At 60.7% G+C, this 136,240-nt stretch overlaps 8 protein-coding genes across 16 annotated transcripts; 4 read left to right on the top strand and 4 right to left on the bottom strand.

Moving 5' to 3' along the window:
- The first annotated feature begins 18,707 nt into the window (after nucleotides 1-18,707).
- On the top strand, nucleotides 18,708-20,486 carry LINGO3 (leucine rich repeat and Ig domain containing 3). The gene has a single exon (XM_026480760.3). The coding sequence runs from the start codon at nucleotides 18,708-18,710 to the stop codon at nucleotides 20,484-20,486; it is 1,779 nt and encodes a 592-aa protein (XP_026336545.2).
- A 6,896-nt stretch (nucleotides 20,487-27,382) lies between these two features.
- Nucleotides 27,383-30,495, top strand: PEAK3 (PEAK family member 3). Its single transcript, XM_026480759.4, has 3 exons — nucleotides 27,383-27,464; nucleotides 27,879-28,417; nucleotides 29,713-30,495. The coding sequence occupies exons 1-3, from the start codon at nucleotides 27,383-27,385 to the stop codon at nucleotides 30,493-30,495; spliced, it is 1,404 nt and encodes a 467-aa protein (XP_026336544.3).
- A 2,171-nt stretch (nucleotides 30,496-32,666) lies between these two features.
- On the bottom strand, nucleotides 32,667-35,675 carry OAZ1 (ornithine decarboxylase antizyme 1). The gene is given in 6 exon segments (XM_026480984.4): nucleotides 32,667-33,236; nucleotides 33,368-33,453; nucleotides 33,689-33,861; nucleotides 34,186-34,272; nucleotides 34,274-34,331; nucleotides 35,439-35,675. Coding segments are annotated over 6 exon segments (684 nt in total). The 5' UTR covers nucleotides 35,585-35,675; the 3' UTR covers nucleotides 32,667-33,102.
- Nucleotides 35,676-41,336: 5,661 nt separating this feature from the next.
- JSRP1 (junctional sarcoplasmic reticulum protein 1) lies at nucleotides 41,337-45,827 on the top strand. The gene is made up of 9 exons (XM_044377812.3): nucleotides 41,337-41,383; nucleotides 41,629-41,823; nucleotides 41,936-42,150; nucleotides 43,095-43,256; nucleotides 43,658-43,695; nucleotides 43,855-43,975; nucleotides 44,337-44,513; nucleotides 45,142-45,230; nucleotides 45,342-45,827. Exons 1-9 carry the CDS (start codon nucleotides 41,337-41,339, stop codon nucleotides 45,741-45,743), a joined length of 1,446 nt encoding a protein of 481 aa, XP_044233747.1. The 3' UTR covers nucleotides 45,744-45,827.
- Nucleotides 45,828-46,046: 219 nt separating this feature from the next.
- Nucleotides 46,047-49,270, bottom strand: AMH (anti-Mullerian hormone). Its single transcript, XM_026480758.4, has 5 exons — nucleotides 48,515-49,270; nucleotides 47,827-47,969; nucleotides 47,320-47,428; nucleotides 47,070-47,238; nucleotides 46,047-46,988 (listed from the first exon to the last, which is right to left on the bottom strand). The coding sequence occupies exons 1-5, from the start codon at nucleotides 48,945-48,947 to the stop codon at nucleotides 46,115-46,117; spliced, it is 1,728 nt and encodes a 575-aa protein (XP_026336543.2). The 5' UTR covers nucleotides 48,948-49,270; the 3' UTR covers nucleotides 46,047-46,114.
- A 425-nt stretch (nucleotides 49,271-49,695) lies between these two features.
- On the bottom strand, nucleotides 49,696-60,931 carry SF3A2 (splicing factor 3a subunit 2). Of its 2 annotated transcripts, none has more exons than XM_026480982.4 (9): nucleotides 60,858-60,931; nucleotides 55,585-55,749; nucleotides 54,311-54,382; nucleotides 53,244-53,290; nucleotides 52,663-52,772; nucleotides 51,473-51,522; nucleotides 51,252-51,392; nucleotides 50,714-50,782; nucleotides 49,696-50,602 (listed from the first exon to the last, which is right to left on the bottom strand). In XM_026480982.4, exons 2-9 carry the CDS (start codon nucleotides 55,708-55,710, stop codon nucleotides 49,823-49,825), a joined length of 1,395 nt encoding a protein of 464 aa, XP_026336767.1. In that variant the 5' UTR covers nucleotides 55,711-55,749; nucleotides 60,858-60,931; the 3' UTR covers nucleotides 49,696-49,822. The 2 variants fall into 2 exon arrangements, with proteins under 2 accessions (XP_026336767.1, XP_026336766.1); XM_026480981.4 differs by lacking the exon at nucleotides 60,858-60,931 and adding an exon at nucleotides 60,600-60,666.
- A 52-nt stretch (nucleotides 60,932-60,983) lies between these two features.
- PLEKHJ1 (pleckstrin homology domain containing J1) lies at nucleotides 60,984-66,620 on the top strand. Of its 3 annotated transcripts, XR_008959149.1 has the most exons (8): nucleotides 60,984-61,267; nucleotides 61,354-61,421; nucleotides 61,653-61,719; nucleotides 62,551-62,641; nucleotides 62,723-62,786; nucleotides 62,875-64,560; nucleotides 65,917-66,075; nucleotides 66,394-66,620. XR_008959149.1 is itself a non-coding variant. In XM_048226787.2 (6 exons), the coding sequence occupies exons 1-6, from the start codon at nucleotides 61,174-61,176 to the stop codon at nucleotides 62,938-62,940; spliced, it is 450 nt and encodes a 149-aa protein (XP_048082744.1). In that variant the 5' UTR covers nucleotides 60,984-61,173; the 3' UTR covers nucleotides 62,941-66,620. The 3 variants fall into 3 exon arrangements, 1 of the variants encoding a protein (XP_048082744.1); XR_008959148.1 differs by having other exon boundaries at nucleotides 65,917-66,620; XM_048226787.2 differs by having other exon boundaries at nucleotides 62,875-66,620.
- On the bottom strand, nucleotides 63,996-130,387 carry DOT1L (DOT1 like histone lysine methyltransferase). Of its 6 annotated transcripts, none has more exons than XM_026480975.4 (28): nucleotides 130,238-130,387; nucleotides 113,687-113,730; nucleotides 105,424-105,498; nucleotides 102,257-102,320; nucleotides 100,582-100,810; nucleotides 98,455-98,549; nucleotides 97,955-98,017; nucleotides 91,369-91,424; nucleotides 89,132-89,211; nucleotides 85,463-85,531; nucleotides 84,566-84,672; nucleotides 84,086-84,127; nucleotides 83,025-83,135; nucleotides 82,697-82,931; nucleotides 82,105-82,218; nucleotides 81,276-81,367; nucleotides 80,888-80,989; nucleotides 80,320-80,457; nucleotides 79,464-79,589; nucleotides 77,722-78,206; nucleotides 77,399-77,534; nucleotides 76,896-77,042; nucleotides 75,705-75,819; nucleotides 74,065-74,645; nucleotides 73,590-73,792; nucleotides 70,992-71,056; nucleotides 69,673-70,602; nucleotides 63,996-68,917 (listed from the first exon to the last, which is right to left on the bottom strand). In XM_026480975.4, exons 1-28 carry the CDS (start codon nucleotides 130,316-130,318, stop codon nucleotides 68,379-68,381), a joined length of 5,124 nt encoding a protein of 1,707 aa, XP_026336760.2. In that variant the 5' UTR covers nucleotides 130,319-130,387; the 3' UTR covers nucleotides 63,996-68,378. The 6 variants fall into 6 exon arrangements, with proteins under 6 accessions (XP_026336760.2, XP_026336765.2, XP_048082743.1 ...); XM_026480980.4 differs by having other exon boundaries at nucleotides 63,996-66,791; XM_048226786.2 differs by having other exon boundaries at nucleotides 68,876-69,574.
- Nucleotides 130,388-136,240: the final 5,853 nt, after the last annotated feature.

Here is a 136,240-nt window from a genome sequence, read left to right as displayed (position 1 = left end):
GGGAGGACGCCGTGGAGGGCGCCTGCGCGGGTCTGCGCTCCAGCCCAGCTGCACAAGCCCCCAGGTTCCTGCAGAGGGTGAGAGCGATGACCCAGGGGTCCCTCCAGGTGAGATCAAATGTCAGGGTCAGGCCCGAGAAGTCCTCCGTGAATGTGTCCGGGTCCTCAGAGAAACGACAGGCGCTCGGGGCATCGTTCTGACACGGAAGAGGGGGTGTACTCTGGTTGTGCCCGGAGGCCCCCCACCACGTTACCACGTTGCCACGTTGGGAAGCCGGAACGGGGATCCTTCTGACTCGGCTCCAGTGACGGGGACAGACGCGTTGGTAGGTGGGGGACTCATGGCTCCAGCTGGGGCTAGAGGCGATGGGGTGTCCCTGTCGGTCTTGGGTTGTTCCCCGGGGTGAGTGACGGGCCTTGCGTCTGTGGGATCGCTCCGGGGGCCATGAAGGCCAGGACGCGGGGGTCTCCGTACGCAGTGTGGTGTTATAGGAACGACTAGCCTCTTCTGGCCGGACCTCCCCGCCCGCCAGCTTACGTGGGGGCCAAGCACGGGTACGGTAGTGGGTGTACATCTTCCTTATTCAGCTGCCCAGGAAGAGCTGGTCACAGTGTTTCCAGGTATGACCCAGGGGCGTCTTTGGGGAGGACGTGGAACGTCCCACGGCCTTCAGGCAGAGGCTGGCTCTGCACAGCGAAGGGGTTTCCGAATCAGCGAGGGTCCCTGTTACCCTCAGGAGGCCTGGGTCTGTCCCGGGAGGTTCTCTACAGAGCCATCGCGGCGGGGACGGGCATGCCGCGTGCCACCCTGGCCGGCCCTGCGTCCCAGGGCGCCGGCCTTCCTGCAGAGCCCACAGGAACAATGTCTGATAATTCCCAGGGTGGACATCCTCATGACTCCAAGATCTCTGACTATCCCGTTCCCCGCGAGCTAGGGGGACAGTTAGGGACAAGCAGTGGCCGCCCGGGAAACGGGGGTCCCCTGGATTGGTCACATGGTCCTTGTCTGACAAGTTTCTACCTTGCCGTAGGCCGCGTGGAACGAACCCCCATCTGCCATTTTCCCCTGAACCCCTGAAATGTTTGGGCTGAATGGCATTCAGTTAAGAGGGGAAGGAGGCAAACCTGCAGGGGAAGATCTCGTTGGTGGTGTCCCTCGCTAGGGAGCTCTGCGGTGACCCTCACAGACACAGCCATGAGTTGTGCGGTCAGAATTCCTGGTCACCTGAGTGCTTTCTGGGGGGAAGGAGCCAGTGTCCCTCTCTTCCTGGGGACTAGAAACGGTCTCCCCGGGTAGGGGGGAGAGAGTGCAAGGGAGGAACGCTGAGCCGCGGCTCTCCGGCACAAGGGAGGTGGCGGGGAGACCCTCCGATGACGGGGGCAGCTCCACACGCAGTGACGTCAGGCCCGCGCACGACACATGCTGTCGGGGGCCTGGCAGATCCAGGCCCTGGACACTCGACCGACAGTGCCCGACCCGGGACGCCACCAGAGGCTTGGATCTCATGGCGAGGGAGGACGCGCGTTGGGGGGGGGGGGGAACGCCGCACAAGGGCTGAGCCAGGCAGGCAGAAAAGCTTATTAAGGCGAGAGGACGTGGACTCATGGGAGCGGGGGCTCAGGGGAGAGCGGCACCCGGGCACGGGGCTTTAACCACGTGGACGGCTGTTAACGAGGGGGAGGTGGAGCCCCTCCTCAGGGTGGGGATTTCGGCGCCTTTTCTTCCTCGTGTGTTCGTGTGTCTCCGGCCTTCTGTGTTGCCAGCTGGGCCTTGACCACGGGGTCCCGTGCTCCTTCTGGAGTGTTTCCGGATCAGGCCTGCAGGGCTCGCAGGGCCGGCTCCGGCTCTCAGTAAATGGGTGCCGTGCAGCTGAGCCTCTGCCTGGCCACCTCCATCGGGACCGGGTCAGCCCTGTGCCGCCCCTTCTGCCACCTGCCGGTGCCCGCCCACCCTGCACTGGCCGCTGCTGACCCCGGCAGGCAGGGGTCAGGACTCAGCCGGACAGGTAGGGCCGGAGGCAGAAAGCATTCCCGGCGTGCCGGGAGGCCCCCACCCTGAGCTGAGAATCTGAGTCCCCTGCCCTGCCCCCAACCCTAGGGCCACACCCACCCAGGGGTCCGGCGGCCTCCCAAATTCACGCACCCTAAGCTGGCGCTCCGCCTGCCACCTCCCCAGCCATCCTGGCCCCGGGTCTATCCCCACAGTCCCCTCACTTGCTCAGGCCACACACCTTGGGGTCACCCTTGATGCCCCCCTCCCTGCACATCCCTCCCATCAGCAAGTGCTGACGAGCCTCCCTTCAGAAGCTCTCGTAAAGCAGTTAAGGAACCAATAACACCAGCCCCAACGCTCAGAAAACTGAGGAGTAGGGAACAGTCCCCGTCTCCCCTCTGCTGCGTTCACTCCACTGCACCCCAGCCACAGTGGGCTCCCTGCTGACTCTCCAGTGCACGGCTCTCGCTCCTGCCTCAGGACCTTTGCACGTGCTGTTCGAGCTCCTGAGCATGTTTCCTCCCATGTGTTCACAAACCTCGTCCCCCACTTCCTTCAGGCTGTTGTCCTTCCAAAACCGTCATCGGCACCTACACAGTGGGTCCCACTCGCCTGGAGGCTCTGCAAGGTGGGGACTGCATCGGGCTCCGTGAACGCTGTGATTCGGGTAGGACGCCGAGTCCTCCGCGGTCCGCGGCGAGAGCTGGAGGAATGGTCCGCAGAATCCGAAGCGACTGGTTTCCTCCACAAATACGTCATCGGCAGGGAGACAGAAAGAGAGGGTCAGACGCGGGGAGACCCTGTTCCTTAAACGAGACATATGGACCCAGTTTGGACCCCAGCCTGAGCAAAGGGAAAGCGTTTTACAAGACAATCAGGGAAATTGGGCTCTGGCTGGACACTGGAGAACATTCAGGAATGACTGTTAGTTGTTTTAAAGGGTGATAATGGAATTGTTGGGTTTGGCTCGTTTTTCGTAAGTCCTATTTTAGATGTGGACAGAATTACGCGTGTCAGGGATCCACGGCGAAATCTGCTGGGAGAGCTGCGAGGTCCTCATGGAGCCCGAGGGCCCGTGGGTGGTGGGTTCACAGGGCTCCGCTGTATGACGCCCTCAGCTTTTGCTTGTGTTTGAAAATTCCCAGGGGCGCCCAGCTGGCTCAGTCTGTGGAGCGTGCGGGGCTTGATCTCAGGGTCGTGAGTTCGAGCCCCACACGGGGAGGAGAACCACTTAAAAAAGAAAAAAACCTTCATAACAAAAAGTTATCATAAACAAGCAGTTCTCCTGGGATCTGCGGGGAGCTATTCATTTCTACATGTACCAGAGCAGAGTGTGTTTTTTAATGGTGGGCGGTGAATTCCATTCTCAGAGAACTTGCTCTGTGGGGGGCTGTCACGTGTTCGGGAGACATTTCTCAGAGCTCATGGCTTCTGTACTTAGACTCCTCCCATGTGGCCGCACAAAGCCAATCCTCACGCTCCCTGTCTAGAACCCTCTATGGCTCCCAACTTCTCTTCAGAAAAAATCTGAATGCCTCTTTTTTTTTTTAAAGATTTTATTTATTTAAGTGATTGCCACACCCAATGTGGGGCTTGAACTCACAACCCCGAGATTAAGGGTCGCTCGCTCTACCCACCGAGCCGGGCAGGCGCCCCGAGTGCCTCTTCATACTCACATTTTGTTGCTCCACGGCTCGTGCGCTCACGGGTTTGCAGTCAAACTGTCCCTTTGTTGTGACTTTGCTAAGTCAACAATTCTTCGCTAGAGCCCCAGGTCCTGGCTGGTGAGTCTGGTTCAACAAAGGACCTGGAGGAGCTGAAACAGAGAAGCTTCTTACTCACAGGACCTGCGGGAGACACAGGGCATGGCTGGAGGGCCCCGGGGCGAGCCGGGCAGGGTGCAGGCAGAGAGGGCAGCAGGCCCGGGCACCGGCCCTTATTAGGGTCCCCGGGTGCAGTGTTTTCGGGGTCCCTGGACCCAAGCTGGGTTGGTCAGCTCCTTGAGGGGCAAAGCTAAGGGGAGGCCCCCCGAGGCGGGGAGACTGCCGATCGCAGGGCTGTCGTGGGCGTCACATCAGGGGCTTGCACTTGCTGGGCCCCACACGCTGCTCTCCGGGGCGCAGGCGACTCTGAGAGGCCAGTGCCGGTTCAAGGCCCCCGCAGGCCACGTGGCGAAACAGCCGACACGGAGGCAGCGACGCATCACAGAGCACCGTGCCTAACTCTGGACACCCCTCCCGTGACACCTGCCTTGCAGCCTGGGTTTCGGCCCCTTTGTCTCCCCAGCCTGACGACGGACCTGTGTTTGGGGACTCGGTATCCCAAGTGTGCCACACACGGGGTGAGGGAACGTGGACTCCGTAAATCGTAGTCGATACTCGTTCACGGTTGTTCAGTGTGGATCAGGCGGTCATGCTGATACGACCCGCCCGTTCCGTCCTCAGACAATCTAGAGGGACTCGCTGTTATTATTCCCACGGCGCAGGTGAAGCTCCTGGGGCCCAGAGAGGTTAGGTCACTAGCTCAAGGTCACACAGCAGGGACCCCAGGGGTAGGGCTCTGGAGCCCAAGGCCTCAATCACTGCGCATTCGCCCCTCAGCAACCGATGACTCCAATCCCAGTTACAGAGGGGAAGCCGTTTGGGGCCACACCCGTGGCTCCCAGGCCACCTGCCCCCAAAGCCTCCCTCCGCTGGCCATGACTGCATATCACGCTGGAGAGAGAGGGCAAGAGGAGAAGGACCTTTAATTTTAGAAATAATTACTGCCACCTAAGGACTCCTGCTGGCTTTCCCAGGTGCAAGGGCACAAGATGGTAGAGCCTGTGACCCGGGCTCACCCCCACCCAGGAGGCGCATCAGGGCTCAGAAGCCCTCCGGGCAGGCGGCCACCTCCCTGCCCCCCAGCCCCTCCCATCTATTCCCCATCTGGAGCTGTGCTCTCCTCCTGGGTGGTCTGGGCCAAGGTGCACACTCAAGCCGTTTGCTGAGCCCACTCTGTGCTCCGTGGACATGGCGGCGTGTGAGACAAGTGAGGTCCTGCCCTCGGCAGGCGCTCCCTTGGGACAGGGCGTGGGAAGATGCTGGCCAAGGACAGAAAGGAGAAGACAAGCGGTGGTTTCGGGGAGGGGTAGATGCTGAAAGGAAAAGGGGGTACCCCTTCCCCACTCAGAAGCCCCGCCTCTGGGAGCAAACGCTACCGCCTTCAACATCACCGGGTCACTCGGTCATTCAACCAGCACCTACTGGACGCCCACTGTGTGCGTCCCGAGCCACAGCGACGAAGCAGGAAGAGCGCATGATAAAGAGGGTAAATCAGTAAATTACAGAGTATCTTCACAGGGGAGACAACCAGCAGGAGGGAAGGGGTGGAGACGGGAGTCAGGAGGGAGGCGAGGAGGGGGGAGACTGGAGAAGGGCGCTGCGGGCAGAGGGAACAGCCCTGCACAGGTCCCGAGCTGCGCAGGTGTGAGGCCTCCCCCTGCCCTTCAGCCGGGTCTCAAGCTGGGCAGAGCCACCAGTCCCCCGTGTCCCCTGTCATTGGGAGTGGATCTGTGCCAGCCTAGAAGACGGGCAGCGTTCTGACCCCACGTTGCAGATGCGTAAACCGAGGCTGCAGGGGAGTCTCCCGCAGCCCTACAACCATCTAGATTCGAGCCCTGGCCATGGCTCCAGGCTGCCTGGCAGCCTGCAGGCCTCGCCTCCAGCGCCCCTCCCCGGGGAAGCATCCCTGTCCCCCCCCCCCCCGCCCCGGGTTGGGCACTGGGTGTCTCTGCTGAGTTTTCCATCCCGCTTCATGATTATTTCATGAATCTGCTTCCCCCGCCAGCTGTAGTGAGCCCCCTCGTTTCCCCGAGAGTCTCCTCCCTCCAGCATTTGGCCTGGTGCACAAGAAGTGCTCAATAATGCTTTCCTCCAAGGGCCCTGAGAAGCAGGTATCAGGAGAGGCCGGTATCAAAAGGGAGACACAGAAGCTCAGAGAAGGGAAGTGACCACCCCGAGGTCACACAGCAGGTCCTACGTGACGACTTCTCTGTGCCGTTTCTAGGCTGGTCACGGGGGTGGGGAGCCACGAGGGGGGGCTGCCCACATCCTCCTTCTGGACCTCTCTGCGGCCAGGCAGGGAGCCACCCCCAACCCCAGCCTGTGGGGGCCTGGCCCGCGGCCTCCTGAGATACAGTTTCTGGGCCTCCAGCCAACGCGACAGTCTGGGAACAGAGCCTGCTTGAGTCACAGGTGGCTGAGCTGACGCCAAGCTGCCGTCAAAGCAGCTGGGAAGATGGGGGGTGGGAGAGTACAAGGTTACACGCCTGGGCCGAGGCAGCTGGGCCCTCTGCAGGCCCCTCCCTGGGGACAATGTCAGCTCCCAGCCTCAGTTTGCTCATCCGTGAAATGGGAATGGGAGCGTGAGTGCAGAAAGCAGCCAAGGGCCCGCGTTTAAAACGAGCTGTGCCCTGGTGTTATTAGCACAATGGGGGAGAGGGTGCCTCACCCCCGTCCTCTGTCCCTGAGGTCCCCAGCTGTAGTAACGTCCACCTGCCCTGCCAGACTTCACAGTGTGTGCCCTAAATGGGGCCGGGCTCAGCCCCGGCCGGTGCGGGCAGGCCCTGTCCTGGAGGCTGGAACACCCCGCTCCTAGGGCCATTTCTGCCCTGTCTTGCTTGCATGCGGGAGCCACGGTACCCCAGCCTGGGGCTTGGAAGTAGGGACCCTGCACGGGGACATTCCGTGATTCTCAGCAGATGAGGAGGGCCCCCTCTGAACTCGAGCTTCCCAAGCAGAGGGGACCCACAAGTCCCCAAACTATTCACTGTATGTAAAAGTAAAAGGCCCATTCTTCCCCCAACATTCACTGAGCACTGCGCATGCTGCCACCAGCTGAGGGTGCAAGGATGGGAAAGCCCAGTTACTCAGACACAAGGGAGTTCGATCTAGCCAAGGAAGGATGAAGGGAAAGGCATTCCAGGCAGAGCGAATAGCAGATGCAGAGGCCCTGAGGCCACTGCAGCACTGCATGCTTGAGGAAGAGCCTGGGCCCTCCCTGGGCACAGTGAGGGGGAGGGTGGGAGGAAGGGGGAGGCGGCAGAGCCAGAAACACACACCGACTTTAGACAAGACCCTGAGAGCAATGAGGAGCCATGGGCGGTTCTGGAGCGCAGTACTTCAGTTTCCTCCGGGGCCCACGTGGGGAGCTAGCTGGAGTGGAAGGGGCTGGGGCGGGCGTCCAAGAGCCAGGTGCTGGAGGCCTGGCCTGAGGATGAGGCAGTGAAGAGGGGCCGGGTCCCGGAGCGGCCAGCCAGGGCGCCCGGCGTTTCCCCTCACCGCAGCCTCCGCAGGCCCACCAAGGCCCTGGCCCCAGGGGTCCTCAGACTGGCGCCGACGCGGGCGGGGTGCGCACAGACGGCACGTGCTCCCGGGCCTGCTCCCGTCCCTGCCCGCCGCCCCGGCGCGTCCCGGCACCTGCGCGCACGTGGCCCCGCGCGCCCCGCACACCTGCGGCCCGGGCGCCGCGCACCCCGCGAGCAGGCGGCGCGCACGGCCCAGCGCAGCCCCGCGCGCCCCCGCCCCTAGAGCCGGGGAGGGCGGCCGGGCACGCGCGGCGGGGGCGCGCACGGCGGCCCGGGAGGCGGCGGCGGCGGCAGCTCGTGTCGGCTCCGGGCGGCCCCCGCGCCGCAGCCCGCGCCGTGTCCGCGGCGGAGCCGCCCAGGTGAGTGGCCGCGCTGGCCGGCGACCCCGCTCCGCCCGCGCCCCGCAGCCCCCACCCGCTCCCCCATCCTCGCACAGGGGCGCTCGCCCCGCGCGCCCCTCCTGGGCGCATGGCTCTCTTCCAGGCCCCCAGCTCTCCCCCTGGAAACTTTGGGGGCCACTCCCCACGCTGGGGTCCTCCCTCCCCTCCCCCGGGGCACTGAGGAGCGGGGAGCGGGGTGGACGTCTCCGTGGGGCCATGGGGATGCCTGGAAGGATGCGCTCCCTTCCATGGGGGAAGAAGGGAGCACTGGCTGGGTCTTGGGGGGGGGGGGGGACGGTGAGGATAAAGGCTTCATCCCTGCAGCGGGGTCTGGTCCAGCCGGGAGGTGCCGGGATGCCTGGAAGGAGAAGGGGGCGTTTGGGGTCCACACTAGGGCGGGCTTCATCCCTGGGTCTGGGGACAGCTCAGCCTGTGGGGAGGTATTTGGGGGCGAAGGGCTGAGCCCTCTGCGCTGTGGGCCTGTGTCCAAGCAACGCCAAAGATGCGGTGGGAAGCTTCTCTCCATGACCCTGGGTGCCCCCGGGGCCTCTGGGCCTGGCCAGTGAGGCCACTGAGCCCCATTCAACAAGTTGGGGGGGGGGGGAACAGCGCCTTGTGCCTTGGTCTGTGCCCAAGAAAAGACCCAGTCCTCACTTCGGAGAGCGCCTTAATGACTGGTTTCTTTAACATGTGCTCTGGGCACTGAAGACACAGGTACCCCAGCCCCACAGTTCTGAGGTTTGGGCCCCAGACCTTGCGTTATTAACAAGCAGACCCTGGTGATTCCATGTACATACAGAGATGATTGAGAACCTCTTGCTTCTGGCTGGGGGGGGGGGGGTCTGGTGTGACATGACAGCGGGCAGAGGGTCCATTTGGAACTTGATGGGGGGCCCTCTGGACAGCAGATCCGTGGGACCTGGAGTAATCCAGGAGGGCTCCCTGGAGGAAGTGTGGAGGCTGGGAAGGGTGTGGCCTATGTGTGACAGAAGGTGGAGGACACAAGGTCTCAGAGTGGATGAGGCAGTAAGCAAGGAGGGGGTGTCTTGTCAGCGGAGGCGGGCTACGGGCACCCCAGCCAAAGCAGCCGCTAGCCGAGGCGGGCTCCGGACCGACCCCGCGGGCTTCCCCCCCACACGCAGCTCCTGCACTCCACAAGGACGACATGGGTGACAGCAAGGGACTGTCCAGCGCAGGACGGGGATTCGGAAGGGTTATCCCAGCGCTGTCATCCTGGCTTTCCTTCCATTCGGCGTCCCAGCTGGTGACCTGTGGCGCAGGAGAGCCCCTCGCCGGCCTCCAGTGCTGAGGCTGACGTGACCGCACACGGATGCACGCTGGGCCCTGGTGTGGGGCTCGGTGCCCCCACTGCCCTCGCAGCAGCCCTGCCCTGCTCAGCCTCAGTATGCTCCTCTGCAGAATGGGGGCGGCTGCTCCTAGCCGCCCTCAGATGAAGCTCGGGACCTGCAGGTGCCTCACTGAGTGGGCCCAGAAAGCCGATGCGAGGAAGCAGCTTGATTGCTCTTCCCCCGTGCTGTCATTCCGGGCACCCCTGAGTCACCACCCAGTCACCAGGTAGACAGCCTCTCGGGGGACTCTCCAAGCAAAGCTTGTCCCAGGTGGGCCCCAGTGAGCCACCCACCAGCACGGGTCAGTCCTGGGCCTTAGAAGGCACCGTTTGCCCTCCAGTAGCACTCTGGAATTTAATGGAAAGAGTTGGCATCAGACCCACGTTCAAACGTTGACCCTTAAGCTTCATAATGCTAGGTGAACTGGACCACTCTGACCCTCGGTCTCTTTTTCTCCAAATGGGCTTCCTTATTCCCACCCTTAGGGCTGGGCTAGCGGGTGAGCAGCCACAGTATATGGTGGGCATTCAAAAAGTGGTTCTAGATCTAGAAGCCTCTCCTGTAGAGGGCAGTTGGCAGCGCCTGTGTGTAGGTTGGCAAGGAAAGTGGGTCGGGAGGCCCCCAGCCCCCCAAAGAGTTAAGGGAGTAACAGCAGACGGAGGCTAATTAGGGCTTAATGAATTGTCATGGATGAAAGCCCCAGGAGGGCCTGGATCTAGGACGAAGGATGAACCAAATGGGGTGGGGGGGTGTCGGCAGTGTGTCCCCAAAAGCAGGCCTCGGAGGGCCGTGTGCTGCTGCAGCTGGGCCCCCACCTTCCAAGTCTGTCTAGATGTTTCTTTGGCCCTGCCAAACCAAGCTCCCTCCTGCCCGCCGGCAGCAGGGGGTGGCAGGGGTCCCGCTGCCGAGCTTCCACATTCTCTCACCCCAACCCCCCCCCCCGCCCCCCGTGGGTTCAGCTGCTGTCTCCAAGGGGGCCTGGCTGGGTCTTGCCCGAGGCAGTCTTCAGCACCCGCTGGCCTGGCACGGGCAGGAGGATGTGTCTCCTGTGGTCTGGCCTGGGAGAACACTTGCCCAGAATGCAGCAGGGGGTGGAAGGCGCCGGGGGCCTGGCCAGGCTGCCTCTGCTCCAGGGGAGCGGCCCGGGTACCCCAGCCACACTCTGCCCCTCCTTGGGTTGAGAGTTTGTGGCAAATTAGCCCTGGACAGTTTGGGGTGGAGGCGAGGAGGGGTGTCCATTCCCCAGGTCCTGCCACGATGGACAGATTTCAGGGCCCCTCTCCAGGTGGGTTCCCACACTTATGCTGGTGCTGATGGCTGACTCCACGGGGAGCTCAGTCCCTCGCTCTCCCCAGCCCCCGGAAGCAGGCGCACAGCCTCGCGGGGCCTCAGCCCACCTCTTCAAGACCACAAGAGTCTCCCAGGACCACCGTTACAAACCGCCACCAACTTAGGGCTTAAAACCACTCACACTGACTCTCTGACAGTTTGAGCTCAGAAGTCCTAAAACCCAGGCATGGGCAGGGCTGGACCCCCGGGGCCCCAGGGAGACCCGGCTCCTGCCTCTCCCTGGCCCTCGCCCTCCCCCCATCCTCACCGCCAGCAGCGCGGGGTCTGCCATCTCTGGGACTCCCGCCTGCTGCCTCCCTCTTGTGAGGACGCCGGGCCACCCAGGCGTCCAGGACAGTCTCCCCGTCTTGAGGTCAGCTCATCGTTACCCTTAATCTCATTGGCAAACTGCGTTCTCGTGGCCACATAGGGTGACAGGCACAGGTTCCAGGGATGAGGACACAAGCATCTTTAGGACGCCCGCCGTCCAGCTGCGCGCACACCCCACCCTCTTCCCGTGGCCTCTCTTTTACCTCTTTCTGCTGTTATCACCCATAGACAGAAAGGCAGGGATTTTGTCTCTTTCGTTCAAAGCCGTGTCCCTTGAGAGCCGGAACAGCACCTCGCACCCAGCAGGCGCCCACGAAGCACTCGTTGAACGAATGAATGAATGGGGTGAAGCCCTGGCCAAGCGCAGAGCAGGGCAGAGGACTCAAGGCTCCTGACCCCAGCCGGCACCCAGGGCAGGCTCTTCCGGAAGGATCTGTCTCTACAAAGCACGTGCTCGGCTGACTCCCTGTCCGCCCCTCCCCCTCCCGTCAGCCTGGGAAGGTGGTAGCAGGGAGGGGTGCGGGGGAGCCCCTTTTCCAGAAGGGAAAACCGAGGCTCAGGGCATGGAGTCTCTGCCCAAGGCAGTCAGGGCAAGCGCTGCCAGGACCCGGGCACTGTCCTGCTCCAGAGTGTCGCAGGTCCTTTGCTGTATTCACAGGGTAGTAGTGGGTCCCACAGCACCCAGCTCCGTGCACGCTGTGGGTGGAGAGAGGAAGAATGCGGTGCCCGCTCTCACGGCATCGTCAGGCAGGCAGAACGTTCCAGACCCAGGGGCTGCAGGGTGACGGGGTCAGACCACACGGAACAGGTGCACCTGAGACTAACACAGACACCTGCTCAGAGCCCCTCCCGACTGCCCACCGCTCCCGGCCCCGGCTCCCAGCCCCTTGGTGGGGTCCAGGCCCTGTGTGCTTCCACCCTGGCCAACTCCGGCTCCCAGCCCCCAGACACAGACACGCACCAGGCCACCAGCCTCTCGGGTCTGCTCCTTGGGCACCAGACTTGTCCCAACACCATTGACTTAGTTCCCGCGGGTTCCTCCACCCAGAATACAGTTTCCCGGACTTTCGCCTGGCTGACCCCTGCCTCCCGTTCGGGTCTCCACTCAGAGAGGCCACCCCAGGCCATACTGGACAAAGCATCAGACCGTAACAGACCCCCGCTTTTCCCAAACCCTCTACATCGTGTGTTCATTTCCATGATTCTTGTCTGCTCGCTCACCCAACACGACGCTCGGGGAGGGAACCAGACACAGAAAGCCCCACGGCGTGTGAGTCCACGTGTGTGACACGTCCAGAACAGGCTCCTCCATGGACGGGAAGGGGGCTCGTGGGGGCCGGAGGGTGATGGCTAATGGGGACGGTGTTTTTTTTGGGCTGATGGAATGTTCTGGAATCAGATAGCGGTAATGGTTGCACAATACTGTGAATTCACTAAAAGGCAATGAACTAAAAACTTGAAATAGGAAAAACGTGTCAGGCCTGGCACGCAGTAGGTCCCGGGAGGAGGAAGGGACACCCGGAGTGTAAGTGGGCAGCGGGGTGTCTCCACGCCCCGCCTGGGTCCGCGGTGACCACAGCCGCCCCGCAGACGGCCTTGTCGTAGCAGTGAGGCTCTGTGCTCGAAACACACGTCACCCGCCCACCTGGACGCCGGGCCGGGCCAGTCTGCCCCCGTGGGATTTGCCCTCTGGTGGGAGAAGGGGTTGTGGCCACAGCCCCTGCGTGCCGGCTTGTCCATCTGGACCACGCCAGTGACGGAGGCCCTGGTTCTGCAAGGAGGTCTGGGGGGCAGCGGGCTTAGCTCCAGGCACCCAGCACAGTCTCCTCGGGACCTTTATCTGGGGCAGCCCTCAGCCCGACTCCACGCACTTGCTGACCCCAAGGCTTTCTGTGGTGTGGGAGGAGGGCGTTGCAGCTCTGGGGGCCTCACGGGTCTGATGGCTGGCACTCAGGCTCCTGGGTCTGCAGAGAGGGCAGAAGTCATGGTTCTGTGGAGGGTGGGGTCCCCTGACCCTGGGGGAGCCGTGGAGAACCGGGTGCAGTATCCTGGTTTTGAGTCTTGGTTCTGCTTGTCACTTGCTGTGTGGCCCTGGGCAGGTCACTTGCCCTCTCTGGGCCTCTGCTTCCCTGTGTGTAACACAGACTGACGATCACCGATTTCCTCCTGGGACATCAGCTGCAAGCCTGCTATGTGTCATAGATAGGGCTCTCACCGGGGTGACCCTGCCTCCCCGTCTGGGGACACCTGTGGTGCTCCTGGCATCAAGTGGGTGGGGGCCAGGGATGCAGCTCAGAGAACGACAGCCCCCCAGAGGACGACCCCACCCCCGTGTCAGTGGTGCAGGTCTTGTCTGATTCCCCCCCCCCCCGAGGGCCATTCTGCAGGTGGAAATACTGAGGCCCCAAGAAGGAAGCAGGTCCACAGAACGCTCACGTGTGAGCCAGTCTGCGGTGGGCGGTCCTGTCAGGAGAGGCAGAGCGCTGCTTGCAGGTGGGGCTGACAGCACTTGCTGATGGACTGGTTGGGGGGGGGCGTTGCCATGATTCCCGCGTGTGCAGGAGGAGGGGAGGAGCGGGGAAGGCTCCCTGTTGCCAGGGCTGGGGTGCGGTTGGGGGGGCACTGCAGGACCCCCCCCAGGAGAGGGGGTCCCCAGGACTGGAGCTCAGGGGAGACGTGCTGTCCAAGACAGAAAACCAAGAGTCGTCGGCAGACAGTGATTTAGTCAGAGAGACAGGAGGAGAGGCCCCGGGCAGGGAAGGAGGGTCTGGAGCACAGGTGGGCGCCACGTCCCCCAGGGAGAAGGGAAGGGGTGGAGAAGGGGCAACAACAGTGCCCTCCTTTCCCTGTCGGCTGCAGCTCCCCACAGGGCCTTTGCCCGCGCTGTGCCCTTTGCCCGGCCTGCCGTTCCTACCGCATCTGCCTGGCCCACCTGCAGGGAAATGGGCGCAGGGCCCTAAGAATCCTGAGGAAGCAGGACGGGAGCCCCACCGTGGGGCCCAGGGTCAGGACACAGGCCTGCGAGGGTCCCTCCCTTGCTTGCCGCACCCCCGGTCCCCGTGGAGGAGAAGACAGGGCCGCGCCTGTGGGAAGGTCGGGGGACAGGCCGGGTCACAGCTGGAGCGGCCCCGCGGGGTGCCGTGGACCAGCTATGCTCCCATCCAGGGGGTCGCTGTGGCTCGGGCACCCTGTGACAGGCGAGGGGCGAGGGTGGGGCGCGCCTTAGAGGTCACGAGGCACCACACAGCTCAGCGTCCTGCCAGCCCCTCTGCGGCATGTCCCCGCGGCTGGGTCCCCGCCCGGCCCACCTCTGGTCGCCCGAGTCCTTCCTTCCTGGTTTTGTCCTTATCCGTGTTCTGTGGCAACTGTTTTGTAAGAATTCTTTCCAACGTAAAAACAGCTTAAGAAATGCGCGAAGTCCGTGTTCACGTCTTGCCTGAACCGCAGGGCCTCACCCCACGGTGTTTGCGGGGGACCGTGCCCCACCCCCGGGCTGCCCTTCCTGCCACCCCAGCTCAGCCCCCTCCCCGCCCCGTGGGGCCTCCGATGGCACAGCTCTCTGTCTGGTGATTGGATCTTGCAGTCCCCTCAACACCCCCGCCGTCCCTTCCCTGGAGTGGTTTCTCTCCCCCTGGAGGCGGGAGTGTTCATTTAGCTTCTTTCTCATCCATCGGCTCCAGGAAAGAGAGCTCTGTCTCCCCTGCTCGGTGTGCCCGGGACCTGGAGAACGCTCGGCTCCTGGCCGCTGTTTGTTGACTGACTAGTGGACAGAAGCGGTGAATGAGGGGAAGCCGCATCACCGTGTCCCTGAGGTGATGGAAGTAGGTCCGTGTTATACGCATTAAAAACCGTTTCAAAATACCCTTGAAACGAGGGGACCATTGCTTGTCAACTATACTCAATTAAATAGTTTTTCTTTAAAATGCCACCAGATGCAGAGCGGTGTTTCGGATTATGGCTGGACGGGCTGCCAGCTTCCCCCCAAGGCGGCCCCCTGCCACCTCTGAGGTGCTGTGAGGCTCAGGGTTCCCATCTGGAAAGGGAGGGCGATGGCAGGGTGCCCCCCATGCGGTGGGGGGGGCGTCCAGGTGCCAGCCCAGAGCCGAGGCTCTGTGGCATTTGCCGCGTTGATGACGGTGCTGGTGGCGTTCATGGTCCCGCAGACGCAGGGACCGGCGATAAGCAAGGGTCTCGATAGCATTTAGAGAGACTATGATGGGGACGCCCGGTCGGTCAGGGGAGCGCATGACACTTGGTCTTGGGGTTGTGAGTTTGAACCCCACGTTGGGCATAGAGCTTACTTTAAAAAAAGAGAGAACACGTAGACTAGGATGGGGACTATAGTGCAGAGAGTCACCAGGGAAGCGACACAGCACCAGACCCAAATAAAGTCAGGGAGAGAGCCAAGCAGGGAAGGTGTTCCAGGCAGAGGGAACATCACGTGCAAAGGCCCTGGGGCAGGATCCGGCCTGCTGTGAGGGAGGAACAGCCAGAAGGCCCCAGGTGGCTGGAGCAGAGGAGGAGAGAGGGAGGAGGGGACAGCAGGGAGAGGACGGGGCGGGTGGTGCAGAGGCTTGAGGGCCTAATTATACTCTAGAGGGGGGTGAAATTTGCTGCAGAAAGAACAGACCAGGCAACTCTGTCCCCACAAGGAGTCCGTGTTTGGGGCTAAATCATACCACCCATTCGCTCCTTGGGGCAAAGCCAGAGAGGCCCCAACTCCCCCGAATTAGGCTGTTGAGGCCCAAGTTCCTGGGGCGAGGATAGTTACTCCTTGACCACAGGGAACAGCACAGGCTGGGACAGGGACCTGGGAGTGACCTCAGTCAGGGCCAAGTTTAGGGTAGGAAGTTGCCTGACCTGTGAGACGGGCAGCTGAACAGGGGACCATCCGTTCTGGCTCTCTTTGCCTCTTCTGGGACCCAGCCTCCCCACGTGCAGGGCAACAACATGGGCAGAATGACCTAGAAAAACAGCCTCAGCGGGAAGTTTGCCTTGGGGAAAGACTGTGTCCCTGCAATGCCCAGGTCAGAATTAAGGACAGCCGCGCCCGCAGGGCACAGCCAGCCGGCTCCCGCTCCCTCCCACGGCCTCCCTCCTGTTCCCCAGCTGGGGGCCTGGAGCCGAGACCCGCGGATCCTTGGTTTCCTCCTGCTGTGAGCGATAACCTTCCCACCATTCCCAGGGCTGTTCCGTGTGGTACGTGAACTCCCAGGCATTGGGGGGGGGGGGGCGCATCTAGAATTCAGTTCGGTGTTTCGTTTCATTTTATTTTGCCATAAATAGGGTTGTGCTGTCTACAGCTGTCTGGCACCCCGGATGTTTTGAACCCCCGTCTAACTGCATCTCAGCTGTCTTCCCTTGGCGGGTACCTTCGACTCTCCCAGGGTTCCGCGATAACCACAGATTACGGCTCATTTGATCCCCTGTGATGAACACTTAGGTTAGTCTGTTTCTCCTCCGCGTAACTAGATCTCAGCTGTCTTCCTCCATCGATGCATGGGAATCTCCTCGATTCCACAGCAGACACGAACCGTAATTTAACCAGTTCCCTATTGATGGACACATAGTTACCTCCAGTTTTCCCCGTTTCCCATGACACTGCGGCAAGCTCAAGGCGTCTGTAGTGCTGTGCTCCCTCCCAAGTCTCTAGAACCAGCCCTCGGAGGTTCCTGCTGCTCCTCGGTGTCCTGTGGCTCATAGCCGCACCCTCCAACCCACTATCTCGTGGCCTCTGCTCTCTGCGTTGGAGTCCGTGACTCCCCTTTGTACCAAACACCAGTCATTGGATGAGGGCCACCTGACCTCAGGGCCACCTCGTCTTAACTGGATGGCACCTGCAAAGTGCAGACTCTCCCCCCAGTCACAAGGGATTCATCTCCAGCGCGAAGCAGGCGGGTACTTGGGGCTCCGTGTGTGTTCATTCCCCAAAGGGCCCGGGAGGGCAAGAGCTGGCCTCACAGATGTCAAGCAGGTGAGGGTCTGTAGCCTGAGTCCCTGCCAGGCCAGTCTTGTGGGAACACTGCGGAAACAGGCGGGCTCTCAGGGGGATGCTTGGGGCGCTGCAGCTGCTGAGAGGCCAAAACTAGCTGACCAGCTAGTGGGCACCCCCCATCCAGCTGCCACCTGGCTGGACCCTCCCCTTCCGTACCCCATCTCGACCCCCAAGGTCTGGGCTGCAGCCAAGCAGAGTGGAGGAAGGACTAGGGGGTGGCAGGGCCAGCAGGCTCTATGCTACACGCCACCTGGCTCCCACCCCCACTGCCTGCACTCACTCCTGCCTCAGGGCCTTTGCACTGGCTGTTCCCACAGCCTGGAACTCCCTTCCCCAGACACCGCACTTTCCCGACCATCCTCTGGGTCTGCGTTAGCTGCCTGTGGCCATCAGACAAAACGCCACAAACGTAGTGGCTTAAAACAACACAAATCTATCCTCTCCCAGTTTTGGAGCCAGAAGTCTGAAGTCGGGGTGTCACAGGCTCCGGGGAGGAGCCTCTCTGTCTCTTCCAGCTGTCAGTGGCCCCGCACAGCCGTTGGCGTCCCCTGGCTTACAGACACATCAGTCCAGTCCCTGCCGCAGTCCGCACGTGGCCTTGCCCTCTGCGCATGGATGTGTGTGTTCATGGCCCTCTTGTGGTGGGACGCCGATCCCTGGATGCGGGGCCACCCTACCCCAACAGAACCGCGTCCTAACTGATCACGTCCGCGGGACCGTTTCCACACAAGGTGCCACTCACAGGTGCCAGGCGCTAAGACTTGAACATGGCTTTCTGGGGGACGCAGGCCAGCCCCCTGCAGGGTCTCAGCTCAAACGTCCCCCTTGCCAGTCTGCGGCTGCACCTCCTTCCACCCTGACCACCCGTCCTTCCTTCCGGAGCCTCTCGGGTGCGTCCTCGGGGCTTGCCGTCGGTGTGGATTGAGCACTACTGTTCCCCACGCAGGTGCCATGTGTCACGCACACCTCTAGGCTCTGAGGAAGCCGAAGGGATGAAGACAGGGCCTTGGGGAGGTTACGGTCCACTGGGAGGGGACAGTGAACGGGGTATTCAGCTATGTCATAACTTCATGTGGTGGTCAGACCGGTGTAGACACATAAACGGGGAACGGAGAGAGGGCAAGATGGGTGGGGGACCCGGTACGGCCTGGGGGTGGCCAGGGAGAATATGTAGACCACTGTGCCCCCCTGGGAGGATGTGAGCGAGCCCCAGCAGGGCGGCCTCCACACCCACCCTGCTCTCCAGTGTATTCAGAGCCTGATAGACAGTAGGCACTCAATAAATGGGTTTTTTGGGGGGGCTGTACTCCAAAATTGTACACTATATTTGTAAAGTTCTTCTCCGGTTCAATAAATGCTTTCTCTTGCAATTTTTGTATTGAGATAAAATTAACATAACGTAAAATTTGCCCTTTTAAAGTGTACATTTCCGTGGCTTTCAGTATATTCACAGAGTTGTGTAACCATCAGCACTACCTAGTTCCAGAACACTCGGTCAGCCCAAAAAGCCGGGTCCCCAACAACTGTCCTGTCCCTACCAACCACCGCCCCCTCCCCCAGCCCCCGCGAGCCCCCTTCCCTTCCGCAGAGGAGCCTGTTCTGGACGTGTCACACACGTGGACTCACACGCCGCGTGGCCTTCTGTGTCTGGATCCCTCCCTGAGTGTCAGGGGCTGGGGTCCATCCCCGGGGCAGCGCGTGTGGGCGCCGCTCCTGCTGGTGGCCGAGGGACGTGTCCGTCCGTCTGCTGATGCGCGGTTGGGCAGTCTCCGCTCCTGGCCATCAGGGAGGCTGCAGCCGCGAACGCAGGTGGACGGGTTTTTGTGCGCGCGTGCGTTCAGTGCTCTGCGGTGCGAGTCCCCCGGCGCATGGACACGTCTTGCGCGCTCCGCTGGGGCGGGGCAGGGGGCCCCGCGTGCTAATGCCTCCCCCACCCTCAGGTGCCTACGAGGATGGTGGCGCGGCCCTAGGCCAGGCTCCGCACCATGACCTGCTGGCTGTGCGTTCTGAGCCTGCAGCTCCTGCTTCTGCCCGCGGCCCCGCCCCCCGCCGGCGGCTGCCCGGCCCGCTGCGAGTGCACGGTGCCGACGCGCGCGGTGGCCTGTCCCCGGCGCCGGCTGACCGCCGTGCCCGACGGCATCCCGGCCGAGACACGCCTGCTGGAGCTCAGCCGCAACCGCATCCGCTGCCTGAACCCCGGCGACCTGGCCGCGCTGCCGCTGCTGGAGGAGCTGGACCTAAGCGAGAACGTGATCGCGCACGTGGAGCCGGGCGCCTTCGCCAACCTGCCACGCCTGCGCGTCCTGCGCCTGCGCGGGAACTTGCTCAAGCTCATCCCGCCCGGGGTCTTCACGCGCCTGGACAACCTCACGCTGCTGGACCTGAGCGAGAACAAGCTGGTTATCCTCCTGGACTACACCTTCCAGGACCTGCGCAGCCTCCGCCGGCTAGAGGTGGGCGACAACCACCTGGTGTTCATCTCGCGCCGGGCCTTCGCGGGGCTGCTGGCGCTCGAGGAGCTGACCCTCGAGCGCTGCAACCTCACGGCGCTGTCGGGCGAGTCTCTGGGCCACCTGCGGGGCCTGGGCGCCCTGCGGCTGCGGCACCTGGCCATCGCCGCGCTGGAGGACCAGAATTTCCGGAGGCTCCCGGGCCTGCTGCACCTGGAGATCGACAACTGGCCGCTGCTGGAGGAGGTGGCCGCCGGCAGCCTGCAGGGTCTCAACCTGACCTCGCTGTCCGTCACGCACACCAACATCACCGCCGTGCCGGCGGCCGCGCTCCGCCACCAGGCCCACCTCACCTGCCTCAACCTGTCCCACAACCCCATCAGCACGGTGCCGCGCGGCTCCTTCCGCGACCTGGTCCGCCTGCGCGAGCTGCACCTGGCCGGCGCCCTGCTGGCCGTGGTGGAGCCGCAGGCCTTCCTGGGGCTGCGGCAGATCCGCCTGCTCAACCTCTCCGACAACCTGCTGTCCACGCTGGAGGAGAGCACCTTCCACTCGGTGAACACGCTGGAGACGCTGCGCGTGGACGGGAACCCGCTCGCCTGCGACTGCCGCCTGCTCTGGATCGTGCAGCGCCGGAAGACCCTCAACTTCGACGGGCGGCTGCCGGCCTGCGCCACCCCAGCCGAGGTCCGCGGCGACGCGCTGCGCCACCTGCCCGACTCGGTGCTCTTCGAGTACTTCGTGTGCCGTAAGCCCAAGATCCGGGAGCGACGGCTGCAGCGCGTCACGGCAGCTGCGGGCGAGGACGTGCGCTTCCAGTGCCGCGCCGAGGGCGAGCCAGCGCCCACCGTGGCCTGGGTGACGCCGCGCCACCGCGCCGTGACCGCTGCCAGCGCGGGGCGCGCGCGCGTGCTGCCTGGGGGCACGCTTGAGATCCAGGGCGCGCGCCCGCAGGACAGCGGCACGTACACGTGCGTGGCCAGCAACGCGGGCGGCAACGACACCTACTTCGCCACGCTGACCGTGCAGCCCGAGCCGGCCGCCAACCGGACCCCGAGCGAGGCCCGCAACGAGACGCAGGTGGCCGCCCGCTTCCCGCTGGACCTCACCACCATCCTGGTGTCCACCGCCATGGGCTGCATCACCTTCCTGGGCGTCGTCCTCTTCTGCTTCCTGCTGCTGTTCGTGTGGAGCCGCGGCCGCGGGCAGCACAAGAACAACTTCTCGGTGGAGTACTCCTTCCGCAAGGTGGACGGGCCGGCCGCGGCCGCGGGCCAGGGCGGCGCCCGCAAGTTCACCATGAAGATGATCTGACGGCCCGCGCCCAGCGCCCGCCCGTCTGACGACCACCTATGCATTTCCCGGAGGCGGCCCGCGGCTGGCTCCCGGCAGAACTTCCCCCTTTTTTTGTAGAGACCCGACCACAGGACTGTTTTTTCACCAGGACTCATCTTTTGCATAGTTTCTCAAGCATTTTCTAAAGGTTTCGCCCCGTCTTCCTGTCCCTGCTGTGGTTGCTGAGCTGTGTGGGGTGGGGGTGTGGTGGGAGCTTGGAGACCCCAGAGCCCTCTCTGCGGGCGGTTCACACGGGGTGGGGGGGTGCACACAGCTGCTGCCCCAGGGTCTCCCCACGCCCCTCACGCCCTGGGGGATGATGGCCTGCATCCAGGACAGGGAAGGCACACCTGCACGCCCCACACCTGACATCGAGCACACAGGTGTTCACACCCAGGACACACTGTCGGACACACAGCTCCAAAGCACCACACACACCTCTACCCAGCCGACCCTGAACAGGAACCCCGGGCTCAGAGCCCACGCCGGGCACGCAGGGCTCTCATGAGAGCACAGCTCACACCTGGGACACACCCCGCTCACACTCAGGACACACCAGCTCACACCCGGGACACACACACACCACACCTGAGACACACGGCTCACACGTGGGACAGCCCCAGTTTACATTGGGAACACACTCGGCTCACACCTGGGACACACACAGCTCACACCCGGACACTCAGTTCACACTCGAGACACACAGCTTAGCCCCAGCTGACACTGAACGCGACTCCAGGCTGCAGAGCTCGCCGTGGGGACCCAGGGCTCTCCTGAGAGCACAGCTCACGCCTGAGACACACTCAGCCCACGCCCAGCTCCTGCTCCACCGGCCAGCTCTGCGGGGAACCTCAGGGGCCGCACTAAGGTCTTGCAGGGCAGGTAACGCTCCCTCTGGGGGCCCAGGACACGACATGCGGCCCGTGCCCCTGCCCCCAGACTCTTCCCCCACTGGGACCCGCCGGCCCGGCAGGGCGGGCTGCCCACCAGGAGAAGCCATCTCCCCCGCTTCCTCCGCCACCCCCGACAGCTGCCACTTGCTTCCTCTGCCCACGCCACACGGGAGGGGCAGCTGCCCTGGCCCCTGGCTCGGGAGCATGGCTTCTGGGGTGTCCCCCTCCAGCAGGCCAGCTGGGGTGACCTGCATTCCTGAGTCTACACTGCCCTGGAGCCAGTCTCAGAGGGCCCCCAGCGCAGCCCTACGGTGCCCGGCCCAGCCCCGTGACCCAGTGCACATGTGGGGAATGAGGCCAGAGAGTGTGGGAGGTTCTGGGGGGTCCCCGTTCAGTGCACCGCAGGGGCAGCAACGGAGAACAAGGCCAGGACGGTGCAGGCTGCAGGGGGGCCCTGCGCTGCTGGGAGAAGGTCGCAGAGGCACCTTGGTCTCTGCCACTTTGGGGCAGAGCTGGGGCTAAAGAGTAGGGGAGCCACAGGCAGACGGGAGCTCGGGTTAAGGAAGACCTTCCCTAAGGTCCCTGCCCTGTGACTCTTCAGGTAGTGAGTTCCCCATCACTGAAGGTAAGCCACAGGAGCTGACGTTGTACAGAAATCTTCAGACACCACACAGGCTCCACCCGGGACCGCCTCTCCCAGGCCGATTATTGCCCCCACCATCCACCTGGGCCAGAGGACAGGGCGTTGTTAGAGGAAGGGGCACAGGAAACGTCGTGGGACCCCTCAACTAGTAAGGAGCTTGGCCACCCACCAGGAGGTTAGGACCGTATTCTGAAGGACCTCGTAGGAAGGCTCGAAACCAGGCCTGTTCCCGCCCAGGGGAGCGGCTGTAGCTGGTGATGGAGAACCAGCTGGAGCCCGGGGGTCCTCGTCTGTGACAAAGGTCTGAGGTCAAATGCACTGAGGCACGTACATATGAGGCCGCGTCCACAGACGGGCTGGATGGTTGACTTGGATCCTGGATCCTTCAGGATCTTTCTGAGATGAGCCAGAAAGCTGGGCCAACTGTGATGGGTTTGAGCACAGAATTCAGACAGAACTCTGAAGGGGATGCCGGCCCTGCTCCCCGGGCCGTGTGGCTGGAAACGTCAGGAGATCCCGGTCCTGCTCCCACCTGCCTCAACCCCACTCGTGGCGAGCCGTAGCGACAGCCGCAGGGGGGTGCCTGCAACAAACTCCACCCAAGTCGGGCAGAACCAACTGGTTTTCTCTCTTCACATCCTCCTGACCTTGGTTGCCATAACAACCCCAAGGGCCCCTCAAAATGACATCCAAGTGCCTTCATCATCAACGATGGGAGGGGTGTGTTCTCAGCAGCGTTGGGACTCGCAGAACGTCAGTGTATTGGGATCTCCCACCCCCTCTGCTCACCCCCCTCCCAACGTGAACCAAGACGCCCCAGCCCCCCAGCCCCCTCCTGCTGTATTTGGTTGGAATCCAATAAAAATGGAGCTGATTTAATAACAGACTTCAGGGTTGGGTTTTTTTTAATTTTCATGGGAGGAGTGGGGGCAGGAAGGAGCGTCTGCTGGGGTCCCCGGGGAGCTGTCTGGTTCCAGCCCCAAAGCTGGCCCTGCGTCACGGGGCACTTGTGGAGACAGAAGGACTTGTGATGACTTCACAGGTCTTGCTTTGGGAGCGCCCATGCTGTTCCAGGTGCTGTTCCCAGCTGCCTGTATTAACTCCTTCCAGGCAGGTAGCAGCCCCGAGAGCTGGGTCCTCTTAGGATCCCACTTTACAGGTGGGCAAAGGGAGGGTCAGGGGATGGAGGGCACTCGCCCAGAGTCCCCAGCTGAGGGAAGGTGGGGTGCTCCCCACTGTGCTTCCTCCCTCCAGGCTCGGGGGGGGGGTCTCTCCTCTTCTGAGGGGGGCCCAGCAGTCTCCCTGCTTCTGGGGACTCGGAGAAAAAGCAGGTAGCTTTTTTTAAAAAAGATTTATTTATTTGTCTATTTATTATTTAAGTCATCTCAACCCCCAGCGTGGGGGCTCAAACTCACAACCCCGAGATGAAGAGTCACATGCTCTTCTGACTGAGCCAGCCAGGTGCCCCCTACGAGCAGGCAGCCATTAGGGGCTCCTGGGTGGCTCAGCCGGTTGAGTCTCCGACTTGGTTTCGGCTCAGGCTGTGATCGCCGGGTCACGGGCTCGAGCCCCATGTCGGGCTCCCCGCTCAGCGCGGAGTCGGCTTGGGATTCCCTCTCTCCCTCTGCCCACCCCCACTCAGGTGCACGCACTTTCTCTCTCTCAAATAAAAAAATATATATTTTAAAGAGCAGGCAGCTTTTAAACAAAGCCCTTATCCGCCCTTTCTGGAAGGAGGTGGGCCGAGTCACAGTGGTCAGCAGACTCTGACCCAGGCAAGATGGCCAAGAGTGGCCTGTCACGTGCCACACAGCGCCTCTCTCTGGGCCTGCGGGTCCCTGTCTGAAGCTGGGAAAAGGCGCCCTTTCCCGCCCTGCAGGAGGCAGCCGCAGGACCGGGACGTGGCAGGCTGCGGCTGACCCTGCGTGCCTGATTTCGGAGAAGCCGCTAGGCCAGGCGCTGGCCCTGGGAACCTCCCCAAGGAGCCTCCCTTCCCCTGGTACTCCCACAGCAAAGGCTGGAGAAACCATTCCCTTCACAGGGACTGCCCAGCTCCCTGGCTCCAAGCAGGTCCAAGACCCAGGACTTCCTGAGTCCCGTCTCATTCTTGAGGTGGTGCTGAGGGGTCCTCCTTCCAAGGCCCAGCTGAAAGAGGACCCAAACCAAGGAGGGGCTGCTCAGAGGGGCCGCTCAGAGCCCCACAGTGTCTGTGGTCCCCCCAAAACACAGGACAGGGCTCCAGTCATCATGCCTGGGCCCGGGAGGGGGGCACTGAATATCCCTGCCTCGATTTCCCCTCCCAGGTGGAGCTGGAATGGTGTGCGGTTTCCTCCAGCCGGGCCCACACGTCACGCGTCTGTGAGCCCCATCTTCCCGGCACAGACCCACTTTTCATGCACCTCCCCTCTTGTCCAGGCCCCTCCGGCCAGTGCCCTCCCCAGTGTCCTCCTGAACCGTGCGCAGGGACGCCCCGAAACGAACCTGAGTGGCTTAAAACAACTGAGATTTATTAGGTGACAGTTCTGGGCTCAGAAATATAGACTGGAGGGCCAGTGTCCCCTCACCGCCGGGGGCCCCAGGGAGACCCGGCTCCTGCCTCTTCCCGGCCTGCAGCCCCCCTCTATCCTCACCTCCAGCAGCGCGGGGTCTGCCCGTCTCTGGGCCTCCCACCCTCTGCCTCCTTCTCGTGAGGAACCTCGTGAGGACGCCGGGCCCCCCGGTAACCCAGGCTCACCCCCACCTCATCTCATTAGCAGCCTCAGTTTCCCTGCCATGCCACATAACAGGTTCATAGGTCCTGGGCATGGACATCTTTGGGGGCCATAACTCTGCCCAGCACAAAAACGGGGGCATTTTTCTCGGGAAGGCCAGCGTTGTGTGGAATCCATGAGCATTTGGCATCCGTGGGCACCCGGGCCCAGCAGGACGCACAGAGGCTGGCCATGCAGAGGCTGACCCCGAGGCGGAGCGGCCAGGCGAGGCCGGCCCGAGGCAACTCCCATGTAGATGGTGGGGACCCAAGGCAAGCGGGCCCCATTCCTGAGCCTCCGGGGAGGCCTGCCCACTGGGCCCCGCGGGCTGCTGGGCGCTCCGCTCTCCCCTCCTGCAAAGGCCCCTGGGAGCGCTCGGAGGACAGGCCAGCCTGAGGCAGGCAGCGGTTCCCCATGGCACCCCTGCCCGCCACCCTGCCCCACCCTGGGTGGCAAAGTCCCTGGAGACGTCACCCTCGGGTCCCAGCCTGGCCTGTATGCTCACCCCCACCCCCTCTTGCCCATGTGGCTGCCACAGCAGGGCGGGCACCAGGCCGGGGTGAGTGAGGCCCTCGCGTCAGGCACGGATTTGAAGGGAAGTCCAGAACTCAGCCATCAAAATCAACATTCCACAGACAAATGACTTCCTGTCCCGATCCACAGTGAGCAACAATCCATCTCTTAAGTAAAAATAGGATCTGCCCGGCATGACCCTGCCTGGCCCTGGTTCTAATAAAACGTCATTTACAGAAACGGCTGGGCGACCCACGGCCACCGGGAGCCAACTAGGTTTCTTAAATATTTCGTGGAAAAGTTCTTTACCCTGATTATGGAGTGGGGGTGTTTGGCCTCACCTTACCTTGTGCGCCCAAGGTGGGCGCCTGGCATGCTCTCCCCTAGTCGTGGGTCAGAGCCAGGAGCTGGTTGGGGGAGCCCCCAAGGGTTCCTGACGCGCAGAGTGAGACTGGCACCCAGAAGGGTGTGGGCAGCGAGGAGGCATGTCTGGTCCCACCAGGGACGGCTCTGGGTTTGTGGAATCCGGCCCTCGGGCTCATCTTGGAGCCCACCCCCTCACCCCCACCCCCCTCCTGTCCTGAGGTTCCAAAGCCGCCTGGGTCACAGGGAGCCCCACCGACAACAGACGGAGAGCGAGCGTTAATTCTATCTGTTTAGGAAGCTGAGTTTGGGAAAAGGGAAAATATAGGATCAAGTTACGGAAACTCACCCTGGAAATGCCTCGAGCTCAGCTGGTCCATTTTGCCCAAAATGTGGGCAGGGGACCCGTGTGGAAGATGTTCACGAAGTGGCTTAACTTGCTTCCCCACACCCAGGGCCTTGGGTAGGGTGGGGTACCTGGCCACGCCCGGAGGACCAAGCACCGTGCCTGGACCGGCCGCAGGACTCCACGGGGCTCACTGCCCAGAGGGAGACAGCAGGGGGCAGGGGGGAATCCAGCGCAAATGCCCTTGCGACCGCAGCTTGGGGATGTCGTGGTTTTCCCTTCACGTGGCGGGAGGCTGCACGCGCAGCTGGGCGCCCGTCGCGCCTTCTGCCCAAACACAGCTGGACTTTCTGTGTCTGGTCCCCTGGATTTCCCCATTCTTGCTTTTGCACGTGTGACCACTGTAGACCAACTGTCCCAGAACAACGCAGGAAGGCGCTTGCTTCGTTGGCCCCCCCAGGGGCAGCGGGCGCTGGGGGCTTCTCAGACGACCCCGCAGAAGGGGAAGCAAGAGCCACAGGGAAAGAGCCGCCCAGTGGCGTTTCTCGCTGCCGGGTTCCCTGCCCTCATGGGGGGTGGGGAGTCCAGCATGTCTGGCTCCCGCGGCTGCCCCCCTCGTGGGGGCTCTGGGGCTGTCCGCACATCACCCCTCCCCCGTGCCACACCCTCTGCCTGGAATGCCCTTTGCGTCTCTGAGGGAGGTGTCTGCGGGCAGGCGGGCAGGCGGAGAGCACGTCCTGGGGAAGTGATGCAGAGAGCACCCCCTCCCTGCGGTCTGACAGTTGCACGGCGCTTCCGGGCGGCCGCGGGCCACAGGTCAGCCTGACGGTCAGGGGCGGCAGCACCTGGGTGTTCGACCCCAAGGCCACCCCTGCCCCTGCTCCCGGTCACTCCAGTCCTGCAGGTATGGGCTCCCGGAGGTGTGCTGGGGTGGGGGGGCAGAGGCAGCACCTCGTGGAGGTTGGGGTGACGGGGGTCTGGGTGGGGCAGGGCCGGGGACCAGGCTGCCGAGCTCTGGGAAGGAGGCCCCCCGCACGGGTCCCTGGTGTGTCGTCGGGCCCCCAGCTGACCCTCCCACCCCTGGCATGCCCTCACAGCTGGACATTCTGTTCAGTCCATGTCACAAAACCACAGGGTCCTTCCCAGTATCCTGAGAAGTTGACGTTCCTGCCTCACCCATGAGGAAAGGAGCCCAGAGAGGGCGACACACCGTCCCAGGGCCACCAGCAGGTCAAGCGGGGCAAGAAGACCGAGACTGCCCCCACTCTTGCCTAGCTCCCCACACCCCCCCACACACCATCGACACCCCAAGCATGCCCACCCCCGCGTGCCCCCAACTCTGACCTCCCCTCCCCTCCCCCCGCAGCATGAGCGACCCCAAGCCACCCAGTGAGACCCCTGGGCCTGACGCCCCCACCTGGCCGACTCAGCCCACCTACAGCAACCTTGGTGAGCCCCCCGGGGGCCCGGCTGGGGGACGCGGGCCGGCAGGGGCGGGTGGCTGAGCTGAAGGGCTGAGGCTCTGGTTACCCCTTGGGGAGCCCTGTGCCTGAGGGCCGCTCAGCTCGCTTGCCGCATCCTCCCTAACGCTCTGCTGAGAAAGGAGGAAAGCCGGGATCATCAGCTTGTAACATGAGCAAGCTGGGGTTCACGGGGGCGGGGGGCATCTGGCTAGAGCCACGCAGGGACACGGGGTCGCCTGGTGTGGGCCCCCACCTCTCTGCCACCGCTGCTCGCTCCTCCCTAGACTGGGGATGGCATTCGTGCCCCAGGGGGCCAGTCCTCTCATTCTGTAGCGGGTGCAGCGGTAGCTGGGGGGCCCGAACTCCGCATGTCCTCACCCCCTTCCCCGCTGCCCTCCAGGTGAGGTCCGCGCCCAACTGCTGCCCTCCAAGGCCTGCCGCCCCCGGACATCTGGGCCCCGCTCGACTGACTCGCAGCCCCCGCCCCCACCCCTGCCCAAGAAGACCCTGGCCAGGACCCAGTCCCTGCCCACCCACAGGGTGCCCAGCTCCAGCCCTGCTCCGGCGGGGCAGCCTCGGAGGCCCCTTCTGGGGTCCCACAGTGTGGACGAAAGCCAGGCAGGCAATGGCCAAGCTTGGGCCGCCGGTCCCCCTGCGGAGCTGCACTTCCCCTCGCCGGACAGCCTGCTGGGCCTTGCCTTGCACGACCTGCATCGCCCCGAGGCCGTGAGCGCCATGCTGGAGGCCCGGCAGCTGGAGGGCCTGCGCACCGTGCACGCCCGGCTCCAGGCCCGGCTGCTGGGGGGCCGCCCCGGCCCCTGCCACCCAGGCCACGGCTTCCGCCTCCTGGACAGCTCGCCGTGCACGGAGAGTGGGGATGCCCTGTACTACCGCCTGGTGCGGGTGGGCGACGAGGCGTGGCACATGCTGGCTGCCAAGGTGAGCCCGCCACACACACACCCCCGGAACTTTCCCAGGGTCCCCTCTTGGGCGTACCCCAGAACACACAGACAGCTCGGGCCTCCCCGCTTATTTTGCAACTAACGCAAACTAACACCGTCAGCCCTGGGAACCACCTTTCTGAAGCGTGGGGCCACGGGCCTGCAACTCGCCTGGTCGTCTTAACCCCCCACACCTCCCGGGAGCCCAGGAGCCTGCATTTTAACGCGGTCTCCAGCGAACTCCGGCGCTAGGCAGCCGCTGAGTTCAACAGGCGCAGGCAGCTGGTGGCCACCTCGTTAATGACCATCATTGGCCACCGTCAAACGTCGGAGCCCTTCCGGGTGCCCTGAGCCACTCTGAGGACCCCAAGATGCCCTGCCCACCGGCTCCCTGCACTCCCTGTGTGACGCAACCATCACCACACTGTCATAAGATCCTTCCGTTTTTATGCGCCACTCAGGAAAAGGAAAGATCCCCGTTAAGCCACCCCGCGTCACACCCACCACCGTTTTGGTGGGTCCCCGGCCATTAGACAACCCGGGCTGGCAGGGGCCCGTCCTTTCCGCACCCTGGAGCACTGAGGGAGCACGGTGTCGCGGGCCTCCTGCGGAGCGGACCATGGGATCCTGGCTGCAGCCCAGAAGGCCCTGGGGGCGTAGTTTTTAAACCCCCCCCCCAGTTGATTCTAATGTAATTCCCAGAGCTGATGCTCCCCCTGGCCTTCTAGAAAGAGCTTTGCTGTCCAGTACTGCGGCCGCTGGCCGCTGGGACTTCTGAGCCCTTGAAACAGGGCTGGTCCCCACGGAGACGTGCTGTCAGCTGCACACCAGATCTCCAGGACCCACGATCGAAAAATAGCCACAATGCGAAACACCTCATTAGTAGCTCTGACATCCAAGACTGCTGCGTGATAACGTTTTGGATATATTGGGTCAAATAAAATAGAGTGTGAAATTTATGTTCACATTTCTTACCACGTTTACGACGTGGCTACTGGAGATGTTCAATTACACCGCGGCCCGAGTCGTATTTCTCCTGAACGGCCCGGCCCTGGCCCCTGCGCGGCCCCCTTCCGCGCGGCCCCCTTCCTCGCGCCCCTTGGCAGGCTGCACTTTGACCCCGAAACACCATCCTCCGTAGCACGTGGGCAACAGACCTCCAAATTCACACATAACTCCTGCTGCTGGAGGCCGAGCAGCCGCTTCCCCCCTCCCCAACCGCAGTGGGCGCAGGCAGGGCGGGCAGGAAGGCTTCCACGGTCAGGCCCCTGATGGCCCCCCTGTGCCCCTCAGGTGCCCAAGCCGGGAGCAGAGAAGCCCCACCCGTGGGGCCTGGAGCTGCAGGCCTCGCTGGCCCCACACTTCAACCTCCAGGAGCTGTGTGGCCTGGTGCCCGAGGGCGCGCTGCCGGACGTGCCCTGGAGAGGCCCCGTGGTGCTGGCAGCCGAGGTGCCCGAGTGCACAGTGAGCCAGTGGCTGTCAGAGGCGGGCAGGCGGCCGCGGCACGCGGAGTTCCCCCGGCTGGTGGCCCTGCTGCTGCTGCAGCTGAGCTCAGCCCTGGAGCACCTGGAGGCGTGGGGCGCGGTGCTGGCGGAGCTCCGGCCAGAGAACCTGCTGCTGGCGGCACCACGGGGCTGTGCAGCGGCAGGGCCCCCACGCCTGCTGCTGGCCGACTTTGGCCGCGTCCACCCACGGCCCGCGGGACCCCCGGGCGGCCACGCGCGGCAGCTGAGCTGCCTGCTCCGCGTCCTACTCGGCCCTGCTGCGCCCTCGGCCACGCCCTTGGCGGCTGGCCTGGAGACCCTGGCGGCCCAGCTGGCCCGCTGGAGGCCCTCGGCGGCCCAGACGCGGGGTGCGCTGCAGGCGCTGCTCTGGGGGCCTGGGCCTGAGCTGCTCCGCCAGGGAGCCCCGCTAGGGCCCTGGCTGCAGGTGCGCCGTGCGCTGCTGGTCCTGCACCTGGCCGAGCGGGCCGCGGCTGGGGAGGCGCCGGGCCTGGAGGACTGGCTGTGCTGCGAATACCTGGCTGAGGCCACGGAGGCCTCCCTGGGCCACGCCCTGGTACTGTTGTGGGACTGATGCCTTCCAAGGGCCTCGCCGAGAGGTAGGCACCCTTCCCGGGACTGGGGCTAGAAGGCCAGTGTAGATTGCCCCCATGATAGAGGGGACACCCTCTTCCAGAAAGAGTGAAGGACTGTGGCCACCTCCTCTCCAATGCCCGCCCCTTCCACGCTGGGGACTTAGGCCCAAGTCCTCCCCAGGAAGGCCGGGGGCTGGGGGCTAATGGCCAGTGCCTCCTGAGGCTTTCTGACGCCAGGACAGCCCACCCCTCTTTCAGGGGTGGGCACTCCCTGTCAGCCAAGGTCTGTGTGAGGGTGCGGCTGTTACCCCCACCATCCAGCAGAAGCGAGGCTGCCCTTCCGGTGCTCGAGTCTGAGGGTCACGGCCTCAGTGAGAAGGTGGACACCGTCCTCCGTGCTGGTAGCAGAGCCATCTCTGGCCCCGGAGCACCCCCTCGTGCTGAGGGTGGTCAGTGACTCTTCGTACGAATATACTTGTCTAGACCCGCTTGGGTCTCCAGGGGGAGGGAAGCTCCTAGAACCTGAGACACCCAGCCCACCCAGCACAGCCCGCCCCTGCCCAAGCGTCCCCACGGCGTCCTGTGCCTTCTACCTGCCCCACTCTCTCCACCCACCCTGGCCTCCGCGCTCTTCCTCCGTGAAATTCAATTCCATCCGGCCGCCACACTTCTGCATGGGCCGCTCCGCCAGACTGCCCGAATCTCACCTCCTCTAAGCAAATAAAGTTGCCCCTCCTGGGCCCACTGTCGCTCCTCCCCGTGCCTCCCCGCTCGCTCCCCCGCCAGAGCACCCATCACCCCCCAGAAGTATTTATCTCACGGCCTGCCATCTGGCCACCTCACCCACCAGGCTGAGTTCCCTGAGGGCAGAAACCAGGCCTAACACAGGGTAGGTGTTGAATCACATAGGGTGATGGGATAAACTGGCAAGGAAGACTCGTCAGGGAACCTAAGGGAGAAGGTCTCAGTTCACACCTCTGAAAAAATGGACACACAGGCCCTGAGGGGCCCCACTGCCCTTGCCTCTGGGGCTCCAGTCATGCCCCCTCACTTCCCCTCCCCCGTCATGGCTAACCTGGAGGTTTCTCTCCTGCTCAAGCATCTCCCATGGCTCCTTAGTACCCTCAGAATACAGTAAGGCCCCTCCAGCAGCTCCACAGCTCTCTGGCCGACACTTCCTGCCACACTGCCTCCCTGGGGAGCTTTCTGACCTCCAGAACTTGCCCGAGCTGTTTCTTCCCCTCGATCACTCTCCCTCTACTCGGCTGCTTCAGACTCCTATTCATCCTTCAACACCCCAACTGCAAAGACCTTCATCCATCCTTGCGCTCCCCCCAGACTGGAGTGTTGTCCAGCTGTCCCTTCAGACCTTTAAAGGCCAGCTCCATCCTCAGGTAACTGGACAGCCTACCCCAGCCCCAAATATATATTCCAGCCCCTGCAAGTACCTTTCCTGCTCCATAAAAGATGCCTCCTTTTCCAGGCTCTCAGCAGAGGCCTGGAGGTGAATCTCTAGGCCATGCTCCCAGATGTGGCCAGCAGGTGGCGCTGCAGCCCTGCCGATCTTGGGCCTTCAGGACCCACCCCCCCTCACCCCAGCGGACCCTCTGCAGGCCCCTCTTGTCTGCCTTCCTGCATCCCTGCTGTGACCCCCACCGCCAGAGCGCTCCTGCCCCAGCATAACCTTGCAAGGCCCTCCCCCAGGGGTACTAGTGTCCATGGGGCCCACACAGGTGCTAAGGGTGGGGCCCAAGTTCAGACACACCCCCACACCTCAGCGCCTCAAGTCCCAGGCAGCCCAAGCCACACCCCACACATCAACCAGGAGCAGAAGTGAACCAGTTCAGGGCGAGCAGGAACTCAGCCAGCAGGCAGCGTGGCCATCCCAGATAAGGCACAGGAGCAGTAGGCCCAGGTTTGGGGTGGGGCAGCCAGGCTGCTGCGAAGGGCTGTGAAAACGTGAGGTAGAGGCAGCCCACAGCCCCTGGGGGCCTGGCCTTGCATCGGATCCCACAGGCACGGGCCGGGGCCAGGGAGGTGAGGCGGTTCCCCTTGCGGAAGGGGGTCACACAGCTCAGGACACACGCACGCCCCCTTGCCCCACACCCTCCAGTCCGGGGTGGCGGGTGGGGACAGTGGCCAGGGGAACACCACTGAGCCAACACAGGTCTTGGAGGTGTCATCACTTTTATTCAGATTTTTCAGAGCACTAGAAGGGTAGATTAACACCGATCTTTCGAAGATAAGAGACCTAAGATTTCCAAGAGCCGTCAAATGAGAAACTCCTCCTCCAAATACAGGAACAATCGGAATCATCTTAAACCAGCAATAAAAAAGTAAAATATAAACTTTTATTTAGAATTAAAGCAAGTACTTCAGTATCACAAACACAATATTAAACTTCAAGAAATATACCGCTAATTTGGAGTGAGCGTTTATTTGCACAATCACAACATGCGGACGAACCCAGCAGAGATGAGCGGACCTGCCCTCTGCACCCTAGCGCAGCGGTCGGGCCCGCCACCCGCACCACGCGCAGCACGCAAGGGACTGCGATCCAGGGCTCCGGCGGCAGCAAAGCGCGAGGGACGCAGGCGGCACTGCCACTACTCCTCCTCACCCGAGGACTCTCTCTCAAACGTGTAGGCCATGAAGCAAGCGTCGGGTCTCTTGGGGACGAGGGGATGCCCCGGTCTCACAATCTCAAAGCCCATAAAGCTGAAGGTCCGGAGCAAGGCGGCTGCAGAGGAAACGGAGTCAGAGCCGCTGCTGGGGCCACCAGCGCCCTGTAGGTGTGGCAAGACCCTGTGTGCCCCGCCCCCCACCCTGCCGGCCCCACCACCCAGGGCAGCAGGCACCGGAGTCCCCTACCTCTGTCATCGCGGTTCTTGTGGAAGCAGATGAAGACACGGGCGGCGTGGAGCCGCTCCTCCGCGAACTCGAGAAGAACTGCGAAGCTGAAAGGCCGACATCAGCTCCGCCAGCCCTGCCCAGGGGCCCCCAGCCTCATTTCCGGGGAGCACCCCCCCCATGCTGCTGGCATTCCTGGCAGAGCAGCACCCCAGTCACCGCCACCACAGCTCCCCCCACCCCAGCCCCAGAGGCAGATTCTCCCGAGAACGGCTGGCCCACAGAAAAGCCCCAGCACCCCAAAATGAGGAGGGCCAGCCTGGCTCCTGACTCAGCCCTCACCTGTCCTTGCTCCCCTCGGGCAGAGCGCCGCCCGGGATCTCGACGTAGAGGCAGCCGCTGCTCAGCACGGCTCTCCAGTTAATGTGTTTGGAACCCGTGAGCCTGGTCTGGACGTTCAGAATCCTCGTCTTGCTGTTAGACGTTAGTTCCTCTGTTACATTCAGCCGATTATCCTGCCGGAGAAGAGCGCCGACCTGCACCTCACACACCAGCCAGTTCTCACCGCTGGGGCTCCTGCCTGCTGCCTCACCACAGCCAACACTTTGCAGAGCCCCGAGAGGCACAAAAATGACACACATACACCCCCCCCCCCCAGCGCAATGCTGTCTGGACAGGGGAGAAGGGCGCTGGGGCCAGTACAGGGGCTCCAGGGACGCCCAGACCCCAGTGGGAACCCAACCCTGAAGGTTAAACCAAGCCGTGGAGGTGAGAAGCAGGTGCACACAGGTGTGCTACCCCCCCCCCCACCATGGCAGCCAGAAGGATGGAGTACTTACAGAGTAAAATAAATTAGCTGAAAGATTGTGATCCCTCTGACTATTCCCTCGCCCACCTGGGATCTTCAGGGGTGGGTGAGGGACATCAGGAGCACCACCGAGGCCCTGGACCCAGGTTACTACAGCAGTTAGGAGAGACCCTGGAACTGGAAGAAACGGGGCGCTCAGCCCAACTGGGAGGAGCCCCCCCAAGGCCCAACAGAAGGCCAGGGCCCTCCCAGTCACCGCCCTCAGCCAGGCTCGTGTTTACACTGCGAGCCACGGCCACTTCCGCCTGTCAGGGCAGCGGGCCAGCGCTCGGGGCTCGAAGGGCCCCCCGGGCTCGTCCCTGCCCCCCCCCCAGCCATCTTACACCAGGCCCCGGGCCTGCCCCCGCCCTAGCCCTCCCTGTCCTCCGAAAGACTTCCCGTTTTCCACCCGCACCGCGTCGACTTCCCCTTCTCCCTCCCGCAGGCCGCGCAGAAAACCGAACCGCCGGCTCTTCCTGGCCTCCGGCAGCCTCCCAGCCGGGCCAGCCTCGAGCGGCGCCCCGGACGGCACCCCTCCCGCACCCTCCCCACGGGCCTCGGGGTTGCGTCATCGCGGCAGACGCGGCCCGCGGCCCCGAGGGAGGTTTTCACAATCGGCGCGCTCGGCAGCGCCAGCAGCCATTTGCTGCGCAGTGTAAACAGGCCCCAAAGTCGCCTCCATTTTGCACGGCTCGCGTCGGGGTACCCCCCCCATCCGCGGCCCGACGGCCTCCGGGCTCAGGACCGCGTCCGCGGGCCGCCCCCCCATCTCCACGGCCAGCCCAGGGGGCGCCGTCAGAGACCCTGCCACCTGCCGCAGACGCGCGTCGTCGGAGAGCCCTGGCCCCGGGAGGCGAACACGACCGCCCCCCGACGAAGGCGGCCCCGGCCGCGTCTACGTGGCGCCCTATGCTCCGCGCTCCCTCGGGGGCCCCGGCGGGGGACCCCCGCTCGGTGGCGCTGCTCCCCCGTCTGCCCCCCCCCCCCGCGGCCCACGGCAGCCGGCCGCGCCCGCCTCGCGCCCACCCCCCCTACCCGCCCCCCGCCGGGCCCCCGGGGACCCCGAAGCGCCCCCGGCGCGGGTGGCCGCCCGCCCCGCCCCCGGCGCGATTGAGGCCTCGACAAAGGGGCGGATCTCGCGCTCCCGGGACCTCCGTGGCGCCCCGCGGCCGGCTCCCCGCGAGCCTGCGCGGCGGCGCTTCTGGAAGCTTCGGGCGGGGGCGGGGGCGGGGGCGGGGCGCTCACCTCTCGCTGCTGCGGCCTCCGCGGCTGTGCAGGCTGAGGAGCGGCATGGTGCGGGTGGCGTGGACGGTGGTGCTGGGTTTATCCCCTTCCTTCTCTCTGGCGAAGCAGTGGCTGTTGAGGATCCGCTGCAGGGAGGATTTCACCATCCGGCCGCTGGGGTCCGAAACCAGAAAACCTCCGCTGCGCTTCTCCGCGCCGCCGCCGCTGCTCGCCGTTCGCAAAATGGCGCCGCCGCCGCCGCCCGCCTTTATAGGCGCCGCGCCCGGGCCACGCCCCCACGCCGCCTGGAACGCGGCCGCGCGAGGGGGCGGGGCCACGGAGCCCCCTAGAATTCCAGGCGCGCCCGCCCCTCTCGGCGTCTGATTGGCGGACGGCCAAGTGTGGGGCGGGGCCAACGCAGGTCCCACCCCCTCCATCGCTGGCGTCTCTCTGCGGGCGCGCGGGAGGCGGGGCGCCGTGGTGTCGAGAACGCGGCGCGCGCGTCTCGCCCCCATCAGCGGGGCCTGGGGTCAGGGGCGGGGGTCGTTGCTCTCTGCGGGTTTTCCGGAGGCTGGCGGTGGCGGCGTCTCCGCCGTGGCCGTTGTCGCCCTCGCTGGGGTCCCTCCCCCAGTGGGGCCCCCTGTCCCGCGAAGCTCGGGGCGACAGAGGTCCCCGTATTCGCAGGCAGAGGTCCCAGAGCCCCCACCCCATTTCTTTCCGTGATAACTTCGGAAGTGTCGGTCCGGCGGTAGTTTTCTGGGTTCGGTCTTGCACGTTTCAGAACAGCCGCAGTTAAACAGAGAACCTTCCATGCTGAAGATACTCAGATTTAGTGAAATCGTGCTTGTCGCGTCCGAGCTTAGCCAACGACCCTCCGGCTCGCAGAGAAACTCAGACCCTTCCCGGAGGAACGCAGACCCCTCCCAGGTCAACGTAGACCCCTCCCTGGGTCAGTGCAGACCCCTCCCCGGGTGAACGCAGACTCTTCCCGGGTCAATGCAGACCCCTCCCCGGTGAACGCAGACCCCTCCCCGGTGAACGCAGACTCTTCCCGGGTCAATGCAGACCTCTCCCCGGGTCAGTGCGGACCCCTCCCGGGAGAACGCGACCTGTCCAGGCAGGGGTCCTGCTCCAGAACTTGAAGGTGGGAGTGTTGCCGGTGATCGAATGGTCCGCTGACCTTGCAGATCCTGCTTCCGTTCGTGGTTTTACTTTCAGGCCCAAGTAGAGGCTCAGGAGAGCTAGGTGGGACAGAAGCAACTGCTGTCTGTTTCTTTGTCTTAAAAATCGTGCCTCTCGTTTTTATCTCATTTTTATTTCAATCTACTGTGTCCGTTTGGATTAGAGACACAAACTTTCCCCAAAGAGACCCTGAATGATTGCAAAACCCACAGGAGCTTTCTCTCCAAAGCACACGCGCTGAATCCCCGTGTGTCTCTCAGTTCCCTTCCAGGGGGGATGCGGTGTTTATTACTCTACAATACTTCCAAGTAAAAACGGCCTGGCTACAGCTTCCGTACATGCATCATGAACACTCCACAAAAACTCTAAGAATTGCTTGTGTTGGGCCAACCAAGGAATTTCCCGGGAAAGAATATTTAATCCGTGACTGTTTAGAACTGCAGCCCGTGGTGAAAATTAAAAGCGAGTGGATTCCTCGTTAACTTTCCAGGTGTTTGCCGTCATGGCGCCGAGGCTCACACTTTCACGGCAAAGGCTCCCTCCAGCCCACCCACCCTCGGGCGCTGCACCGCTGTCCTCACTGTTCGTAGCATCAGTGTCTTTGGTGTGGTGTAGGCCCTGTCTTGAGGCTGAAAGAGCCTCTGAGTTTTGAAATCTGGTTTTGCTTTTTTTGGTTTTTGGTTTTGTTTTGGGGGGGGGGGTGTTGCCTCTTGTTGGCTCTCCAGTGTTTTGCACAGACAAGTGATTTGGGGCCGAGAGTCCAGAATCCAGACCTGCCACGGGTCACTGGGTCATATGGTGTTTACCCCCCATGCCTCAGACCAGAAAGTGACAGAGGTCACGCCCGACCCTCAGCGCTGGTGGGTGCGAGACTGTCTCTGGCCTGGTCCGGTGAGCACCCGAACGCCTCACCTGGGGGGCAGAGACTGCACAATGAGGTGTAGCCCTCGTCAGCCCACAGGGAACCGCCCGGAGCCTCGAGGGACCCAGGACTTGGGTGGGAAGGGTCCCTTCTTCCTTGACAGGTCTTGTGCTGTTGCTGGCCAAAGCAGTCTTTGGATTTAAAATCATTGTGGGTGGAAAAGCGGAAAATGAAGCCTCTTGGTAAAAACAAGTCGCAGCAGCTCGCGACGAAGCAGAGGTTGGAGAGGAAAGGGGTACGTGTGGGGTCAGGTAGGGCAGGGCATCCGAGGCAGGGAGAGCCGCTGCGGGGAGGGGCAGGGCATCTGAGGGTCGCGGCATGGGGCAGGGATGTAGGAGCAGTGTCCCCTGTCCTCCTGAGGAGGGTGGGCTCTGGGTCGGGGGATGGCTCCCTCTGCTTGCTGTCAGGGAGGTGGGGGCAGCTGGGTCGAGGAGCTTTTTCACCAGCGTTACTGGCTGTGGGGGCAGAGGGGGTCCGGGGAGCCTGCCACCACCAGGACTGGAAACACCGAGGCCAGGTCAAAATGTCTTTCCAGATTTCATCTGCATGAAGAGGCTTGCTCGCTGCTGGATCCTGGTTACCGCACACGGCGTTCAGGTACTCAGGCCGCAATGGATTCCCACTGTGCACGCTCAGGCCGGTCATGTCTGGGGGCCATCCTGGCACATCTCTGGTCCCCAGCACTCGGTGCCAGGAGCTCCCTCTGTCGTGACAACCACAGATGTCCCAAGACACCGCCCCGTGTCCCGCAAATATGTTCTCCTTTCTCCATCTGCTCTGGGTGCGCCTGTAAGTGCTGAGTCTGTGAGGAAGGCACCTCCACTCTCAGAGGACCTGGGGGGGGTTGCGGAGGAAGGCTCCAGATCAGGTGCTCGAGGCAGGCTGTCCTGGCTGGGCTTGCTGGGGACCAAGAGAGAAATCAGACTGCTGGGATGGGCCTTGCTGGGAACAGGAGTCTGTGAGAAGTGAGGGACCCCCTAGACCGAAGGGTAGGAAAGAGGGGTATCGGGGAGGGCTTCTTGGAAGTGGTGAGAGCTGAGCTGCAGGTCCAGGACAGCAGAGGATGTGGTGCGAGCATGTCAAGGAGGGAGAGAGCCTCTGTCTCGTGTCCGGGTGAAGTCAGTATGGCAACGTTAGGTATCTGGGGGTGCCAGGGAAGCTGGGGGCCTCGGAGTTTTCAAAAGGATTTGTATAGTTGGCTGAATAATGGCCCCCAAAACGTCCCTGTCTTAGTTCCAGAATGTGTGGATGTGTCACCTCACGTGGTGAAAGGAACTTTGAAGTGGGAGCAAGTCAAGGCCCCGAGGTGGGGGTGACCCTGGGCTCCCGGGGGGCCCGGCGTCCTCATGAGGTTCTCACGAGAAGGAGGCAGAGGGCGGGAGTCCCAGAGACGGCAGACCCCGCACTGCTGGCGGTGAGGATGGAAGGGGCGCCGCGGGCCAGGAAGAGGCAGGAGCCGGGTCTCCCTGGGGTGTTAGGACTTCTGAGCCCAGAACTGTCAGAGAATCAGTCCCTGCGGTTTTAAGCCACTAAATTTGTGACGATCACAGTGGCCCCAGGGAGCTCCCACGTGGAGCAAGGCCGACCTCCGGCTTCTGGGTCAGTGACAGCCGGTGACATGGGAGTTTCAGCCAAACGCATGGATCTCTAGTTCTTGCTGAAGCGTTTCAATGTCTACATCTGACTTTGAAAGGGACAGTAAGATGGGTGACGGGGCCGCAGACACGCAGCTGGAGCCGGACAGAGCAAAAGCAGGAACCATCACCCGCGGGATGGAGGTGGGAGGTGTGTGGTGTGTGTCTGCCGGAAAAGCTCCTCAACCGTTTGGAAATTTTCGTAATAAAGTGCTAAAAACTAAAACCAGAAGAAGCTCAAAGCTCCTCTTACCATGTCCGGCCTGGCCTGTTCTCCGATCCCTGCTCCTGGGAACAGAAAGGCAGACGGCCTTTGGACCGTGGACCGAGCAGCAGGAAAACAGGCGAGAGTTGTGGCAGGTGTCCTCCTGCCCGTGCGTCGGGGCCAAGGAAGGCTCCGCCGGCTGCAGTCCGGCCGCCAATCCACGCACGCGTCTGCGGCCGAGAGATAAAGCGCGGGACGGCAGACCACACGGGTGGCATTGGGACAACTTCGCAGACACGTGCTGAGAGCCCCCGAGGGGAGGGATGACACAGACGTGAGCAGGGCTTATCTCAAACCCTGGGAACCGTTCCTCTTATCTCTGTAGTTTCCATCTTCGTGCTCCTCGATACAGCCGGCGTGGCAAATGTTTCCGCAGAGGGTCCGTGATAGAGGAAAAACGGTCGCAGGCGGGGTCTGAACATGAAGACGCGGCTGTTCTGTACCCGGCCCCCCGCGGCCCCCTCCTCTGTGCTCACCAGGTGAACCGTTGTTTGTATAGATTTTCTGTTGCTAAATATGGGACCCACGGGGCGCCCGGTGGGCTCAGTCCGAGGAGTCCCGACTCTCCACCTCGGGACTGAGTTTGAGCCCCATGTTGGGCGTGGAAATGACTTAAAAAATAAAGCCAAGAGCAATGGCGTTCACTGAGGACACTAAATATCTAGGAGCATATTTCTTACCAGACTGTTTTGTGTATATTTTTAATATCTGTGTTTATACCATATGTGTGTATGTGAAATACCCTGCATTATACACATTTTAATACACTTGTATATTTATAAACACGTATTTTGCTGTGTCTAGTTTCATGGTATTTATTTATCTATCTACCTTATTCAATGTATTATATCTCTATGATAATAATTAACATATAATATGATTTATTGTAAATAATATATTTATTCTATATGTCTGTATCTTTATCTGGAACTCCTAACATTTTGTAACAGGTTTGATCTGATAGAATTCATATACTATGCAATACTCTCATATTTTTAAAATGTTATTTATTTTTTAGGGGGGGAGGGGGAGAGGGAGAGAGAGAATCTTAAGCAGGCTCCAGCCCAGCACAGAGCCCGACACGGGACTTGATCTCACGACCCTGAGATCATGACCCGAGCTGAAACCAAGAATCGGACGCTTAACCGAACACACCACCCAGGTGCCCCTGGAACTCCTTGTGATGTAACCTTGGGTTATCTTCCCACATTCTAATATTAAAAACCACCTTTTCTTACTGGTGACTAGTCTGGGTTGTAAAGTGTATTTCCTAAAGCCGGTGTCAAGAACAAAAGAATTGAAAGGAGAGATTCAAACAGGCATCTGCACACCTGTGCTCACAACAACACGATTCACGGCAGCCGAAAGGTAGAAACACCCCAAGTGTCCGTCCACGGATGAAGGACGAACACAGTGCGGCCCGTCCACACGCTGGAACGCGAGCCAGACCTCAAACGGAAGGGATCCCGACACCGGCCACGACGTGGACGGACCCTGAGGATGCCGGGCTCAGCGAGAGCAGCCAGACCCAGAAGGACACATCCCGCAGGACCCCACTCCCAGGAGGTCCCCAGAGGAGTCCCGTCCACACAGACAGAGAGGAGCTGGTGGGAGCCAGGGGTGGGGAGGGGGTGCGGAGTCCGTGCTTCCTGGGGACAGCGTCTCTGTGTGGGGAGACGCAACGTTCTGGAGACGGAGGGTGGGGTGAGCGTGCTTCATGCCGCGGGCCTGTGCACCTGGAGACGGTTAAAGTGATAGATTTCATGTTATGTGTATTTACCACAATAAAAAAAATAATGAAAAATAATCCATGATGAACATTTTATAAAGACAGGATCTGACACTGGACGTGACCAAGTCACTTCCTCTCCCCCCACCAATCCCAGCCCTGTCAGATGGGAAGGAACAGATACAGCATGTCCCCCACTAACGGGAACATCCCTCAACTGCACACAGGAGCGAGGTGCCCACCCGCGCTGCCCCGGGGATGGACCCCAGCCCACAATGCTCAGGGAGGGAACCAGACACACAAGGCCCCACGGCGTGGGAGTCCACGTGTGTGACACGTCCAGAACAGGCTCCTCCACGGACGGGAAGGGGGCTCGCGGGGGATGGGGGCTGCGGGAGGGAGGTGAACGGGGAGGAGGCTGTCCTCGGGGTGACAATATTCTGGAGCTGCCCGTGGTTATGGAGTGGCTGTTGAATTAGGATCCTAGATCAGGAAACAGGCCTCTCCGCGGGTGCTCTGCGCCAGCCGGCCCGCGGAGGCCTCCGTCTCACCCTGGTCCCACGGGCCATCCCCGGCTGCTCCGGGATCGGGGACACGGTTGGCTTCACCGCGGCGGAGCCCGGCTCAGACTTCGTGCTTCACAGGCCTGCTGACAATTCGAGAGAGAAAGCAAGGTGACCTTTTGTGGGCTCCCTCACCTCCAGGACCTGCTTCTCTGAGGCTCAGAGCCAGAAAGCAACGTCCCCAGACCACTGTGGCCAGCCAGGCAGTGGCTCTGTGCTGAAGTGGGGGTGGGGTCCCCCTCTGGCCAAGGCCCAGTCCTGCTGCAAGGGTGGGGCCGCGCCAGCCCCAGCCCCCGGCGGCCCTCCTCCCCTCCCGCCACCGCAGTCTGCAGAGCGGATTGGCCCACGTTGCAGCCTCCAGCCACCTGTTGCTGTCTGTCTTGGGGCCACCCTCCCTGGGCTCCATCTGTCCAGCGGGCTCACCGTGGTGGCCGTGGAGTAAGTAGGGCAGGGGGCGGCCTGGGCAGAGGAGGGGGTCCCTTGGGTCCGGGGAGGGCATCTCTGAGGTCCATGGGGGTCCCCAACTGTTGTGGGTGCCCCCTACTTACCTAAGGGTGCCTGCCCACGGCCCGTTTGGGCCCCTCGCACAGTGCCCTGCTCCAGCCCCGGGGAAGGGTCACTCTTCTGACCAGAGGTGTTAGAACACACCCACGCTGGCGGCCGGGGGCACGAGGACCCCAGAAGCACGGCTGTGGGACGCCGGCAGAGCTGGGTTCGAGCGTGAGCTGCCTACCAGCTCTGGTGGAGGGCTCTCTCTGGAGACTCAGTTTCCTCATGTGCCCTGTGGGAGCAGAGGCCGTGGGAGGAGGCAGGGGCCCCAGCGTTGGCATCAGGAAGCCCCCGGGGCCCCCCGCCCCTGCCTGTAGTGGCCGGTCCTGCTTGCTCAGCCTGGGCTTCTAGACCGAGGGGCTGGGGCTTGCGTGCCAGGAACGGGTGCAGAGACCCCGCGGGGGCAAAAGCCTGAGGGGCCGGGCGGCTCCTAGGCCTGTTCCTCTGGCCTGACCCTGGATAAAAATAGTGCCTGGTCTCAAAGAACATGAGCCGACCCTGGGGCCAAGGGTTCTGGTCTGGGCTCTCTTCACTCATCTGCGTGTGACTTCCGGTGGGTCCCAGCCCTCTCTGGGCCCCAGCGGCCTCTGTGTGCTCAGGGAGGGGTCCCAGGGCAGGGAGGGGGCCTGGGCGGCCGGCAGCTGGGCCACGCCCGCCAGAGTATGAATCTGCCCCGTGAGGGAGGTTCCAGGCAGAAGGACCAGCAGGGGCTGAGCTGAGAGGCACAGGGCCACTTTATTCGTGTACAAAGGGTGCCCTCAGGTCAGGCCCAGGCCCACAGCAGGGGCTCAGCAAATGCAAGACGCCTCTGAATCAAGACGCCTCCTCTCTAGCCCTCCCCCTGCCCAAGCCCCACCGGAGGGGCTCAGACGTCTCCATGACAACCAGGGCCTTGCAGGAGCTGGATGGAGGCCTGGGCAGCAGCCAAGCAGGCGAGGACCTCTCCACACTGGCTGACCCCTGCCCCGACCAGCCCCAGGAGGACAGGGCTCAAGGTACCCACAGGGGAGCCGGCAGGACAGAGCCCCCCGCCCCTGTCCTGCTGTTGAGCTAGGGGGCTGACCGGCAGAGACCAGGACTAAGACTCCCACGTTGGACTGGCTCAAACTATGCTCCCTGTTTCTCGCCTCTGTGTCCATCAGTCCCTGGCGGGATCTCTAAGGAGCCCCAGAGGCATAGGTCCTAGGCCCCGCAGGTCAGGATTCAAATCCCAGCTTGCCAGCCAAGTGCTGTGCCTTTGGGCAGGGCCGCCTCTGAGCCTATTTGCTTTCTAATCTGTAAAATGGGAGCGATCCCCCACCCCTGGCCTGGCAAAGCCCAGCAGAGCCCAGCTGAGGGTGGGATGGGCCTGGGGGGGTGTCTCATGACCTTGACTCTTCCTTCTTTCTTCCAACAGCGATGCCCAGGCTGGCCGACTCTAGCAGCTGGCCCCATGTGAGTAGCCGGGGCCCTGGGGTTTCTGCCTGGGATGCCCCTGGAGTCAGGGACATGCTGGCCAAGGGGGTGGCTTTCTACACCCCATGGGAAGGGTCTGGGTTCTCTTGGAGGGACGAGGGGAAGGAAACACCCCGGCCCACTCATGACTTCTCATAGGTTTCTCAAGCTGAGGGCAGCCCCGCAGGCAGTGTGGATGCCAGGCCCAAGAAGACAGAAAAGGAGCCCGTGGCCAAAGTGGCCCCAGCACCCGGGAAAGAAAGGCTGAAAGCAGGAGCAAGTAGGTTTGCAGAAGGCAGGGATGAGGTGGGGGAGTGGGTATGGCCCAGCAAAGGAGGGCAGGCCCTGGGCTGGGTCCTCGGATCTGGGGGGGAGGGGAACAGGGTGCAGTGGGGCTGCTGGCTGAGTTCTGTCTCCACGTCAGCAGCAGTAATAGGGCTGGAAGCCTTCTCTCATTCATGGTAACAAAAGCTAAGGTGCTACTAGGCTTCAGTTAATTACCTTCTGGAGTATTCTCCGCATTCCAGGGAAGCTCTGAAGTATGCAGGGCTTAATTCCTGGGCCCAGGGCCGGGCCGCCGCAGAACCAGGCAGGGCAGAGCCCCTTGGGGCCGCGCCCAGCCCAGCCCTTGCTCCCCGCAGCGCCCCGGAGCCCCGCGCGCAGGAAGGTGCAGGCCTCGCCGCCCCCGCAGCGGCCGCCGCCGCCCCCAGCCCCGGCCCTGAGCGAGGAGCTGCCCTGGGGAGACCTGTCACTCAACAAGTGCCTCGTGCTGGCCTCTCTCGTGGCACTGCTGGGCTCGGCCTTCCAGCTGTGCCGCGGTGAGCCTGGGCAGCCCTCCCAGGGCAGCTCGTGTGCCCCCTGAGGGGTGGGTCTGTGTGTCTCCCCTCAGGGAATGGGTCTTATATACCTGCCCCCCTCCCCCGCTGGCCCCCTTCTCCCTGGTATGGACTCTGGGAGGAGTCCTCGGTCCCCCCAGTGCCCCACCTTGTGCACCCCCCGTTCAGCCACTGACCTTGTGCGCCCCCAGGGTGGGGCCTGGGCCCTCCCTCTGAGTGGGCTTTGGGGAAGAGTGCCTCTACCCCTTCCCCCACCGTGGACCTTCTGGGGGGGGGGCCCTTCCTCTCCCGGATTGGATCTTGGCGCACCTCTCCTCTGTGCACAGGTCCTCACCCCTCATGGGCCTTGCCCCCCAGGACTGGCCCTGGGAGCCCCCTTTGGGTAGTATGCACAGGGGAGCTCCGGCAGCCCGTGGAGAAACACGGCCAGCCCTTTATAACTGGAATGAGGGAGATTTGGAGGGAAGGGGGCGCCTTAGCAGCGGAGGCCAGGGGCCTTCCCTACTGAGGGCTCAGAGGGAGGAGAGAGGGAACTCTAGGGGGGAGGGCCGGCATGGCGGGTGTGGTCTGCACCTGGGCCTGGGCTGACTCGATTCCTCTCCCCTCCAAGATGCTGTGGCTGGGGAGGCAGATGCCCCTGCCTCTGTCCCTGAGCCATGGGTACCGCCAAGCTCGGCCCCGGAGCCAGCACTCGCCCCGGTAAGCGCTTCCATTAGGGGACCACGGGCGGTGGGCGAAGGGGCCCAGGCCCCGCGCAGGGGAGGTATGCGCTGACCCCACCATGTCACCTCACCCGCGTTGCTGCTGCAGCCGAAGCCCAAGGCTTGGGCGCCCCCACCGGGACCGCCGGCGCCGCAGCGGGAGGAGGCCGAGGAGGCCGAGAAGGCTGTTGGAGAAAAGCGCGCGCCCAAGGAGCCTCCGCGGAAGGAGAGGCCTCGGAAGGAGAGGCCGCCGAAGGAGGAGAGGCTGCAGAAGGAGAAGCGGCGGAAGGAGGAGCGGCCTCGGAAGCAGGAGAAGCCGCGGGCCGCCAGGGAGCCCCGAGGAGCCCTACCCCGGGGCTGGGAGGTGCGCGAAGGGGGCCATCCGCACTGGGCGCAGGACTCCCGAGACCCGGGACACAGAAAGAGGCAGGCCTGGGACTCCCCGCGGCGCGCCGACGCCGACCGGCCTCCGGGCCGCCAGAAGCACCGGGCGGGCAAGGGGCGGGACTGAGCCGGGCCCGGGTCCTGGGACACAATCTTGGGACACCCCCCCCCGGGGCGGGGCCCGCGGTTCAGCGAAATAAATTGAATGCTGCAGCCCAGGGTCGCCTGCTCCGTTGAGCCTCCACGCCGGAAGCTGCCGGGCCCGAATGGCGGATGTGGAAGCTCCAGGCGCGGAGGTGGCGTGGGGGCGGGAGTCGAGGCAGTGGCGCCGTCGGGGATGACCCCGCCCCACCCCCAAGGGACAGCCGGCCAGGAGGAGGCCCCCGCCTGTCCCTACACGCACGTACACATCGGCTAGTGCTTGCTGGGCTTTATTGGGGCGATAGTTGGGGTCCGAATAAATACGGGCGGGGACGCCACTCGCGGCGCGGCGCGGGGTCACCGGCAGCCGCACTCAGTGGCCACCATGTTGGGCACGTGGTGCGCGCGGATGCGCTCCTCCGACAGGCTGACGAGGAGCTTGCCGGCGTAGGCAGTGGGCACGCAGCACGGGGCGCGCGCCAGGGCGGCGCCGCGGGCCTGCATCTTGAGCAGCAGCACCGCGTGGTTGCCGTAGCGCGGGTTGCGGTCGGACTGCGGCCAGCCGCACGCGCCCTGGCAGTTGTTGGCCTGGTACGTCTCGGGGATGAGCACGGAGCGCTCGGCGCGCAGGTCGACGCTCAGCTCGCGCAGCGCGCACGGCCCGTCCGCCGCCCCGGCCCCCGCGCTGCGCTGTGCCCGTGGGGGCCCGCTCCGCTCGCGCCCCCGCCACTCGGCGCGCAGAGCCTGCAGCGCTTTGAGCAGCAGCAGCGCGCGCAGTGGGCCGCCCGGGCCGCCGGGGTCCCCCGAGTCCCCGGGGCAGAGCGCGAGCAGGCGCTCCAGCAGCGGCGTGGCGGCCGGGGGCAGCCCCGGGAGCTCGCGGAGCTCGGCGGCCGCGGCCCGCAGCTCGGCGGCCACGCGATGCCCTAGGCCCGCGGCCCAGGGCACGGACTCGGGGCCCTGCAGTGGCGCGGGGTCCCCGGCCGCGGCCGTGGAGGGTGGCAGCAGCAGCAGCAGCGGCTCCTCCCCGTCGAGCAGGCGCTCCTGTGTCGCGGGGTCGGACAGGTTGACGAGGCCCTGCGGGAAGCCGGCCAGCGCGCCCGGGTCCAGGGCCAGGCGCGGCGGCGAGGCTTTAGCCGGGGGCCCCCGCAGGGCGCGCACCAGGCGCGTGAGCGTCTCCAGGAAGGGGTCTGCGCTGGGCGGTGGCTCCTTGGGCTCCTGCTCCTGGGAGGGCCTGGAGGGCGGAGTTGGGAGGTATGAGCAGGTACAAGGTTCTTCCTCTATTGCCCCCCCCCCAACCTGGGCGCGCGCACACCTGGGTGGTGGGAAGGGCACTTGGTCCAGGAGGCCATGTGCGGGCATTGGTGTGGGCCCAGGCGGTGGCAGCAGGAGCAGGGCCGGGGTCATCCGTGTAAAGCAGCGGGGGTCGTGGCCGAACAGCAGCTCCTGCAGCTGGGGGGTGCTCAGGGGTGCACCCGCGTGGCCTGGCGGGACCCGGGGGTGGCTTAGTGTTTGGGGGCCAAGAGCAGCCTGCCCTTGCCAGGTCCCCTTCTTTGGGAGCCTACCATCGCCTCGGGGTTGCAGGGTCAGGGTGACCCCAGGGCTGTGCCAGGCCCCCGCTGGGTGGTCCACGGCCAGCACTAGGTAGCGTGTGTCCCGGGACCAGCAAAGGTTCTGTGGAGATGGGGGCTCAGCCAAACTGGGTGGGGTGAGAATGCCAGCCCTGCTCTGCCCGCAGCCTAACCAGGACACTTGGGACCTTGTTCGGTTTTAAAACCCCATTCCTGGGGCGCTTGGGAGGCTCAGTTGGTTGGGTGTCTGCCTTTGGCTCAGGTCACGATCCCGCAGTCCTGGGATAGAGCCCTGCCCCTTCATCGGCCTCTCTGCTCAGCAGGGAGCCTGCTTCTCCCTCTCCCTCTGCACCCCTCTCCCCCCTCCTCTCTCCCCCAGCTCTCTCTCAAATAAATAAAATCTTAAAAAAAAAAAACCACCCCACCACTCCCACTCCCCCTCCTCTGCTGGGCGAGGGCCCCTGGAGGCCCCGGGAACAGGCCCATTCAGTGCCCTGGTACCTGGGTGCCTGGCAGCCCAGTCCCTGTGACAGTGACCTCAGGACCAGGCCCGGGGTACAGCACCAGCAGCGCCAGCTCTAGGGGACTGGCTCCTCCAGGTGGGGGGTCCTGGAACTTCAGTGAGAATGTTGGCTCCCAGGTCACTGTGGCCAGAATAGACAGGGAGGGGACGACACCTGAGCCACTGAAGCCCAAGCCCCTCCCCAAAGCCCATCTTGCATTCTGGCAGGGAGAACCCCCCACCTCAACTGGGAGCCTTGGGGACCTGGCGGAAGAGGTCTGACACCGGTCATTCGACAGGGTGGGTGGCAAGGCTGCCACAGGTCACCCCTGACTCCCTGGGGTCTCTGTCTGGGGCTATCTGTTGGGGGAGGCCCATTCCCCCAGTGGGTCTGAGGCCAGTGGCTCCCGGGGACAGGCCAGCTCGCACAGCAGGGATGCCCGGGGCGCAGGGGAGGCCTCCCTCGGCTGGACCTTAAGGTGGGCTGGCCCCACTCCCTTGGGCTCCTTCCCCAGAAGTGCGGGAGTGGGTGGGTTGGGGAGCCAAGCTTTGGGGCTTCGAGGAGCCCGGGGAGGGGTCTGCAGCTGGGGCCCTGGCAGCGCCCGGTCTTGAGAGTGTGGCCATCTCCCTTCTCAGGAGACCGGAGCCAGACCCCCAGCCCAGCTCACGGCGCGGCCCCCCACCTACCTTCCTGCAGGTGCAGCACCGCCAGCCGCCGCCCCCTGGGCTCCCCCAGCCACGCCTGCAGCTGCCGCAGACGGAGCAGGCCGGGCTGCCCTGCGCTGGCGGTGCAGACCCCGAGGGCGGCCAGGTCACGGGGGCCCCAGCGCGCCTGCTGCACAACCTCGAGGAAGGCGTGCTCGTAGCCTCTCAGGGCCCCCGCCACCCGAAGCAGGGTGCTGCTCCTGTTGCCAGTCTGGTCCAGGGTCACCAGGCACAGGGGGTCTTGTGGGCTGCCTAGCGGCCAGTCCCAGTCTTGGTGGAAGATGAGCCCCCCAGTGCCTGGCTCTCCAGGCGAGGCTGGGGCGCTGGAGCCCTCTCCTCTGGGGGCCCCGGCTCCCAGCAGGGGCCCCATCACCAGCAGTACCAGGGCCGGCGGCCGGAGCGGCAGAGCCCACATCCTGGCTGCCGGGAGGGCTGGGCGGCTCTGGCTTATATGGGGAGAGCCCAGGCTGTTTGTGCAGGACAGCAGCCCCTATCTCCTCCTGGGATGTGACCTTGGGGACCAGTGCCTGGCGCCCCACCATGGCCTGGGACAGGCTGGGAAGCTTGCTCTCAAAGCCCCTTCTGTTCCGGCCTCACTGCCTATCTTCCTACCCATGATAGAAGGTGCAGCCTGTGACCAACTTGTCAAAGGCCTGTCCTTGAAGAGGTCTTCCCCCCCCCGGAGATGGGAGCAGGAACAGGAGCAGGGAGTGTCGCCCCAGACTATCAACAGCTCTGGGATCATGGCCGGGGGGGGGGGGGGCACAGGCCTGGACCAGGGCAGAGGGCGGATGCCCCAGAGAACTTGGCACTGGGCTCTGATGGGGACCCCGTGTCTTGGTGTTCAGACTGCTGGGGGGGGGGGTGGGCCCAGGCAGTCCCCCAACTCAGCTGGGGCTCCCCAAATGCTCCCCCGCACTGTCCCCAAGAGCGAGCAGCCGCAGCTCTGCCCTCCTCATGAAGGAGATCCCAGACCCACTGCTGGCTGGCTGGGCCTGTCCTCACCCACCAGCGTCCTGCAGGGCACACGGACACCAACGCCCCACCCGAGCAGCCCCTGGGTGCAGTGGGGGGACACTGCAGGTGTTCGTCAACAGAGAGTGGGTGCCCCCACACCTCTGCCCCATCGCCCCCCAGCCACCAACACAGCAGCTCAGCCCAGGTGTTGGGGAGGCGTTTAATGAGCACCGGGGACACAAAACAGCCCCGGACAAACACACCAAACTCAGATCTGAAGGGAAACATACAAGAAAACACAACAGCAGACTTGCCTAGAGAAGGGGCCACTTTTCAGTTGGCTGGGGGAGGGGGTGGAATGTTCCCAGGACCTTCGGAGGGCAGTGGGGGCCTCAGCATCGGGGGCATGGGAGTTGGGGGATGCACCCCAGGATTTGAGGGGTGAACTACAGGAGGCTGGGGGTGGACCCCAGGAGCTGGAGGATGGACCCCAGGAGCCGATGGGTGGACCCCAGGAGGTGGGGGGTGGACCCCAGGAGCCTGGGGATGGATCCCTGGGGCCGGTGGATGGACCCCAGGAGCTGCTGGGTGGACCCCTGGGGCCTGGGGGTGAACCGCGGGAGCTGGGGGATGTACCCCTGGGGCCTGGGGGTGAACCCCAGCAGATGGGGGAGGATGGACGCCCGGGGCAGGGGGGTGGACCCCTGGGGCTGGAGGGTGGACACCCGGAGCTGGTGGGTGGACCCCAGATGTTGGTGGGTGGACCACTGGTGCTGGGGGGTGAACCCCGGGAGCTGGGGGATGGACTCCTGGTGCTGGGGGATGGACCCCAGATGTTGGGGGGTGGACCCCTGGTGCTGGGGGGTGGACCCCAGGAGCTGGTGGGGGCAGCTGGGGAGGGCCCGGTGGCCCTGAGGGTGCAGGCCCACTGGGCGGCATGGGTGGCAGAGGCAGGCCTCCCGGAGGTGGTGGGGGCAAAGACTCCGGCAGAGGTGGCCGGGGGGGCAAACCATTCATCAGGGGGGGTGGGGGTCTCTTCACCCCAGGAGGCCCAGCAGGGAGGCTCGGTGGGGCTGGTGGCTTCTCCATCTTGAAGTGGAACTGCAGGAAAAACTGGAGAAATAGAAGAGGCTGAGTGGGGCCTTTGGGGCCCTGGGGGAAGGGACAGGCCAGCCAAGGCACCCATCGAAGGCCCCAGAACAGCCTGCAGCCAGACCGACCTACCTGCTTGGTTTCCCGATTCCAGTGAGTCCAAAACTTGCCTTCAGCCTTATCGATCTCCCTGCTTGGCACCTGCGTGGGGAGGGGGGCAGACGGGGGCCTTTAGGACCACCACGGCCCTCACGTCCGGGCAGGAAGCTCAATGGAGTGCGAGGTGCCAGCCTCCCAGGCAGGTGACTGCCCTTTGGCCCAGCAAAGGCCCAGCAGGGGGACACCATTCAGTTCTGGGGTAGCAGACAAGCCCCGCTCCTTAGCAACCCTGCCCCCTGGTGGAAGCTGTGATTTGTGCTCTCATCCGTGCGGGCCCAGGACGAGACGGAGGAGCAGGACGAGGCTATGGGATCCCTGAACAGCCTGGCCACGAGGGCCTCTTATGGCTAAGGGCACCCGACCTCAGGACGCCCAGCCCCCAACCCTCACGTCCTTTCCCAGCCTTCCAGAGGCAAGGACCCACTGATGGCACGCCTGTGGAGCAGGCCGGAGGGCCAGCAACTGGCCGCTCAGCACAGCGTGGTGCATCTGGGGACCCCGTGGGCACTACCTTGAAGGCGATGGTCTCGTAGGGCTCGGCAGCCATCAGCAGGTACTGCCAACGCCGGTCAGGAGGCTCGATCCTCTGCTCATAGGCAGACATGAAGCGATGGCGGGGCATGATGCCCTCGGCGATCTCAGGGTAGTCAATCTGCGGGGACACAGCCGGTGGCAGCGCTGCCTTTCGAAGGACCGCCCGCCCTCACGGTCGGGTGCCAGGCCCCAGCTTACCTGGAAGAGGAGGCTCTGCTGGCCCATCTCGGTGTCCCTCTGCTTGGTCACTGCAACACATGAGGGTCTCTAGTTCAGGCCAACTTGTCCTCCCTGAGGCTAAGGGCCACGGGTATGGCTAATGCCACCCACAAATGGGAGGACGGGACCCCAGGGGACCTGTACTCAGGTGGCTGCCACCCAGGGCCAGGAGAGTCCCTGCCTGAGATAACAGGTAGGGGCGCGGGCAGGAGTGGGCACTGTTGCCCTCACCTGGAGGCCCGGGGCCGCACCGTGCAGGAGCTCCGGACTGGGCACGCTGTGTACGTAAGGCAAGGGAGGTCTGTACCCCGGTGACTGGGAGGGTGCCCTTCGCATGAGAGGTCTGCCGCCAAGCCTCCAGAGGCTGTGCCCCCACTTCCAGGCTGCTCTCCATACAGCTCCGAGGCATGCCGCACTCCCCCTTAAGCCCTCAAGCGTCCCCCTGCTTTACTCAGGAGACACACCAGATGCCCGATTACGGCCAGAAGACTTTTGGTAGCCTCCCCACAAGGATCCTGTCATCCCAGCCCTAGCTTATGATGCAGACCTGGCCCAGGGCCTTTGCACTGCTGTGTCCTGCCTGAATGCCAGTCACCCACATGGTTTCTCTACTTTTATTTAGCACATCTGTCTGATAGCTTTTTCTTCCTTTCTAACTCCCAGGAACACAGTTCTCTACATTCTAATTGAGCCACTTAACCAACTTTCTGGCAGGTGATCCAGAAACCCTCCTCTCTGCCCAGTGGTTCCACTGAGCAAGTGGTTTCTTAACGGACCTTCCCCCTCCTCCTCCCCAAGGTCAAAGGAAAGGGACTCACGGGCCCCTCCCCCATGGCCACTCATCCTCACAAGGACTGTAAACTATCGCTAGCTCCCCAAACACCGGGATAAGGCACAAAGGGTGCAAGGGAAGCCCTGACACTGTGATTTGGTGGTTTGGGGAAGTTCACATGAAAGGTGGGGCCCAGGGCCACTAGTGGACCAGGCTGGGGGGCCCATCCCAGCCCGATCCTTCTGATGGACCACCAGGAGAGGTGTGGGCGAGGGAGGGCCCCTGCTTCAAAGGCCAGAGAACAATAGTCTCCATGGGGCTCAAGGACGGGGGCTGGGGGTCGGGGGCAAAGGGCTCATTCAGGCTCAGGACAGACCACACTCCCAGACAGAACTACCTTTGTAGCCAGGGCGGCCAATCTTCACAAACTTCTTCACCTCCACCTTGACCTTTTCTGGCGCCGGCTGGGCGGGGGCCTCCTTGGCCTCCTTGGCGGCTCGCCGGGCCCTGCAGGCGGGATGCATACGGTGCTGTGGCCCCTCCACACAGGCTGCCAAGGCCACAAGCCCAGGTGCTGGGAGTTGTCCAACCCCCACACTGACCTTGGAGTTTGTCTGAGAGGCCAGGGGTATGGGGGGGGGGGTTGGCTAGGGGTCCTGGGGTTTGCATGAAGTGGGGATGAGACAAGCTCAGGACACCCCTCTCTTCTTGTCATGTTTCCTGCTGTCCCTTACTAGGGAGTCTTCTGTGAACCCTAACCTTTTTCCTCTCGTGTCCCAGAAGCCTCACGCTCAAGCAAGATCAGTTAGCTTAATCGCTGCGGAAAGAGCACCTCCCACCTCCCCTGGCATCCACCCTCTACTCAGCCCCAAGGCACGCACGGCTGGGCTGGCTCGAGACCACCTCACCCCGACGGACGCAAGTGACGCCTCGTCTACCTCGGAGGCCTGGGCACTGGAAGGGGCCTGAGGTACTCACAAGTTGGTCTGATGCTTCTTCCCTTGCGTATGTGCCAGGTAGCTCCCCTGCAGTGGGAAAAGCACACAGATGACTCAAGACAAGGTGGTGGGGGCGGGCCAAGAGGCAGAACCAGCCCGTCCACCAGGCCACCGGAGGATGAACAAGGTCCAGGGGGTTTACACAAAGTGCAACGAAACGCACACACAGCCTAAGAGAAAGTCTTAGTGGTCATGGCGTGTGGGACACGGCACGTCTCAGTGCCTGCCATGGCGGGGAGCTTAGCGGACCTGGCTGGACGGTGGAGACCACGTGGCACCAGCCGGTGGACCCCCAAGTGAACGTGCCCTGTGACCCTGTGCGTCCGTTCTGACCACAGCCCAGGGGACCTCTCCCCAGAGAGCAAGATAAACTTTACGTTTTTCTGGACCAGCAGAGGGACACTGGGCCACGTCTGGGCATGTCTGTGGTCGTCACGACTAGGGGACGCTGCTCAGCAGCCCCCGGAGAATGGCCCGGCTCTGATGCCAGCAGCGCTAAGGGGACAGACCCTGACATACGAGACTGGCCAACTCAGCACTACTTGTGCACAAACCGAAAAACCACCAGGCCTTTGATAGCGTGGAAAAGGACAAACAAAATGTATTTGTTACTGAATCAGGACCACATGAGCACTCATTAGACCATCGCTGGGACGATCTTAGGGTCGTTGAAAGAAATAACCTAAAGCCACATCAACGAGATCTCAAAACCTGGACCTAGAACGTCCGGATCGTGCCTGCCCCATGCCTGCAGGCATGCGTTCACATGGGATCGGCACTGACGGTGTTCAGGAGAAGTGGGCTGGAGGGACCCCCATACACCCACTGCGGCGGCGGCAGGCTCTGGGGCGCAGGCTGGTGAGCGAGCAGACCTGAGCCCCGCCGCCCCCGGCCACGCTCTGAATGACGTCCCAGAATTAACAGGGAGAGCGCGATGGCACAGGGATGGGAACGGCGAGCCCTGCCGGAGCAGGGACGGGCTGGCGGCATCTGCACCACGCCGGTGGCGGCGGAGCAGCAGAGCCCTGCCCAGCGCGGAGAACGCACCTCATTGTTGTGCAGGGTCAGACACAGCTTGCACTCGTAGGAGCCCAGATGGTTTTTCATGAAGTACGGGTCCTGTGCAGGGAGACACACCCCGTTAGCCGCAGCCACACCCCATGGTCCCTGCCCGCTGTGAGGAGCCAAGGCTCTCTCTTCATCTAAGCAGCACAGCCCTCCCTCAACTGGCAGAGAGGGTCGCTGCTTTCCTCCTGGGCAGCTGTTCCGAGGACACAAGACTGGGGCGGCCAGGGCCCTGCAGGGCCTGCTGACGGACCCAGGCAACCTGGCAGGGGTGGGGGCCAACAATGCTGGTGCTGTCCCCACTTCTGAAGCAGTTCTGGGCCTAGACGGCAGCAAAGCCAAAACAGCACTGCTGGGCGCCCACCTCCCGGGCCAGGACAGGGATCTGTTACCAACCACGCCGCTGCGCCAAACACCAGCGCACAAGCCAGGTGCTAGAAGAACAGCAGTGAACGGGCTGTAACAAAGGCCCACGGAGGTCCCTGTCTCTGCGTGCGGGGTTCCCAGGCCAGACAGGTGACTTTCCATAAACAAAGGCCACAGGGTAAGCGCTTCTGACCCCAAGCATAGAGCACACCAGCTGGGGTTCAAACCCTAACTGCACTGCCCGGTGGCCAAGCCATCTTTGGCAATGACAGTCTTGCCTTGTTTCCTCGAGAGGAAGGTAACAGAACTAATCTCAGAGGTGAGGGCTCAACACATGTCAGGGGTTCAAAGTCTAAGCAGAACCACACACTGACCGCTGGGGGTCCCGCCCAGGGCGACTGCCCCCAGGCAACACTGGGTGATGTCTGGGCACATCTGTAGTCCTCACAACTGGGATGCTCCTAGCACTGAGTGGCTGAGACCCAGAGATGCTGCCCAGAATGTTCTGGCCCTAAACGCCTGAAGTGCCAACAGTGAGACTCTGGTCTACCTACAGCTGCGCAGACCCAAAAGAAATGTTGCCCTCTGCTGCTTACAGCGGATATCAACTCACATGATGCTGTCAGGGCCCTCGCCACTGATAATTCTCTACATCTCTGGTAAATCCAACAAAACCAAAAACTTTGTGCAATAAAAGGCCTCTTTGAACAGCAGGTGGTCTCTGGAGTAGACAGCAGGAGCTGCTCTAAATCAAGTTCCCTCGACTACAGACCAGGACCCCAAGGCCAAGGGCACCAGGTGCAGCGTATACTGAACTCGGCTCCGTGGACAGAAGGGAGAGGGAGGGGCCACGAGATGGGAGGGACCTGCTGGCCCGCAGTTCAACCAACCTTGTTGATGTCGATGGTCTCCAGGGCCAGCTGCCGGAGGCGCTCCCTGCGGTCTCGGTTGCTCTCCGAGGAGGAGGCCACGCCTCCACTCCCGGTCTTACCCCCGGGGCGATGCTGGAAGTCCATGGTGAGGGCGTTGGGGCTTTACCAGACGGGTAGAGGGACCTGCAGGGCCAAAGGGGAAGCTGTGAGAGCACAAGACACCGCCTGGCGGACAGGGCAGGCCAAGACCCCCTTTCTCAGCCTCCTCTTCCCTGCCTATCTTCCAGGAGACTAAGGGCCCATGGTGGCCCAAGGACACACAAACCAGGAATAAGGATGAACAAGGACAAGTGGGGCGTCTGTGAATGACTGTGGGGGAGAACTGGAAACTGCAGCCCGAGAAGTGTAAAAGCTCACAGACCCAAAACGGCAACGGGGAAGAGGCGGCCCAGTTCTCTCACCAACAAGTCTCACCTCCTTCAGGAAGCTTTCCTGGACTGCCTAAGTACACAGTGTGCACTCCTCTGAATTCTTTCTGCTTGTCTACACTCCATTCTCCCAAGCTAAATTCTACTCTGTGACTCAGCTGTAAGTCTGCTGAAGGCAAGAAAGACGTCTATCCATCCATCTACCTACCTGCATCTTTTGCCTAATACTCAAGAGAGATTCAAGACCTCTCTGTGGCCAAGGAAGGCTCCCTGAACCCTAAATAGCCTGGTTCCATTACCTACTACTGTGCTTCCCACGTGCTCAGACCCAACCTCCACGCACCTCCCTCTGGCCCCGTACACTCTCCCTCTTGACTTGGTCAGTGTCAGCCCCAGGCCCCTGGCTTAAACCCACCATATCTTGTCTCTGTAGAGATGAGCTCACAGGAATGGGGCCCAGGAGTGAATATGACCCCACAAAGACGTCCCCATTCTAATCCTTGAAACCCAAGAATATGGAACCATAAATGGCAAAAAGGACCTGGCAGGGGCAGGCAAGTCAAGACCCCCCAAGGTGGGGGTGAGCCTGGGTTCCCAGGGGGCCCAGTGTCCTCACGAGGTCCTCACGAAAGGGAGGCAGAGGGAGGGAGTCCTAGAGACGGGCAGAGGTGAGGATGGAGGTGCTGGAGGTAAAGATGGAGGAGGTGCCGTGGGCCAGGGATCTGGTGCCCCCAGAAGCAGGAAAAGGCAGAAGCCAGGTCTTACTGGGGTCCCAGGGGAACACAACTCTCCATTTTATACTTAGAAAAAGGAGCGCCTGGGTAGCGCAGTCGTTAAGCGTCTGCCTTCGGCTCAGGGCGTGATCCCGGCGTTCCGGGATCGAGTCCCACATCGGGCCCCTCGGCTGGGAGCCTGCTTCTTCCTCTCCCACTCCCCTGCTGTGTTCCCTCTATCGCTGGCTGTCACATAAATAAATAAAATCTTTAAAAAAAAATGGTTTAATGATCTACTTATTTTAAAGAAAAAACAGAAGAAGCGAAGGGATGGGGTAGGGGTGGAATCTCAAACAGACTCTGCACTGAATGCAAAGCCCGATGCAGGGCTGGATCTCACAACCCTGAGAACACGACCTGAGCTGAAATCAAGAGTCGAACACTTAGCTGACTGAGCCAGCCAGGCGCCCCCATTTTATACTTCTGACCTCCAGAACTGCACGGTAATAACCCTGTACCATTTAAACCACTGACTTTGTGGTGATTGGCCACAGCGGCCACAGGAGAGGAACACATCAGGTGCAGCCCCGCTCTGCGTGGACCTGCAGCGTGACTGGGAGTCGCCCCTTACTCTAGGAATCTAGACCTCTCTTTGGCCCCGTTCTTATTCCCTGGACGAGCATACAAAGACCTCACACCCAGGAACCAGGAAAGCGACCTCCCAGATGGGTGCTGAACCAGGAACTTGTACCTGTCACAGGGTCTGACTTTTTATTACCCGAGTCCACCCAGAGCTGCCAAGCCTGAGAGACCAGCACCAGCAACCATGGCAAGCGCTCTGCGAAAGAGAACGTTTCGTCCTGACAAAAGGAGACTACACTACCCGGACAGCCCCGACCAGGAACACCGGGGCGCCACCTGCACCTTCTTCCGCGAGACCAGGGAGAACTGCACCCCAACACGCACGGAGGCCTGTGGCCGCAGTCTGCGCAGAGTGCTGTGCTTCCCGATGGCAGACCTGGCCACAGGCTCCTCAGGGAGCACTGCCTGCGCCTGCTGGTGGAGCACCTGACTTGCCCTGCAGGAGACCCAAGGTTTCTGGGTGAAGTGACAGAACCTCCCACGGGGGAAGAGGAGGGACACTCCCGGCCCTCTGGCCTCCCCTGGCAGCACGGATCCGCAGCAGGAGTCAGGGGCATGGGAGGTCTCTTTCCCACAGCTCCTGAGTGACTTACAGGCCTCTGTGGAGAGATAACACCCACTTCTCAAGGCTGTTACAGGAGGGCATTCACCTGAACAACAAAAACTGGGTGCTTTTGAGGGTGGGAGTGTGCTCTGATCAAGTCAGCAGTCAACCAACGGGTGGATGAAGGCCTGCTCAGCGTCACTAGCGAAACCACAGTGGGATGCCACCTCACTCAGATCAGGGAGGCTGTTCCCAAAAAGAAAACAAAGGCAGCGTGTGCTCTCCAGTTCGGCTGGGGCTCAGGGGGGACCTGCGTGCTCCCTGTGAAGCAGGCACTGACAGCTCCAGGGGCCAGGACAGAGATGTGCCCTCACTTCCTGTCACATGTTGTACCGGTGACACCTCCAGGACACCCCACAGTGACTCGGCAGAGGTAAAAGCTACAAGAGCGACTCAGAAGGCAAAGATGTGGGGGTGCATGGGTGGCACAGCGCTTAAGCGTCTGTCTTCGGCTCAGGGCCTGATCCCGGCGTTATGGGATCGAGCCCCACATCAGGCTCTTCTGCTGGGAGCCTGCTTCTTCCTCTCCCACTCCCCCTGCTTGTGTTCCCTCTCTCGCTGGCTGTCTCTATCTCTGTCAAATAAATAAATAAAGATCTTAAAAAAAAAAAAAAAAAAAGAAGGCAAAGATGCTGACAAAGCCGAGTTCCCACCACTTTGGTGAGGAGCCCAGTTCCTTCTTAAACAGCGGGATAAGCCCCTCGAATGCTGGCGGCAGCCTGGAGAACAGGCACCAGGGGCGGCACAAAAAGGGCCCGCGGACAGAGTGATGGGCTCAGGGAGACTGAACTCAAACGCTGAACTGGTCACCAAGTCAGAGGGATACCAGTAAGTACCAGAGACCCAAACTGCCAGTTACTCGTGGCCCACTGCACACAACATCCCTATCCTCCAGGAGGGCCCAGGGGCCCTGACCAGCTGCTTGGCAGGCTGCAGTTTTACTCTCACGAGAACCGGAATGGAGGGCCACTTCACTTACAGGTGCAGGGACAGTGGGAGAGAGTTGGAGAGTGGGGGAGCGGAATGACGGCGAGGCTGAAAGAGGGAACTCCATCAAAACCTGCCCTTCCCCCACACCTTGCCCAGAAGGTCCAGCTGGAGGCCCACAGCCCAGCCCAGGGGCACAGCAAGAGCGCCAGAGACGGTATTCTCAGACCCTGACAGCTGGGGTCCCCCATGCCCCAAAGAAAACACCAGTGTCTTCCCAGGGTCGCTGGGCAGTGAGGCTCACTAGGTGAGAAGCTGGGAACTCAAACACACACAGACACGAAGAATTCCACATACCAACCCCCTCCCCCCCCCAGCGACATCAGTGTCCTCCTTAAACACCAGGCAAATTATGACACCACAAAAGCAGAACAACACACCCAAAGTTAACAAGGTGAGTTAAAACCAGAACAAAAAAACCTCCGTGAAGTAAAGATAGAACGATCCAAACAAAAAGCTGAATTTGAGAGCTTGGAAGTCCAAGTTACATCTTCTCGAAAGGAGAACAAAAAGGGAAAAAATAAAAGGCAGCACAAAACCTAGGTGAAATTTCAGAGCAAGTATCATCACAGAAATATGACAGCGTTCCCAAAGGGCAATAAACCAGGGCTGAGAGAATCTCCTTGCTCCCATAGAAACACGCAAAAAGCCTGTCAATAAAGACAATCAGGAAAGCTTACCGCACCCAGAAAACCTTTAGTTTCTAACAAAGAAAGAAAAAGACCAGAGAAAAAAAGGCGGGAAACCAGGAGAGGAACCGGCTTTTCGGAAGAGCACTGAACAAGCGGTGAGCAACCTTCTCCCGGTTTCAAGATGGATTCTTTACCCTAACTTCTGGTCGTGCCAGGGCTCAAACTCAATCAGTCAATCGATGCCTTCAAAAGCCACCCCGGGATGCATCCCGAGACGACCATGGAAAAGGAACACACGGCCAGATGAGAACAGAAGCGGACTCGGGGGACACGCACAGAAAGTTCGAGACAACTGCTCGGATGCCCTGCCAGCAACCGGTGCAGACTGGGGCAGGTGTGCCGGCCTCTGAGGGGGCGTTTCTGTGGTGGTGGTAGGGGTGGACGGGGAGAGGACGAGGAAGCCATGAGTTTGTTTAAAGCCACGGAGAAATACAATGGGTAAGAGAGTAATATGTTGAGAGCTTCGAGGGAGAAAATCACTACCGGGCCAAGAAAACCAGGCTAATAGGAAAAACGAAGACCTTAGCTTCGGGGCAGAGAAGCGCAGCGGAAGAACAGCGCACGCGCAACTCCGACGGTGTTGCTAACACCGGCGCAGACCCCGCCGGGGACAAGCCAGGGCCAGCTCCGAGAACAGAGGGGAGGGGGAAGCGGGGCGAAGCACCCCGGCCCGGGCCTTCCCCACGCCCTCCTCGGGTGGCCCACAGCCAGGGACCCCACAGTGGCGGGCACCGCGGCTTCCGCGCTCCGCGACCCCGACCCGACCCCGCCGGCCGCCGGCCAGACGTCCGAGGAGGCGGGACTCGCCCGGCCCGCCCGGAGCGCGGCCCAGGAGCTCGGGCCCGTGGGCGCCACGAATCCAAAAGCCACCCGGTCCTCACCCCGCGCCCCCCGCCGCCCACGTCCGCTGCGGTCAGGGGCCGCCAGGGCCCCGGGGCCGCCGCCCTCAGCCCGCGCCCCTCCTCACCCCGCGCAGCTCCTCACTCCGCGCCCGCCACGAATACGTTATGCGCACGCGCTTCGGGTGCTAGGGAAGCACTTCCGGGGTCAAAGGGGGGGAGGGGAAACGGCCTCCCGTGTGCGCATGCCCGCTCTGCCCGGCGAGGAAGACCAAAAGCTCCGCAGGCGCGAGGAATGGGGGCGGGGCTGAGAGTAAGGGCCGGCACTTGAAGTGCGCATGCGCACCAGGCTCTCAACGCCTAACTCGCGCGGGGTCAGTTCTCACCGGAGGCCCAGCTTTCACTCGTCGGTAAAGGGCGCCACCGATCGTGAGGGTACCTTACTCTGTTCCCACCCCGATCCAGCTTATTGCACAATTATCTATAACGATCGTCTGTGTCGTCTTGTATCGCGTGCGCCCCACGCGGGCTTCGCTTATCGCCGCGCGCCGGCCATCCACGGGATGTGTGGTTTGGAAGCGCGCAAGCGCAGTGGCTGCGGTGGTGCTTCCGGGACGGCGCTGTGGGACTTTTTTGGCGCGATTGGGGACGGCGGCCGGGAGGGCGCGGTCAGCTCTTCGCGTTTGGGGTCCTGGCAGCGCCATGCGCTACAACGAGAAGGAGCTGCAGGCGCTGTCCCGGCAGCCGGCTGAGCTGGCGGCCGAGCTGGGCATGCGGGGCCCCAAGAAAGGCAGCGGTGAGCGGGCCGGGGCCAGGCGGGCCGGGCGGGTGGGTGGGGGTGGGCGGCCGCCGAGCCCGTGTGAGCCCGCCCTGTGCCCGCAGTGCTGAAGCGGCGGCTGGTGAAACTGGTGGTCAACTTCCTCTTCTATTTTCGGACGGACGAGGCCCAGGTAGGCCGACGGGCCCGGTGGGGGGCGGGGCCGGGGGGGGTGTCGGGGGCCCGGCGGCGGGAGGGGCCGTGGCCCGGCGGGGGCGCGTCGGAAGCCAGGGCTTTGGCCCGGCAGGGGCGGGGCCGGGCGGGGGTCGGGTCGGTGACCCGGCGGGGGGCGGGGCCGAGTTGGGGGCCGGAGTCCCCGCGGAGGCCCGCCCTCACCGGCCCCCTCGCGCCTCTCTGCCCGTAGCCTGTCGGAGCCCTGCTGCTGGAGCGCTGCAGAGTCACCCAGGAGGAGCCCAGCGGCTTCTCCATCAGTGAGTGCTGGGCCCCGCCCTGCCCCTCCCGGTCCCCGCCGCCGCGTCTGTGTGCGCGGAGGTAAAGTCCACTGCCCCGGGCGGCGGGAGGGCGAGCCGGGCTCTTCCCCCCGCCCCCCTCGGGCGCAACCACTTCCTAGCTGCGCCGCAGATCCGCTAGGACTTTCTCTCGTGTTGGGGAGCACTGCGTCGTTCGGTGCCCGGCCCGGTTCTGGGCGCTGCGGAGGACCCTCTGGGGTCGTCTTGAGAGCGTCGAGTCCGCAGAGGCTGCTGGAGTCTGTGCTGGTTTTCTGGTGTGCGCATAAACGAGAGAAACGCGTACTCTTCCAGTCCAGGAGGGCAGAAGTCCGACAACAGGGTGTCTGCAGGGGTGCTTCCTTGCCAGGGGAAACTTTCCCAGGCGATCTGGCTCCTGGGGGTCGCCAGCAGGGCCAGGCGCTCTTGCCCTTTGTAGAATCATTCCTGCAGTTTCCATGTACGCGTGGCTCACCCTCGCCGTGTTTGTGTGCACATCTTCCTTTCTCTAAGGACACGAGTGGGATTGGGTTTGGTGGCCACCTTCTTCCAGCTGGGTTCATCTCCTATTATTACACTTGCAACGCTCCTGTATCCAGATAGGGCCATATTTTCAGGTTCTAGGGCTTAGGACTTGAATATACCATTTTGAGGACACAGTTCAATCCACAGCTCAGCTGGTAGGAAGAGATGAGTCTGGGCTTAGACTAGAGGAAGGGACAGTTTTGGCCAGAGGCAACAGGTAGCTGAGGCCTGTGGTGGGCTTTGCGGGGGGGCAGTGAGTGAGAACAGACCGGGGGGCTGCTCCCTCTGCAGGCTTCCTGGAGGACCCGGAGAGGAAGTACCACTTTGAATGCTGCAGTGAGGAGCAATGTCAGGAGTGGATGGGGGCTCTGCGTCGAGCCAGGTGGGGTGTGGGCCTGTGGGGGGGGGGGGGCTGAGGGGGGCACAGCAGGGCTCTGTGAGCATACACCACTTTCTCCCCCAGCTACGAGTTCATGCGGAGAAGCCTCATATTCTACAGGAATGAGATCCAGAAGATGACTGGCAAGGTGCACAGAGGGCACGGGGGGGGGGGGGGTGGAGCCAGGGGTGTGGGCCTCTGGGGCCTGGGCTCATGCTGCCCATTCACCCACACAGGATCCCCTGGAGCAGTTCGGCATATCTGAGGAGGCCAGGTTCCAGCTGGGTGGCTTGAAGGCCTGAGTCTGGAACAAGCCCTCCCTACCCTCTCCAGGCCCTGGCTTTCCTGGTCAAGCCTGGATTTGCTGCAGCACGTGCTTGCCTGAAGGACTTCAAAAGCCCAAGATTGGTGGGGGTGGGCAGGGGCAGGTTGGAGAAACACTCCAGTAACCCACCCCCCTACCCCCGGACTGGTCTGGCACCTATTGGTGCCCCATGCTGCTACCGGGGGATGAGTGTCCACTCCTAGAAGCTGTGCCCAGCCCCTTGGGCACATCCGTCTGTGGCCTGGCGGCTTCTGAGGCTGGTGTAGCTCTCCTGCCCTGTGCAGGCTGAATGTACAAAGCTAGACAATGCTGTGAAGGGCGTGGAGGCCATGCCTCCTGGAGCCACTGTGAATTCTACTCCTGCTGATGGGGCAGGCCCTGGCCAGACGCCTCTGGGCGGAGCTGGGCAGCCTTCACTCAAAGGCCAGTGTGCTTGTTGTATTCAAATAAAGGGACCTCTTTTCCACAGGGGATGGTGCTGCAGTGAATGCAGGGAGGGGCTGGCTCCCAGGCCTCCATGGGACGGCAGTCCTCCCCAGCTTGGAGGTTTAAGTGCCCAGGAGGAAGGGCTGGGCTGCCCCAGTAGAGGTACAGAGACCTAGAACCAGACCACGGAGAGGCAGGGAGCCTGGGACTGGGGTGTTGACAGGCTCCAAGGGACAACAGAAGGGTGGTGTGACTGAACCCAAAGATGACCTGTGATCCAAGGTCCTAGGCCTCCCCTTGAGTACAGGACCTTGGAAAGGGTTTTGCCAATGTTAGAGTCCTAAATCAATTCTTTTTAATAAAAAAAATAAAAAGGAGGCATCCGGGGTGGGCCTGACCTAATCAGGTGTAAGCACGGGAGGGGCTGAGCCTCCCGGAGGAGGGTGCTTGCTGCCATGGTCACGTGGCTGCCTTACTGCCTTAAGGAGCTTACCAGGCTTCTGCGGGAGTCCCTGTCCTCCGCACTTGGGGAATGGTGAGCGTAGCCCTGGCCCTCATGGCTCCCCCTTGCTGCATCATTAGAAACACTGCCAGCAGACGAGGTTCAAGTGAAAACAAATATTTTATTACAGTGCCTAGAGATGGAAACGCAGAGTGCACTGAGGTTTTCTTAGGAAAGGAGGGTCAAGCCACCAGCCCAGGGAGGGACAAGCCATGCCTGCACCCCCAACTGAGACACAGTCTGCCAGAAACACAAAGCAAAGCCCCGTCTGAGTTACAAACCAAGGTCGAGAGACGTGGGACACAAACCAGTGTGGCTGGGCCGCGGGAATGAGCACAGGCGGGCGGGTAAAGGGGCACGTGAGCCTTGGGTAAATCACGGTCCATAGCTGCAAGAGACGGCGAGCTGCCCCGGGAGGGCCGTGTTCACGGTTAGGTTTTCCTGAGCCGAGCCACCTGCGGCCTAGCAGACTTCCCTGAAGTTGCCCGCGGTCGGCGGTAGCCCCGGGGCGCTCTGCACCAACACACTGCCTCCCCTCCTCCTGCCCGGGACAGCCTGGCCACTGTGGGGTGATTCCAGACATGCTGTCGCCTAGACACCGTCGTGCCCATCGGCACACGAGCATCTGTGCTGCGAGACTCCGTATGGCACGTCAGCAGGAAGCCCCACGTGAGTGACCATGCGGGCCCTCCCTGAAGTGATGTGTGTGTGGACAGGGTTGCTGTGTTCTACACTGGGGACTCGTGCTGTGACCTCTCCACTGTCCACCCTGTAGCTTTTTAGGGAGGCCTGTGCGCCTGACACGGGGGCATGGGGGGGGACCCTCTCAGGCCGAGCAAACACTGCCATGTCCTGGGGGCCACGGCTTGGGGTTCACAGGGGTGGGGCACAGCACCTTCATGCGCCAGGAGCACCAACCCAGAGGGAGGGAGCCAGGGCAGCCAGTTACAGAAGGATGGGCCAATTTCAAGAACCCATCACGAGCACCATCTTCTGCCTCAACTATTGCTCTGGGCCAGAGGCGTCACCCCCAGGGCACGCAGGAAAGCAGGGCTCTGGCAGGCCCCTGCCTGCGGAAACCAGGGCTCCGGCCAACTTCCAGAATGGAGCCAATGGCCAGACCCACCCCGCGCAGATTGGTCTGCCTTGAGGAGGCGGCTGCTGGCAGAAAAGGGTCCTGCAGTGGCCCTCTCTGGCCTGAGGGCCTCAAGGCCTCTGCCCGCCCACCTAAGAGCTGGACTTGCCCCTGGGGATCAGCAGGAAGCAGGGCCGGGCCGGCCCAGCACGCTGACCCTCCTGGGCAGCCAGGAGCTCAGGGCCTCTACTGAGCAATGGGCTAAACCCCTATGCACAGCCCACCTTTGGAAAGAGGCAAGTTCCCTGTGTTCCTTGGGGGGTGCTAGCACTGAGGACAGGGCTCGGCCTGCACCGACTCAACTCGGCCCTTCCTAGAGCACCTGTCCTGGGGTCTAGGTCCCCCTGCCAGGACCTTGGCTGATGTTGGCCCTTTCAGGGGGCTGGGGGCTTCTGGACACACCCTTTTAAAGACCGCAGACATACACAACACTGGGCAGACTACTATACTGGAGGGGCTGGAGAGCCCTGCTGGCAATCTGTGGAAGCATCTGGAATAGCTCTCCTGGCTTTGCCCGGGCCACCTGCCCCCCCCCCCCCGCCCCCGCCCCAGTGCATTCACTCCCAAGCACCATCAGAGCTGCTCCAGGATGGGGAGGGTGGAGATGGAGCAGCAGCACAGACTGGCCGGAGGGGCTTGGGCGGGGCGCGGGGCCTGTCCACTCCGCCCCAGGAACCGCAGTCACAGAGTCCGGGGTGGAGGGCTGGCCCTGGGCCCATGCCACTGTGTGCACTTGAATAAATAGAAAGGTTTTCCCCTCACTTTTCTTTCTTTAGTTTACTGTTCTTTATACAATCTAAAAATAAATGAAGTCAAGTCTATGAAATTTATAAATTTTCATCACATCTCTATAAAATACTGTCACTCATCAGCGTGACTCTTCTGTACAGACACACCAGGCACCCGTGACTGACCTGCCCCACGTCACCGACCCACGTGCCGTGAGCTTACTACGCGCTTTGGTGACCGCGGCGGGAGCCCGAGACGAGCAGAGACGCACGACAGTTCACGCGCTTGCTGCAGCAGCCGGCCGCGCCGTCGGGAGTCGGGTACCAGACCTTCCTCAAGCACCACTCAGAGCGGGTCCGCGCGGGAGCGGGGAGGGTCCGACCGTCCCATGCCCGCCGACCGTTCCTATGCCAAAGGCGCTGATCCCAGGACCGAGGGGCCAACAGTCTGGTAGGAGCCGTTCACAGTGATGGGGTGGGGGCGGGCGCCCCCTGGGGAGAGGGCCTCTTCTGAGGAATGTCACAACAGCGCGAGCCACCCTCCGTCTGGAGACAGCCATGCCTTTGGTATAGGAAGAGCGGCGGGAATAAATAGGGCAGGCGCCTCACGGCCTGGTTTTGGCGTTGGTCAACCTCCAGTCAGCACCAAGAGGACGAGGCGGCGGCGAGGCCTGCATCGAGATAGCACCGGGACCGGCGGTCAGCGCGTCCGCGGCGGGCCAGTCCTTCGGGTGGACGTCTTTATATAGATCCTCTCATATATAGTATTTACACTTCTCAATAGGTCGCCTTTACGACTTCGGTGGAGTAAAATAAGTCAGAATTGTTTATACTTTTTAAAAAACGATAAATACTTTATCTAAAACTATCGACAGTACGAGCTGGAGCCAGGCCCCAGCGCCTCCCGCAGGTCTGCGCACCGCGGATTCACAGTAGAGCCTCGTCCCGTCCTCAGTCCGTCCTCGCCGTCCCGTGGCCGGCCGCCGGCCCAGCCCGTCCTTGCATAGTCTCGCGGTTGAGGTAGAAATCCTAGTTACCTGCGGAGACCCGCGCGGGATGAAAGGCAGCACAGCATTAGCGCCTCACTCGGGGGAGCCCAAACATTCCCCCAGGCCAGGAACCAAAGCCGCCTATGGACAGACGGACGGATGGTCGGACAGATAGAACGTGGTCGCTGCAGGCCCCGCCTCTCCTGGCAGGGACCGCCGGTGCCACGCCCCTGGTCCACTCAGAGGCAGCAGTTCCCCGTCCTCCCCTCCTCCCCAGGAGCCTTGGCACCGAGGCCCTCCCCAGCCACATGCCAGGCACCGCTCGCGGCCCAGCCCAGGGAGACCGCATGACGGCCACAGGGCAGAGGAACAGAAGGCGGTGGCCCACTATGGGCCGGGAGTCTGATGCCCAGATGCTTCCACACACACACCTCGGACCTCTTCAAAGCCAGTCCCGGCCGCGCAACGCCTTCTCAGGTGGTGTGAGGCCACCGCGCGTGCAAAAGCTGCTCTACCCTCTGGGCTTTTCCAACAGGACAGTGGCATGGCCTATCCCCGGAACCTCAGGTAAGGCTGTCCACCGACCTGCACCCTGACTGGGAGGCCATCAGACTCCACCGGGCCCATGCCTGTTTCCACTTAAACACGCAGCAGACAGTCGAGCACGGCCCCGCCCCAGCGCCCTGTTAGCACCTGGCTTCCTTTCCCCAAGTCCTCGCCCCCAGGGATGCCAAGCAGCACTAGCAGCGGCTGGGCTGGCCGGACCAGGGCCCAGCTTCCTAATGCCGACGCGCGGCCGGCGGAGGTGTGGACAGAAACCCTCCCTGAAGGCCTCACGACGACCTTCCTCACCCGCTTCCAGAGACGGGCCCTTCCTACACTGCCCTGCACCAACTCCGCGCTGGCAGTCCCGAGGCACGGGCCGCGCTCCTAGGAGCGGCCAGAGCTGTGCTGTGGCCACCACGGCCCAGGCAGCCCTTCCTCTGTGGCCGGCACCACGCTGCCCTGTGCCCGTTGGCCCCCGGGGCCTTCAGGTGGGCCCTCTAGCTCCGAAGCCCGAGGCACAAGCACCGAGTTTTAAACAACCCTCTACGCATTGTCTTTTCTTAAAGCCCTAAGGTGCGTTCAGGGAGACGGCCTGCGGGAGGGCCCTAGAGCAGACAGACAGCAAGGCTGAGCTCCGAGCTGCCCCGGTGGCCCCAGCCCCTGGCCACTGCAGACATGAAGCCTGCGGGCAACGATGGCAGGCTCGAGCTGGACGGGCTGGGCTGGGCTGCCGGCCTCACCCCCCTCCTACCGGTCACCTCCACTGGGCGGGGGCCCAAGGGGCTTTGCCATAAAGGGCTGGGCCAGGCAGTGAGAGCTGGCCACCCCCCCTGGAGCTCCACAGCCAGCCCTGCCTGGCCACCCAGTTTCCCTCACTTTCCTGTGCTCTATCTTCCCTTGAACCTCTCAGAACCAACCGTCTCCACCCGAGGCAGAACAGCCTGGGTCCCCTGGGCCCCTCCTCGGAGCCCTGCGGGCCCATCCACTCTCTGCAGAAGAAAGGACAGACAGTTCAGGGTCTCGTACGGGCCCCCTGGTTGGGCTCTAGCCTTACCTTACAGAATATGAACTGCTAGCTAAGCAAGGTCTTTATCTTGGCTTAACCCCCGCAAGGCGCGCGGCATACGGAGGCGGCATGCCAAGGGAAACCCACACGGCAGACGGCCCCGTGGAGCTGGCCTGCGGGATCACGGGCGCGGCCTGGGCCAGGGCCAGCCCGGGCAGGGGCTGGTGGTGCACCGTGAAGGAGGGGCGGGGGGCCTTGTGCGGGAGGGAGGCGAGCTTGATGGACAGAGAGGCGTTAGCGGGCCGCAGAGAGGCGGCAGAAGAGGCGGGTAAGAAAGCCTGGTTAGCCGGGAGGGACGCGAGGTTCTGCAGAAGCACAGGCTCAGAGTTAGCCGGGAGCAGCGCGGGGGCAGGAGGCAAGGCGGCGTTAGGGGGAGGGGGTGCGGGGAGGGCGGGCTGCCCCGGAGGGGGCGGGGGCGGGGCCTGAAAGGAAGACGCAGGGGCGCTGGCCACCGCCTGCAGCGGGGTTAAGCTCAGCGTGGCGCTGCGACACGCAGCCCCGCTGCCGAAACTGGCTCCAAACGGATGAGCGGAGGCGGAAGGCACCGCGTGGTTAAAGACACCTGCAAACAGGAGAGAAAAACTCAGCTTCAACAGGTGGGCACTCTCCAGTCAAGCGCAGAGAGACACAACAACAGGGAAGCAGACAGTGGCCACAGCTCCACGTGCGTCGCAGGGGCGGGGGCAAAGCAGCAAGCAGCGGGGGCACGGGCGGCCAGGGGCGACTTACCTGCAGGGCAGCGCCGGGCCGCACCCCCTGCGGGCACGCCCACCCGGGCTCCCAGCCGCGAGACAGGGCCTCGCCCGCCTGTGCCCAGCAAGGAGCCAGCTGCGGAGGTCTGGGACCCCATGGCGGGCCCGGCCCAGCCCGGCCACGTGGCTCCTCTCCACCCCTACACGGTGCCACCACACATCAGGCTCTGTGGCCACTCGCTCTTGCCCAGCGCCAGCCCCCAAGCCTGCCCGGAACCCGCGGGCTGTGTCAGGTCGGACACGACTACATGACTACAGCCCCAGTCATGGCGCCAGCTCTCCTGAAGGTACAAGGGACGCTGTCACAACCAGAGGGCCTGACGCAGGCCGACTCACGCGTGAGTGCTCTGCCCACACCACAGGCACATCTGCATCTCATGAAAAGGAACGAGGTGGCAGGTGCAAAGTGGACCCAAAGGGACAGGTGGGCACAGCCTCTCGCCCCTTAGGGGGCCCTGCAAGGGAACCTGTAAAGCAGTTGTCATTAGCCCAGCGGTCCGGGAGGGCGACGGCGTGCGGCCCACAGGACCCGAGAGTCAGACGGGAGAGACGCGCGTCTGCCTACCTCCAACAGCGCCGCCTGCCACCCCGGAGGAGAAGCTGCCCATGGCGTGCGAGTTGGTCAGTCTGGTCGCGGCAGACGAGACGTGCACCAGGCCGGCAGCGGCTGGCACGGAGCTGAACAAGGACTGTAGCACGGACGAGCCCAGATTGGCCTGCAGGGACATGGGACCCAGGGCAAACTGCGGGCCGGGGGCAAAGGTGCCCAGGAAGGGGCGGTGAGTCTGGGCAGAGGGGGCCGCGCTGACTGCCGAGGACGCCGCCGTGGCGAGGCCCGGGCCGCTGAGGAGGCTCCCGGGAGGCACAGTGGCGGCAGAAATGAAGAGGTTGTGGCCGTTCTTCAAGTCGGGCTCACGGTCCCGGCCCTTGCCTGGCTTGCTGTGCGTCAGCGAGGCCTTGTCTGGGGGCCCGCACGCCGGCAGGACCAGCTCGCCTGCCTCCCTGCCCTTTGGGCCTCCCAGTCCGTCCAGCTGCCTCTTGTTCACAAAGGCGCCGGGCTCTGTGGCACTGCCCTCCTTGCCCCGCGGGGCGGGGAAGCTCAGGGGGGCGCCCAGGCTGGCGGCCTCGGGGACCTTGTGGGAGAGAGAAGCACCATCGCTGAAGCTGTGTAAACTGAGGTCGGCGGCCAGGCCCCCGCTGAAGGCGAAGCCGTTGGGAGGGTTGCTGCTGGGGCTCAGCCCACCGGCCCCCGACAGCGCACCGGGAAAGCTTTTCCTGGGGTGGGCAGCCAGCTTGGCATCGGCCAAGCCGGGCTCCTCTAGGGGGGGCCGGAAAGTGAACAGGGAGTTCTGGCTCAGGGCAGAGCCGGCCTGCAGCGGGCTGTCGGCGCATTTGGCCAGGCCGAGGTCGGAGATGGGCGAGAAGGTGGATTTCCACTTGCTGCTGTTGGCGGGCTCACCGGCAGGGGTCGGCTTCCTGCCGGCCAGGCTACCACCTGACAAGGAGAAGCAGAGCTGGTGAGGCCTGGGGGCTCAGAGCCACCCCCTTTCACCTGAGAGAAGTGCGCCACAGTCCACAAGTGCTCTGTTGCAGGAGCAGGTGGTTGAGCAGGGCGAGGGTGGGATGGGGGGGGGCGTCTGCGGGGGGTGGGGGGGTAGGTGTGCAAGCAGAGAGTGTCGGACACTGGCCTGGTTCACCCAGGAGGGGACAGGACTGCCGCCCCACAAAACCGAGACCAGCCGTCATGGGGACACGGGTGGCTTTCGACATTACCCAGAGATAATTTTAGAAGCCCAGCAAGGTTGGTCCTGAGTATCAAGGCCACACCCTGGGGCCAGGTCACCTTGAGCCTGGGAGTTACAGGGCAGGGCGCATGCTACTCACCACTTTCCAAGGTTTTCGGAGGAGATTTGCTTTCTAAGGAAATTGTTGCAATTTTTCTCTCGATTCTATCAAGAAAAAAAGAGATGACAGACGTTTGAAATCTGTTTGCACACAGACTGCCCAGGGCGGCAGGGAAGCAGGCCTCTCTAGAGGGGACTGTGACCGCCAGGCAGAGCCCGAGGCCCTGGTGCAGAGCTGGATACTGCCAGCGATGGGGGACGGGGCTGAGAGCTCGGGAATGGGGGCACCACATCCCGACACAGACAGACACACACAAGTCCCACATGGGGCCGCCTCTGTTCTAACTGGCCTCCCAGGCTCTTTGTCAAACCTCAGAGGCCCACTGTAGCTACAGGCACTACGCCATCGCCGGCGTGTCCCCTACGTGACACGTAGAACGGCACACGACAGCAAGTCGGTACTCGCAGCAGCGCCAGACCGCAGAACGGCGTACGCTCTAGGTGTCCGTACTTTTACGACACGTCCCAAAGAACACCGTGACCTCCAGAAACACAAGAAAACTGCCCAAAAGAATTTAGATGCTACGAAGTTGGACATTCCCAACACAAAAGAAAACCACTTGAGTGCACAACTTTTAAAACCATAATTTACGTAGCCTAAGAGGAACAGGATGAACGAGCCTACACGAGACACCGGAAGCAGAGCAGGGGCGCCCGGGTGGCTCAGGTGGTGAAGCGTCTGCCTTCGGCTCAGGTCGTGATCTCAGGGTGCTGGGATCGAGTCCCGCATGGGGCTCCCTGCTCACTGGGGAGCCTGCTTCTCCCTCTTCCACTCCCCCTGCTTGTGTTCCCTCTCCCACTGTCTCTGTCAAATCAATAAAATCTTTAAAAAAACAAACAAAAAACAAAAGCACAGGCAACGAAAGAAAACAGAGAGAAACAGGACGGGACCAAAATTTAATACTTTTGTCCTTCAAAGACACGTGCAAGAACGTGAAAAGAAAAATCCAGAGACTGGAAGAGAATATTCACGGATCAGGTGTAAGATAAAGGACCACCCGTCTAAAACGCACAACTCTTCTAACTCAGCAACAGCAAAGGACCTGAGCAGACGTCTCTCCACAGACACAAAATGGCCGTCAGCGCATGAGAAGACGCTCCGCGCCACTGGTCGGAGAGCGCGAGAACGCACAACCACAGCAGGACCCCACCTCACATCCAGGAGAATGGCTACTACAATAAAACACAAAAACAGACCGTGACAGGTGTCAGCGAGAATGTGGAAAAACTGGCTCCCTCACAGTGATGGGGGGGAGCACGGGGGGGGGGGGCCCGCTGTGGAAGACAATCACCGTCTGACTGCAGTTCCACTCCTGGGTAAATTGAAAATATTTTCTTGTCTTTTTTTAAAGATTTATTCATTTATTCGAGAGAGAGTGAGGAAGTGTGCACGCGTGTGTGCGTGAGCAGGGGGAGGGGCAGAGGCAGTGGGAGGAGAGAGAGAATCCTCCAGTAGACTCCACGCTGAGCAGGGAGCCCGATGCGGGACTCGACCTCACGATCCTGAGATCATGAGCTGAGGCAAAATCAAGAGTCGGACACTTAACCGACTGAGCCACCCAGGTGCCCCAACTAAAAACTTTTTCAAACAAAAATAAGTATATGAAAGTTCATAACAGCATTATCCCCATTAGCTAAACACCGGACACACCCCAAGTGTCCACCAGCATCTAATGAATGACCACAATGTGTGCGGTCCATCCCCATGCTGGAACACCACCCAGCCCTAGAACGGAAGGGATCCTGACGCCTGCCACAACGTGGACGGACCCTGACACCTGCCACAATGTGGACGGGCCCCGAGGACACCGGGATCAGCGAGAGCAGCCAGACCCAGAAGGACACATACCACAGGACCCCACTCCCAGGAGGTCCCCAGAGGAGTCCCGTCCACACAGACAGAGAGGAGCTATACAGGTTTCTTTCTGGGGTGATAAAAATGTTCTAAAATTGATACTGGTGATGTTTGCACAACTCTGTGAATATACCAAAAACCACTAGATTACACTCTCCAGACAGGCGATGCACGATGTGAATTAGATTTAATAAAGCTGTTATCTATTAGGAAGGAACACCATTCACGATCAAACACACCAGATGTGCAGCGTCGACAAGAACTGGGGAACTCTGCTCTCTCGAGCCCGCGGCTCCGGCGTGGCCGCCCACGCTCCCTCCATCTACTCTGACCAGATGACGTAGGCACCAGGACCAAGACCAGACACAGCAACCCCATGCCCTGGGGGCTCTAGGCCCAGGGGGCTGGCCCTGCTGTGACGGCCCAGGTGGGAAGACCGCCCAGGCCCTTCACGAGCAGCTTTCTCACCAAGTAAAGGTGGACATCTGGGGAAACTGTCCCTTTGAGCACAGCCGCTCTGTGGGACTGTGGACAGCAGCTGAGGGGCCCCAGGCGGGAAGCCGCCACGGTCAGGGCCCCGGTACCCATCAACTAACGGCAGCTGGACGCTGCCTGTCCTTCACCAATACCCTGCCCTGGAAGGGCCCACCTCACCACGAGGGCTTCTCCTCCCAGAAACCCCGCCCATGGACACCCCGGCCCACCCCACCCGGCCCCACTCGCCTGGCGCTGCCCGGCTCGTCCTCGGAGCCTTGCTCCTCGTCTGAGGTCAATGGGGAGTAGTGGGCCCCGTTGGTCTGGCTCAAGGGCTTCTCCTTCTTGAGAACGGGCGGCTGGTCGTTGTCCTGGTAGGGGACAGGGGAGCTCTTCAGGCTCTCGGGGGACGAGATGGCCGTGATTTCCAAAGGCTGATTAATGTTGCTGACCTGAGGGACCAGCACAGACACAGCACAAGCCTGTCAACGGGCTCCCCGAGCATCGACACCCAAGGGCTTTGCTTGGGTCCCTCCCGCCCAGGTCTGCCCTGGATCTCAGACTGCGCTAGGGAACGGCAAAGCCTGCCTCCCGGCTGTGCTCCTGAGACCCTGCCACCTTGGTCAGGCTGGAAACGTGGGAGGCCGCGTGCATGCAGCCACGTGGGCCGAGGCGGCATGCCCTCCCCACTGCGTCCCTGCCCCCCAGCCGGCCCTCGCCTTACCATCGAGTTGAGGTTCAGTGGGGACCCTGACGACTGCGTGAAGAGGCCGGCAACGGATGGCAGGGCGCGACGCTTGGGCGACACGCCAGAACTCAGGCTGGGGGTCCCGGCTGCTGCCCGCTTCCTCCTGCCCCGCTTGCGACTGTCCGGCCCGTGGCCCTGGCTGCTGTCCCCGCGGGCACCCGTGGGCAGAGGGCTGGGTTTGCTGGGAGGTGACTGCTTGGCACTGCTGCTGCCAGCTGAGATGGTAAAGACGATCCTCCTCTTGGCTTCGCCCTCGGGGTCTGAGAAGCCGGCCTCAGACGGAAGGTCCCCTTTGCTGGCCTCGGGGAGCGGGCCCTGGGCGGCACTGCTGAGCCGGGGGCTGGCGCAGAGTGGATGGGCAGGTGAGGCTGCGCCGGAGCCGCGGGACTGCGGCAGCAGTGGCGGGTGCTGTGGGGTAGAGCTGCAGGACCCCATGCTGACGAACAGGCTTCCTGAGCTGGAGACCTCGTCGAAGGCGCTGGGCTCGGCTCCAGGAGCAAGGGGGGCTGGGCTGCCTGCCAGGGCCCCACTGACGGCCACTGAGCCCGCGTAGAAGCCTGCCAGGAAGAGTGGGGTTTCTCAGGGGGGGGACGCCACTGCCTTGGGGGCAGCCGGGGAGGAAGCTCCGCACCCGGGAACCCGCCCTCCATGTGGTTCCGTCGAGCACCAGAGACCGGCCCCAATGAACTGGGCACAGCTGCGCCAGCCCCGGACGCCCCCGCGTGCACAGGAGGACATGTGGCTCTACCCCACGTCTGGGTGTGCGATGACTGCTGCTGGTGGAACCCAACAGCTCCAGGTGGGCCTGGGCAGCCCCTGCCCCGCCCCAGGGAGCCCTTTCATGGGGCCTCCCCCGAGGCTCACTAAGCCCACAGAAAGCCCTACGGAGGTCCGTGTCTTCTGCACAGACCCAACCCTCCTCACGCCACCCACCGCAAAGCCCTCCCCGCCCCAGAGGACGGGGTGTGCTGGACACTAGAGGCAGGACCTGCCCTCCCTGTGCTAACACAGGTCGGCAAACGAACGACTAGCCCGTGGGCCTGGCAGCCTGGCCAGCAGCTGGTGTAAAGAGTTTCTCTGGCACAGGCCGCCCGTCCACACACGGTCACTGGCACCCCTATGCCACAGGGCTGAACAGTTGGGACAGAGACATGATGCAGCAGAGGCGCCGTGTGCGCCTGGCCCTGCATGGAGGCCTGCGGGGGCCTCTGGCAGCAACAACGAGAGGTTTCTGAAGGAGAGTCAGGACCCAGCGACAGACCAGGGAGCTCCACAAGGGCATCGCCAGCCGGGTGGGGCACACTGCCCAGGCTGAACTGAAGGATGAAACGTCAGGATGCCTCAGCCCAAAGGCTCCAGAGATGTGCCGAGGCCCAGCCCAGAGCCCCTGACCCCAGGGCTCGTCGTGCTGCATGCAGATGGCTAATGTAGCTCAGACCCCGTGGCCGGGAGGAGGTGGGCCGGCTCAGAGCCTGGCCTGGCAGACCTGGGGTCCTCACGTCCCTGGCCTATCCTGGCTCCTCCTCTTTCCAGCAGCAGCAGCGGCAGAGGCTGGCTGTCCCCGCCGGCACCCGTGGGCAAGGGCATGGACCTAGGAGCAAGAAGGGCACTCTGACCTGCAGGAGCTGGGGCGAGGCTTTTGCTTCCAGCACTGTGGGCGTTCGTGCCCATCTGCTTTTCAAGTGCGGACGAGGACTCTCGGGTCTGCGGTACGGGGCTGGGGGTGCTTCTCTGTGGAGAGAAAGCACACACTGTCAGCTGAGCCAGGGCTGAGAGCGAAGGGCAAGGAGGGAGTCGTGAACATAAACTACAGGATGTGCAACATAAACTACAGAATGTGCAAAGGTCCTGAGGCAGGGAGGACAGCAGGCATGTGAGAGCCGGTGCACAGAAGGAGAAGTGACCTGCTCAGGATCTGAGCACTATAGGTAGCCATCAGAAGGTTCTGACAAGGTGAAGGGCCGATATCTGACTTGGTTCCAAAGGACTGCTCTGGCTAACAGCAAAAGACAGGCTGGGGATGAAGGGAGCGGGGATGGCAGGAAGGGGCTGCAGCTGCGATTCGAACAGTGAATGGGATGAAGATACCCACCCATACCAGATCTGTGCACGCACATTCACAGCGGCGTGACTCAAAACGGCTGAAGGTGGAAACGAAGGTCCACCCTCAGATGAACACATAAACACAAGGTCCGTGCACACACGGGCACGTCTCTCAGCCACGAGCAGGAGCAAGGTGCCCACACGCGCTGCCCCGGGGATGGACCCCAAGCCCACAACGCTCGGGGAGGGAACCAGACACAGAAGGCCCCCGACGTGAGAGTCGCTCTGTGAACACCCTAAATGCCGCTAGAATGTGCACTTCAGCTGGGTGGACTGGGTGTGAATCATCTCTCAATTAAACAAAGCCAAGCCCACATCACACGACACGGAGCCCTTCACGGGTGCACAAGTGGGAGGCAGGATGAAGGGGGACGGGCTGCGCGCTTCTACCAAATCCGGAGTTTGATCCCCTCTCCACCCGCACACACCACCTTCCACAAAAACAGATCTGAGATAAAAATGGGAAAATGTTACTGTAATGAACTCTGCATTTTGGGGTTCTGTTTGTCTTGGGGCGTCGCGGTACACTCCAAACTCACCAGCACGCAATCTAACAAAAAGCAACTAAGTCTTGCAGGGAAAAAACAAGACGAAACCCCTCTCTGCCCGCACGTGTGCTCTGGGAACGTCACACTGCCGGAGCCCGAGGGCCCGGGCCAGTCACACCAGGGGGCCGGCACCTTCCCCGGCTGGCGTCCACTCACCACTTTCTCGGCGCGGCTGGGCAGCACCACACTGGCCAGAGGGATGCTGACAGGCAGCTTGCTTGGCTGCACGGTGCTGAGCGGGATGCTGACGGGCAGGCTGGTGATGGCCTCCCCGCTGCTGGCGTAGGCACGCTCCTTCAAACCCTGCACACACACCATCAGACTGGCTTTGCTCCTGCTGACCAGGAACACCAGGCCACGAGCACCACGCGAAGGCCACGGGGACCCTCCCAGCACAGGAGGAGGTCCCTCGTCCCGTGACACCCACCCACCCCACCCCACAGCTCCTCCTCCTGAAATTCCAGGGCACACGCGTAACTTTCCCACGGTGTCTCTCCTTCTTGGCCTGACCGGCAACGGCCCCCGACAGGGGCTCTGCTGCAGCACCATGTCCCAGGCATCTCGGGCCCTCCGCCTGGCCCTCACCTGGGTGGCCTCTCCTAATGGCCTGGCTCAGGACGCCTACTGTGCACCCCCCCAAACCTAGGCCCCGCTCTCACCTTCTCGCCGCCCCTCTCCCCTGTCATCTGTAAGGCCACGGGGGATGAAGGTCGAGGGTCCTGAGGGCTCAGCTTGATGCCATTTGCGATGCCAGGGCTCTGGTACGGAAGGCCGTTCTCCTTGGCATGCTCAGCTCTGGAACAAGACACATCCCTCATTCCTTCTCTGCGGAGCCGCCACAACCATGCGTTTGCACCTACAGCTGAAGGCCTGGCCTAGCAAACATCCCGAATCTCTTCCAAACCGCTGAACGCTCACTCAAAAGACCCCAAGGTGGCCCACGGGCGCCAGAGCAGGGCTGGCGAGCTCCACATGCACTCACCGCGGGTGCAGCTCGCCAGCCGCAGTCTTGCCACTGGCCGCATGGTCCTGGCTCAGGTGACGCCTCAGCACTAGCTTGGCTGGGGAGAGCCGGGTGTAGTCGGGCAAGGCCAGGCCCGACATCTTCTCGAGCCTCGAGCGGCTGCTGTGGCTGGGCGTGCAGGGTATGACTTCCTGGTCCAGGGGGGAGGCCAGGTACTGGGGGGTGTTCTGCTTGGACGAGGGCCGGCTCAGCGCACTGCAGACCTCATAGGTGGCTGCGTGGCCGTTTATGGAGAGTTCTGGGCTCGTGCTGCTGAAGTGGGGCAGAGAGAACTTGGAGCAGTCCAGGTCGAGGTGCAGCCGGCCGGCGTCGGCCTCCAGCTCCCGGCCCAGGGCGCCTTTCCCGCGCAGGTGTGCCGACAGGGCATCGTCCGGCGGCACGCAGGACTTGAGCTGCAGGAGCTCCTGCTGCCGCTGGCTCTTCTCCAGCTCCACGATGCTTATCTGTCGGGCGAGGAGAGCGTCAGGCCTGCTGCTCGGTGCGGAGGCCTGCTCACACCCCTGCCAAGGGCCCGAGGACAAGCCGGCCCCAGCTGCACCCAGCAACCCAGACGGTCCCAGAAAAGCTCGACGGACGCACACCCGGAGTGGCTGCAAGGACGCAGACCAGCTGTGTGTGCGACGGACAAGCCACAGCAGCTAACCGCCCAGCATGGGTCGGGAAGCTCTGGGGCCACGGGGCGGAAGAGCTGCTGTCATGTGCACTCACGGGCAGGGAACGGGATGTGGGGAGCCCGTCTGCGCTCAGGCAGGCTACGGATAAACCGTCCGCGGGAGACCCTGGCCCTGGGCTTCCCTCCCCGTGCTCAGGACACCAGGCACTTTCTCTGGTTTCTCTGCCTTGTTTGTGCTTTGCCCGTAACGAACGTGCTTTGACCCCACAGAGCGATCAGTGCCCAAATGGCTTCTCACAGACGTGTGCGCAAAAGCAAGGCCTGGCTCTGCTAGCGAGGTCAGCAAGCCTCTTCTTGGCCACGACCTTTCAGAAAGCAGCTCGGCCCCGTACCCTGGGACCGTAAACCACTCACAGACCCACTCTAGGAAGTAGGAATATCCTTAATGTGAGTCTTCGGTGCAGAACAAATCCTTGTGGTGTCGTTTTGTAACAAGAAAACACCCGAAAGACCCCAAGGGCCTGGTGACCAGGAGGGCTTCACGTAAGCAGTGAAGCCAGGCTGGGGAGACGCCAACCCAACAGGGGCCAAAGCCTGACAAACAGAGCTTCCAGGGACCAACGATGCCCACACCACACGCCCTGCTGTGGTCCTGTGGTCACCGGAAGGCTACACGCCCAGTCAGCCAGCTCCAGGAAACCTCGAGAGGAGACAGACCTGTGTGTTCCTCCTTCCTTCCTGCCCTGTTTTCCAGCTAACCTCGACAAACACGTTACCCTTCTTGGCAAAAGGTACAGACTATTAAGGTTTCCTGTGAGGTTTCTCCTCGCGGGTGGCTTCACAGAGGACTCAGTAAGGGGCACCGGGGAAATCCTAGGTTTCGAATGGAGCCTGAGACACTCTGGGAGCAAGTGGGGCCCCTCAGATGCTAAGCCCATTGCTCCCCTTTGAGGGTCAGAGACAGGGATGTCCACACTGTTCCTGCGACACCACAACGAACGCCCTGTCCTTGGGCGCAGGACAGCTCCAAGGGTTGGCCGACGGCACCGCCCTGGAGGCCTGAGAGCCCCGCGGCCCCAGCCCCTACCTGCAGCTCCAGGCAGTGCCTCTGCTTCTCGGAGATCTGGGTCCGCAGGGCCTGCTTCTCCTTCAGCAGGTTCTCCAGGGACAGCGTGGACCAGTCCAGCTTCAGCTCCTCACACCGAGCCTTGAGCTGTGGGCACGGGGAGGTCATGGTTGTGAACTGGGCCGGGCAGACCCCCGCCCTGGAGCAGGTGCAGCTGTGGGGAGGGCGGCATGGGCACCTGTCCCCCTGGCAGAGGGCAAACCCTGGGCTCTGGGGGGAGACACAGCAGATGTCTGGGCAGGTGTCTCCAAGGGCCTGTGTGCCCAGAGAAGCGAACCCGCTAAGAGAGGACCAGGCTGAGGCGGCGGCCCAGGGAAGAGACTGGGGTTTCCCCGTAAGAACACCCACAGGGAGCAAAGCAGGGGTGCCCGCAGGATGGGACAGGGAGGCCCCGTTAGAAGTGACAGTCCTGAATGCCTGGCAGGCGTGCCCTGGTTCCCAGGGGGGTATGGTCCCAAGACATCTGCACCCTGGCCCGAGGGCTCGTTAAGGAGACCAGCACGGGGCTGCAGGTGCGGCAGAAGGATATCGAAGTCTGGGCCACCTGGAAAACCCCATCTAATGAAGGCATTAGAGCCTTCGGGAGGGTCGTGGGCCCCACTGGCTCCAAGGTGCTCGGAGAGCCCAGGAAAAGAAGGCACTGGAGCGGTGCGGGCTGGGGGCGGGGGTGTCCTGAGACGTCCTGCTGCAGACTGCGCAGTCACGGGAAACTCGTCCTCGAGAAGGGTGCCCGAGCCCTAGCGATCGCCTCTCCCCCTCTGGTCAGGGCCCCCAGCAGAACGACAGCCTCCAGGCCCGCCCTCCCCCGGGAGCCCACCAGCTGCAGGCTCTGGCTCCTCAGCTCCCTGTTGTCCTTCTGCAGCTGCTCCGTCTGCTCCCTCAGCTGCTGGTTGTGAGCCGAGATCTCCTTCTGCGCCTGGATCAGGTCATTGTAGGTCAGCGCCTTCACTCCCAGCTGCGGACACACGACAGCACAGGTGGGCTTCACGCAGCAGCGCAGAACGGCAGGAAAGGGCAGGGGGAGGCCCCAGCAGGCCCGAGTCGCCAGGGACTGGGGCTGGGGGCCATTCGGGGGCAGTAAGAGCAGGGCTGGGGTGGCGGCTAATGGCAGTCACGGAGAGGACCAATGGTGGCCCAGAGAAGGAACAAGGGGATGACCCCCAGGGCACGAACCCACGCCAGTAGCCCTCTGACCACACGCTCACATTCTACACCCTCCGTCAGAAGATGTAAACTGTCAAAGCACCGGAAAGGAAAAGGTCCTTCCAGATCTCACGCTCTGGCCGGCACCTTGCTCCTGCCCCTGCCCACCCGAGTCCCGTGCTTGGGGCCGTCTTCTGGGCCAGCAAGCCCAGGGTGGCAGGCGTGGCCTCCGGCACCCCTACCTCATCCAGTTTCTGCTGGAAAAGCCTCTTGATCTCCTCTTTCTGGGCCTGGCAGTGGCCGAACAGCTGCTGGGCAGCGCCTAGCAACCGCGCGTTCTTCTCCTGGGGGGACAGAGCATGGTGATGGCAAGGCCCTGTCCCCACCAAGTCCCTTCCCACAAAAGGCCTGAAGGGGGGATGCTCAGTTGGACATGCCCCAGCCCAGAAGGCCGACGTCTCTCAGCTGTTCTCGCTGGTTAAAATGTTACCCCGTGGCGAGCAGCGAGACCCCACAGTCTTTCTGAAGCCAGCAGGGACAGTACATGGGCCTGTGAGGAGATTGCTGCTTCTCCTGGGACCAAGGCACCTTCTGGGGGACAGCAGGTGGGAGGCACAGGGCAGAGCTCACCTTCTCCTGGTCCAGCAGCTGCTGCAGGCTGGCCTTGTACTGGGCGGTCTTGGTATACGCCAAGAACTGCAAGTACTGAATCTTGAAGGATTCTAGAAGGGATCAAGTACACAGTTTAGCACAGACATGACCCCACTGAGGCCAGCAGGAAGGAGGAGAGCAGCCCTTCAGAAACAAGTCAAGGGTGGGGGATGGCTGTGACCCCCAGAGGCTGCTGAAGTTCGTCTCACCACCTGCCCTCATGCTGGGGCCTTCGGTCCCCACCCTGGGTGCCCCTCACAGCTCCTGCCACCACAACCCCATGTTTTCTTCCCTCCAAGACCACGTGGGTTCCTGTTAGTAAATCTGCCTGTTTTCTTAGGAAGCACATGTTACTGATATTGAGCTGAGAAAACCGACAGCTCCCAAAATGTGAAAAGGGGTTTCTTTCACCCAATTTGTAGAGATAAGCAGCCGCTCGAGCTATCCCAGCAGTGTGAGTTTGTACATGCTTCGCTCAGCAACACCGGGCGCCAAGCTCACCCCCAACACAGCCTCCCCAGCCCCGTGCAGTGGACACGGGCCAGGTGGTTCTCTGGGGGCATCCCGGGTACTGGGGAGATCGAGCAGCATCCCGGCCCCACCCCCTCAAAGCCAGCAGCACCCCAGTCCTGACCCCGTGTGCCCTTGGGCAGAAGCCAGCCCGTAGACGAGTACATGGGCCCGGCTGACAGTGGCAGCACGGACCCTGAGCCCGTGGGACTCTGGTTTGGGGGCCGGGCAGCACAGGGGCTTGTGGAGAAGCCCGCCGGGGGTCCCCGTAGGCCTGCGAGGTCCGGGTGTGGCTCACCTAGCAGCTTCTGCAGTGCGGGCGGGGTGGGTGCCAGCAGCAGCTGGTCGGGGGGGTGCCGCTGCACACTGGGAGGTAGCTGGTAAAACGGGCTATGAGGTGACTTGTACGCATCTGCAGGGAGACAGAGCGGCCACGTGTCAGCAGCAGGCCGGCGCACCCGGAGGCTCCCACGAGTCGGCCTCAGAGAACTGGCCAGCTTGTTAACACGGAGACTAAACGTGTGACCAGACACCGTGTCTCGGCACTTGGAGAAGCAGAGTCGCATCCCCGCGTGATCTAAGAAATCCACATGAGCCATGTCCTCTCTGTGCGGCCCTTCATCAGAGCCCAGAGTGGAAGGATGATGGGAAGGCCCCCACCGAGGCTCGAAGCTGTGGACAGGCGTGAGGACACCCCAGTGTGCCCACAGTAGGGTCTGGAACGCAGGTACCCAGCCACTCAGCACGTGATGTTGTCACGGCTGCCTCCGCCCCTCTCACCGCCGCAGGGGACAGGAGAGGGCCCCCGCTCACTGTAGTAAGGCAGAGCGGCGGGGAGCACCAGGAGCAGCAGACTGCATGCCCGTGGGGCCCGCACACGGCTGGCTTACCCTGCGGCGAGGGCGCTGCCGTCTGCGCCGCGGCCTGGGCGTGCAGGAGGTCCAGTGCAGTTTGGCTCTTCTTGGGCTTACGCTCGGGGTTCGCAGTGCTCATCTTCTTGGGACGCCCGCGCTTCCGGCCGGCCATCTTCCGCCCCTTCTTGTTCAGCTTCTTCTTCCGGGCTTTGGAGGGGGACGGCTTTTTGATGGCAGTCGCCCCAGCCTTTTCTTCCTCGGCCCCGGAATCCTAGCAGATGGGGGGTGGGAACGTCAAGGGAGCACTGGCGGGCCCATCTGGCCACGTAAGCCTCCCTCAGTGGGGTGCGGGGCGAGCACTCACCATCGGGGTGTCCGCGGGCACGGCAGCCTTGCTTTCGGGCACCTTGGTGGGAGTGGTCGTGGTGCTCTTGTTCTCTCGCTGCTGCCTGCGCCGAGCTGCCTCCTGTTCCTCCTGGAAGGGCAAGTGTCGGCTGTGTGTGCAGAAGGCTGGCTCCGCAAGCGCCCCCCTGGCTTGGCACCGCCAGCCCGCTCTGCTCCCTTCTGCACACGCGGGGACGCCGAAGGCACAGAGGAGCCCGAGAGCATGTGCGGGCGCGCACATCCCTGGCTCTGTGTCAGACGGCAGGTGCCCCCCTCCCCCCGAAATGGCGCAGGACCCTGGTGCTGGGGTGGGAGAAGCCTCCTGACTGTCATTCCCCTCCCGTGGGCAGCATGCTTCCCCACGCCGAGGGGCGCGTGCACTAGAGCACTGTCCTCCTCAGTGAGGGCTCCCGGCCACACCTCAGTAAGGGGAAGGACAGCGCTGGCCAGCGCCAGGGAGTGAGCACGGTCAGCACGTTAAGACCCGGATGCCCCCAAATACAGTAGGAAGGAAGCGGGACTGCAGGCGGTTGGAGCTGGCCATCTCTCGGGGGGCCTCTCTTGCTTAGATACTTGTATGAGACACCAAAAAGAAAAAGTCTTGCCCAGACGGCCACTGAATCTGGAGGCAAGTGAACTGTGGCCATGAGGGCGTGGGAGGGAGTGCTGGAGCAGATGGTAGGAGGGACGCGGGAGCCAGGTTCCGGCTGGCTGCCCTCGGACAGCAACTCGGAGCGTTCCGGCCCCTCTGTGGCTTGGGCCTCAGGTCAGGACAGCACGAGGGCTGTTCGCCGTCCTGTCTTTCGGCACAGCTCACCATGTCCCCAAATCCCATTTCAGAGACTCATTTAACCCATTCCTCCAAAACGTGCACAAGAGTTGTGTTCCCACTGAGGCCAATGAAGACGAGGCAGGTGTGCGCTGGGCCCCCAGGTCCGCATCGCTCAGACCAGCCCCCCTCCGTACGGCCACTCCCACCTGGCACACCCTCCGCCAGCTGCGTATACATGTCATGAAGGCAAAGGAAAAACACACACTTACCCTGAGTTTTGGGTTTTTCAGACTAGAAAAATAGTTTTCAAGCTGAAAATGCAAAAAGAAAAGACAAAGTCTTGTTAGATGTCAGCCCCAAGCCCTGTCGGGGAAAAAGCAACAGCCAGGCACGCAGACACCAGACACTGGCCCATCGTGGCATCTCCTGGGCGGGCAGCTGGCAGGGGCGCACGCCTGCCCCGAGACCCGCCAGGCTCAGGGCTCCCACTGTGCGGGCCCATGCGGACCCCGCAGCGCCACCCCACACAGAGCCAGCAGCCGTGCGGAGGGCCTGGCCGAGAACCAGGGTTTCTGGGCCTGGAGGCCTCTGACAGCAGAGCAGAGCCGCTGTCTCACGAGTCCTCTCGGACGAGGTCTGCCCACACATGGGCTGAAGACAAAGAACGCGACACAGCAGGGGCCCCCAGCCTCCTGACCCACTCCCATCCACACCGAGGGCCGGGGGACACCCCCAGGTGGGGCACTCACTATGGTGCGGTCGATGGTGTGCAGGTAGTAGGAGACCGGCTTCCCCGTCCAGGACACCGAGCCTTTCAGGGGCGAGAGCTCCACAACGCGCATGATGGTGCCGATGTCTGCGCACAACGGGGCACAACGGGAGACGCTCAGGGCCCCTCCTGCGCCCAGGGGCTGAGCGGGCGGGGCCTAGGCCACATTCGCTTCTTGGTGGCTCCCTCCCTCCACGAGAGACCCAGGTGAGGAGCTCCGGGTGAGGCAGAAAGAGGCAGAACCGCACGACCTCACCACCCAGGGCCTGCCTCAACTGCCCGCCAGGAGGAAGCTGGCCACCCGCACGCGGCTGGGTCGGGGAGGCATGCACAGCTACCCCAGGGGCTTGTCTGAGGAAAACGGCGACAAGCCCGGGGTGGGTGGCATCGGAAAGCACTTGGAGGATGACTTAAAAACAATGCAGCAATAGGAACTCCCAGGAGCACCCGAGAAGTCACGAGCCCCCGAGGGCCACGCAGCCCGGCCCAGGGGCCCAGGTGAGCTCCTGCCCCCAGCTCTCTGACGCCAGCCTTTCCTGTGCAGGGACAGGGCAGCCGCCGCCTGCTCAGGCCAATCACTACAGGAACACAAAGTGCTCGGCAAACCTGTCCCTCTGAGTTCCATGCCAGGCCACTCTGCCTGCAGGGGACACAGGGCCATGTCTGGGGATGTCTGTGGTGGTCACACAGGATGTGTTCCTGGCACCAAGGGGATGGGGCCGGCGATGCTGCTGAAACCCCCACAGTGCCCGGGACACCCCCTTAGAGAATGACCTGCCCCGATGTGAGCAGCACCCAGGGACAGACCCCACAATGACACACATCAGATGCTTAAAATCACATATATTTATGACTCAGCAACGCGAGAGTCTCTTACCACTCAAGTTTCTGCTGTTTATTCTGAAGTTCAGAGGCGCAAAGGGCTTCGAGGAAACGATTCTGCCACCTGAAACACAGAGACTAGTTATTGCCGTCCGTGGGCGAGCAGCTGCACACACACAAACGGAAGGAAAATGGAGTCTGGCGGAGCAAGGAGAAGCCACAGGAGGAGTGGGGACAGCAGTGCGAAAGAGTCCTGTCCGCTTCCCACAAGCCAGAGCAAAACCAGGAGATGCCTTCCCCATGGACGTCTGCGCCATGAGCAGCTCGCGTGGACGGACGGGCTCTGGGCCCCGCGGTGCCGCCTGGCAGAGCTCCCACCGGGGGCCACCCATCTGTGAGGACACGCGCCCCCTCTGCCGTCTGGGTACTCGTGCGGACAAGTCTCACAGTCATAACCGAGTCTGAGCGGCAAACGCAAACCCTCAAGTCCCAGGTGACACAACCACTACTTGACCGTCCGCTGGCATGGCCATGCAGACGGCAGTGGTTCCACGTGCCAAGTTCTAAGGAGAAGAAGACGCACAGAGGCACCCGCAGGCTCGGGAGGGAGCTCACAGCGTGTGCGCGGTAAGAACTACTGCAAATGAACAGATGCACATGCTCAGAGCCACACTTCTTGGTAGCAGAAAAAAAGAGTCACTTGGAAAAGTCAACGAAACTAACGTCGAAGCTGGGAAAGGCCGTCTGAATCCATTTCAATGAGTGCACGCACAGACACACCTGCCGGCCGGGGCGCCCCCGTCATGGGGGGCACCCAGCCACCCGGCCTGTGTCCTGAGCGCCTTCCCCGGAGGCAGCAGGGGATGAGGGGCCCAGCGCTGGGCCGGGACAGGTGCGAGGTCAGGTGGCAGCCAGGGTCAGAGACCGCGGGGTCACATCAAAGGTCTCAGCGGCCAGAGGCTGAACAGAGTCCCATGGGGCGCCTGGCACCTGGAGGGCCTCTGAGGAGCGTGGTGCCGAGCCCCCAGATCGCCGGACTGCTCCAGTTAGGAACGCACCACCCTGCATGGCCCACACGGCAAGGGCAACGGGAACTGCGAGGGGCCCCTGAGGGCACATCACTACCGGACGCATGTCACTACAGGACGACAGGTCAGGTGGCTGGGGACTGCAGGGCTCGGCGGGTGGTCCCACCCCATCAGGTCCCCCACGCCCACCTGCAGGACACCATGAGGGGGGACCAGAGCAGTGACACCCCACGAGGCAATGAGCCTGGATGCCCAGCAGGCGTCGTCAACAAACCCAGAGGAGCCCTGCTGGAGCAAAAGCCCACCTGGCTGGCCCCTGGCCCAGGACGAGACAGCCAGAAGGTGGGCCGTTGGGTGAGCGGCAGGAGAGTGACAGGTTGGGGGGCCTGGGACAGCCACTGTTCATGCCTACAAATGATCAGGGCCCCACACGCACACACAGCTGTCAGTCCTGAAGGCAGCTGGTGACCACCTGTGTCTGTGCTGGGTGAGCCCTTCGCTTCTCTGAAACGTCTCGTAAGGCAACACGGGGGGGGGCACGCCATTCCTCTCCCAGCAACAGAGATGAGGAGGGCGTCAGGCATTCTTTGAACCAGTGACCGGAGGCAGCTGGGAGGGGGCAGGGAAGGTGCCGGGCACGGGCTCTCCCGAGTGGGGAGCACCAAGGTCACGTTCAGGCCATCTCAGAATCTAGAAAACCAGCAGCAGCTTTAGCAGTTGTCTTAGGAGCTGCAGTGATTGGCCAAGGATGAGAGCACTTCCTGAGGCTTCCCGTCCAGGCCCCGGGAAGGGCACTGCTGACCACAGGGCCCAGGCCAGCCGAGGCCCACACTAAGGCCACAGCCCATGACCCATTCCTCCAACAGGGCACGCCATGCTGGGGGCCGGGGAGGCCAGAGCTCTAATGAGGACAGTAGCAGCCCCTGCCACACCCCAGTGCCTGGCCGCCCTTCACCCCAGGCGTCTGTGAGGAGGACAGTCCACAGACTGGGGTCTGAGCACTCGGCCGGAGGACTCGACCCACAAGCTGTGGGCTCCTGTCGACGCTGAAACACCATGGGCGATGACCAAGGACTTCGGGAGGGATTCTGTGCATCACCGAGCTCAGCTGGACAGAGGCCCCCCCACCGTCCCGAGACTTTCTCCACATGGGGAGAAAATGAAAAATGGAATAGCCAGGACCTTGACTCTCGGCTCAGTGAGGACACACAAGCAAGAGACATGAGGGTGCAGACCGAGGGGAGCAAACAACCAGGCAACATGGCCCTTGTCCACGGGAGAGAGGCGGGAGGACCCACTGCGGCCCGATGGCGTCCAGAGTGACCCACACCCAGAAGAAGGTGCTGGTGTTTCTATCTTCCCTCCAGGCGCTTGCTGGGTTCCCTCTCCTGTGCTCGGAGTCAGAGCACACACACTGCAATCTGCTGCAGTTACAAAAGCCTGAATTGGTGTTCAAATGAAACTAGTTCACGCCCACCTATCTAGAAGGTTCTGGACTGGATGGTCTCTGCCTGACATTCCAAGCGCACGAGGGCTTCCCGCACAGGAAAGGGAGAAGAGACACCCGACCCACGCTGCCTGGTGCCTGGGTGTGGCCTGAATCCCCTCCGGCACTAAGACGGAGCCTGAGGGAGCTCCTTCCCCAGTCCAGCATCGGCAGGGCGGCTGTGGGGGAGGGGCGCGGGACCCCATGGCATGTGCACCTCTGGCGCAGAGGGATTCTCGAGGCCACCGCTCAGGACGGACATCCTCAGGTGCGCCACAGGCCGCAGGAGGAGCCAGGGACAGCAGAGTGCTCCCCCGGAAGGAGCAGCTTGCTGGGCCAGGTGGCGAGGCCAGCCGAGAGGCTGCACCCCAGCACGCCGGCCCCTAGTCTCAGCTTGCCAAGATTCAGAAAACAAACTTTCCCCTAGAAGGTTCAGGCCAGATACAGCAGAGGACCTCACTCCACAGAACCACCCACGCAATTCCAAATCCAGAAGCCTCCACCAACACAAGGGAAACACAATCCTACCTACACGCCAACCAACTCCCAGGGCAACAGCCCAGCTGGGGAACCGGAGCTCGGGCTATCAAGCTCCTTCCACGAGCCCCCCTCGCCCCCCCCCCCCCACAGCTGTGCCCAGCAGCTCTGCTGCAAGACCAAGACTCACACGCAGCAAAGGGCCTTCCCTCCTCCCACCAGGGACAGGAAGGCAGCCGAGGGCAGTAGGGGCGGCTCTGACAAGGCGGGGAGGGGCCCAAACATGGGAAAAACCCAGAAAAAGCCAAAAAGGACCCTCTGGACGACCCCAGTGGCCTCACTGCCCCCAAGTTAGAGTCACCAAATGAAACGGGGACGTCAGTCAAGTCTGAATTTCAGATACATGGTGAGTGATCCTTCAGTGTAAGTTTGTAATGAGAAAGTATTTGTGGTCTCCAGGAAATCTGAGAGTGTGGCCGGTCAGCCGGAAGCCCCCTGGCAGCCCCCACCTGGGGAGCTGCGGTCAGCCCACCAGCAGGTGGCAGAACCGCAATCGGCGGACCCCCATGCCGGAGGCCTTCCGCCTGGCCCGCATGGGGAGGGCTGTCCGCACTCACGAGGGCCCCAGGCCCGGCCATCAGTGCCGGACCCACAGACAGGCCTGGGGGGGGGGGGGGGTCCTGGGCGCCGCGAGCACGTGGTGGCCACGCGGGGCGGGGTTGGGGTACGTTACCTTCCTTCATGTTCGCAAACCGCTCCTTCAGCTGGTGATCCACCTCAGGACCAAAGGCAAAATTATTCACAAATATAACACTGCAAAATAATATTCCAGTTGAGTACGCTGAAGGCTCCGGTTCCCGACGCGCACGGAGTCCCGCGCGCACCACGTCGACCGCCTCCACCGCCAGCCCCCCAGCCCGGGGACGGGACCTAGGGCCCAGGGACGGGACCTGGGGCCCACGGGGCACTAGGGACAAGCAGGCTAGCAGTGGGTGCCCCCGCCGGCTCCTGGGATGTCCCTAGGGTGGGAATGCGGACAGCATAAATGTCACCCGGGCACAGAGGTGAGAGGGCACCCGGGCAGGAAGGCAGCACGGACTGCGTCAGGCCGCATTTCAGAGTGAGCCGCCCGAGGGCCTGCAGGGCCAGAGGCACAGTCCTCCTTCCTCCCCGCGCTGTCTGGCCCCGGGCGACGCAGGGGCCTCGGTCCGAGCACGCCACCTAGGGCGGGCGGCTAGGGAGGCCACTGCCCCACACTGGGCGTGCGGAGACGCCCCCTTCCTGCCCGCCCAGGCCCAGCTCGTGCCCACCGCCAGGCACTCTCTGAATGGCTACGCTACACAAACAGCCGTGCAGCTGCTCGTCTCAAGCCCCCCAGGTAGTACAGCTCCCGACCCAGCTGTGCGGCTCTTCCCTCCCACGCCAGTGCCTCCAGGTAACACCTGGCCACAAAGGGCAGAACTGCAGACAGAGGGTTCACGTCCTCTCTTGAAAGGGACAGAAGACACCCTGGGCTGATGGCCATCCCCTCGCTGCTTGTTTTGAGTCTCAACAGTTTAAAATCAAGATGTCTAGAAGCCATCAGAGCAACCAGGTAACGGAACAATCACAGAAGACCTGACCGGAGCGAGAACAGACACCAGACGCCAACGGGCAGAGTGGCAGGGAAGAAACATTAAAGACGCGGATCAAGCGCAGTGCGGTCTACCTGTGCCACCACGCAGAAAAGATGAGGATGGGAGGCTTTAGGCTGGGGTGCGGGTGACCTGGGGAGCCAAGGGACAGGGCCCTGACAAGACAGCCGGGCAGGACAATCTCTCACAGGGAGCGAGGCTGGCCTGTCCTAGTCCCTACTCGGGGACAGAGCCTGGGAAGACAGGATGTGAGCCAGTAAAGGCCCTGGGGACGGCTCTGATGGAGGAAGGGTGCTCCGAAGGCACCCGCCCTTCCATCTCACGCACAAGGAGTCAGAAGCAGAGAGTCCCTAACAAGAAAGGGGCTGGGAGGGGAGGGGACACCCCCTCCAGGAAGCAGAGCACGCGGGGGGACATCAAGGGGACGCTCTCCTGTCACAAAAGCCTATTTCCAATCTGCCTGCAGGACAAGGGGCAGACGAGGCCCGGGGGACAGTGCCTTCCCCGTGAGCTCTCACATCACCAGGGTGACCACAAGATGGGACACTTTGGCCCAGATGCTGCTGGCCAGTGCTAAGCACTGGAGAGCCCCAGAACCCCACAGATGGGGACACCCACGGGGCCAGCAGAAGTCTCTCAGGAATAGGGGGAAAACCTGGCCAGTAGGGGACAGCAGAGCAGACCCGTCTCAGATGAGGACTTCTCATGGGACAGCCACAAAGGGAGATGCTCTGGAAAGAGCAGCACCCAGCGTCTATCTGCCCCCAGGAGTCAGACAGTGGGGACTGTGGGGCAACAGGCAGTATGTGCCTGAAGGAACGACAGGGAGAGGCCAGACGGCAAGGTCCCCCAAAACAGTGGGCCACCATCGGCAAGGCAAGGCTGACTTCTCCCCAGGAAGATGGCTCTGGGGTGTGCAACAACTCTCAGGTCCCCGAGCTTCCAGCGGTCTCCAGCGGACTGCAGCACCCCCGGCCTGAGGCCAGGGGAAGGGCTGCAGACCAACCTCAGGCCCACAGCGGAGGCAGAGAAACAGCCCTGCCCCCACACCCCACTGGGGGAGGTGTGGACACAGCAAAAAACCTGCATGCTGGGCACAGGCTGCCTCACGGGCAGCCAGGGCACTGGCATGTGTGGGCCTCGAGCCACACCTGGCCCTGCCCTGGGGCCCTGGGTCTGGCTCCCAGGCCACCTACTCGGCTGCAGGCGAGGGACGGGGAGAGAAGGAGCTCCACCAGCCTCTGCCAGCCTCCGCCAGCCACCCCTCCCAGGCGCACTGCAGTGCGCCCCACGGCCACGCACCCTCCCTCGGGGCACCCGCCCGACCAGGCCCTACCTTGTGTTGGCAATCCGCTCTCTCCACTCTTCCGAGAGGAAGTCGCCTCTTTCCAGCTGAAAGGAAGAGAACAGGAGGGAGGCTGACTCAGGAGGCCTCACCCGGCTTCGCGCCCTGCCCACCCGCCGGCGGAGAGAAGATGAAATGAACGCAGTCACTGAAGTGGGGAGGTGTAAGACCGATGTGGTGGCGGCTCCAGGAGGTTCCCGCCCCACCAAAGGACGCACTGCGGTCACACAGAGCCAGGCGGGGGCAAGCCCGGGACACGGCCACATGGGGTTCCCAGGCTGCTGGCGGTTCTGGACGGAGGTGGGCCGGCTGGCCGGCCAGGGCTACCACGGAGAACAGTGGTCATACACTCGGCAGGCGCCCGGGCACACAGCACCGCCGGGGGAGAGAGAGCCAGCCCGGCACACAGCAAAGGCCAGGCCTGCTCTCTGCACCACGTTAGCGCCGGTGCGGCGGCTGACCCCGGCCTCCTGCGGGCTCGCTCACCTGACAGCAGCCCACCTGTGCCTTCAACATCAGCTCTCTGCACTGCGCTTGCAGCATGCTAATACGGCGACTCCAGGAGCACCCGGTTCTTAGTGACCGAGATGTCCGAACTGTGGCATTCAGCAAACCGAGACGTCTAAGTTCGTCATTCTTTGAAAACACTATTGCACCACGCCTCAGCGTGCCGAGGAGAAGCGAGCGCCCCCACGTCCCCACGAAAGCTGTGCGTGCGTGGTGTCAGCAGCAGGATTCAGAGGAGCCAAACGATGGAGACCATCCAAAACGTCCATCAACGCGTCCACCGCACATGGGAGCGTCCCTCGGCCGCGAGCAGGAGCAAGGCGCCCACCCGAGCTGCCCCGGGAAGGACCCGAGCCCACGACACTCAGGGAGGGAACCAGACACAGAAGGCCCCACGGCATGGGAGTCCACGTGTGTGACACGTCCAGAACAGGCTCCTTCACGGACGGGAAGGGGGCTGGCGGGGGCCGGGGGCTGGGGAGGGGATGGGGGGGTGACTACACTCACCTACACCCCTACGCATGCCGCGGGGTGACTAGGAACCCTCACTCTCCTCACGAAGACAGCATGAGCCCTCTGGGCACTAGGCCTGCTGTCACTCAGAAAGGGACAGAACAAAGACCCTGAGCAGAGACAGTCCAGCGAGCACTGCTCACCTGGTGCAGAGGCTGTGCGCCAGGCCAGGAGCCAATCCTACACCCTCCAGCGCATGCACAGAGACCATCCAGGGTATCATGTGGTGCACGTGACCGTGAAGGGCGCGGGGGGTGGGGAGAGGGGGCAGTTCCCCCAAACGCGCTCAGGCACCGTGGGGGGCTGCCCACAACCCAGCTGTCCTATCTCTGAATCCTCTCCCCACCTGTGGAGCTTTCTAAATCTGTCACACTCCAAGGACAGGCCTGCCGGGCCTCAGGAGTGACTCAAATCCACAGTCTTACTGGTGCTGTGAAAGAGAGAGCTTACGCGGCAGGCCTGAGACTTCCCTCCTCAGAGGCCGGCTCGCAAGGCTGGCCCTCGACGGCGCCTGGAACCGGACTCCGGCACCCTCTCTGGCGAGGGGCTCGGTCACTGAACCATCCGTGCAGACACAGGGTTCGTGCTGAGCACCTGCTCCCCTCCCGGAGTCGGGGGTCCTGGCCCGAGCCGGAGAGAGGGGCCAGCGAGACCGACCCCCACAGAGAACGCTGGGTCTCTGCCAGCCGCCTGGACACCACACCTCACACACGCGGTCCCATCTCATTTGGGGGAACTAAGTGCATCCTGTGGGGCACCCCGGGAGAGGACTCTGGAAGCTCATGCCTGGCATCCCTGCCCCCACCCCTACACCGCTGTCCTGAGCTCATGTTGCTTCCTATCCTCTCTCTGTATAAACTACGGCCGTGGGGACGACCGTCTGCTGAGCCCTGGGGTCCTCCCGGCACATCCTGCCCCTGGGCCTGCTCCTGGGGACGGACACAGATGCCTGCAGCCACTTATCCACAGGGCCTCCCTCTCCTGGCAGCTCCCCAGTCCAGGCCGTGCTGTCTTAGGCCACAGCACCACTGCTGAGCTGAGGCAAGAAGACAGCCACTCTCCCAGGCTCTGCCTGCCTGGTCCCGTGGCAGCTCTGCTCTTGGCATGGGTGGGCTGTGACCCTCTGACAAAAGGGACTGGCTGAGTCGGCTGTGCTGCTGGAGGTGGTGGACCTGAGTTAACAGTGGCCAGAAAGATGTCTGTGGCCTTCCTGTGCCCCTGCCCAGGGACCCCATGAGCAGGCCCAGTGTCACTGAGACCTTCAAGTACGGAGAAATGGGAAGACATGCAGAAGGTCCCTGGCACACACAGGTGCAGAGGGCTTCGGTGCCCACGACCACCTATGCCACAGAGATCACTGGTCAGCGCGTGGCCCCAAGGCCGCAGGCAGATGCAGCAGGTGCAGCCCCACCCCCAGGCTGCCCCAGCTGGCCCCAGATGTGGTCCTGGAGGCAGTGCTCACCCCTGCACGGAACACACATGCTCTCCAGTAAGGGGAAAAGAACACACACCTGCCGGTGACCCAACCCAGACCAAGACCAGAGGGGCAGGTGGACCAGCACTTCTAAGATGCATGGGGCCCCGGCTGACGTGGCCCAGCCACCCCAAGGGCCACACGGGCAGCATCCTGATGTGGACCTAGCTGGAGGGGCAGCAGGTGCCCTGGGGGAGGCCCTGCACACGTCCTGGAGAGCGAGGCCCCTGCCCTCGACACCCTGGCACCACCACCACAGCATACAGGGCTCATTATGAACAGCACAGCTACCAGGTTATGGGGGCTCCAGGGGCCTGGACGTCAGCCTGGGCGGGGAGTTGGACAGAGTATCTCCCAGGCAGAGGGGGCACCCTGAGGTGAGATAGACCCGCAGGCAGAAGCCAAGTGGAAGGAGGGCACAGGGGCTCTGACAGGAGGAAGCATGTAGGTGGGTAGGAAGGGTCTGGCGCCCGGGCACCGCTGGGCTGCAGGACAGGGAGGCGGGGGCTAAGGCTGGCAGGGTAAAGCCTGGCTGGGCGGCGCCTCTGCAAAGGCGGGAGGGGGACAGAGGAGGCAGCGGCCACCCGGGGATCCGCAGCCTGCAGAAGCAGGCTCTGGGGCTTGGAAAAGCACACTGGACTATTTTTAGACTCCTGTTGGCTCTGTTTCCTCTTAGGTTCTTAAGTAACAGGAGCAGGACTCTGTCCGCCAATAAGGACGCCTGGTCAAAGCCACAGAAAGCTGCTGGGAAGGTCTCACAAGACCCAGGACACGAGTTCCCGCCAAATGTGGGTGCTCACCAGTCAGCACACGCTTACCACGCCCCGCCGGAGCCCGGCGGGGTGCAACAGGACGCCCTCTGGAAACAGACAACAGAACAGCAGAGGCACGGCCGGCTGCCCGTCGTGCAGCCAGCTTTTTCCACACACCCACTGCCAAGGTCGTGCCCAAGTGTCCTTTGAGCCAAATTCCATTTGCAGCCACCTCTCCAGGGCCACGGCGGGGCCAGTGACCACTCTGCCCCACACAAGACCCAAGGAATGAGACGGTTTCACACGGGGAGCCCCTCCCGTGTGCCAACCACTGCACCGCCAGGCCCTGATGTGCCACTGAGCCAGGATGGAAACAAGAGAAAGAAAGAGGATGGCAGAAGGAGAAGTGGGCGGGCAGCGCCCCCAGCCTCACCCCTGCTCCTTGCCCCAGCCGTGAGGAGCATCCCAGACGCTAAAACCAGGCTGCGCACAAAGTCCCGGAGGCCGTGCCGAGAGCAACAGGGGACGCTTCTGAGAAATGTGGCGACACGACCTCTACGCCACGGGCTGGGGCTTTCTCACCAGAAGCAAGCAGTGGTTTAAAACGTGAAAACCTGCGTTTTAGGAAGTCCACTTAGGAATGCAGTCAGCATAAGAGCAGATGTGGGGGACCGCACGGGAAGAAGTTCCTTAAAATGGAGACCCACTGGACTTCCTGCGTGCTCAGCCCAAACGGCAGACCCCAGGGAGCCTCAGACATGGGGGTGGAAAATTCCAGAAGAAACTGCACCAGGAGACTGGGAAGAGAACCCACTCTGCCTGTGCACGTCCTGGCCCCAGAAACACAGAACACAAGCAGAGGGCGCGCCTCCTCCCCACAAGGGGCCAGCATCACCCCACACCTGAAAACGTCACACGGAAGGAGAACTACCGGCCGGGACCTCTCGTGGACGCAGACGCAAGCTCAACAACACAGGTGCAGCGGAAATGCAACACCGTGTGAAAACCACCGCGCACTGCGACCCGACTGGACTCACCGGGGCACGGAAGGCCAGAGGGACACCCCTGCTCGCCACATCAACAGGCCAAAGAAAGATCCCAGGAGCGTGTCAACACACGCGGGAAAGGCATTCAACAAACTGCAACACCCGTTCATGATGAAGAATCTCAGCAAAATAAGAACAGAGGGGAACTGCGTCCACTTGCTAAAGAACACCCACAAAATACCTACAAACTCACATCACCTCCGTGATGAGAAAGTCGAAGCTTTCCCAGTAAGGTCAGGAATAAGGCCACAGTGCCCCTCTCACCACCAGCTTTTGGCAGTATACCGTACATACCAGCTGTTAACACTGGCTCGTGCAATAAGACAAGAAAAATAAAACATACACAGATTGGGAAGGAAGACATAAAACTGCCTCTGTTCACAGACGACACGATCATCTATGCAGTTAATTTGAAAGAATTCAGAAAAACAAACAAACCTGGAGCTAATACGCGATTACAGCAACATTCCAAGGTAAAAGTATTATTATATATTAATATGCAACAAAGGTCAGTTGCTTTCCTGTAAACTAGCAATGGACAAGTGGAATTTGAAATTAAAAAGACAATATCATTTATACAGGCACCAAGAAAGACAGAGAGACTGACTTCAGTATAAATCTAACAAAATGTGTACGAGGTCTACATGAGGCAAAGTACCAAGCTCTGATGCATGACACTGGTGAGGGAGAGGCAGGCCGTGTCGGACGCAGGAAGACACGACACTGTCCGGAGCAGCTGTGCCGGCTCAGTGCCATCCCGCCCCTGCCCCCACAAACCGACTCTACGCCAACTCCACGGTTTATCTGGGGAAGTAAAAGGCCCACAGTGGCCGACACAGTGTGGAAGGAGAAGAACAAGGTCAGAGGACAGGCGAACGCTGCCTGAGTGAAGACACGCTACAGAGCCACAGGAACAGTGACAGTGTGGGCTGGTGAGGGAGCAGACAGAAAGACAGACAGAGGAGCAAGAGCAGAGTCTGAAACCATGGGGCTGAAACAGCTGGGCCGCCATGTGCAAAAGAAAAGATCCAGGTGCCGCCCTCACAGCCTCACGGCCCTATACATAAAACACAGCTATGAAACTCCCAGAAGACACTAAGTAGCAAGTGTGGGTGGCCTAGCGTGTGGCAATGACCTTCAAACACTACAGCGCAGGCATGACCCACGAAAGGAGAAGCCATCAGGCTGTCCTAAGGAAGGGGAAACTCCCCCTTCCCCTTCTCTCCACACCCCAACCGACCTCCAGCCTGTCATCGCATGACTTATTCTAGTTCTCTAATGCAACAAGGAACACCGGTTCCAGCTCAACAGTCAACACCCCATGGGATGGCTTGCTCTGGGCTGCTGACAACAGACAGGGCAAGAGGTGAACACTTGTAAGAAATCTCCGGGAGGGAGGAGCGACAGGGCCGGCCAGGGAACCAAGTGGAATCTCAGTGATTTGGGCCTTGAGCTCTGGGTATGTGCAGATAATGACCTGAGATGGGAAGAGAAAGATGAATTAAAGATCCGGTTTGGACACACTCTGTCTGTGGTGTCCCTGCCGTGGCCAAGTGGGTGCAGGCTACACGGCCGCAGCGTGTCCGCAGCAACAGAAAGAGTAGGGGACGAGTCTTGGGCCCAGACACAGGTTTCAAGGTGTAACACAGATGCCCCGGACAGGAGCAGACAGAGGACAGGGGTCTAGAACCCCAGCCGGACAAGGAATGTGGGCATCGCAAGGCTGGGCTGATCTATGGAGGCTGAGGCGCAGCAGCAGCCAGGAGAGCTGGGGGTGTGTGCCGCCCCAAACCTGAGCCTCGCCAGGAGGGTGACTCACCGGCTGGGTCACACGCTGCCAGGAAGGCAAGGAGAAGATGCCTTCTCATCCACCCTCCGCTGCCCAGCCCCGTGCCGCTGCCGTGACAGACATATGCACGACACCGAAGGAGGGCGCCCTGAGACCGCCAGGTGCCTGGAGACACGCTGCACGCGACTGCCTTCATTTGGCTGAGGGCTGGGGGAAAAGGGCGCCGCCACGTGCCACGTCTGTCCTCAGAGAGCACGGGGCAGGAGTAGCTGTAGCCCCTGGAGGAGGCCCAGAGAGGGCAAAGAGCCAGGAAAGGGAGGAGGGTATTGGTGATGCCGAGCGGGCCTTCCCTTCCACAGCGCCGTGCTCCACGGGGGGCAAGGACGGGCAGGGAGGGCGTCCCTGGGAGGGAAGAACGGCGGGTCAGAGGGGGAGGAGGAGGCACAGAAATGGAGCTGGGTTGTTAGCCACAGGGGCATGGAGCGATGGCACTCACTGTGTATTCTGCATGCTTTTTTCCATACCATTTCATCCACTTCCTGAACTCTCGGTCCATGGTCTGCAAGGGAATGATCCGACAGCCCGTCAGTGGCTCCCCGAGGCCCCTTCCTACCCGCCTCCCTAGGGACAACCTGGGACTGCCCTTCGAGAAGCAGCCCCGGATGACCCTGGGGGTTGCAGGGGAGGACAGACTGTAGGACCTGCAGAGTCCACCAGATGTGCAGGCCACACACTCTAAAGACATTTCTGGAGTTGCACCTACTGCCCAAACCCCACTGACACCACCCCAGGGGGCCCAGCTGGGGGAGACGAGGCTGGAACCCTTTCTGGCAGCACACGGTGGGGCCCAGATGTGCATGCAGAGCGCAAGCAGCCCCTCGGACCGCCCACCTCGTTCTGTCCTTCCCTCCTCACACCCCATGGGTCACGGCAAACAAAGGTCTGAAAGCAAAGAGACACACGCACACACCTGTGCCCCACTCCAGAGTCACTCACCTCCGCGTACTTGGCTGGGATGTCGGCTTTCTCCACGCCATAGTGATGCTTGCAGTTGGTGGCTGCGGCGACCTGCAGCACGACCTGGCCCACTCCTTCAGAGAGAGAGCGGGACCGTCAGACGCAGCCCCTGAGGCAGGGGCTCCACCTACCTGGAGTCGAGGCCCAGCCCAGGCAGGTGCTGGCCATGGGGGCAACAGGCAGAGACCACTGGCTCTCCAAGAAGAGACGAGCACTCTCCAAGGTCACTGAGGAAATGCCAATGACTCAGGCCGTGAGCCGAGCCCCCGGTAGGGGGACGGCCGTCTGGCCCACCCTGCCTCACACAGACCACACTCCGGGGCTCCCGCCATGGTGACCTGCTGTCTACAGCACCTGCGTGGCATCGACTGTGCAGCCGCAACTCCACGAGACGCAGTAACACCTCTGGAAGGCTCCCAGGTTACCGCCACAGCACGGCCCAGCCGGCCGGATCTGAAAGCCCTGAGAACACCCCTTGATACTCGGCATCGACTGGGGTTCGGTGCAGCTGGGAGATAGCAGGAGAAGCCCCACCCACCAGCAACGGGGTCTCCAAACCACTGTCATGCACTGGCCTCGCCGTGCGGCCCAACAAGCGGGCTGAAAGCACCAACGTGCCCGGCTGCGCTCGTCACGAGGGGCCGTGCATGCACGCTTTGGGGTGGCTGGCGCTCAGACCTCAGTGCGCCAGGAAGCTTTGCCAACGGTCTCCCCTCCTACCTGGGTCAGTCATATCTCTCAGATAACATGCCAGCAGCCTTCTGAGTTTGCACTTTGAATAGAATATATTAAAAAAATAAAGACAAGCACACCGGGGCACCTGGCTGGCTTGGTCGGTGGGGAACGTGACTCCCAATCTCGGGGCCATGAGTTCAAGCCCCATGTCGGGGTAGAAGTTACTTGAACAAACAAAAAATCTTAAAGAAAGAAACAAAGAAAACAGGCCCACTACTTAAAAACACAGGGTAAATGGCAAGGCTGATGGCGAGAGGACACAAGGGTCGTGGCCAGGGGACGGGGGTGGGGTAGGGTGGTAAGAGCCGGACATGAGGAGCTGGGCAGGTGCTTTCCAAAACTCCTAAACCTTTCAGTACACGCAGATAAGTTCTGTGGCCTTTTAGGTAACTGACTTTTGACGCATATGAATTCTTTTTTTCTTTCTTTCTTTTTTGTTTTTTTTAGAGCACGCACATGCACACACACAAAGCAGGGGCAGAGGGACAGAGAATCTCAAGCAGACTCCCCGCTGAATGCGAAGCCCGACACAGGGCTCAATCTCACAACCCTGAAATCATAACCTGAGCCGAAACCAAGAGTTGGACCCTCAACTGACCGAGCCCCTGGCGCCCCTAAGTGTGCGCATTCTTATTAAAGTATGAATTGCGTGCTTAAAAAGACTCAGACTAACGATGACTTCAAAAAAGTGGTCCTCGCCCGGTGTGCTGGGCCCTTTTCCAAGCGCCAAGGCTGTGCCGGCTTGAGACGGGACGCTGAGTCTGCCGCAGCACAAGGTTCGGTGTCAAAACAAGGTCACATCCGGGTGGCAGAGCCACCCCAGAGAAGGGCTGTGCATGGGGCTCCTAGGGCAGGCTGACAGCCGGCCACCTCATCAGCCCTGTCACCCCAACACGTCCCATCCGGAATCGAGCAACCTGAGGGATCTGTCTATTCAGTACAGTCTGTAGTCCGTCACGTGGACACCTGCTAGGCCACACTGAGGACAGGCCCCTGCCCTTAGGAGCCTGCTCCACTCTGGGGCCAGAGGACCACCATACACAAAGAAGGGGGGCGGCTAGTGAGAGCCGGGGAATGGGGGGAGGGGGCGAAGACACCCAGCAACGTGCGGGACTGGTCTGCAGGGGTCACGGGGGTCCCCTCTAAGCCAAGAACAGGTCCAGCAACGCGAGGAGGGGTGAGAGACAGGGAGGGGCCCTTGGGAGCACAACGACCCAGCTTCTCCTCTGCACAGAGCACAGGCTTGGCGCAGAGAGGGGCAGCCCCGCGTCGGGGGCTGTGGGCGACCCGGGGTGCTGACTGAGCCGCCCCCTCCATCTCCAGGGGCCAGGGAGGCTGGCGGTGCTCACAGCACAGCCTGCCCACACTCACCACTGCCCAGGTCCACAAACAGGTCATCCTCGGTCATCTTGATCTCATCGATCATCTGCGCGACCAAGTCAAAGGAGGTCTCCCCGTACACCTCCGGGGAGAAGGGCTCGTAGTTGTTGAGCTTCTCGGGGTCCGTCACCGAGTGGTTGTAGACCTGCTGCAGGATGTGCCGCAGGAGCCCGTTGGACGGCCGCGTGTTCAGTTTCATGGGCTGCGTGGTTCCCTTCCACTAGCACAGCAGAGAAAGCACCACACACATCACAGGCGGCCGTCCACCCCGGCACCTGCCGGCCGCTGCCCACGCCGGACAACGGTGCTCATGCTCGCGGGCAGCCGCCCACGCCGCCCCACTAGACATGAGAGGTCGTTAGCCTCGGCTACCCTGCAACCCTGGCCTCAGAGCTGCACCTTCACCTGAAAGTCTGTCTGGGCAAGAAACGGGCCAAGAGCCACAGAAAGAACCAGAGCCTTCCGGGTCCTTGTCAGGACCCTACGGGCTTGATCTCTGCCCTAGGGGAGAGAACTGAGCCTGCATCCCGTTTAGCTCATGCTGGCCCAAGGACAAAGTCCTCAGGCTCCCAGCCCTGGGGCGCCACTGAGGCCTGGTGCCCTAACCCCTCACGGTCCACCCCCTTTCGACTCACGGCAGCTGCCCTTCAGCCACCTGCAGCCTGTGACGGCAGCACTGACAGCTGCAGAGGGCCTTCCCAGCCTGGGGCCAAGCCACCGCCGTGCAGGGCACTAGAGGCTGCATGGCCTGGCCACCATGAGCCGCCCAGGTCAGCCCCAAGCCTCAGGCCCCACCTCCTGCCCAGGACAAAACCGAGGGGAGGACTCTGGTCCGAGGCAGTGGCGGGGCGGGGACGCAGAGCTGACACCCAGAACTTCTCTGAACCCCAGGTCCCTTGCACAGGACGTCAGAAAATATTCGTCTGACTCAGCATCCCTCTCCCCTCCCGTCAGTAATAGTGATGGGGATGACTGCCCAGAGAGCCCAGGCTAGCCCGTGCAAGGCCCTCGGAGCTGCATGGCCCGACATCCTGCCATAGCCTCCCCTGACAGCAAGGCTCCTGCCAGAGAACTCCCACCCCCACTAGGAGCCCACACTGCCTAGACAGTGGAACGTCCTTAGAAACAGGAGTGATGCGCTCTCTGCAACTGCTTTCGCAGCATGGCCTGTTCTTTGCCAGGTGAAGGCTCCCCAGGTCCCAGCATGGTGGCAGAGGGAGGTGAGAGCCCCAGGCCTCTCCATAAACAGAATACCCCAAAGGGATGGCAGGAGAACACTCACAACACAGCTGGCTGAGGGACCGGAGAAGCCCCGGGCAAGCTGCTGACCGCACCTGCCTGTCTCAGCCCATGGGGACAAGGCACCAACATGAAGGTCCGTATGCACTCAAGACCCCAGGGATGAGCACTCAGCATGGCGGGGGAAGAGGACACACCCCACCCTCAGGCCGGCCCCAACAGCGGCTCCCAGACACCTCCCACTGGTGGTCAGCAGTGGCCGGCCCCACGCCACACGTGTGAGCCCACACACTCCAGGGTGGTCTGCAGGGGTCTGCGAGGCGTGTCGTTAAAACCACCCAGGAAACGTGATGGGCAGCTAGGTGAGCACCCCTGCACAGGCGCCTGACAAGCAGATGCACGTGAGGGGAGGCCAGAGGCCACCTACCAGCTGGTGGATGCTGTCGATGGCGCGGTTGTATTTGTCACAGAGCCTCTGCATGCTTTCAAAGCTGAAAAGGCAAGGGAAAGACGCCGGTCACTGCAGAGCTCAGAACAAGCCACAGGGGGCCTGGCAGGCCGTTCAGGAGGGACGGCTCCTGCACAGGCAGAGCCAGCTCTCGCCTGGTGGGAAGGCAGAGGTCGCAGGGCACCAAGGAGAACCACGAGCGGGCAACAAGGCTGAACCCAGAGTCTGGGGCTGAGGCAGTTTTTGGCTGCGTGGCCAAATCGTGTACCTCGGGGCAGCCTGCGGAGGTTGCGGTTCATGGGCCAAACCCAAGGTCAGTGGTGTGTCAGGTGAGAGAAGGGGCTCTGCACAGCCTTCATAAAGCACTTCGGCTGGGACCAGACTGGCCCTGACTCCCCACCCAGTGGGCTGGACAGAAATTTCACCTGCTCCCCCAGCCGGACCCGTAGCCCAGGGCCGCATGCACGGGCCTTACAAGGTCTTCCCTCCAGGGCCGGAAGAAGCCTCCATCTCAGCCCCAACTTGATGGGCACAGGGGCCACCCTGACTTAGCTGGATCCTTTTACTTCCGTGGCCCGCCCCTCCGGAAGAGCAACAGAGCCCATTGCTGCTCTTGGGGTCCTGCGTTTGCCATAGGAGCCCGGGGGCTGCTGTGTCACAGTCCTTTATGAGGACCCATCACGCTCTGGTAGTGGCTGCCCCTCCCGCTCGCTCCCCACGTCTCTCGCAGAAAGGGCCCCTCACTCTCCTGGCAGAAGAGGACACGGCCCAACACCCGCCCGCAGACTCCAACATTCTCAAAGATGTGCAGGCAGCACGTGGCAGGTGCCTAATGAGAGCCCGCTTGGGAGTTTTTCAATGAGACTGGACTGTCCCAAGCCCCACCATGTTTACTCCAGGGATGACTTTCAATGCAATGCCCTAACCCAGAAGGTCCCCCAGGACTGACTCTGCCTCCAGGAGACACTGTGCAACGTCTGGGGACATCTGGGGACATTCTGGGGTGCTCCTGGCATTGAAGGGGTGGGTGAGGGATGCTGCACGGCCTGTGACAGTGCCCGGGACACCCCACAGAGAATGACCTGCCTGACGTGAGCAGTGCCGGGGGGACGTGCTGTGAGGTCTGCGCTGTGCTGAGGGGACGTCAGCTGGGGGGGCTCTGTCTAGAACACCTACACGCACACACAGCGGCAAGGAGGCATCCTCCCGGAGCCAGATGCCAGGAGCCTGGGACTGGTCCCTCCACACTCGGACCACGCCGTGTGCACCCCAAGCTGCCCACCCCACTGCCCCCGGCATCTTCGCTGACCACCCACCCCTCATCCTCGGTCCCAGATTTAACCCAAGAGCTCACGTGCACCTTTTCTTTACAACAGAAAAAAAAAGATTCAACTGAGCTGGCTCCCCGACGGCAAGTCCAAGGTCCCCCATAGGACAGCACGACAGAAAAGCGGGAGAAGTGGAGAGCGAGCGAGAAGAGTAGCCACTATCAAAGTGAGATGGGTCCTCACAAAGGACAGTGACGCAGTGGCCCCCGGGCTCCTGTGGCAAACTCAGGACCCCAAGAGCAACGATGAGCTCTGCCGTTCTTCGAGAGGGGCGAGCCACAGACGCAGGCTGGACACAGGCGGTACAGGCGCTCTAGCCCCCTCCCCTGCTAAGCGCCGGGCCAGGCGGGGTCACAAGGAAGCAGGACCTGGCAGTCCGCAGCCCCGGCAATGCCCCAGTGTCTGAGTGACACTCCTTGGCCCTCCTAATTTGCAAAATGAAAGATCCAAGATCTCTGGCTCCTAGTTTCTCAAGCCGCCCTCAGGGGAAAACCATGGCACTACTTTGTAATTTGATTTCCTTGTGGTTCCCCTCACCTTCCACAGCTGTGAGCCACCCAGGCCCATCCCTGGAAGGGTGTGCAAACGCTGTGGGCCGGCCCTACCGCCACCTTGCTTGAGAGAAACAAGGATCTCCCACCACGAACCTGATTCTGAGGCCACACCGGCCCCTCAGGTGGATGCCTCCAGACTGGCCACCCAATCCCAGTCTTTTCTAAGCCAACTGAGTATGGAGGGAAAGAACCTCAAACACCCCCCTGCAAACATCTTAGAGCAAAATGATCCTGAAAAACACTGGCCGCTCTCGGCCAGGCCCAGAGCAATCACCCGTTATTAAAGGTGTGTTCCACTGGCCAAATGACTGACGTCCAAGGGTCAGCAGCCGTATGCACCCTCACCCTGGGAGCAAGAGAGTGCACCCCAGTCCTTGGTGTGGGCCCACACTGCCAGATGCACGCACACCACCCGAGCCCACGGGGCCTGGCTGCTCTGTGTGAGGAGTGAGCACAGTTCTCTTTTTTCTCAACTGCTGGGCCAATTATTAAATGGGGAACAAGACAGGAGGCCAGGGGAATGGGATCAGGGCTGGCGAGCAGACCAAGAAGTCCCTAAACAGAAACGTGAGACTGGGTCGACAACACCTGGGTGCCAGGTCCTGTTAGGGGCCCCGGGCTTCTCTGGACTGTGCTCCTTATCTAGCGCGAGCTAGCAAAGCCCACAGAGGACACAGTCCTTCAGGGAAGACGGCAGAGCCGATTCTAAGCCTGCCAGGAGCTAAAGCGGCAGGAGCATGGAATGCCAGCCTTCCTTCTCAAAGAGAAACAAAAAACTCAGGCAGGCATTCCAGAGACAGCCTCGCCCTTCTCCACCCACAAGACTCTCCTCTGAGATCCAGGACGTGCCTGCAGGAAACTGCGAGAAGCGGCCAAAGGGCTGGACTCGCAGTGACGGACCAGACCCCACTGAGGCCCAGACGGGGGCCGGCCAGAACGCAAGCCAGGAGGCCCGTGCAGAGGCGCTGCCCCCAGGCAGGAACGCAGGCTGCTAGCGGCCGCCCGCAGGGAGACCGGCCCCTCGGCGGCTAGCTCGGGCTGACTTCACACATACCGGGCGCCGTTTCCGCAATGTGGCATTTACAATTACGTCCTCGCTGACAGCCTCTGCCAATATTTGATAAACATTTCCTACCAAAATAACTTCATGGAGGCGACAGCCAACTCTAAAAGGAAATTTCAGACCAGCTTGCGCCGTTGAAGAAGAGCTGACGGAGGCTGTGTCCCCGGCCAGCGCGGAGAGGCAGCGCAGAGCTCTGCTCACCTTTTGGTGTCGTAGTCGATGAGAACGTAATTCTCCATCGCAAGCTTGAGGTCCGGGATCTCTTCACAGACCCATCTGAAACACAAACGCAAAATCAACAGTGAAAACTAATCTCCACGCTCTACTTTTTACTCTCAACTGTCTTAAACACTGTTAACTTCCAAACGTTTAAAAAAAATCCTCTTTATTCGACTCAAAATGCACAAGAGAAAAGGGAGGCATTACTTCGGAACAAACCCCGCGAGGCCGTGGCTGACACTGTGACTCACGCGGTCTGCAGAGGTCCCGCCAGTGTCGGCTCCTGGGGGCCAACGGGGAAGGAGCTGAGGAAACCAACCCGCTCCAGGCAGGGAGTGTGGAATGCACCGCGCCCTGGGAGCCGGCGGCAAGTGCCGCTCCACGAGTTACCCAAGCCCAAGACAAGGGGGCTGCTTCCACAAACACGCGGCAAGAACCAGAGACAGAGGGGAGCCCACGGAGGAAAGGGACAGAAAAACACACCAGCCAATCCCAAGGCGTAACCCTTGCAGGATCCTGCTGCAACCTCGACAAAGAGCCAGGGGAGAGGGGTCGACGCTACAGATCTTCGAGAGAAAACCCGGGACACTATGGAAAACATCCCGCCGAGAGATCGGACAACTCCGATGAAATGAACCAATTCCTAGAAAGAATAGATAAGGGAAACGGATGCCAGAAGAAAGGGACCATCTAGGCAGCCTGGACCCCACTCAAGACCTCGATTCTCTGATCAAGCACCTTCCCACAAAGAGCCCTCCAGGTCTAGCTGGCCTCACTGGGGAATTCCACCAGACACATTTAAGGAGGAATGACACCAATCACTTTCAGTTTTACGAGGCCAGTGTTACCCTGAGGCCAAAACCAGAGGGAGACAGAGCCTTGGAAAGACAAAGTCGGTATAAAACAGGCATATAAAACAGGCAATCTACCCACCAATATCCCCCATGAACACACACAAAAATCCTCTAAAAACACTAGTAAACTGAAGTCAGCAATACATGTTAATCAGGGGGAGTTTATCGCAGGAATGAATCACTGTCCTTCACCTCATTACTAAAATAAAGGATAAAAAGAAGTACAGTCACTCAACAGATACAGAAGCCAAACCCAAGCCCCAAGCAGGATAAAAACCCCAGAGGAAGCAACAGGTGGAAACGGGCGTGAGGTGGGGCAGGGCCTGCATGCCCACTGTCTCTGCTGTGCCTGCGGGCTCCCAGCCAGCTCTGCTCCGTGGGGACGGGAGTTCTCCTGGAGGAGGGAAGGCCGCCCTGTGCTGTCCCTGCATCCCCGTGTCCTCAAGCCAGACTCCCTCGCCGGAGCAGGAAGCAGCTGCTGAGTCCAGGGAGCAGCTTCCTTCATCGTGCCCTGCCAGCCCCCAAACACACAGACACACACGGCGGCTCTCCTGCCCCCGACTCTGCGGTCCCTCCCCACGAGACCCCCTCCACACTCACAGTCACCAGGGCCAGCTGGGCATGCCCGCCTCCAAGTATCAACCTGCCCAAGGGTCCCTCTAATGCATCTGAGTTCCCCCCACCCTCCCTCCTCATGAGTACGTGTTTACAGTAAACTCCGCTCAGCAGCACACGGGACAGGAAGGTGCGGGTCCTGCAGATGCCGCCAGACCACGGGCACAAGACTGAGCAATGCCAGAAGGGTAGGGACAGGTGAGGACACCGGCCACCACGCTTCCCTTCAACACTCTATGACAGGCCCTGGCCAGCACCACGTGGTAAGAAAAGTAAGTGAATGGTATAAAGACCAGAAAAGAAGCAAAACGTCTCCGTTCGCAGACACACAATTTAATACACAGGCTATCCTAAGGAATTTACATAGAAGCTTCTAGAACTTATGTGAATTGAGCAAGGTCACAAGACATGAGGTCAATGAACAAAAATGAGCTATGTTTGTATATACCAGCAACAAAGAATTTTTAAGCGAATTTTTTAAATTCCATTTAAAATATCAGTAAAGCATAAATACTTACGGATAATTTTTTTAATTATTTACTTGAGAGAGAGAGACAGAACGTGCGCATGGGGGAGGGGCAGAGGGAGAAGGAGAGAGAGAATCTTTTTTTTTTTTTTTAAGATTTTATTTATTTATTTGACAGAGAGAGACAGCAACAGAGGGAACACAAGCAAGGGGAGTATGAGAGGGAGAAGCAGGCTTCCTGCCGAGCAGGGAACCCGATGTTGGGCCCGATCCCAGGACCCTGGGACCATGACCTGAGCCAAAGGCAGACGTTTAACGGCTGAGCCACCCATGCGCCCCATGAGCCACCGAGGCGCCCCAAGAGCTCTAGAGAGAATTTTAAACAGGCTCCATGCCCAGCATGGAGCCCAACCCAGGGCACAACTTCATGACCCTGAGATCATGACCTGAGTCAAAATCAAGGGTCACTTAACAGACCGAGCCACCCAGGCGCCCCTTTAGTGATAATTTTAATGAAAGATTTGCAACACCTCTATAGTGAAAACAGCAAAACATTGCTGAGAAAAATCAAAGATGAAAGAAAGCAAGGGAAACTATGTTCATGGAACAGGAGACTCAACGTTGTTAAAATGGCCCTACTCCGGACTGAACTGCCAACTAGAAGTAATTCCTAGAACGAGCCCATTAGGCTTTCTCAGAAACAGACAAGCTGATTCTAAAACTGACATTCAAAGATTGCGAACCTAGCCTAAATAATCTTTAAAAAGAACACTGTTAGGGGCGCCTGGGTGGCACAGTGGTTGAGCGTCTGCCTTCGGCTCAGGGCGTGATCCCGGCATTACGGGATCGAGCCCCACGTCAGGCTTCTCCGCTGGGAGCCTGCTTCTTCCTCTCCCACTCCCCCTGCTTGTGTTCCCTCTCTCACTGGCTGTCTCTCTCTGTCAAATAAATAAATAAAATCTTAAAAAAAAAAAAAAGAAAAGAACACTGTTAAAAGATGTAACTGCCTTACTTTGAGACCCTCCTGGTCTACAGTAACCAGGAGAACGTGGTGCTGGAGGAGAGACAGAGACAGATCAACGACCCGGCGCACAGGACAGACGGAGGCTAACATTTAAGCGGCTTTTGATAAAAGCACCAAGACAACCTGATGGGGGTTGTCTTTTTAATTAATCTTGATCCCTACAAATATAAACCCCCAGCTGACATACACAAACACCCACTCACAACTGATGTTAAACCCGCACACAAAAGCTGAAACCACAGGGCTTCCTGAAGAAAACAAAGAGAATACCTTTGTGACTCGGGCAGGCAAAGATTTCCTGGACATGACCCAGAGAAGGAACCGCCAAAAATGAACTGATACACTGAAGACTTCCACCAGTGAAGGTGCCATTAAAACCACAATTAGCCGCACTACACGCAATACAGTATCTCACGGGGCACTCACAACCACGGTATGTCAAGAATGCTCACAACTCAGCAAGGAGAAGACAAACAACTCAGTCTCAAAAAACAGCACATACTGGTCTCCAATAAAAGAAACCAGAGCTCCTCAGAGATGCGGTGGATTCGCAGATCTGGAACATGGGAAATTCAAGACGACTCTTGGAGCACCCATGGTTCTAGAAAGTGAGGATACGCTCAGGAAGTCAGGGGCACGCCAAAGGGGCAGGGCACACACTGAGAGGGCCCCAACCGGCCAGCACAGGAACAGCGTGAGTGAGGAAACAGCAGTTTTGAGTTATGGTTCACGGAATGAAGTAAACACGTTATGAGAGGATAGCTCTTCCTTACAGAAGAGCTCCAGTCAATAACCACGGAGAGAATGAAAGAGAAACTCACCTTTATCAGAACGCAGCAGTCACCCGTCGTGGCAGGTGAGAGCCACCTCTGGATGCTAAAATCAGCGGCCACAGTCCAAGGAGAAACGGCATGTTTGCACGGTGTCCAAGGATCTCCCCCAAGGTATTTATTAATTAAAAGGGGAAAAGCAGTGACTATACATCAGAGAAACGTCACCAGAGCAAGACAAAATTACAGGCCATGTGCCTCTTGCTGCACTGAGAGCTCTTATCACCAATAGATACTTCTTGTCAAACGCTTTTCGGCACCTACTCCCTGTCATTCAGAAGCAGACCACAGACATTCTGTTAGTTTGTTCATAAGGACTCCAGCACTCATCTGTAAAAGTTATGGGCTTCTTCTTTTAATGTGACCACAATGCCATGGTCACACCTAGGGAAAAACAGCATCAGGGATAGCAGGGAATTTCCTCGAACTCACACAGGGCGTCTATGGAAAACCTACAGCTTTTACCACTCTACACAAAACTGTACTGAAGGTCCTACAATTCAGTAAAGCCAAGGAAAAGAAACAAAATCACGAAGACTGAGAGGAAGAAGTAAAACTGTCCCTACTCACAGCCGATACATGTATTTCTACAGCAAACCCTAAGAAATCTATAAGTCAGCTACTAGAATCGATAAATTGAGCAACAGGTCGTGGCTCATGTACAAACATCAACTGCATTTTTATTAGCAGCAGGCGACTGGAAAATAAGACGACACAGAATCCCATCTACAGTAGTGCCGGAAGCCCAACTGTCCGGGAATAAACAGAACAAAAGGTGCCCAAGACCCACACTGAAATAACAGCACTGCTGAGAGAAATGCAGAAAGATGTATACCATGTTCATGGATTCAAAGACCCAGTATTGGAAGCCTCAGTGGCAAACCTCTACAAACGACCTATTGATTTAATGTAATTCCTAACAAAATTATGCAAAAATCAACAAGTTGACCCTAAAATGTATATGGAAATACAAAGGAGATGGAATAACCAGCAATATTTATTGTCATTATTATTATTTTTTAAGTAGGCTCCACACCCAGCATGGAGCCCAACATGGGGCCTGAACTCACAAGCCTGAGATCCAGACCTGAGCTGAGACGCAGAGTCGGACGTTTAACCTACTGAGCCACCCACACGCCCACCAAAGCAATAGTTTAAAAGAACAAAGGTGGAGAACTCACTCTGCTCAACTGTAACACTTACTCTACAGCCGAAGTAACCAAGGTTCTCTTTGGTGAAAGGATACAGACAGCAGTCAGCGGAACAGAACCAAACCTAGAAATAAGCCAACTCCCACACTGTCAACTGACTTTTGACAAAGGTGACATGGACATTCCATACAGAAAGGACAGTCTCATTAACAAATGGTGCTGGAACTAGTGGACATCCACACATGAAACAATCAACTTCAACCCACACCTTCGTGCCATACGTAAAAATTGACTCAAATGGATGAAACAACTTAAAACAAAACCTAAACCATAAAACTTCTAGAAAGCATAGAAGAAAACCCCTGTGACCTCAGATTAGGCAAATATTTCTTAGGAGGCGAAAAACAGAAATTATAAAAGAAAAATGTGGACAAACTGGACTTTTATTAAAATTTAAGCTATCTGCTCTTCAAAAGACACTATTAAGAATATTAAGAGGTGGGGCGCCTGGGTGGCACAGCGGTTGGGCGTCTGCCTTCGGCTCAGGGCGTGATCCCGGCGTTATGGGATCGAGCCCCACATCAGGCTCCTCTGCTATGAGCCTGCTTCTTCCTCTCCTACTCCCCCTGCTTGTGTTCCCTCTCTCCCTGGCTGTCTCTATCTCTGTCGAATAAATAAATAAAATCTTTAAAAAAAAAAAAAAAAAAGAATATTAAGAGGTAGGTACGCCCGGGGGGCTCAGTCCATGAAGCGTCTGCCTCGGCTTGGGTCATAATCTCAGGGTCCTAGGATCGAGTCCCGCATCGGGCTCCCTGCTCAGTGGGGAGCCTGCTTCTTCCTCTGCCTGCAGCTCCCCGTTTGTGCTCTCTTGCTCTCTCTCTCTCTGATAAATAAATAAAATCTTAAAAAAAAAAAGAATATGAAGAGGTAAGCCACAGACTGAAAGAAAAGATTGGCAAGATACGCATCTGATACAAGACTGGTAACGAGAATACGTATAGAACACTTAAAATTCAATAGTAAAATCAATTCTCAAAAACAAGCAAAAGATGATGACCATCATTAGTTATTAGGAAAAGCAAATCGAAATCACAGTGAGATACCACTACACAGCTCAGATTAGCCCAGCAAAACCACACCATGTCAACAGCACATGCTGGTGTGTTGGGGAGCCACGGAATGTTCCCACACGGTCTGCAGGGTACAAAACAGGATGGTCCCTTTGGAAAACACCTGGGTAGTTCCTCTTCAAGTAAGTTGCCATAAAACCCAGCAGTCCCACTCCTGGGTATTTACCCAAAAGAAATAAAAGACATGTCTACAAAAAAAACCCCACATGAATGTTCGTAACAGCCTTAACTATAATCTCCAAAGTCGAAAACAGCCCAAACGTGGCCATCCTATGGTAGGATGAACAAACTACAGTCTATCCTACAACGGAACACGCCTCAGTAAAGAAGAGGAAAACTGACTGATACAACGGGAAGAATCTCAAAATCACGTGCTGGCTGAAAGTCAGGAAAAAAAAGGACATCCCGAACGAGTCCATGTAGGTAAAGTTCTAGAACAGGAGAAGTAACCTGCAGGGCAGGAAGCGGGCTGGCGCTGCCTGGGGACAGCGGTGGAGGGCAAGCAGGTCACAGAGGACACGAGGGGACTGGCGCAGCTGATGGAGACATCTACTACTGAGGCTGCCGCACACACGCGGACACACACCTGCCTCAGCTGGAGCGTGCACCTTACCTGCGTGTGGTTTCTCGTAAGGCCATTGTATCTCGATTGCATTTTTAAAAAATACAAATACGGCAAAGAATAAAGGTGACACCTGAGTGGTGACGAGCCGGGCACCATGAGGCTGGGCGGCGGGTATGCGGGCTCCGGACACCCTCTGTCTACCACTGCATCTGCTGGACAGTCTCCGTCACAGGAAGTAAAACAAGAGAAAGAGCAAGAGGAGGTAACTGACTGTCTTGCCAGGGAACAGAGCCTGTCTGCAGGGACAAAGAGGAAAAAGGTGACATCGTGTTGAGACCCAGGACATGACGATCAGGCCTGTAAATGGGCAGCCCCGGGAGAAGACGAGGCCGCAGCGGACAAAGGGCTGTCTCAGCAGCTGCAGCGCGGATGCTGACCCCCAGCCTCACAGGGACAAGCGCCCTACTCCGCGGATGAGAAACAGGCGCAGAGGCCGCTGGGGCACACGCCAGGCCACCTGACTCAGAGCCCTCCCTATGAACCACGACACTCCCACTTCCTAACCAGCAGCCTTCTCTAAAAAGGACACAAATCAAACTACGGCAACTAGTTAACACTGTGATTGCTTTCAGGCCCTCCCTGCAACACCGGCACACGTCATTTCACTTAAAATCGAAAACGGTCTTGCAAGGCGGGCTTGCCTGGCTCCCAGAACCAACCAAACAGGCTTGGGCAGCTGGAGTGCCCGGGGTTCGTTGCCCAGCCACGCAGCAGGGAAAGGACTCCCATCACTGCCGGCCCTCCCATCCTGGCTGTTTCACAAGGCACCACCAGCCCAGCCCTGCCTCTGGCCACTGCACGTTCCTGCAGACATCACGGCGGGGGCCCAGGTGGTGGCTACACGGTTAAGGATTTTGAGGAAAAACACAGTGACAGAGGCCAAAGCCACACAGACACACGACCAGCTTTACTGCAGACGCTCAGAGAAGAACAGGGTTGGGGTCCCTGACCACACACTGTACAGCAAGAAGCAGTGACAGAATGGCGCCCAGCAGCCACCCGCGGCACCGGGAGGTCCTTCCAGACCCCAGGCCAGCACGGGAGAAGGCCCATTAGAAACAGAGGGGTAGGCAGCCTTCCTGCGGGTTTTGTCAAGGTCGCCCACCGGGTGGGGGGGCGGGGGAGCGCTCTTCTCCGCACACTCAGGGAACAAGCTGGCAAAAGGCTGTCCAGGGTCCTGAGAGAAGGAGCCATCCGTGGGAAGGCTGAATCAGCACCAGATCCAAGGGGGAGGAGAAAGAAGCAAGGTGGTGAGGGGAGGTGGGGGAGCCCCCGGAATCCTGCCAGCTCGGGATTTCCCTCCCTTTCCACAGGAAGATCCAAGGCTCAGAGAAGCACCAAGACCTGATCGGGGCCACGGTGGACAAGCTGGACTCCTCCGACCGAGCTGTCACTGCTTCTCAAGCCTTCTTGAGGTGCTCACCGTGAGAGCCACGCAGGGCAAAGCGGGGCCAAAGGGCAGACCATAAGCCCAGAGAGCACAGGTGGGGTGGCCTGCGTGGTGGCCCACCCCGTGAGGCCCCGCCCGCCCCGGCAGGTGCCACACTCACCGGATGGTCTCGATGATTTCATGAGCAGCATCGTGGTGTTTGTCCTGAAAGACAAAGGGACAGGGTTTACACCCTCCAGTGATGCAGGGTGCGGGGACCCGGCAGGGCCTAGCAGCCAGCCCCGGCCCAGGGCGTGAGGTGCTGCTCTGGGACCCCTGCCCACGCTGGACACACCACCCTTGGGGAAGACCTGTTCCTGCAGCACTCCCTTCCCAGGAGGCAGTGGGCGGGGGCCTGGGATGGAGTCTTTGCCCGGACCCTCCTCTCTCCACCCCTCACCCACCGCTCTGCTGACTCCTCATCCGCCCCCGCCAGCCACTCCTGCGGGCTGGAAGCCACAGACCTGGCTCTGACTTACTGAACCTCTCCAGGCCTCTGTTTCCCCATCTGTAAAATGGGGGAAATACCACTAACACAGCCATGGGGAAAATGCACATGGCCATCCTCCTGCCAGAGCACAGACACCCCCTAACCCCACAGTTGATCACGGCGGGTCCCCACAGTGCGTACTGCATGGGAGCTCACTGCTGCTCCTTCCTCACAAAGGAGGCTGAGGGCTCACTCCAGGCCTCTCACTGGGGTCTGGGCAGCCAACTGACCCCAGACTTTGCAGAAACCAGGACCAGACATGTTGAGGGGCCCTTCTCTGCCCCGTCCCACTGCGGCGAGCACTGAGCCTGCGGCGCCACGGTGAGGGAGTATATACACGCCCGCTGTTACAACAGACGCCTGGGGCAAAAACCCGGTGTCCAAGCAATTCCAAGTACCCTTGTGCCCCACGCCCTGCCCTTGTCACCGCAGGGACAGCCGTGAGGACGGAGTTCTCACAGAACGGAGCTCGCCTGCTTCACACACACAACTCCATGGCTTTTCAGTACTTCCAGAGCTGTGCAAGCAATGCACTAATTCCAGAACACTCTCATCACCCCATAAAGACCCCGTCCCCATTAGTTGTCACTCCCCCTCCCCTGGCAAACACGAATCCACTTTCTGTCTCTGTGGGCTTGCCTGTTTCTGCACATTTCACGTGAATGGAATCACACATTGTGTGGCATTTTGTACTTTCTCAAGGCAAATGAAGAGCCAACCTTCCAGTGTTCTTAATAATACTCTCCAACCCATGCGGGACCAGATGACACGCATCCCTCGCAGTCCTGTTACTCGGATGTGGCGGAGGTGGGGGCGAGAAGGAAGGAAGGCAGGCAGCCCAGCGGCCCCAACCGAGGGGAACCTGACCAGCAACGTCAGCACGCTGCCGACTCAGAAACTCGGGGTGGGGACCGCTAATGGGAACCAGCAGCCCCAAGACCTCCTGGTAAATGTCAGAAGACAACTGGGGCAGCTCTGCTGGGCACGTGAAGACAGTTTTAGCTCAACTTCAAAAGGTCTCAAAGGAAAAATGGGAACTGGCGCAAGGACAGCCTCCTCGCAGGCCATGGGCACAGCTGTCCTGAGGCCCAGCACTACCTGACCCCTGCGTTCTGGGGAAGGCACATGGAGCCAGTGGACACTCCTGGCCTCTGACACGGGAGCCCCGGCTTTGTCGGCGGGCATGCCAGCCTGCGCAATACCCTCTGGGCCCCAAGTAAGCGGGAACACACCCATGCGCTCTGATTCCCCGGGAGGGTGGACGGGAGTGAGGAGCTGGGTGACACCCACAAGGAACCAGCTTCTCTGCTCATTCAGTCTCGTCTTCACACCTCCTGGTGCATCAAACACGGAGCTCCTCTTACCTGAGCACCAGAGGAACCCAGACTGCTACCTTCAGAGTCCCCACAAACTCCTTGTGGGCATTCCCGCGTTATTTCGCGAGAGTGTTGGGAACAAGGAGGAAGCCATGATTCCTGCTGCTGGACCGCTCGCCCAGGAGCCCACACGGCGAAACACCACTGTGCCCACGTGCGGTGCCATCCCTCCACGTGGCTCGCCTGGAGGTGTCCAGGCCCATCATCGCGTGGGCCTGTCTGCTCAGCCCTTGGCCTCTAGGTCCACACCTGCCATGCGGGCACCAGTGAGGTGGAAGGTGCGACAGCAGTGGGCGGCGCCCGCGGAGCTCGGGAGAGTGCGTGACACATGCAGGGGAGTGTGTGACACAACCACTGGGCTCAGGTGGTGCCAAGCCCTCCGTGTGCATGGCCAGCCATCCAATGTGCAGATGGAGAAGCTGAGCACCAACCTGCCCCAAGTGCCTCTCACGAGGCAGCGGTGGCACCCGGAGCACGGCCAGGAGACACGGCAGCACCCACCGCTTCGGTGAGAAGTGTGCAGGGTGGAGGGGAGGGCCCTTTCCCAGAATAATCACGTAAGCAAGCTGCACTTCATCAGAATGAGACAACGATGCTTCCAAGGACAGCATCAAGAAAGCTGAAAAGACGAACCACAGAATGAGAGAAAAACTGTGCAAGTCATCGCTGAGGAACAGCGTCTGTATCTGTCACAGGCACACCTTACTGGGCTGCACTGCGCAGAGAAGGGCGCTTGTCCAAGCTGAGGGCTGCGGCCACCCGGGGATGAGCGTCTCTCTCTGCACCGTGTTTCCCATGGCGTTGGCTCCCTGGGTGTCTGTGTCCCACTTTGGTAATTCTCGTGGTATTTTAAACTTTGTTATTATATTTGCGATGGCAATCTGTGATCAGTGATTCTGTCTCACTGAAAGCTCAGATGACAGTTAGCATTTCTAGCAAAGTGTTTTTTCTTTAAGGAATGTACACTTTTTTTTTTTAGACATCACGCTATTGCACACTTAACAGACTAGGGTACAACATAAATACAACTTTTACATGACTGGGAAACCAAGTAATTCACATGAGTCATTTTACTGAGACATTTTACTATAGTGGTCTGGAACTAAACCCAGAGGACCCCCAATGCGTGCCTGTGTATATACAGAACTCGAACAACTCAAAATAAAAAGACAAACGAGGCCGCTAAATCATGAATTGACATGGTCACTGCTACAGAGAAAATACTCCAATGGCCAGCCAATAAGACCAATAAGGGAATGAAAAGACACTCCACCACCTGAGCCATGAAAGGACACAAATCAAAACCACAAGGACGGCTAGAGTCCACACGATGGACACTGAGTGTTGGGGTGGGGAAATAAGAGCCTTCACACATGGCCGGTGGGCATGTAAAATGGTCCAGCCACGTTGGAAAGCAGTCTGGCAGTTCCTCAAATGTTTAAGTGAAATTTCCACATGGTCCAGCAAATTCCACCCCTAAGTATACACCCAAAAGAAACATCACACATCCACACGAAAATCTGTGCACACACATTCACAGCGGCAGCATTCCTAATGGCCAAAAAGTGGAAACACCCCAAGTGTCCACTGACAGATGAACAGATAAACACAACCTGTCTCCCACACACGGGAATATCACTCAGCCCACACGCGCCGCCCCAGGGACGGACCCCGAGCGCACGATGCTCAGGGAGGGAACCAGACACAGAAGGCCCCACGGCGTGTGAGTCCACGTGTGTGACACGTCCAGAACAGGCTCGTCCACGGACAGGAAGGGGGCTCGCGGGGGCTGGGGAGGGGGTGGGGAGTGACTGCTGATGGAGACAGAGTTTCTTTGGGGTAATGGAAGGTTCTGGAATTGATAGTAGTGATGATTGCACAACTCAGTGAATAATGCACACTCCAAATGGGTGAGTTATTTGGTATGCGAATTACACTTCAAAAAAGCTGTTAACAACAAAAACATCCGCAGAAGTAATGCCGCCTATCATTAAAAGCACCCCCACAGCGATAGGAAATACTGAGTTTATAAGACACTCACACAACGAGCCTCTGTTGCTGTTGCACAACATTTAATGAAACCCAGGTTCACAGTATCGGCGGGAGCTCACCTGACTCCTGTACTGACCGACCCTGAGAAGCAGAGAAGACACCACGCTGTGTCACAGCGTCTACAGAAGGACCATCACACTCACACGGCACAAGGACGAGTAGCTACAGAGGTGATGAAGGAAGTTAGTCTGGACCTTTCTACCAGATCTCTCCCTCTCCCTCTCTCTCTCTCTCTCTCTCTCTCTCTCTCAGATCACTCGCTCTAGGGAAGCCAGCGGCCGGGTAATGAGCAGCCCCACGGAGAGGCTTGTGCAGTGAGGAGCTGAGGCCTCCCTCCCACCCGCAGCCCCGTGAGGGCGCATGAACGGCTCCTCCCGCCCCGGTGCAGCCTTCAGACGAGGCAGCCCCGGCTGGCCGATGCGCTGACCACAACCTCATGAGAGACCCCGAGCCAGGACCACCCGGCTACGTCTGCTCCTGGATGCCCGACCACAGAAACCATGAGAAAATAAATGTGTGTTGCTTTCAGCTGCTAAATTGCGGGGGGAGGGGGATTTGTTACGCAGCCACAGCTAACTGATACAGATTTTGTGTTAAGGCTGATAAGCCAGTCAGGGAGCACTGCCCCTGAGAAAAAGTGCTACGGTAACAGGACTTGATGGCGACTCTAGAAACGCCCCTGACCACAAGGGTCTGACTCAAGTCAGCACCGCAGTTACAAGACGAGCTGCACAGCCCTGTGAAGCCCCTCCCGAGCGCGGGGCGGAGGCAAGCACACCCGGACAGCGGCCCTGGGCAGCCCTGAGCAGCTGCTGTGCGGCAGGCACGTGCAGATGCGGGGCTCACAACCCCCCCCCCCCCCGTCCTCACAGAAACCCGCACGGTGGCCAGGCTGACTCGTCTCACGCCAGATCCACAGACCTGGAAAGGCAGCAGTGCCTGGAATTTGATCTCATCTTGTGAGAAGATGAAATCCAGTTTCCAGTGCTTTAAAAGCAGAAAAAAGGAAGAAAAAAAGTTTACAACTGGGACTCCAAAGGTCTCAGAATGATCCTTTCAGACTGGCCAGCTGCCACCAGTGGCCCTGAGATGTGTAATTTAAGATGTGCCGATCACCATAAATGATTCAGGAACTCCGACTTCGTGGATGCGGCCTCTCCTTACTGCTCCACAGGCCTTCAGGAGAAAGACGCCAGAAGCCACCCGGAAGGTTAGACTGAGAACAGCCCCTAGGAAGCCTGGATTCATGAGCAGCCCTTGTCTTGTGACCCAGGGACACCCCCTTGTCTCCTGCTCCATCACAGGAGCCCTGGAACCCGGGGCTTATGCCCCAACCCTGCTGTCCTCACAGGGACCCCTCCACACACACATAGCCCATGTCCCCAGCCTGGCGCTGGCCACAGGAGGAACGCTGTCTGCAGAGTCGGGGACTGACCCACTCTCTCAGAGCATCCACACGGAGCAGCTGAGAGGCTCTTCCACATAAACCCTGTTTAGCGAATGCAGCTAACTGGGAGAGCGGGCACTGGGCACCAGGCTGTGCTAGGCCCTCCACCTCAGGGAGCACGTGAAAACGCCCGTGACAAGCACAACTTGTTCCTGCCCTTACACTGCACACCACATGGGGGCAGTCGTCACACCCAGAGAGGACACGAAACTCTATCCCTGCAACTACCACTCGCCTCCTCATCTCCGGCGGCAGCGTGTCCTCAGCACTCCCAGCACAGACGGTGCGTGCAGGGCACACGCACAGAGGGACAGAGCATGTGGAGAGCCCCCGCTGCCTCCCTTGCCCAGGCCCGGCCCCCTCTTGCACCCTGAGGACAAACCTAAGAATAAGCACCCAGGACAAGAACTTAAGGTCTGGCTCTGCCACCAGCCTGTCCCCTGCAGGTTTGCAGTCCCCCCTCTCAGCACAAGAAGTGTAGACAGGAGGGTCTTTGAGATGCCCTCCGCAAGGGCACGAGCCCAGGCTCCCGAGCATTCAGACCTCCCGCACTCTAAACGTCTGCACAACTGCAGGGGTGTTGGTGCTGGGGGTGCACAGTGAGAGACGGGCTGCCAAGGCAAGGGGAGACCAAGAGGTGAACGGAGGGGCGCGTGCACGGGGAACCCGTCTGCCAGCTCCATTCTCCTGACTCCCATTTGCAACAAGAATGACACCCAGGGAGTGCCCTCTACTACCATCAGGAATCACAGCCGATCGCAGAACCCAAGAGGTCCTCTGAGGCAGGGGTCTCACACTGCGCCAAGCCATCAGAATCCCCTGGAAGGCTCCTGAGCACAAATGGGGCCCACCTACAAAGTTTCAGATTCAGATCGGGGTCTGGGAATCTGCATCTGTAACAAGTTCCCAGGTGAGGCGAAGGCTGCTAGCCCTGGGACCCCACTCGGAGAGCCACCGCCCTGAGGAAACCGTGACGTGGGAATTGCCATGGACAGGAAGGTGATGTGCGAACAGAGCTCTAAGGAGTGGAGAAGGACAGAGAATGAAGGTGGGGTGATGGGACATGGCAGGAAGCCTGCTGTTGTCTGTCCGTCTCAGTGGCAGGGCTTTGACTGCAGAGATCTGGTTGGAGTGAAGGACACAGTGCACAATCAATGGGCGTCCAGAACTCAGCCCGGGAGGAAGGCCAGAGGGCCGCAGCCACAGAGCCCAGTGGGGTGGAGAGCACAGGGCCTGGGGGCCTGGCTGGGGTGCTCAGCCCCATCTATCCGCCTGTGTGCCGGTGCACCTGGGACCGGGGGCAGGGAGCAGTGGTGAGGACGGCAGACCGGCACGATGTGGCACCCCTAGGACCTCAGCATCACGAAGGGAAAGAAAGGCTTTCATGGGAAAATGAGCAAGCTCACACGTGGCTGCAGAGCGTGACGCCAGCTGCGTCCACAGCCTGCCCCAGAGGTCTGCACTCCCCCAGCAAGGACAGAGCAGAGTGGCAGCGATGGGGCGCCTGCCCTGTGGGCTCCGGGAAGGCGGTGGAAGCGAGCCCCACCAACCACACCTGAGGACAGGCCACGGCCGAGGTGTGCGCGATGGACACGGGCCTCATAGAGGAACGCAAACACGGAGCACTGCGCCCAGTCAGGGCCGTCCCAGGCGGGGGTGCCAGGCATAGCCAAGTGGTCTGGGTCTCCAGCCAACAGACTCCAAAGAAGCAGCTGAACAAAGACACCTACATGGAAGCATCTCGGGGCTGCTGGAGGGGCTGGATGATAAGACACAGGAAGACTGTGAAGAACAGAATGTTTGGGTCCCCCAGATCCACACGCTAGAGCCCTGACCCCCTGTGGTGTGGTACTAGGAGACACGGCCTTTGGGAGGTGATTAGGGTTAGGTGAGGACAAGAAGGTGGGAATCCCCTGTGGGATTAGTGCCCCTGTAAGGGGATGAAGGGACCAGAGCACGCTCTCCACGTCACGTGAGGACACCGCGAGGGGGCGGGGCTGCAGCCAGTAAGTGGGCCCTCCCCAGGCACCGACCCTGCAGGCACCATGGTCTCCGACTGCTAGCCTCCGGGGTCCTGAGAAATCAGTGTCTGCGGTTCAAGCCACTCCCGTGGTATCCCATTTTACTGCAGTCCATGCAAACTGAGACAACGACCCACAGGGCACAAACTATACAGCCAGTGCTCACAGGGTGACCCAGGAGGAAGGCAGGTGACGAGGAGCTGGCCAAGAAGGAGCACGCCTCTCGGCCGAAGGCAGGAAGGAGGACACAGGTGGAAAAGCAGAAGTCCAACCCAAAGTGGCAGCCGGGAAGGTGGAATTTCAGCCGGCAGCAGCACACGGTGCCGAAAATGGCCGCACACAGTAGTTCCTGACAAAATGCACTTCTGCGGCTGGCCCAGGAACCCTGGAGCGGACGAGGCAGCCAGGCTCTGAACCGAGGTGCCGGCACTCTCCGAGGCGGCTGCCCACACCCGGCGGGAAAGTGCGCACAGCCCAGAGGCCTCCCTCCTCCTAAGAACCCACGTGGAGAGACGGGCCCTCGGAGCAGCGGCGAGGGCTGGCCAGGCCACGGCTCCTTCACGGTCTGAAATCCAGGTTTGTACGACCATGTCTCAGCACTGGTTCTCTCCTCCACAGGACTCTGAAAAGGAACCAGGCTCCCTGGAGGAATGGCTGATTCCAGGCTGGGCCCGAGGACACACAAGATGAGCCTGGACATCCTGCACACCAGGCAGCAAAGATGTGGTCCCGAAGGGGCGCAGGCAGGCCCGGGGCCCAGGAGGAAGCCTAGAGGCGCTCCCGGGGGCCAACTCCAGAATGTGAGCGACGAGGCCCTCACCGACTGGACCATCACCTGCAGAACGCAGTGCACGTGGGGGCTGGACACGTGTGAGTGAGGGAGTGGGGGGCAGCCACAGGTGTTCCAGAGAGGAACTGCGGTCAATATGAGAGTGTGGTGAAGGAAAGGAGAAAGCCCCACGACGCAGGGGCTGCGGTGACTGCTGCAGTCAAGGCCGCCCAGGGTCCCGGACAGCCTCGACGCACCCCTCCCCGGGGGAGGGGGAAAAGTAGCAGCAACCTGACCCTGGACGGGGGAGGGACCCGGCGCTGCCGCCTCGACCAGGGCTCAGGGTCAGCACCATCCGCAGAAGACGCACAGACCCAGCGGCCTCAGAGGTGATGGCCGAGGCGTCACAGCGTCCACCTGTGGGACTCCTGCCAAGAACGCACGACAGCTTCCAACCCCGCATTAGGACCCCTGCATGGTGGGCAGGTCATGACAGGTGCTGGGCTTTCCTGAAATGTCAGGGACCGCCACAGGTTAGAGCTGAGGACACACAACCACTAAACACTAAGGGGACCCTGGGCTGGACCTGAGCAAACAGGGACATGGGAGGTAGAGTCCTGAGTCTCCTCAGTGCTGAGCCCCGGCTTTGATCCTGGTGCCACGGGCAGCTGAGTGAGGGGTATAGGAACTCTGTTCTATTTGTGCAGCACGCTCTTCTGTCTAAAATCCTCTCCAGCAACGCCTGGGGGGCTCAGTCGGTGAGGTGAAGCTCAGGTCATGACCTCAGGGTCCTGGGATGGAGTCCCCCGTCGGGCTCCCTGCTCGATGGGGAGTCTGCTTCTCCCTCTCCTCCCCACTTGTGCTCTCTGTTGCTATCTTTCTCTCTCTGATAAATAAATAAAACCTTAAAAAAAAAGAATAAAAATAAAAATGAAAAAAATCCTTTCCAAGTGCAAAAACGTTGCACAGGAAGATCAGACACAGAAAGTTCTTCAAATGCAGACAAACCAGAAAGGTGCCGTCAGGGTTCACAGGTGCTCCGGGCACACGCACGTCCCTCAGCCCGCCCCCGCCCCGAGAAGGCCCTCCTTTCCAGCTGATGGAAATGCCGCCTGCTGCCTCCTCATCCGGCAGGAACACTATAAACATACACATAACACACTCGGGCACCCGGACGACTGAGTCAGGGAAGCAGACAACCCTTGATCTCAGGGCCGTGAGTTCAAGCCCCACATAGAACCAATACAGCTCACTTTAAAAAGTAAAAAATAAAAAAAGCAAAAACAAGAAAAAGAAAAAACAGAGCATACCTGAAGTCTTCTGAATATCTTAATAATTCCATGAATTTTACAGTATCTTTCCCCTACTAAAATTTTATATTCCTCAACTCAGAAATAAGGAAATCTGCAACATAATACCCACAATTAGGAATGTAATAGATCACAGCCTGAATCTGTTTAAACATCTCAAAACAACGTGGTCAATTTGCTATCTTAATAATCACCTTAAGTTCCATCCGGAAGCTGCGCTTTCACAGATATTACGACATGGCCCTGTGACAAAATAAACACTCATTCCCGATCACTTTAAAACAGAGTGCGCCACTTTGGTCTAAGTTCATGGTTAAGCTGAGCAGGGGGAGCAAACTACCAATTCAACCATTTATAGTGACAGCATCTTTTCCAGTTCAAATAAGCAAGAACCCAAAAAGACAGGCCATGTGTACAAACGAGAAAGAGCAAAAAACAATGATAAGAAGTCTGGGGTGGGAGGGTATTAACGCACCCCGGAGGTCTGCCTGGAGGGGAAGGAAGGTCACTGTGCAGTGCCCAGAGCAGGCAGGGAGAGTCTGGGGGCTCCGCCGAGGCAGAGAACAGCTACTGAAGGTGCTCTGGGAGGTGAACAAGGGGTCAGGTCTGTGGTTCACACTTAGCCCTCAGGACAGAGTGCAGAGCAGGCAGGGCGAGAGGCCAGGGACCGGGGGCAGGCTGCCTCGGGCCGGGCAAAGATGGCAGCTCGGGCGGGCGAGGGCGCTCCTGTTCACACGTGGTTAGCCATCCAACGGCATTAAACCAAGCATGGAGCCCTCATGCAGGAAGGCCTGCAGTCTGCAAGAACAGGACTCGGGACTTGTCCTCTCTGTGCATGGCTCCCTCACCCGTGCACCGGACCCTGCGGGGACACACCTGCGCTGGAAAGCCCTCCTGTTTGTGCTGGTCCTTCTCCCAGACCTCCGTTCTCGACCGGCTGGGTCTTCGGACACCACACACCCACACAGTGACAGATGTGCACAGGGGACACAATCTCCCAGCTCACAGCCCTGGTGTCTACGCAGCAATGGGTGCCCCAGGGGGCTCTGGGCCTGCTGTCCGCGGTAGGAGGCGGCACGGGGAGAGAAGGGGCCAGTTACAGTGACTGTGGTCACACTGGGGCCACCTGCTTCGGCTGCGTGACGGGGAATAAGACACTACCCCACGATGAAGCACGGTGCCCATGAGAGCACCAAATGCACTCCCCCGAGCTGCAGAAGAGTCAAGTTCACCCAGTCACTGCTTTTGAGCTTCACTAGTTTTAAGGACTAACATGGTCCCCGAAATAATGTCACACTGCAGAGGGGCCAGAACGAGATAACTTGTCTCGGGGGAGGAGGGAGCCGAGCCAACCACTCACCTGTGACGCATGCCGGCTCTCAGGGAATGTTTCTGCTCTATGACGACAGCCAGCAATGACTCACCAGGAAGGAGGGCTTGGCGCCTGCCCCCACCTCCACCGCACCCCTCTCCACGGGGCCACGCTGCCCAGTGCCAACTCTGACACACAGGGCTGCTCAGAGGACAGGGCCACATCTAAAAGCACCCGGCCCCTGAGCCCTGCAGCCCCCAGCTCTCCGGGGCAAGGGAGTCCGGCCCAGCGCCATCCCAGCAGCACGCCAGGCCTGCGCTATGGCCGCCGGCAAGTGACCACGAAGCAGCGCTCCACGCAAGAATCCACACGCGAGCCCCACGAGGGAGGCGCTGCGGGAGGCAGGGCGGGCCACGGGGATCCCCCGAGGCTGTAAATACAGCTGGGAGAGGGAAGAGGGAAAGCGGGAGTGCGTGATAAAGAGACCCCAAGCATGGTCTGAGGGGCCACGCACAGCACGTGTGGCGGCACGGACGCCCAGCCTCCTGCACAAGCCGGCCAGAAGGCCGGAGCAGCAGGGCCCGTCAGACCTCACTCAGGCGCAGACTCGGTCCCACACAGCGCTGGACGCTGTGCTCAGTGGACTCCACTGACCAGGGGTCCAGAAGAAGAAACCCCCACAAGGAAGGAGTCTGGAGCTGCGCCATCCTAGCAGCAGCCACTGGCCACCTGGTCCATCCACGTAGGGGAACGTCACTCAGACGCATGCAGGAGCGCGGCGCCCACCCGCACTGCCTGGGGACGGACGCCGAGCCCACGACGCTCAGGGAGGGAACCAGACACAGAAGGCCCCGCGGCGTGTGAGTCCACGTGTGTGACACGTCCAGAACAGGCTCCTCCACGGACAAGAAGGGGGCTCGTGGGGGCCAGAGGCTGGAGAGGGGACGGGGGGTGACTGCTGATGGGGTGAGTTTCCTTCTGGGTTGATGGAATTTTCTGGGACTAAAGGTGGCAGTTGTACAACCCTGTGAATGGACTGGTCTGTGACACTGTACTTTAGGTGGACAGATGGAGTGGTGTGTGAATTATATCACAATAAAGCTGTTACTTATAAACAAAACTCATAAGCCCCAGCACTGCCCCTGCACTCCTGTTGATTGTCCTCCTAGTCCCTTCCTGTGTCCCCTACCCGCCCAGCCCCTGTGCCTGGCCTCCTGTACCCAGCACATCTGGGGCAGACAACCCCAACCCCCAGACCAGGTATGCAGCCCAGCATCCGCCCCTCAGAGGGAGAGCAGACCCAGCCGCAGTGAGCCACACACAGACCAGGGGAAACAACCCTGTTCACCCCTTTAAACAGATCACAGCAAAACAGCCGTCCAGAGCAGAAACCTGAGCCCCACGGGGCCTCCTGTGGTCCCGCAGGCCACACTCCCCCCACCAGCACCTGTGCCCTACCACAAAACCCAGAAAGCTCTGTCCCCCAACTCCTAAAAAGAAGTGTTGGGTTTCTAAATGACAAAAGTGTTATCAGAGTGGATGGATATCCATCACTCACCCCGGCCGCATCTGGAGTGAAGCTAAGGCTTTCTGCACACTAGCCCACACCCCCTCAAAACTAGCTGAGGGAAACTCAAGCCAAAGTCTCTCTAGAGAGGAGAAACTGAGCCTTAGGGCGGGTGCACAGTAAAGCTCAGAGCCCTTGACCTCCTAACCTCCACTGGCAGCACCCCAGGTGCCACACAACAGCCAGGGAGAGGGGCTGGTGCTGCACACAAGAGAGGGCCCATAGGCTCGGAACTAGAAGCACGATGCGGGGGGGGGGGGGGGGGACTGTGGTCAGGAAGGGAAGGAGTTGGAGAGCATGGAGCAGGGAATGGCAAGGCACTGAGGGGCATGCCAGAGCCACATGTGGGCTGTACAGTGGCACAGTGACACCCCGGCACTCCCCAAAAGGCGGCAGGTCCTTGGCGAATACCCGCAGAATCAATGCCACGGCCTGGGCTAGCAGGAGCCCCCGCTGGTGGGAACTGTGGGGACAGCTCAAGCAGACAGAGAAAGCAAGAGAGAGGCTTCTGGAAGTACAACCCGGAGCAAGAGGAAGGAAACAGGAACATTATTCCCACAGCTAGGGAGACCCAGGCACACTTTACAGGGGAAGTCAGGCAGAATAAAGTTTCCCAAAAGAGAAGCATGGGGCCCAGGACCCAACTGCTCCAGAGGCAGAACCTTGGCAGCCCGCAGGTCCCCATACTCAAAAGAGGACCCCAAAACGCTCTGTATCTTGATTATACTGATGCCAACAATATACTCATCTTGCTCTCTGGTCCTAAGATACCACCACTGGGGGAAGCTGGATAAGGAGAACATAGGCTGCCCTTGTTATTTTTTCTTTTCTTTTCTTTTCTTTTCTTTTCTTTCTTTCTTTCTTCCTTCCTTTCTTTCTCTTTCCCCCTCTCTCTCTTTCTTAGATTTATTTATTTGAGAGAGACAGCACAGGGCAGAGGGAGAGGGAGAGAAGCTCTGAGCACAGAGCCCAAGTGGGGGCTCAATCTCACGACCGTGAGATCATGACCTGAGCCGAAACCAAAAGTTAGACCCTTAACCGACTGAGCCATCTAGGCGCCCCTGTTATTTCTTACGGCTTTGAGTGGATCTACGATTACCTCGAAATTAATAGTTTAAGAAAAGAAAGGGCAGAGCTCCCAGAGGGACACTGGGCAGGGAGATCCCCTGCAGCTCTGCCACTACCTCCCTAGTGAATATTCCAAGTTCCCACTCCCTCCGTCTCCTACCCGTCCGGAACAGAGTACCCGCTGGCATTCGGATCCTAGGGACAAGACTATGAAAACTAACAGCCACATATGACATACAGGCTTTTCTGATTATCCCTCTCCCCTTTAAAGTAGCTACTCCACCCACACAAGGTTGGCTAAGGGTTAATCTGCCTTCCACCTGAGTGAGGATTAGGCAGAAGGCTCACACAAGCATCAGAAAATATTTTCTGAGTCACAGGGAGGGATGGCTCACTCTACCCACCCACTCATCCCCCTGCATAAAGGGCATGACTGCTCAGAGGGCATTCATCAGAGGATCGTGGGCTCCCCGGGAGGAAGCTGAAGGCGGGGACAGTCACGCTGGGGCTGTTCCCCCCGCCCACAGGCTTAATAAGTCATGGAGGGGATGGACCACTCCACGCCCTCGCAGGTTCTTGCCCTGCCGCCAGGCAGCCAAAAATACCACTACCTCCCTTCCAGCTGGGACCTGGTTTTCCCACTAAGACAAGGGCCACCTTGAACTATAGGTGGGTATCCAAGAACCCTAAGTCGTGGAAGCAACAAAACTCAGCCACCCCTCCCCCCACCAACCTTCCCTCCTATTTGTCAATTTCCCAAAAAAGCCTGTTTCTGACCCTGGACATTTCCCAGTGTGGGTGGTTGTGGTGTTGGCACTTCCTCCTACAGATGCCTCCACCTCCAAGAAGCCACCCACACCTCCCCCAGGGCAAACCCAACAGCCCCTCCTTCCAGGACCACCTTAGCCGACAGCTACGTAAGTGGCACCATAACTGCTGAACTTTTGTGTTTATAGATCTCCTACCTCCCTACGTTTACAAGTCTCCTGAGGATGACAATACTGTCTGCTGTCTTCTGCCTCCCCAGGAACACTGGAAGCATCCAGTAAGTGCTGGGAAAATGAATGGGCCCAAGAAGAAACAGGCCTAGTCATCCTGCACACGCAGTCCAATGATAATCTGACCTTCTGAAAAGTTAACTTATGAAGTCATCCGTTTTCTTAATGTAGTCATCATTGAATCATCACAAAATATGAACCCTTCTGAAAGTACTGCCCCTCGCTTCCCACGAGAAAGCAAACTTCGTGAGTAGGGATGCGGAAAGTCAATAGACATCACTACAAAGCTGTAGCAAGAGTGTCGCTTGCCACTGTAGCTAGCTGAGGATTTCACGGGGCCCGCCTGCCCACTGGCCTGGCAGTGGGACAACCACACCAGGAAACGGCCTGCCAACGTCAGGCAGAGTGCCTGGCCAGGCGGGCAGCACAAGCCCGTCCCCCTGCCAAGCAAGGTCCCGGCCAGTGAGGGAAAGACACTCCGCAGTTCAGAGCCAGCGACCACTAGAAAGCGGGTCCCGCCAGGCGCAACACAGAAGGCCTTGTTTATACCAGGTACAAATCGCTGTGGGCCTTGCTCTGCTCCAAATAAAAGATGGTGGTGATGGGGACACTGTGGCTGTCTCTGAATGAACTTTCACCTTCGTATCCAGGGCCTGGACAGTGGGTCACAGTGCATTTCCTCACTCTTCCAATACCCAACAGTGCCAATCTGGGAGATGCACAAGACACACACAGCGGCACAGGCCTCACCGTACTCCCCCGAATGCTTCCCAAGGTGAGAAATCAAGTTCACGTAGAAACCTGCCCCCACACGCTCATAGCAGCTTTATTCCTAACCCCCCCGCAAACTGGAAACATCCCACAAGGCCACCAGTGGCCAGTGAAACAGGGAAATGAAAAGATGGAATAGGACACCGCAGTAAAAAGGAGGGACTTCTGATACCCACAGCAACATGGAGAAGTCTCAGAAATGCCCTGTTGGGCCAGAAAGCTGCCTGCTGTGGATTCCAGTTATCTGACTTTCTGGAAAAGGCAAGACTGTAGGGGGAGAGAGGAAAGAGCTGAGCTGGTGGAAGGGCACTGGGAGGGCTGACCGGATCCGTCTGCGGCCTCATTAGGACGGACCTGTCAAAACTCCGGAGCTGCACCGTTCTAAAAACAGTGATCGTCCTGCGTGCTAGCTAAGGATTAAAAAAAATCACTCAATTTTAAAGAATGCGCTGGCCAGCCAACTGGTGCATGCGGAGCGCTGTCACAAGGGCGGAGGGAGGCGGAGGCCGGTGGAACGGTTGGAGTTTTGAAGGTTCTCCCCACTTTCGTCACCTTGGACGTCGGTCTCCCCGCCCTGCCCACTGCTCAGGCGGCCGGACAGACACACACACACACACACCGGCGCTGCCAGCCGGAAAAGCCAGCGCCCGGGCTCGACCTCGCCTCCGGCCGCAGGATGAACAAAAATAGAAAGCTCCGGTGCGCGCGGCGGGCTGGAAACCGCGAAACCCTCCGACCGCGGAGGAGCCGGGGCGGGCAGCCAACACCAGCTCCCGGGCGGTCGCCGCGCCCCGACCCCGCCCCCGGCCGCGACGTTTCCAAAAACTGACACACACGGAGCGCGCGTGAGGGGCGGGGCGCGCGGGCTTCCCCGCCGGGTGCCCCGGAGGCCCCTGTCCCCCCGCCGGGCGTCCGCGCCGAAGGGCGCCCCGAAGACGCCCGCCCAAGGCGCCCGCCGCGCTCCCACTCCCAACGGCACCCTGTCCGGTCCGAGCGGCCCCGGGGACGCGGACACCCGCGCCGCGCCGCCCACCCGCGCCCCCGCGGCTCCGCAGCCGCCCCGGGGCCGCCCCGGTAAATTTCCGCTCGGCCTGTCATTCTCCGAGGGTCACTCGGGAGCGGGGGACAGAACGGCCCCGGACCCCGGGTCCGGCCAGCCCGCCCACCCCCTCCCCGTCACGGGGACGGAACACAGCGCGGGGACCAAAGAGCCGAGCACACTGACAGCGCCAGACCCCAACGACCCCACGCAGGGCAACCCCGAATGTCAACACACACCAGCCCGAGGGACCCCCCGGGCCCGGACCCGGCAACGGCAGCCCCGCGCCCCGCCGCCCCGCAAACGGCCGCGGGCAGCGCCGCCGAGCGGCAGGGCGCCCCCGGAGGGGGGCTCCTCGGGACCCCGGCGGCCCCGTCCGCGGGCGGGCGCGGCGCACCGCGGGGCCCGGGCCGGGGGGCAGGGGGACTGTGGGGCGCGGGGGCGGCACTCACGTAGACCGGCAGCGGCCACGGGTAGACGGCGGGCTCGGCCCCCACGGGCGACTTGAGCCTCAGCTCCAGCTTCTCCCCCATGTCGGCGCGCGCGGCCGCCGCACCATGCTAGTCGGGCGGTTGGGGGAGGGGCGCGGCGCCGCCGGCGGGGGGCGGGGCGGCGGGCGGAGGAGGGCGGGCGGGAGGGCGGGAGGCTGAGGGGAGAGGGGGGGCCTGGCCTGGGCCTCGGCCGCCGCCGCCGCCGCCGCCGCCGCCGCCGCCGCCGCGCTCCCGTCCGGCCCCCGGCTCCTCTTTGTGGTCACAGGCCCGGGGCCTCCAGCGCCGCCGCCATCTTGGGCCGGCGTGAGGCTAGCACAATGAGCCGGGGGCCGGACCGAACCATTCGCCGCGCGCGCGCGGGGGGAGCCCGGCACGAGGAGGCGGCGCGCGCCCGCTGCCCCGCCCGCCGCTCCGCGCGCGGCCCCCCCGCCGCCCCGCCCCGTGGACTCGCCCACACGCACGCACGCACGCACGTCCTCGGCTGCCCTCGGCCTCCCCCGCCGGCCCGATGCGGGGACCCGGGGAGACCCCGCGGGTCTGGGATGACAGGTTCGAGCCCCGCCCCCGGAGGAGTGGGGGCCCACCCTCCCCACACCCAGTGAAGCCGTAATTCCTCGTGAAACAGGACGGTCGGCGTCCGGGAGGCCTGCGCTCCCGCATGGAGTCGCGGCTCGCTCCGCGCCAACGCAGCTTGCTGAGCGTCGGCTCGGCGCCAGGCCCTGGGCATCCAAGAGTGACCAAGGGGAACTACCCTGCCCGCAGGGAGGATCGGGCCAGTGCCGGGGAAGCCATGAGGGTCCTTAATGCCGTGTGTCCACTGGGCCAGAAGCTAGTGTTCGGATGAGATCACGCTTAAATCGGTTGACTTGAGGCAAAGACTATTACCCGACATGCTGTGGGTGGGCCTCGTCTGATCAGTTGAAGGTCTTAAGAGGGAAAAAGTAAGGTTCCCTCCAAGGAGGGACCTCTGTCTGCGGTGGCCTTCAGACTCTGGCTGCAACATCGGCTCTTCCCTGAGGTCCTGCCTGGAGATTTCTGACTTGACGGCCCCACGGTTGACCGTGTTCCAGTTCCCTAAAATAACAGTCTGTATGGATATGTGAATGTACACACCTATACATTTATGTGTCTGCATATATGCAGTGTATATGTAAGGATGTCTGTTTACAGGCGTGTGCGTACGTCGTACATACAGGAACATGTGTGTTACATGTTTACGTGTACAGATGTGTGTGCTACAGTGTCGCATGTTACACACGTGCAGGCATATTACCTGTGTATACAGTACACACACCCACCTCGACGTCTCTACATGTGTGTAAATACACACAGACGTGCTGTGGATTCGGCTTGTCTGGGGAACCCTCACTAATACAGACACCTGTGATCCTTGAGCCCTTCTCAGTACCTCCCTTCAGTGTCCTGCCCCCCAGGCCGGCAGGTGGCGTCTGCTCTTGCCCGTGAGGACCTGAGGTGCACCCGCTCAGGGTCACGCAGGTGGCAGCAGCGTGGTGCTGCAGAGCCCACGGCCCGTAGGTGCTTCTTCCCCGCGATGTGGAGGGAAAGAGGCGGGGTCTGAAAGACAGCTGCAGTGGCTTCTGTTTGTTGGAAGCTCGAGACCAAGGCCAACTAACCAACGGCATTAGAAGTCAGGACAGTGGTTAGCTCAGGGGTCAGAGGGGTGACACAGGGACATTCACCTGTGAAAAAGTATCCATCGTGCACTTTTTGTATGTCTATCAATAAAAAGCTTTCTAAAAATAGATTCCCCTGGTTGCTATGCAGAGAACACATGGGGGGGGATGGTAAAGGAAGAAGCAGTAAGAGGAGTGGGGGGGCCAGACGGTCACCCAGGTGACAGGAAAGGAGTGGTCCCAAGAGGGACAAACCTCCCCCTGGATGACACAGCCAGCCAGCCTGGACATTGTGAGCTAAGGACAGCCTGAGACAAGGGTTAGGAGCCCGAAGCCCAGAGCCACTCCTCATCTTCCCAGGGAAGAGAGCCAGTCAGCCACCTCAGGCTCCCGGGCTCTCAGGCTATTTTCAGCTTCCATCCCATAGGACACAGAGGCAGCCAAAGCATGTGTCTCAGGAAACACCCTCCTCCCTCTCTCCCTCCTCCATGCCTTCCCCTCCCTTCTTCCCCGCCCCCATCTATCCTTTCTGCAGTAGTTTGCGGTAGTTTGTCGGGTGACCCGCTGTCGGGTTTGCCCAGGACTGTTCTGGTCTTCGTGCTGGAAACCCAGGGAACCCCTCTGTTCTGGGCACACAGGGATGGATGGTCACTCTATTTAGGATTTATCTCCTGTCTGCACATAGCCAGAAAGGAAATCTCCCCCTACCTGCCTTCTTTCCTGGTAAGCCTTCATTCATCCACTCATCTCTTTGCTCAACTCGTTTATTCGACAAGTATCTCGTAGCAGGCCCTCTTCCAGATGCTGGGAACACAGCAGCCAGGACAGTGGATGGAAATCCATGTCCTCATTGAGCTTATGTTTCAGGAAGAGCAGCAAACAATAAGCTGATAAGATGTAATTTATTATCGGAAATGGTGTCAGGGAGACCACTAAAGTAAGGAGGGGGGAGGGGGCAGTTTTAAATGCAGGCCCTGAAATCAAAGGGGCCCACTGCTCTCACCTGGACCGATCCAGCTCCCAGGGGACGCTGGGCAGTGTCTGGGGACACCTGTGCTTGCCACGACTAGGGGTGAGGCTGGCATTGAGTGAGTGGGGGCCAGGATGCTACTCAGCCCCCACAACGCCCAGGAGACCCCCACAGAGAACGACCTGGCCCCAACATCGGCAGCGCCGAGGGGCAGAGACCCTGATGCAACAGTATTCTGACGGGTTGGTTCCCCCAGAATCTTGCAAGGGCAGGGACTCCATCCCAGCCACGTGTGCACTCGCAGAGGTGACGCCGAGTGAGGCAGCCGGGTAAGGCTGAGGCAAGCCTTGGGGATGAAATGACAAGCATGTGTGCCCATCCACCTGGCGCTCAGAGCTGGAGAGGTGGGGCTGCCCCCCCCCCCACACGATGGCCTCTGTCAACCACCTTGTGCAGCTGCCTCTGTCCAGAGTCACCCCCTCTGGCCACTGTTCTGGTCCCCGTCCGGGGGTGAGTCAACGCTGAGAACAAGGACATGAGTGCAGGCTGATGATTTGAGAGGTGCGGAGAACAGCCTGGTAGGGGGAGGTGGGACAGGAAGAGACGGGTACACTTGGACACCAGTCACCACGGTGGGACCAACACCATCACAAAGACTCTGGGGATATGCAAACATATACCTTGGCATGAGCCCACCGGGGGGGTGGAAGGAGCTGGGGTACTTACACATTAATTCCTATTAATGGGTGGAGGGGTGGGGGCGGGGGGTGGGAGGGTGTGAATTCCTCGGCCCATCTGGCCCGCCACAGCCCTCGAGAGGCAGATACTGGCTGTTGGAGTCTCAAAATGGTCGTGGCCACCGGAAGAGGCCAGGGCGCCAGCACCTAAGTGACCGGGTTCATCCTCCCCTATGGTTCTAAATACTTGTGGAGCCTTCAGACTTCGCCCACGGTTTTCGTCTTCAGCTCTGGTGTGAGCCACCTGCTGACAAACCACCCCCTTCCTGGGGGGCTGACAGCAATTCCTTGTTATTGATCGTAAGATACATCCAGATACCAAAATCATAAAGACAGAAGGAGACTCAGGCATGTTTAAATCAAGGAAATACACTATTATCTTTGCAGAAGTGCTTCATTTTAATAGTTGAGATTGACCCCAAAAGTTGCAAGGATGGTACAGAATGTTCCTATGCTCCCCGCACCCTGTACCCAGTCCCGCATTTTTCACATTTAGTATGACACATTTGTTGCAGCTAAGGAACCAATATCGATACATTATTACTAACTAAAGTCCAAACTTTATTTGCATTTCCTTAGTTCTTCCCTAACATCTTTTTTCTGTCCCAGTGTTCTCTGGACTGTGACGGTTTTGGTACCTTGAAAGTTTTGAGGAGGACTAGTCAGGCATTTTGTTCCTCAATTTGTTTGTTTTTCTGATGTTTTTCTTATGGTTAGTATGGGGTTATGGGATTTGGAGGAGGGAGACCCAGAGATAAAATGCCATTCTCATCAGGTAACATCAAAGATACCTGCTACCAACAGAACTTAAGACCAAGCTGTTAACTTTGATCACCTGACTACTATTATCTTCTAAGTCATGGTAGACATTTCCCTTTCCCAGGTAACCAAAATTAAAGAGACTGACAATATCTAATGTTGGTGAGCACGGGGAGCCTCTAGAACTCCCATGTGATTCTGTGGGTCGCGCAAATTGGAGCAGTCACTTTGGAAAGCTGTTGGCTGAACCCCAAGAGCTAACTACACCCACTCAGGTCTCAGCCATCCCCCTCTTCCGTGCTCACCCAAGAGAAGTATCTGAGTCCCCACTAAAAACCATGCACTGGGATGTTCACAGGGACTTCATTTACAATAGCCAACAACTGGGGATGATTTCAATGTCCTTCCCGAAGAGAGCAGCTGAAGAAATTGTGGTATACTCAGAAAAAGGGATGCCACACAGCACTGAAAGGGAAAGAGCTGGGGTGTGCGCCTGCGGGGGTGGGTCTCACAGACGCAGTGGTCAGGGAAAGACAGTGAAGCAACACCAGAGGGACTTCTTTCCTTCTTTCTCCCTTTCTTTTTTCTTTCTTTCTTTCTCTCTTTCTTTCTTTCTTTCTTTCTTTCTTTCTTTCTAGGGTAGTTTGTTCTTGGAGGCTTTTTGTTTGCTTGTTTTTATTTTGTTAATTGTTTTGTTCTAATTCCAGTCTAGTTAGCATGCAGTGTTAGTTTCAGGTGTACGACACAACAATTCGATGCATTTCTCAGTGCTCATCATTCTGTACTCTTCAATTGTTTCACCTGTTACCCACCCACGAAAGGGATTTACTTTTTACCTCCATTTATATGACGTTCAAAACCTAGAAAATGAACGAATGGTGTTAGAAGTTGGATACGGGCTGTCTCTGGGGGTTGCAGCGTTGCCAGGAAGAGTCTGGATGTGTTCTACGCTGTGGTCTGAATGGTGGTTGCTTGGAGATGAAGGTAAGGGGGGGGAGAATTTACTAAGTCACTCACTTGAGATTAGTGTACTTGTGAACTTTTTGTATGTGTGCTAACCCTCATATTAAAAGAGGAAAGAATAGAATAAAATAAAACCAGGTCTGGGTTGGTGGGAATATCATCCCGCTGCTGTGAAAAACGGTTTTAGAGGTCCTCAAAAAATAAATGTAGAGTTACTGTGTGACCCAGTAACTTCATTCCTAGGTACACACTCAAAAAATTGGAAACCGATATTTGCACACCTGTGTTCACAGCAGCCTTATTATGATGTGATACACTCATACGATAGGATATTATTCAACCTTAGAAAGGTAAGAAATCCTGACACATGCTGCAATATGGACGGACTTTGAAGACCTTGTGCTTAGAAATAAGCCAGGAAGTCACATCCCGCAGGACCCCACTCCCAGGAGGTCCCCAAGGAGTCCGGTCCACACAGACAGAGAGTGGATGGTGGGAGCCAGGGCTGGGGCAGGGGCTGGGAAGTCCGTGCTTCCTGGGGACAGAGTCTCCTTGTGGGGAGACGGAAAGTTCTGGAGATGGCGGGTGGGGGTGGTTGCAGGACGGGGTGAGTGTGCTTCATGCTGCGGGGCTGTGCACTTAGTAATGGCTAACATGGTAACTACACTTACAGTGGTGAGCATTTCATAATATATATAATTTTCAAATCACCTCAAACTGACATTATATTGTATGTTAACTATGCTTCAATAAAAAATAACATTTACATTCTTAACCATTCAAAAATTTTAAGTGTATTTTATCACAATTTTTTTTAAAGTGCTTTTTAAAAAAAGCAAATATAGGGGCGCCTGGGTGGCACAGCAGTTAAGCGTCTGCCTTCGGCTCAGGGCGTGATCCC

Source organism: Ursus arctos, unplaced genomic scaffold (assembly GCF_023065955.2).
Source record: "Ursus arctos isolate Adak ecotype North America unplaced genomic scaffold, UrsArc2.0 scaffold_14, whole genome shotgun sequence".
Lineage (NCBI taxonomy): Eukaryota > Metazoa > Chordata > Mammalia > Carnivora > Ursidae > Ursus > Ursus arctos.
This window is presented reverse-complemented; position numbering and strand designations above follow the sequence as displayed.

Excerpts from the sequence above, each read along its gene's own strand:
- JSRP1 (XM_044377812.3), top strand. The coding sequence starts at position 41,337 with ATGTCCCCCACTAACGGGAACATCCCTCAACTGCACACAGGAGCGAG. Across the intron at positions 42,151-43,094 it reads CTCACCGTGGTGGCCGTGGA|CCCTCCCCCTGCCCAAGCCC; the intron begins GTAAGTAGGGCA and ends CCTCCTCTCTAG. Across the intron at positions 43,976-44,336 it reads AAGGCTGAAAGCAGGAGCAA|CGCCCCGGAGCCCCGCGCGC; the intron begins GTAGGTTTGCAG and ends TGCTCCCCGCAG.
- AMH (XM_026480758.4), bottom strand. The coding sequence starts at position 48,947 with ATGTGGGCTCTGCCGCTCCGGCCGCCGGCCCTGGTACTGCTGGTGATG. Across the intron at positions 47,970-48,514 it reads GGTGCTGCACCTGCAGGAAG|TGACCTGGGAGCCAACATTC; the intron begins GTAGGTGGGGGG and ends TTCTGGCCACAG. Across the intron at positions 46,989-47,069 it reads GTGCCCTTCCCACCACCCAG|GCCCTCCCAGGAGCAGGAGC; the intron begins GTGTGCGCGCGC and ends TCCGCCCTCCAG.
- LINGO3 (XM_026480760.3), top strand. The coding sequence starts at position 18,708 with ATGACCTGCTGGCTGTGCGTTCTGAGCCTGCAGCTCCTGCTTCTGCCC.
- PEAK3 (XM_026480759.4), top strand. The coding sequence starts at position 27,383 with ATGAGCGACCCCAAGCCACCCAGTGAGACCCCTGGGCCTGACGCCCCC. Across the intron at positions 27,465-27,878 it reads GCCCACCTACAGCAACCTTG|GTGAGGTCCGCGCCCAACTG; the intron begins GTGAGCCCCCCG and ends GCTGCCCTCCAG. Across the intron at positions 28,418-29,712 it reads GGCACATGCTGGCTGCCAAG|GTGCCCAAGCCGGGAGCAGA; the intron begins GTGAGCCCGCCA and ends TGTGCCCCTCAG.
- SF3A2 (XM_026480982.4), bottom strand. The coding sequence starts at position 55,710 with ATGGACTTCCAGCATCGCCCCGGGGGTAAGACCGGGAGTGGAGGCGTG. Across the intron at positions 53,291-54,310 it reads TGACCCTGCACAACAATGAG|GGGAGCTACCTGGCACATAC; the intron begins GTGCGTTCTCCG and ends TTCCCACTGCAG. Across the intron at positions 51,523-52,662 it reads TGGCCGCCCTGGCTACAAAG|TGACCAAGCAGAGGGACACC; the intron begins GTAGTTCTGTCT and ends CATGTGTTGCAG.
- DOT1L (XM_026480975.4), bottom strand. The coding sequence starts at position 130,318 with ATGGGGGAGAAGCTGGAGCTGAGGCTCAAGTCGCCCGTGGGGGCCGAG. Across the intron at positions 91,425-97,954 it reads AAAAGCATGCAGAATACACA|CTGGAAAGAGGCGACTTCCT; the intron begins GTGAGTGCCATC and ends TCTTCCTTTCAG. Across the intron at positions 84,673-85,462 it reads AAACAGCAGAAACTTGAGTG|ACATCGGCACCATCATGCGC; the intron begins GTAAGAGACTCT and ends CGTTGTGCGCAG.
- PLEKHJ1 (XM_048226787.2), top strand. The coding sequence starts at position 61,174 with ATGCGCTACAACGAGAAGGAGCTGCAGGCGCTGTCCCGGCAGCCGGCT. Across the intron at positions 61,268-61,353 it reads GGGCCCCAAGAAAGGCAGCG|TGCTGAAGCGGCGGCTGGTG; the intron begins GTGAGCGGGCCG and ends CTGTGCCCGCAG. Across the intron at positions 62,642-62,722 it reads GGGGCTCTGCGTCGAGCCAG|CTACGAGTTCATGCGGAGAA; the intron begins GTGGGGTGTGGG and ends TTTCTCCCCCAG.